General features: G+C 38.6%; 11 protein-coding genes across 21 annotated transcripts; 3 read left to right on the forward strand and 8 right to left on the reverse strand.

Annotated features, from left to right (window-relative positions):
- Window positions 1–2,687: 2,687 nt before the first annotated feature.
- Window positions 2,688–10,137, forward strand: LOC306821001 (trace amine-associated receptor 13c). Its single transcript, XM_079339136.1, has 3 exons — window positions 2,688–2,916; window positions 7,581–7,943; window positions 8,268–10,137. Exons 2-3 carry the CDS (start codon window positions 7,655–7,657, stop codon window positions 9,170–9,172), a joined length of 1,194 nt encoding a protein of 397 aa, XP_079195262.1. The 5' UTR covers window positions 2,688–2,916; window positions 7,581–7,654; the 3' UTR covers window positions 9,173–10,137.
- A 10,807-nt stretch (window positions 10,138–20,944) lies between these two features.
- dhodh (dihydroorotate dehydrogenase) lies at window positions 20,945–28,320 on the reverse strand. Its single transcript, XM_079339495.1, has 9 exons — window positions 28,175–28,320; window positions 26,719–26,931; window positions 26,055–26,254; window positions 25,157–25,239; window positions 24,626–24,813; window positions 24,063–24,173; window positions 23,231–23,384; window positions 22,946–23,105; window positions 20,945–22,119 (listed from the first exon to the last, which is right to left on the reverse strand). The coding sequence occupies exons 1-9, from the start codon at window positions 28,190–28,192 to the stop codon at window positions 22,047–22,049; spliced, it is 1,200 nt and encodes a 399-aa protein (XP_079195621.1). The 5' UTR covers window positions 28,193–28,320; the 3' UTR covers window positions 20,945–22,046.
- A 1,534-nt stretch (window positions 28,321–29,854) lies between these two features.
- On the forward strand, window positions 29,855–39,149 carry pkd1l3 (polycystic kidney disease 1-like 3; the record flags this gene model as incomplete). Its single annotated transcript, XM_079340311.1, has 21 exons — window positions 29,855–29,866; window positions 29,956–29,989; window positions 30,086–30,132; window positions 30,232–30,294; window positions 30,388–30,546; window positions 30,656–30,768; window positions 30,874–30,997; window positions 31,076–31,198; window positions 32,078–32,300; window positions 32,421–32,602; window positions 32,680–32,910; window positions 33,179–33,280; window positions 34,062–34,240; window positions 34,986–35,132; window positions 35,223–35,425; window positions 35,695–35,882; window positions 36,095–36,227; window positions 36,759–36,954; window positions 37,103–37,325; window positions 37,509–37,593; window positions 38,086–39,149. The coding sequence occupies 21 exons, from the start codon at window positions 29,855–29,857 to the stop codon at window positions 38,130–38,132; spliced, it is 2,814 nt and encodes a 937-aa protein (XP_079196437.1). The 3' UTR covers window positions 38,133–39,149.
- A 2,481-nt stretch (window positions 39,150–41,630) lies between these two features.
- On the reverse strand, window positions 41,631–45,166 carry ist1 (IST1 factor associated with ESCRT-III). 2 transcript variants are annotated; one of them, XM_079339162.1, is made up of 10 exons: window positions 45,054–45,166; window positions 44,399–44,502; window positions 44,090–44,270; window positions 43,876–43,963; window positions 43,678–43,761; window positions 43,470–43,580; window positions 43,190–43,387; window positions 42,739–42,840; window positions 42,065–42,110; window positions 41,631–41,817 (listed from the first exon to the last, which is right to left on the reverse strand). In XM_079339162.1, exons 2-10 carry the CDS (start codon window positions 44,484–44,486, stop codon window positions 41,651–41,653), a joined length of 1,065 nt encoding a protein of 354 aa, XP_079195288.1. In that variant the 5' UTR covers window positions 44,487–44,502; window positions 45,054–45,166; the 3' UTR covers window positions 41,631–41,650. The 2 variants fall into 2 exon arrangements, with proteins under 2 accessions (XP_079195288.1, XP_079195289.1); XM_079339163.1 differs by having other exon boundaries at window positions 44,399–44,516.
- A 329-nt stretch (window positions 45,167–45,495) lies between these two features.
- mphosph10 (M-phase phosphoprotein 10 (U3 small nucleolar ribonucleoprotein)) lies at window positions 45,496–50,204 on the reverse strand. Its single transcript, XM_079339156.1, has 11 exons — window positions 50,105–50,204; window positions 48,638–49,301; window positions 48,372–48,553; window positions 48,105–48,270; window positions 47,567–47,708; window positions 47,253–47,320; window positions 47,015–47,152; window positions 46,825–46,935; window positions 46,386–46,493; window positions 46,064–46,294; window positions 45,496–45,888 (listed from the first exon to the last, which is right to left on the reverse strand). The coding sequence occupies exons 1-11, from the start codon at window positions 50,188–50,190 to the stop codon at window positions 45,739–45,741; spliced, it is 2,046 nt and encodes a 681-aa protein (XP_079195282.1). The 5' UTR covers window positions 50,191–50,204; the 3' UTR covers window positions 45,496–45,738.
- Window positions 50,189–52,177, forward strand: mcee (methylmalonyl CoA epimerase; the record flags this gene model as incomplete). The annotated part of the gene is made up of 3 exons (XM_079339176.1): window positions 50,189–50,309; window positions 51,014–51,354; window positions 51,636–52,177. The coding sequence occupies 3 exons, from the start codon at window positions 50,189–50,191 to the stop codon at window positions 51,786–51,788; spliced, it is 615 nt and encodes a 204-aa protein (XP_079195302.1). The 3' UTR covers window positions 51,789–52,177.
- Window positions 52,178–53,603: 1,426 nt separating this feature from the next.
- LOC306821465 (ferritin, heavy subunit) lies at window positions 53,604–57,999 on the reverse strand. 2 transcript variants are annotated; one of them, XM_079339917.1, is made up of 5 exons: window positions 57,666–57,999; window positions 56,751–56,856; window positions 55,332–55,478; window positions 54,996–55,121; window positions 53,604–54,011 (listed from the first exon to the last, which is right to left on the reverse strand). In XM_079339917.1, exons 2-5 carry the CDS (start codon window positions 56,850–56,852, stop codon window positions 53,853–53,855), a joined length of 534 nt encoding a protein of 177 aa, XP_079196043.1. In that variant the 5' UTR covers window positions 56,853–56,856; window positions 57,666–57,999; the 3' UTR covers window positions 53,604–53,852. The 2 variants fall into 2 exon arrangements, with proteins under 2 accessions (XP_079196043.1, XP_079196042.1); XM_079339916.1 differs by having other exon boundaries at window positions 57,681–57,998.
- Window positions 58,000–60,085: 2,086 nt separating this feature from the next.
- rplp2b (ribosomal protein, large P2 b) lies at window positions 60,086–62,599 on the reverse strand. Of its 2 annotated transcripts, none has more exons than XM_079340077.1 (5): window positions 62,494–62,599; window positions 61,446–61,569; window positions 61,316–61,364; window positions 60,570–60,663; window positions 60,086–60,201 (listed from the first exon to the last, which is right to left on the reverse strand). In XM_079340077.1, exons 2-5 carry the CDS (start codon window positions 61,566–61,568, stop codon window positions 60,123–60,125), a joined length of 345 nt encoding a protein of 114 aa, XP_079196203.1. In that variant the 5' UTR covers window position 61,569; window positions 62,494–62,599; the 3' UTR covers window positions 60,086–60,122. The 2 variants fall into 2 exon arrangements, with proteins under 2 accessions (XP_079196203.1, XP_079196202.1); XM_079340076.1 differs by having other exon boundaries at window positions 60,086–60,199; window positions 60,565–60,663.
- Window positions 62,600–64,825: 2,226 nt separating this feature from the next.
- lin7c (lin-7 homolog C (C. elegans)) lies at window positions 64,826–71,876 on the reverse strand. Its single transcript, XM_079339177.1, has 5 exons — window positions 71,652–71,876; window positions 70,444–70,562; window positions 70,225–70,296; window positions 69,848–70,057; window positions 64,826–68,658 (listed from the first exon to the last, which is right to left on the reverse strand). The coding sequence occupies exons 1-5, from the start codon at window positions 71,686–71,688 to the stop codon at window positions 68,491–68,493; spliced, it is 606 nt and encodes a 201-aa protein (XP_079195303.1). The 5' UTR covers window positions 71,689–71,876; the 3' UTR covers window positions 64,826–68,490.
- A 2,698-nt stretch (window positions 71,877–74,574) lies between these two features.
- Window positions 74,575–89,514, reverse strand: bdnf (brain-derived neurotrophic factor). 8 transcript variants are annotated; one of them, XM_079339171.1, is made up of 2 exons: window positions 89,288–89,514; window positions 74,575–75,756 (listed from the first exon to the last, which is right to left on the reverse strand). In XM_079339171.1, the coding sequence occupies exon 2, from the start codon at window positions 75,733–75,735 to the stop codon at window positions 74,926–74,928; it is 810 nt and encodes a 269-aa protein (XP_079195297.1). In that variant the 5' UTR covers window positions 75,736–75,756; window positions 89,288–89,514; the 3' UTR covers window positions 74,575–74,925. The 8 variants fall into 8 exon arrangements, with proteins under 8 accessions (XP_079195297.1, XP_079195292.1, XP_079195298.1 ...); XM_079339166.1 differs by lacking the exon at window positions 89,288–89,514 and adding an exon at window positions 88,556–88,946; XM_079339172.1 differs by lacking the exon at window positions 89,288–89,514 and adding an exon at window positions 88,332–88,422.
- A 16,285-nt stretch (window positions 89,515–105,799) lies between these two features.
- kif18a (kinesin family member 18A) lies at window positions 105,800–125,529 on the reverse strand. The gene is made up of 17 exons (XM_079338945.1): window positions 125,149–125,529; window positions 123,871–124,028; window positions 123,650–123,754; window positions 122,920–123,030; window positions 122,482–122,679; window positions 119,533–119,709; window positions 119,319–119,393; window positions 119,121–119,221; window positions 116,529–116,691; window positions 115,682–115,846; window positions 114,612–114,733; window positions 114,176–114,465; window positions 112,322–112,375; window positions 109,106–109,490; window positions 106,853–106,945; window positions 106,600–106,697; window positions 105,800–106,397 (listed from the first exon to the last, which is right to left on the reverse strand). Exons 1-17 carry the CDS (start codon window positions 125,462–125,464, stop codon window positions 106,261–106,263), a joined length of 2,748 nt encoding a protein of 915 aa, XP_079195071.1. The 5' UTR covers window positions 125,465–125,529; the 3' UTR covers window positions 105,800–106,260.
- Between the last annotated feature and the right edge of the window lie 2,054 nt (window positions 125,530–127,583).

Below are 127,583 nucleotides of genomic sequence, written 5' to 3' on the forward strand. Positions count from 1 at the left end.
CCAAAGGCTAATCACTTTATGAATATAATTGGATTAGAAATCCTTTAAATCCATACTGAGTTCAAATTAAATTCTTTCATGGTGGCAGTGTAACTAAATCGTTGTAGTATTAATTGACTGCAGGCAAGCACACTCTTAACAGGATCAGAAACTTTACTTTTCATATTGCTAATTCATAGTGAGGGTATTGTATTGTGCAGGGTTAAAACAGTATGAGTTTCTTTACACATAGCACAGCAGCGCTGTAGTGCAATGTGAAATTACAGACCGGGACACTAATGTTGGCTTTTGAACAATCAATATAAAAGTACAAAGTCAAAATGCAAGCAGAGCTTTGGCACCGGAAACGCAATCTGAAAAATGCTAGAGGCTGTTCATTTAGGAGACATTGTCATGATTTGTGTTAATGTTTCTTAGTGTTGATTATTTCATAGTGTAGTGTAGTTTACTTGTTTAGTCTTGTGTTTCCAGTTTTGTTTTGTAATGTCTTCTCCCTGTGCTTCTCTGTTTTCTTACATCCTCCAGTTCCCTGTTTCTTCATTGTTCAATGTTTTACTTTGTAGTTTTGTCTTGATTACCCTGATTGTCCTCACCTTTCTGATTAGTCTTACCTGTGTTTGATCACCCCATGTCTATTTAGTCTCTTTCTTACCCTCTGTGTCAGTTGATTGTCCTCTGTCTCATTTACCCTGTAACTTTGCTGGATTATTTGGATGTTCTATGTTCCTCGTTTTTGAGTAAGTTTTTTTTTTATAAATCTTTTTTTGTATTTCTGCAATGGGGTCCTCCTCCTTGGTTTTTCAAACCCAGTCGTAACAGACATATATGTTTTGGGTGCAACGATAACAACAGTTCAACAGATAGCCATGATATTTTCACAGATATTTGATGTAAAGAAGGGATAATGTAGTATTGTCTTTGATAATAGTTTAAAGTGCTACTCTGGCAACAATTACAGCCTTGCAGAGCAGCTTCGACTCTCGCGGTGTGATGTGCAGAGTCTGCTATAATGGGCTCATTCCTCTCTAGGAACAAAATAGACAAACCATCAGTAGATGTCTGGCTTTAAAGGTTTCACGTTGGAAAAGGCTGCTAAGTTATAATATGAAGGTATATGCTTCATGTTTTAAATTCTAATTTTTAAACCATGGCTGAGCACAGCTGTAAATTAAAGTAAACTGTTCCACACATTGAAGGCCTGTAGCACTTCTATCTAACGCCGGATTTTCATTGATTTTTCTATTGTAGATGTTTTTTGAACAAATTTCTTTTTGACCATTTATCATTTCTGTACAGAATGTTTGATATTAAATCAGTTTTGTTTTTTGGGGGGATTTTTGCATCATGTTTCTCTTATTTGAAGTTCTTTTCAATTGTTGCATTTGTTTGCACCAGTTTATAAATGTATTATTTCTGAAATTCCTGCACATTTTCCTAGTTTACGGTCTAAAAACATTTCTCACAATTACAAATGTGAGTTTTCTGATGTAAATGTTTAGCTACTTTATGGCCGGTTTTCAAAACCCTTGATAGTTGAGTTACATCATTCCTTTTCTTTATTAACTTAACATCAGAAACAATGATTTCATTGCCTTTGTCATTGAATTTCTACAACCAGAATAAAGACAACATAACAGAAACATGCCAAGGGCAAATAAGTGACTAGAAAATATAATCCAAGGTTTGCTTATCTGAAAAGTACAAATAGTCAAGGCTAGAGTCAACAGATCTGCAATTCATTCATCAGACACTTTTGTCCAAACTGACGTATATCTGAGAGTCAATACAGCAAGAATCTAGTGATGGAAACAACATCAGTTAATACTAACAATCAGCTTTTTGTTCATTAAGACAGATGCTGGCAAACAGTGCACAGAGGCAAAGGACAGTTTTTTGCCTTAATATATCATCATATCAACAACACCAACAGCTCCTCGTGAAAATTATAATTAGCATCAACACCATCATAAATAACAACATTGTTGTCATCAATATCATAATCATCTTAAGTGGATAGGTGTTCATCCAAGAGCTGGGAAAGGGATTCTGCAGATTAAATGGAGGTTGGTAATGCTGCTTTGGGTTGGTTCAAGACCAGTTGTGCTGCTGCATTTTGGATTATCTGCATTGGTTTTATTGCACCACAAGAGACTGTTAGTTAGAGTCTGATCTTCCTGATGTTGTACATGGCAAGATGATGCGACCAGGCAATTGAGGCCACGTGAACCTTAAATGTTAGCTGGTCATCAGTCAAGACACTTGGTTTAGGGCATGACTTTGGTTGTTCCAAGCTGGTGAAGAAAAACAGATTCTAAAATGCAAGCAGCCGATCAGTAAAATTCAGAGAAAGATGAATGTTGTGTCTTTTAGACCGGAGTTTATCAGTCATGGAGGCTATAAGATACAAAGCATGAGAGATGTTAAGGTGGTGAGGAACAATGGAGGTAAGACGAGGAGTTGGTGGAAGCATGTAATAATGGAATTGTTGAAGGAAACAAAAAAGAAAGGAGATTGAAACATTGCTGTAGACTCTACCTTGAACCTCTTGGGGGAAAAACATGTATATAAGGACTGTGAGCCATGCAGGGGAGGTGAGGGAAGTGGAGGGGAGGGGAATGGGATGCAGTGAAGTGGGGACTGAAGGTTGAGCGTTTCAGAGAATGAGAGCGAGGGAGAGGGAAGGAGGGAGAGGTTGAATCACAGTGACACAGAGCTGGGTTGTGTGAGAAGCTTTCTGCTTAGTGTGTGCTTCTCAAGAGATTGGATGATGAGAGGACAGTTCCACTCTCTGTAGCACTGGAGGATTTTTAACCAGTTGATCTTTACACTGAGCAAGGACTTTATTACTGGATTGTTTGTGATCAACCTCTGTCTGCACAGCTACTATGCTATGATTCTTTTTCAGAAGAAGTGATGGTAAGATAATCTAATTGTGCAGGGTTTGTGTTTGTCTGGGTGTTATTTTACAAGAGTTTTTTACACTGCATTTGTACATTTTTTTATTTGGAACTGTAAAGCATTGTAAAAATGGATGGGTACACAGAATAATGCAATATGCAGATGAACATTCTGTTTGCTTAGCATGCATGGGTGTAAACTGGCTCATATTACATCACTTTGCAATTATAATTTATGTAATATGTGACATTTTAAACTCTTAGTAGTTATGCACTGAGGGAAGTGTTCTTGCTTTAAGTTGAAAGAATATTTTTTCCAGCTTACTTAAAAGATACAATTGCTATTTGTTGCAAAATTTCAAGTAACTGATGGAGATAACTGCATTTTGAAAGACCAAGAAATTGTACATCAAATTATTTTTCATGAGACTTTAATTCAATATTCAAAAATCATATTTATGAATAATTTTTTACTTTTATTTTCAACTCTGACATAATGTCCCAAAAAGGATTATTTTTCTTTACACTTCTCAATTTTGAGGATGAATGGCTTATTAATAATGCATAATTTTTCTTATAAAAAATTAACACTGATGGGGGCGCTGGTGGCGCAGTGGTTAGTGCGCGCATCCCCACGTATGGAGGCTATGGTCCTCAACGCGGACGACCTGGGCTCACGTCTGACCTGTGGCTCCTTTCCTGCATGTCAATCCCTACCTTCTCTCCCTGATCTCCATCTCTGTCCACTGTCCTATCTCTCTGATAAAGGCACAAAAATAAATCTTTAAAAAAGTAGCATTGATAATGTCTCACCAAGACATCTTTTTTAATTGATAGTATAAAATATTATACTAGCGTACCTTTCGTTAATGTCAAGTATTTCACCACATATTCATAAAATAAGGAACATCTATTTAATAAACAGCGGTGCAGCCTGTGTTTTCAAAGCCCAAAAAGCTTTAAAAAATGTTGACGTTTTCTCAGTGACTGTCACCTTAAATAAGTCTTCATGAACTTTTCTGAAACATGAAGTCATCGCAACCAGGGTTTTAATAGTTTTACATTTTTATTTTCATTTTTATTTTTCATTCATTTTACTTTTTTCAACTTCAAGACACTTGATCAAATATAAAATCAAATCAAATGAAAGATTTATGTTAAAGATAAATGGACAAAAACTCTGAAAACTGCTGATTTTCTTAAAACAATTGTAGCTCTTTTAAAAATAAATAATGCTAATTGGATTTATCAGGTAAGAGATGTTCTTCCTATTTCACCTGGAAAACTAGAGGTATATTGAAAGTATGAAGGAACAAAACAATTGCTTATATTGCTAGTATTCTAGAATCTCATTGATGTAAACATTAAATAACAATATAATAACAACAAAAAAGCTTATGTGTCCATGAATGTGTAGCTTTTGGGTTTTTAAAAAACACAACACAGACAGACAGGCATACTTGTAGCGAGACAGTTGTCTTTCAGATCACGTACTGTGGCAGTCAGCCTCAGGCGACTCTGAGCTCGCCTGTCCATTATTACTGCACATGACCCGTCTGTGGGCAACCTGACCTTAGCCCTGACAAGGCCCCCATGGTCAGTACATATGCCCAACATGTCACTCATGGACCAGGTCCTGTCAAAGAAATTTCATTGCATCCGTGACCAACCACTATGCATTTGAAAAATTACAGAATGTATGCAAATGGAATTTGTAAAGCTAACAATTGCACCAGCTAGATAAATACCAATGATTTGGGGAATTTCTTAACTTTACATGATGAGAGTTAATCTCCACTACCTTTTTTCCAACTGTTACAGCACCACCTACTGGCAAAAGTAAGCTGCTTTGGTCTTTCACAAATTAGATGATTCATGTTGGTTTGTTTACACTTTGGTTCCTCATTCAAAATAAAATTAAGTTTGTTGAAGGGTTTTTTTACGCTATTATTCAGAAAAAGGATAGCAGAGTCAGAGAGAGAGAGAGAGAAAGAGGAATGACCAAGCAGCAACTTCTAGTGTTTAAAAAAGACAGCCATTGTGGAAGTGCAAAACCCTGCAATTTGTTGAGGGTCTGCTTGACGATGGCTCAAAGATGATATTGGTCTGATTAGTTATTGTTCTCTCATGCAAAGACAGTACAGGGATGGATTTTTTTAATTTTATTTTATGACACATAAATACATGATAGCCTACTGTTATCCATAGTAAGGCACTAAGCTGAACTGATTGATGGGCTGGTGTGGACTGTAAGTTAGACTGAAACAGAATTTCCAGCATGGAGGCTGCCACCGCTAAGCCGCTTTTTGGTCAGAAATCAGGGAAAGAGAATGGGGAAAGTTGTGTAGGATAAGAGCCCGTTTAGAGGACTATAGCCTTCATACATGGGGCGCACACAGCTGTCATAAAAAAAAAAAAGCAAACCAAGATTCTTTGAAGTGTTTATGTCGGTGTCGCGTGTGTGCATGTGTGTGCGTGTGTTGTGTGTGCTGTTGTTGCCGTCAGCTGCTTGTCTCACTATGCCTGAGGTCTTGCCACAGGGCAGACTTCCACCTGTCATCATCACTTAAGGGTAATGCTAAGAGCTCTTTATAATGAGGCTGACCCTCTGTTCTCCAAAAAAGAAAAAAATCTTTTGTTTAATCATGAACTTAGAAGACAGAAAACTCTTTATTATGAACTGGGGGAAAACAGCCATAAGCCATTTAAATACCATCCATTTTACCAGCAGGCTGTGTTCAATGTGTATACTTTTTTTATTTATACAACTAACTGAATGATCCATGTAACTAAAAAACATGTATTTATATTTATTTTATTATTTCTGAGCTATGAAACATACTCTTGTCAGTGGTGGCCTTGACCACTATGTAAGAGGACATTTACACATTGTTGCCGCAGCTGAGTAATACTGTGACAAGTGTGGAGTGAAAAGCTGAGTACAGATGGATTTCTCACTATCTGGCTTTCATTCAGAGAATAATGAGAACTAAAAGACCTACATTTATAATATTCTGAATATACACTGTAGTTAAGATTCAGCGATAAAAGCTTAATTGGCATTGTTTAAAAGGCTATACAGTTGTTTGAGACAAAGATAGCCCAGCTGTAAATAAATGTTCTACATGTGTGACTGGTTTTGACAGTGGTATTTATGCAGCATCAACCCTCCCAGATTGAGATTAGTCTATTATTATAAAAGGAGAGGAGTAAGACATCCCAAGGGTCTGACTGACCCCAAACATAAATAGCATAATGTCATCTTTCTAAATGTTGCAAGCCTACAATAGTTTGTGGCAATGGGAGGGATTTGAGGTGATGTAAGTTCAACAGAAAAGGAAATTGTTTTCAATATAAATAGCAAACATCTAACAAAAACTAACCCTTTGGCTATTTCTTCAAGAGCCTCAGCTGTGCCTTTGATTAAGCATGTTTGAGTAGCATGCTTAATGAAAGATGCAACACAGGGATATGACTTCCTATTAGACGACAAGTCAGATAATTTCATGTTGATGAGCATTTTACCACCTACAGTATAGAACACAGAAAATATCAATCAGGCAGTCATTCAGCAGAGTCCTATGCCAAAGCTGTTATTTCACCTGAAGAAGAAACATGGTCACAGTTAAATTAGAGGGGGTCTGGTACTCAGCTGAAGAATATGATACTGCAGGGCTTAAAACTAAAGGACCTATTGACTGGGGGGGATTGTTTCCTTCTAATGGATCTGCCTTTCTTAAAAACAAAAAAGTTACGAATATAATCTCCTATAGAAAGCTGAACTTAAACTCAGTCTGATGCAATAGGTGAGGTTGCTTCTCACCTGCATAAAACATGGGTACCCAACAGCTTATACAACTTTGCTAGCCTGTAAATGCAGACTTAGTTCTAATCACAACAGCCCCGATTTATTAAAAACATAAAATGAAATGGAATAGATCCATGTTATGTCTGATTAATATACCAGCCCTTTCATGGTTCATTTCTCATCGTATACCTTTCATTAAGATCAAATGTTGAATTATTAGTGTTAGTTGGGTCCTAGAGTTCTTCAAAGTGTTACTCCCAGTCCCACCACTTAATAATATCCACAGGTCAGCAGTTCAGTCAATCCCTACTTTTTCCTACTCAGTAATCTGATGGTTTACCAGAACAGTCTTGGGGCCAACCAAAAATCATTCTCCATAGCCTCTTCACAGACCCACAACTACTGCAGCCACAACCCTGTGAGCCACTCTTTACCTATCTGCTGCTTCAGGGTACTTTTGGGCAAGCCAAACTCAAGGGCTTCCTTCTTCAGCTTGCTGGCTTTCTTAACAGCTGGTGTCCACCAGTGGGTTCCTAGGTTGCTGCCATGACAGGCACTGATGGTCTTCTGGCCACATCTCCAAGCAGTTGCTTCCACAATGGAGGCTTTGAACATGGACCACTCAGTCTCCATGTCCCCAACCTTCCCCCAGGATATGCAGGAAAATATTGCTGGGGAGAATTCCAGTTTTATAGTTGCAGTTTAATAATTTAATTGAGAGAAAGGACTTCTCTCTATCTGGAGTAGTAACTGAAAAAAGTGTTTAAGAGTGCAGAAACACCATTATAATATACAATTGTTACAATACAATACAAATTATTGTTTCAACAGGTACTGTAATTTAACTGACACTATACATTTTTATCTTTCCATAGGAACAATTCTTCGTTCAGGGTATGATTTCCTTAGGAGCCCGAATACCAACACAACTTGATGGGTAAAAGAGTCTATGGCCATGAATGCACTGCTGCCTAATGTGAGTTTTCCTGGGAGCGCAGCAGTTCTGCTTCAAGCTACAGATGGTCCTTTCAATCTGACTGCAAATGGCAAGGCAGGACTGGAATCAAGCCATTCACTGGCCCCTTTCTGTACCCTTTGTTGCTGTGGATTTCTCAATCGCACCTTGGCAGTGGTATTCATGGTCAGCCTGGCATTTGCCATTGTGGTTGGAAATGTGGTCACCGTTACTGTCTTTGTGCAAACCAGGCAGTCCCATACACCACAGGGATACCTCAAAGGTAAAATAAGTTAACCATTTTACAATATCCTTGTTGGGCAGCAGAAGGTAGTTTGTTACATAAAAAAACTAATCCACAAAGTACAAATCAATCCTGAAAGTACTAATTCATAAGGAAGGTTACTTAAGGCAGAAATCAATATTCATACTGGAAATACATAAAACGCTAAAATAATTTATTACTTAAGATTTCAATGTTAATCAATATTGAAAACCAAAAATACAGCAGTTTGTTTTACATTGTTTAAAATTTGAACAGAAGCGTTGTGTAAGAAAACCTCAATGTTTTATTTTTTCTCTCTTCTTTTGGTTCTCTCTTCGACAGTGTCTCTGGCCATAGCAGACATGATGGTCGGCATCCTTGTGGTTCCTTTCTCTGTCTACACTGAGATCTCTCTGATGGTGACTAACACTCTTCCCATTTGGTACCAGGGTAGCTCAACTTCCCCAGCCACCTCCTCCTCACTTGGGGGACTTGTAAGCCCTTGGCAGCCATGCATGCTGATCGGCCCAGTGTTTGCTGGATGCACCTTTGTCTCCATTAGCACAATCTTCCTCATGACACTGGAGCGAAGTGTTGCCATCCTATGGCCACTTCACAAAGATGCCTTGGTGACCCGTAGACGAACTCTGCTGCTCATTCTGCTGTCCTGGGCCGCAAGCTTTTTGCTAGCTTTAGCGCCCCTTATCTTCAGCAGCAATTTTACTTTGGAGTACAATGAGTGCAGTCGTATGTGCAACTATACCCCACTAATGTTTGGAAGTCAGCTACCATCTGATGCCAATATTTTGCTTTTGTTCCCAGTGTTTGACTTCACACTGCTCGGTGGCACATTAGCCATCAATATTATATCTTTCACCAGCATCCGGCAGTATTCCCGAAAACGCAAACTACTCTCCGAGGGAAGTCTGAGTGATGGAGGTGGAGGAGTGGGAATGGGAGGGGGAGGATGCCCTCACAGGCCTTCTTTTTCAGACATCAAAGCTGCCAAGACAATTGGCATACTTACATTCGCCTTCACAGCATCTTTCACTCCCATCGCAGTATTTGTACTTGGGAATGTGGTGGGATACACTTGGTGTAACTTTTCTTTTTTTGCCTTCTGGATGCTGACAGGAAACAGTTGCTGTAATGTAATTATCTACAGTGTCAGGGACCACCGCTTCAGGAAGGGTGTGACCCTTCTTTTTAAGCGAGACCAGTTGCCCCAACATGGAGAGAAGAACTGAGAGATACAATAAATAAAAAGAAACAAGCTTCTGTATTGTCACTGTATTCAGGAAAAATGTATTTAAAGGACTACCGTATTTCGAGTAATATGCATTTTAATTTTCATCACGATTACACAGTAAATATCATATACATACAAAAGTAATATGCAGCAGAAGACAAGACGTGGTGAACATGGATAAAAACCTGAAATAGGCTTTGGGGAAATAACTAGCAGCCACCTCTGCCTATAACTATCACTAGCGTCACATGACAAGACAGTCTTCAGGATTGCAAACACAGGTGTTGAGAGAAAGAGCCATTCTATTTCCACAAAAATTTACATCCTCGCTTCTCGTCTCCTTTTCATTTTCTGCTAGCAAACCTCTTCGGCAGACATTTTACATAAGAGGGATTTTACTGGCCTTTTCATAACTTTGGGAGATACAATTTGTGTATGCACTATCAGCAACAAATAGAGCATCTGGTTTTCTTTGTTGCCTTTATTGCTGTAACAGCTGAAAAGAGGCAGGAGGGGAGAGTGGGATTATCATCAAAGGGTCAAGGCCAGGGTTTGAAACTGCAGCCTGTGTGTAAAGTATCTTCTGCACATGGGGTGCCTGCTCTACCAACTGAGCTTAACTGGCAACACAATATGAGGTTGGTATTTCATCATTTCATTTATGAGGGATGTTGTTGAGTGTGATTTGAAATCTCGCTATTGTCTGTACTTTGAAAAGATACAGATTACAGGAAATGTTAATGTATTGAAAGAGCATCTACTTTTTTATCTTTTGTGACAAAAAATCTGCCTCAAATATCAGAAATGCACTTTATCTGTTTCTGTGAGTCATTGTCATAATGCCAAATGTTGTTTTTGGTACAAGTTTTGTTTCAAGTGTTCTGATAACAATACAGCTATTTCTGTAGTCACCAAATGTGAATGAAACATATTCTGTATTATTTAAACAAAATGGACTAAAATATTGGTATGTCAACCAATGAAATTTAGTATAAAACAGCATTATTATTATTTAGACCCTCATACTGTGCCAGCCAACCTTTAAGGGTTTAATGTATTGAAACAAAAACATATTCACCTCTGTGTCAGCTTAAATGTATTGTTTTAAATGTCTGGGTTGTACAATTTGACGATAAAATATATAATTCGATTCAAAGAGATTGAAGCCAGGACCTCCCTATAAAATGGCTATATAGTCATTTATGGTAAAACATTGCATTATTTATTATCTATTTTACCCATCACTAAGTTATTTTTTGAAGTGATAACACTTCAACGTATTCATATTTTTTATACTTAAATTTACATGAAAACAAAAGATAATTGAAACATTTTCTTAATGTTACCATGAAGTGCCCATTAAAGGAATAGTTTGACAATTTGAAACACATAGTATATAAAATACAGTTTCAAATACAACACAAGGATAGATACATTTTATTTGATTTGCATTAATTATAATAATTAATAATAATATAATAATAATTAAGTTACCTGTATAATCTGTGTTTACAGGTACATTTGTTCTTTTCCAGTCTTTATGCAGAGCAAATCAAAATCTCTCATCGCCCTTATTTCATATTTACTATGAAACTTTAAAAGATCATATAGTCTTATAGACTTTAAATATAAAATTATCCAAATATCAAGCTATTCCTTTAAGCAAACTCATATCCATGGAAGCATAATCTTTATAAAGTAGTCTGAGATGTATTGTACATTGCTTCAATCACAAACATCAGGGAACTAATTCAAAATAAATGCAGTACATCAACAATGTGTCATGAGAATGAATGAATGATTTTAAGATGTAAACCTAGAGATATGTTCCCTTTTAGGCAAAAAGGTAATTATTTTTCTTGTTAAAAAATCTCTCAAATGATGGAAAAGATTGAAATCCACAGTATTTTTAATACTTGGATACTAATATTAAGTTGGTTCTGTGTATCAAAAAAAGATTGTTAATGTACTGATACTGAATTGCTGTAAAGAATTGTATCAATATTTAATTATTCAATGGTGATTGCATCAGGTCTGGTTAAAAAAATAAATGTTTTTGGGAATGTGTTGTTTTTGTGAGAGTAATGCAATCATCTTAGTGCAGTTTCATAACAAACAAAAATTTTAGATGGATTTTACACGGAATAACTGCAAACTAAAAACACTTACATTACATTAAAATAGGCAGTGAGTATGTTTCCTATTTTCTCTATTCCTTCACTAAAACAGCTTTTGTACTCAAGGGGAGGAGTCTGCAGTCCTGTCCATGTAAATATGATGTAAACACAGCTCGAACAACAACACATTAAATGTACAACTTTACTTCATTTCTGCTGTATTTTTGAGTAAAAAAGTCGCATATTCTGCCTTTAATGCTGTATTGACTGAGAAAACGGAGTTCTCCACTAGCAGAGTGCATTTGAAGAGAGCAGCCAGGTTTTCGGCCTAAAATACATAACTTGCCTTAAACTGTAAAAAAAATACACTCATACCTGACATCCAATGAACTTGTATTTTTGGTCATTTATGCTGATTGAAACAGTGTGATTCCAATTCAATGAAGGCATACACAGCCAAAAACAAAAGTCAAGGTTAAGAATCAGTGATGGATTAAATCAATAAATATTGTACACAAGTTGCTAGAAAGCCACAGACACATTTCTCCAGTAGCTTTGATTGGACTTATCTCAGCGAGATCAAACTTGTTATGTTATGCAATGTGGAAATAGATGGCTGAATACCAACAACAAGGAAATGTTTGATAGATAGTATGTGTATGTGTGAAAACAGTGAGTCTTAATGTGTCCTCTATTTACTTATCTTCAAACTGCGTCTAAAACATAGCTAAAAAAAAAGACTGAAGAGAAGAAAAGCGGCACACCCAGCTTCTAGGTTAAGTAGTACAGTGTTTGTTTGCAGACTTTGTATAAAAGAAGTTATACTTTGTATAAAAAAGCCTTGGTTAGAGAGTGATTTTGCAACATGAGAGGACATTGGATAGTGAGAATAAAAGAGGGTGGGGCTGATTATTTGACATATCGAGAGACAGGGGAGGGAGACAGAGACAATGAAAGTAAGAGAGAATTATACTGGCTCCTTGATGTAAACCATCAGCTGCTCTTCCACGAACCACGAAATTTATCTGAAAGGTCTGATTTGTATTTGCAATAAAGACTCGGTACATTTAGACTTAGTTATTAATGCATTATAGATTCCAAATATTTTTGAATCATATCATTTGCATCTGACATCTGTAGAGGCTGTATTCCTGACAGTATTAGCATGTGAATCTGGTGCAGGGGGGTGGCAGCTTTCCAAGATACATCTTGTCAGGTGATCTAACATGGAAGTCATTTTGTAGTCTTTGCTTTCTGTTGAACTTTTTTTCTGACAAACTTTGCCAGCTAATGGGTAGGTTTAAAGTCCTACCCGTTAAAATTAAAAAAATGTTAATGCCTGAATCTAAATTATCCATACCTGCTGCCAGTACAGTCTAAAATGTATCATATTGTAGCAGTTTTTATATTTCTACATAAAAACTATAACCATTAGATAAATAATCCTACGGGACCTATGTTCAGGCCAAGATCAAACAATATAGTAATATATACAACTAATCTGACTCAAGAAATGGTTGGGAAAGACATTAAGTTGACAACAGTATGAGGTAAACCTTTTATGGTATGAAACAAAGCGCAGAGAGTGAATTGATGCAGCCAACATGATGATATGTGTGTATACTCAAACTATTCATGCCACAGCACAACTGGAGGTCCAACAATCGAAATATATTAATTACCCATGAAGTAATTGTGTTTATGATAAAACAAACAAGTACCATAGACTGTATACATTTTTCTTAAAATCTGAGTACATTGCTGCCTCCTGTAAAAGCAGCCAGTCAAATCTAGTAAGAACACTTCACTTTTAAACTCGTAATATTACAACATTAATCTCAAAATCTCTGATTTTCTTTCTTTGTGGCCTTAATACACTTTTATAGTTATAAGGAAACATGAATAATTCATTACAAATAAAACAATGTGTTTTTAAAATGAGCGGAAAACAGGCAGTACTTTCAGGCTAATTTGCAAGTAAGCAAAGAGCAGGGATGATAGTTATTTGCTAGTCAGAATAATTTAAATGTGGTCAAATGTGCTGGGAAAGTGTGCTTAAATTGTGTTGCACATCTTTAGTCTCAAAGAAAGCAGATCGTCTGTTCTGTATAAAATAGCTAAAAAGATACACTAAGGGGTGCATTCAACAAAAATAGGTCATATATTATTCCACTAATATATGTAATATATTTTAGTAGTAGACTTGTTTTCTGTTTTAAACCAACTTTGTCTCAGTGAAGTTACACTACAACACAACAACATGCGCACACACACACACACACACACACACACACACACACACACATACACACACACACACACACACATATACACACACACACGCACACAAAATGCCTCCAGCAAGGGACATCACAGACGATAGGTCAGAGCACTTTGTGGCCTCAGCAAGGTTATGTATTGTTATATGTCCTATTTCTTTTATGTCCTCTCTTGCTTCATGGCCCTAATGAATTTTTAATTGTCTCTCTAAGCTCTTAAGGCAAGGCATGTGTGTCAGAACCAATAAAGCACAGAGACCACTTGTGGCTGGAGTCTGTTTTTGGCTCAACAGGGGAAAGGGCAAAGGCAGAGATGGCTGAGAGGGCTGACAGAGAGGGTTGGGTTTTGGATGCTGTGTTTTTATTTAATGGGCAACAACAAGCTATGTTCTCTGCAGATATGACTGAGTCAAAATAACCTCCGACATTATGCTGACCTTCCATAAACACCTAATTTGTTATTGATCTTACCTCTTACTTTTGCTCTATTACTAAAATCAAAATAATTATTTGAAAAATTAGAGCAAATTAAGCCAGCTCGGAGGAATATTTTAAGGACGCAATACTATTTCCATTATTGACTTAACCAGAACTTTCAGGGTGATAGAATTTCAACAGAAAAAAAGGAAATTTGGTTTATAATATTAATCTAAAAAGATACACGTCTTATATGAATTCTTATTTTATACTTTGCAGGAAATAGTAGTCAACACTAAATTTAGTCTGAACTTTAGATAGTGTTCGACACCTTATTCCTCTTGAACCATTCCAACATTTAAAGCCATTTTTCAGATGCAAGCTTCTTCTCAGTCTGACCGAGTAAGATGATAATACTATTCATTTAACCCTACTAGGAATTAGGAAACAGCAATACACAACCACTCATGCAATTATTTTAGCAAGCAGAAGCCTGTACCCTGTAGCTAATGTTACCTCGACCACAGAGTACTGATGTATCCACCAATCTAGTACGTCATTGAAGAAGTTAGCCGCCCGAGTGTCACTGCTGACATTTGATGCTCTTTTTGCAATAACAAATATTTGCAATATAAATAATGAGAGTGCAGTGCGAGTTCTGACTTGTACAACTTTGATGTAGCTATCTAATTAGCCGTGTAGGCTAGCTTGCTATATTTCTCTGAAAGGTAACTTGGTGCAGAGAAGCTTAATAAAATGTAGAGCTCTATGTACAAGTAGCCCAGCAATGAGTATGTCTTAACAATATACAATGTATTACACATGATTTGTTTTAAATGTGAATATATGAAAGATCAGGGTCTCTCTATGTAAATTACTTTTGTAGTTGTATATTTTTAAATTCCAACTCATGGCGGTTGGGGGCACAAAGCGAGCTTGTAGCTTGTGAATGGAGGAATAAACTTCATTACAATCATGTTTAAAGATCATAACTATAATTGTTTGTTACTATTATTATGCTTTGCAGGCAGAACATGTATGACTGGAGAAGCACAGAGCTAGTGTGATTGAAGTGTGTAATTTATCACCCATATAGAGGTTTTCTGGCTCACAGCCCTCAAAGGATGTTTCTATATTCTTAAAAGAGCATGAAGCTCCTTTGAGAATCCAGAAACACCGTCTGCATCGCTGTCCGTCCATCTCTGTCTGTCCCTAGCAGTTATGCCAGCTTGATTATTCAGCCAAAGTCACAGTGTGGCCTTAGTGATCCCACTTGCCAAGCAGACCAAGCTTCAGCTGAGCACACAGACTGCAGGTCTGCTACCTGGAGTCTGTTTTACTCTATAAATACATCCATCTGTGCAGGTCATCCAAAGACTCCTCAGAAAACTCACTATTGTACTTTACTTGAGTGGTCCTATCACTGCAGCTTGTCCTTAGGATGAGAGGTTGCTTTGTAATATTTATCATAGGTTTGGTTTCCCTGTTGTGAAGATGCAGTATCATGACACATAAGTAATTCCTTTTAAAATGATCATCAAGAGGCATTCAAGGTCATATTAAAAGCTAATACAAACAATACTAATAGGTTCTTTTTTTTTTTTTTTTTTTTTAAATTTCAGAAGTTTCATAATTTTTGAAGTGTGTTTTATTCTGCATTAACAAAACAAAAAAAAGAAACAAAATATTAAAGTTGCATGCACATGTATTTTCTAAATGTAAATTGAGGGATTAATAATATATAAATCAATAAACAATCCACAGATGTGTTATGTGTTTGTATTTCGCAATGTCCTTATAGATTGGAGAGTTTGTTTGTCTTTGCTACTCATGTATCATGTAAGGGGCTGAAATGCAAACATCTCTTGAGTCGAGGGATAGTTTCCTGTGACGCCTTTCAGCCTACTTCCTTCACGCTGCCCTGAGCTAATCAGAGCTGAAGTCGCATATGGCTTTACAGCACTGATGTGAGTCAGAGGGTGTTTTATCAGAACTTACGCAAAACCAACAAAACAGCTGTAAGAAAATGCTAAATATAGAACAAGACAAACTGTAACTGTTGCATTTGGGAACATTTTCAAGCAGAACATTTACTTTTTGACCCATACAAACATTCAAGTTTAATGTGTACAGTACAACAGCTGTCATGCTTCCCTATAGAACAAATGACCTTAGACAGCACCAACAGCACTATTACTTACATAATCACATTTAAATGGCTTCTGCATTACTGCTCATAGAATCTTCCAACTCAACATTTGAATCAGCGCTTCGTCCAGAGCCTCTTCCAAAGCAGTACCATCTTAGTGACGGTGTACCTCAACTATGCCATAAGCTTTAAAAAATGTATTCTTTGTCTTAAAAGTAAAAAACTGTGTTGGTTATAGCCACAGATCTCGAGGTCTCCTGAATCTAATATTTACATTTATGTTAGCCTGTCAACTTTAGAAACAAACGTCATAATTAATAATAATTTATTTTTGAAGCACAAGTATAATACTGTAGCTATTCGTCAAGGCTCAATTGTGCATCCATTCATTGTAGTTTACATGAAGCAAAAACACCAAATGGGACTCAATAACATTAAATATATGGCTTTTATAAGGACATTTGGGGTATTACATGTGTTTATAAAAAGGCACCATATATTGTAGCTCCAAAAAATTAAGCAATTTCTTCAGGTTTCTAAAGAACAGGAAAAGTGAGTCTAATCAGGCTTTTTAAGGTTACATGCATTTTTGAAATACCCGGGGCAACAAATTAAATACATGGAAATGTTCTTTTCTATGCAAAATGTATACTGAACTCTGTAACAGCTGCTTCCTGTTGTTGGTATTTACATACACACCTATCACTAGCAGTGGTATTTAGTTTGTGCAGCATGCTATTTAGTTTAGGGCTCTGTCTGCCTCCATCACACCGGTGACTTAGGGGCTTTAATAGCTTTTATGACAGGTTTTAAAAATGGACCACAGTGCTGTATATACTTTAGTCACACTTCCAGTAGATTGGAAGCACTCAAGCTATAGTTCAGCTTTTCAAAATGCATGAAGGTGTTATGTCAGTCACATTGGTGTTAATACATCACATGCGGTGTTAATTTGATAAACAAAATTAGACTTGTTTTCTTATCTGATATTAAGGTTCCTTGCTAAATTTACCGACCTACACACCAGGTGTGTGAGAAACAGATTCTACTCTGTTTACTCTGCATGAACAAGACTGTTAGACTCATGCAAGTGTATCCTCCAACTTTAAAAGAAAACAAATGTCTTAATATATAAAAGATACTGTCTTTAATGTGTGTGACCTGTCAGCATTGAAGTCCCAGTAAATCTGGTCATTTTAGTGCCAGTGAGTTGTTATTTGCTTCAAGTGCAATGATGGGTGAAAGACAAAGAGGGTTTGGGAACACTGGTATTTGTACTTTTGACTCATGGTCAGGAAGGGGAAAACCAGATGGTCTCATACAGAAAAAGGTTCTTCTTATGACTTGAGTGCCTGCATTAAAACTATTTGAATGAATTAGATCAGTGATCATTTGATTGAAAATTGTGTTTTGTAATGAATTCTGTGCTCATGGTGCCATGGTCTCTTGCTGATGGGGAATAAAGATTTTTTATGACTAGGTATAGAACAGAATGGAATAACAATCCTGGAATTAAATATTGTACGAAAGGCAAGAACCCATCTGAAACGTTTATGTAATATGCTTTATTCACACACAAAAAAAAAAAAAACACACTTCACAATGTCCAGATCACTGTAATCTATAAAGTAAAGTATAATAAGAAAGATAACATATAAATGATATGCTCTTTCACACTCTGGGAAGAACTTTTCTTTTTTAATTTAGAAGTAGTATGAATAGCACATGTTTTACTCAAGATCCATGTATGGATGTTAAAACAGTAATGAAGTCAAATGTTTGTGTTTGTTCTTCTGCAGGTTTGGTCTCACACTGCTTACATCTTGCTACAAATAATTTAAACATCCAGGTAACATATGTTTTATTATAAGTGTTCAGGAAGAACATTGATGCCTGTTTGGATAAAAATAAAATGACCTGAGAGGCTTACAGCTGTTTGCCCTCCTTCTAAACACACACCTTAGAAAGCACTATTAGCTTTCAGAGTTACATAATCACATCTGCTACATGGCTGCCTTACTGTACATTATGTACTTAGATTAGTCACCATATGCCATTTGAAGATGTAATTTTGTTCACTTAGAAGATTGGGGTCAAAAAGTTTTAACATGATAAATGCCACAGAAATTGGAGAAGATAACAGAGAAGAAACCCAGAGAGCTTAACTTTAACAGCAAAATTAGCAAAGTGTTTTAATGGGATTCCAATGGTGTTTTTTTTGTTTGTTTGTTTTGTTTAAAGTCACATCTTCTGTCACTATAAAATTAAAAACTGGAAGGAGTATCTTAATACCAAAACCCAAAAGCTGTTTCAAAAAAGAATAGTATATTATACAATATTCCAAATAAAGAGTCATGCATACTGACTAATGTAAGCTACAACTTTATAAAGACATTTTTTTAAATTTCTTTCTTGATAAAGTAGAATGGGTAATTGCAGCCGTGTTGATGTTTACATACTCCTTGGCTGATTGTACTTCATGACATGCTAAGTATCCATAACCAATTAGGAGCTTATTTTGTGTGGAGGTTTAAGAATTGCTCTTAACAACTTAATGTTCCACAATTTGCTAGAGATTAAAAAACAAGTAAAATGTGCTTTAGAGTTACTTCTCCACTGCCTTGAAAGTGGAAACAAAACAATAAATTGGCCTTTGAAAAAAAAAACAAAACATTTTTTCTCAGTTTGGGTTTGGCTTAGTCGAACTGGGAATCTTCTTTGAATTGCTGCATTCAGGTAAATTCCCAGTTACTTGTTTTATTGGATTTAAGGGAGGGCTTAGTCATGGTCTCTGTAGGGCTTTCACACTCTTGCTCTGAAGTTGTTCCAGTGTTGAGATCTCTTTTGTTTTGGTGGTCATGGTCTTGTGAGAAATGTATAAGAAGATGCTGCAATCAGCATGCTTCACACTAAAGATGGTAAACAGAGAGATGGGTAACAAGCTGTGCTCCGCTCTCAGTAAACATCACAACCTTTTGTCCTCTTGCCTTATTAAAATTCCTTTAAACAGATTCCAAGTTACGTGAGTATTTTAACAGGATTGCCTCCATCTTTAAACATAAAAAGGTTTTTAGTAATCCTATGTTTTATTCATGACTAGTGCTGTAGGCTTTTATGATCAACACATCAACAGTGTGTTTGGTAATCACTTTGATTTGAATGACCGTAATGTAAAGAATTCAATCACTATACTTGATGATTTTGTAAGTCAATCTCAAGTTAATCGATCAATAGAAAGTAGATTTGCAAGAATGATGTAATTGTTGCAGAGTAAAAATCTCCTGTCACACAACTAACACAGTCAATATGCAAATGTGAACACAGAAATGCTTGGAGATGAAAGTTAACAATCAACATGATCACATATTGGGTAGCACTAAACAAGAATTACTGCTGAGGCTTCTGCAGATGCACTTAACTTTATCTTTTCTTGGAACCACAGCTTTATAGTAGGTAGAATAACCCAACATTTACTCCAATGTGGTAACCTCTAGTTTTTAGGATTAATGTAATTTATAACGTACTTTATGCACTCTACATTGTGTAACAACTACAGCAAAGGCATCATTTTTTTGTACAACCCACTGACATCCATAATATCACTCAAACTGAATATTTCTGGCTTTTATACCGATGGTTCAAAACATCCTGAAGTTATAGAAACCAAAGTGTCTTTTCTACCACTGATAAAGGAAACAGCTATAGTTCCCTCCCCAGCTCTCAAATAGTTTGTATGTTTATTTCACAACAGGGAACAAAGCCAGTTAAGTTTTTACTCCTTTGCTGTTCTTCCACATTAGCTTTATGCTAATCACATGAAATAGACAGAATGTGCCTTTAATGTTCATTTGCAGCTTGTTTCTTCTCTCTGACAAACATATAATCTACTACTCTTCTACTATGACTTCATGTATGTTACTGAAACATCTACCTTCCACAGATAACATTGGTTAGTCTTGGTAAGTCACTTTATTAGATGTGTCAAAAATAAAGCTTGAACTCTAAAGCCTTCACGAACACCAACTACTGATCCTCAATGTTCAATTAAAAGTGGAAATGTACAAATGTTGAAAACAAAAAAACAACTCAGGAATATTGAATCGGTACTTCTAAGTCTGAAAAGCTTGTTTGTCTGAAAGACAGGTCACACCTCTCCTCTCAAGATGACACGAGATAAAGGCCAGTTTGCATTTGGCCTCAGGAGCAGAAGGACGAGGTGCGGGGCAGATCAGATCACAGCTGCTCCTCACAACACTGCTGCATCTAACTAAAGCTATATATCTATGTTTGGAGGTTGATGAGCTAGGAACTGGAGTACATTAAAAACAAAGATAAACAATACAAGCAATATTCTCCATCAGTAAGAGACCATGGTACCATGACCACAGCTAATGAGAACAGAGGGGAAGAAAAGTTCAGCTGAAGGGAGAGAGACACCTAAAATCAGCAAAGAAACTAAATCTGGGTTCTTTCAAGGCCTCAAATCTCTGAAGTCATACAAGTCTAATAAAAAATGATGCAATTGTTCACATTAAGAGGGTACTTCAGGTGTCTCCTTGTCTAACCTTGTTCTCCATGTTTGTTGTACCTTGTTGCATGTTTTCCAGTTAGTGGTGAGAATCACTGACCTTAACATGTCCGATTCTCTAAAACAAACCAGATTAAAACTGAGATGGAGTAAAAGAACACAAAATCATTGAGATGACTTTAAGCCTGGTCTCACAAATAAGGAGTGCACTTATATTCAAAGTTTTTTTTTTTTTTTTTAAATGGAAAAAAAAAAATCCAGAAAAAATGAGACTACACAATTTAAGAAAAGATTGAGGAATTTTATTCTCATTTCGACATCAAGGTATCTAGATCGGTCCAGTGATCGTCCTCTGGGGTCCATGAATAACCACTGCTTGTTCCTTGTCCTTAAAACTCAAAGCACTTCATCTTGTCACAGAATTCATGAAAAGGACCATCAATTATTTGTATGTTTTGAAACAGGCTCTGACAGCAGTTGCACTTCACTTTTGAATTTTCCAAAGAGGAACAAATAAAGAAGTTTATTTACAGAATACTGAAGACTAACTCGTCCACTTTCAACTGTTTCAGTTTGAGATGGACAAAACATAATGGTTGTCCAAATAGAAATCAGAATTAAATGCTTCAAAATAAATTAATTAGTTTGTTGTTTTAAATACAGTATTGTAGTTGGCAGGTGTCTTTGTGTCAGTATAATAACAGCCTTTCCAATAAAGTAGAGACATACTGTACCTTAAAACAGGGAGCTCAAAAACACTCAAGCCATAAAAGGCTGTGCTTCAGGTCCTCTCTTGTTAGTGAAATCAAGTGAAAAGGTGGTAGTTTGTAATTCACACTTTGAGTGCATCACGTTTTTGTACTCCATTCGTCATAGGTAAGCACATGAAATGTAAGAAAAATGCAAAGTTATTCCCAAAATGCTTGTATTCACAAAAGTTTGTATATTTTATCCAAATGACTTTTTCTTCTATATACATCAATAAATAGAAGTTCATTTGATTGGTGTTAGAATAGTTGAAGCACTTTGGTGTCCATATACGCTTGATATTTACCTAAGGCTGTTACACTGTAACAAAGGACAAATGTTTGAAATAAAGTCACAAACTACCAGTATTAATTCCGCGTGTGTAAAGTTTATGACAGAAGATTAGGTTCTGTGTCCTCAGCGATCGCATTCCTCACCAAGAATTCTGTGAAAGTGGTTTGAAATACCAGTTCTGACAACATGTGCTTCTTGAAATAACCGGACGGTGGATGGACAATGTGCAGCATTCATCACAGTTCAGAGAACGTTGTGGATCTTGTTGCCTGGTTTGAGGGCAAGGCAGCAACAGGTGCTGAGCCTGTGTTAACATTAACCATCTCTTTCAGAAGTACGAGTTAATGAGTCACCACACTTGCTCCCCTGTGATCTGCTCCCACTGCCTCTGAGACGCTGTTGAAACCTTGTTCCCTGGGGAAAACAGGAATTAGAAAACTTTATTATAATAAGTCTTATTCCCCACAAAGTTGAACAAACATGGCTGTCAAATATCACATAGGCTCATTAATAATAAGGCTTAAACTCTGTTGAGACATGTTTACTCAACATTAAAGGATATAAACATACTAATAGTAGTAAAAAGTAGCATAGTAATAATAATAATAATAGTAGCAAAAGTCATTTCAGAGTCGCACTGCCATGGTTATTGCAGTTTGTTGAATACCCAAGTTGTCCACAATAATCTGAAATTGCACTGCACTTGCGTTTATTTCTGGCCTTGATAGCACCCAGGAAATACAATGTGATGTCTATCTATCATATATGCAGCGGCAGTAGCTCAGTCTGCAGGGACTTATGTTGGGAGCCGGAGGGTTGCCAGATCAAGTCCGGTGCAAACCAAAATATGGAAGTTGTTCTGGTAGCTGCGCTACCTGTTGATAGCAGCCACACTCCGACATCTCTCCAGTAATGCATATCCATAGGTCCCCTCATGTTTTAATCAATTAATTAATTAATTCTCAATTTTCTCCTCTCACTCTAACCCCTCTTTCATTGGTTTTTCATACAAGTTTGTCATATCAAGAGACGTCTAAAAGCTGCTCGTGCTTCTTGTACGACAGGCTATTGCATTCACAGATTTAAGCTATTCACGCTATACTTTGTGACTGAAAACTTCCTTCAAATAATGAGATCACAGGTGTAATAAAACCCCAACGCCCATTAATTATTGAAGGGAACCGTCTTAAAACCGTTAAACCTCTAATGAATGATCCTGACTTTAAGACAAAATACTCACTTTAGAAGTTGTTCCAACTCTCGCTTGATCTTGGTCACTATGGGGGGACCCTGGTAGGTCAAAGCTGTGTAAAGCTGAACAAGTGATGCACCGGCTCGGATCTTATCCATGGCATCCTGCCCACTGGCCACGCCTCCAATTCCAACTATTGGTACTTTACCTTAAAAACATCATCATAAGTGACTATGAGATATATACTGTATACGTATGTCTGTATACATATATATATATATATATACACACACACACGTTATGACAACAATGTACTTCTGATTGGAAAAGTACCTTTGGTGAGGTTGTACATCTCTCTCACAGTGCTGGTAGAGAGGTCTTTGAGTGGCTGGCCGCTGAGCCCACCAACCTCAGCCTTGTTTGAGTCTTGCAGCGTCTCTGGTCTGGACACGGTGGTGTTTGTCACCATCAAGCCATCCACTCCCAGCTGCGAACGCGAGAGTATACATCAAGGAGAGGACAGGAAGTCAGCGGGACAGTGAGTAAAGGCCATTTGACTTTCACAGACCTCCAATGTTAAATGTACTGTGAGGAACGGAGAGTGCTTAAATTGTGCTTAGTTGCCTCTCCTTAATGTCTTTCTCATTAAGGTTCGTCTCCTCTGCACTCCTAACACTCTGTTATGTAAAAAAAGAAAAAAAAGAAGAAGAATGGGATTCATCTTTTAAATCCTTTATAAGACAGTATCTGGATGGCTTTTCAAAATAATGTTATTTTCTATTTCTGTTTTTCCCCTACATCATCAATTCTATTTAGTTTATTTCACTTACATAATTTTATTGTTTATTTAGATGCTGTGCAAACACGATAATGGCTGCACCCTTGGGTGTGTGTGCGTGTGTATGTGTTTTGCATACAAGCTTGTGACACTGCACAGAGAAGAAAACCTGAACCTGACTTTAAGTTCTTGTTTTTTTATAAGCCATACTGTCAAGACACAAGAATTAGTGATTGAATTATTTAAGCAAAAAAACACTAGATAAGCACAAGATTGATTTGGCTACAGATTCAAAACAAAGCAGGAATGCTAAAATCAAAAGGGATATTAGAAGATTAAATGGGGAGCAGGCCAGAGCTGATTAAATGGCGACAACATCCTACAAACCTCATCGACAACATCAGCAATGTCCTGTTTGTCCTGTGCTGTGAGGTCAGGAGCGATCTTCAACAGCACTGGAGGTTTTCCTCCCTGCAGGGCATCACGCTCCTTCAACACCTGAGCAGATTGTTGACAATGTGAGTGACACAAGAGTGGGGAGCAGAGAGAGACACAACTTGGGGAAAGAATGACGCGGTTCAGACACGTCTGCCTTCTACATGAATAATAATGGCCTCAAAACCAATGTATAGCTCAGCCATCTTTAACACATGTCTACCTTTACTTGAGATGTTGAAATGACTTAATATACACCTGAGATCAGCACTATGGTTTAACTTTAGATTCTGCCGTGCTAAAAGAGAGTAAGGCTTTCAACAGCACGTTAGAATACTGAAGATGATCTTTCTCTGTGAAATTATGTATTTATTTGTATTGTGCTCATACGACAACTTTCCTTCAACTGTAAATCAAAGTCTAGCAATAAGGCTTGATGATACACTTTGATTGTGTTTACATTGCAAGTGTCACTGTTAGGTTCAATTATTTGATGAACCTTCAAACCGTCGTACCGTACGTAGGAGTTGGCGGAGCTTATCCTTCCCCTGTAGATCCCTGAGTCCTGGCGTATTCGGACTGCTGATGTTGACCACGAGGTAGTCAGCCAGAGGGCCCACCACTTTCACTCCCTCAAGGTAATCTGCTGCTGCATCCTGGGACAGCTTGTTCTTCCCCAGGTTGATGCCCAAGGGAAGGCCGGCTATAAAAACAGAGACACGCACGTATGCAAACAAACACAAACACATACAAAAATAGGAAAAGCTCAGACGAGCACAAGCGCAGGCTGCATCATCGGACACGTGACTAAATCGGAGCAGAGCCTGCTGGTGTGCTGAACAGGCTGTAAACAGGCGTGGAGAAGACACAATAGAATGAGAGACAAGGGTAGGTCAAGGTCATTACAATGGAGATGAATGTCGTAGTCGACCACTTTTTAATAAAATATCATGGTATTAGCACGACAGACTAAAAAACAGGACTGTAGTTCAGTCTAGTTGCCACATAAAGACAAGTCCAGAGAACAACAGTACCTGTTTGCTTACCTTTAGTGTGCTGTTTCTGTGTTTCTATTCTCGCCGTCAGCCTCTGTTGTGCGTTTTCCAACCCACAACTGTTGAATCCATATCTGAAAAGAACAAACTACTGTATCAGAATGTATTTTAAGAAAAACTACTGTCACCATCATGCTACAAGATACCCAAACAACGATCAATAACAGTGTTAATCTCACTCCCTCAGCACAAAGTTTGAATTTTCATTGTACTGAGAAGCTTCTTTTAAGGGATTACATACTTTCAGTCTTTGTTAAAACACAATGCGTTAGCACAGGTCCATCCGCACTATGTTTAAATGATTGACCTCATTTAAAAAAAAAAAATTGTTGGACTTGCATTTCGCTCCATACCAAACACTTCCGTCTGAACGTGTAGGAGTGACATGCGGTGTGAAAGCGCTATGAGAAGTCAGTAGATTAGAAAAGCCCTCTTGTAAGCCATTTAACACGTGGGAAGGATAATCTGCGGACATACTGTAGAGCGATGAGAAAAAGAACATCATAGAAGCTCTCGTCACCATCTACAGCTCTTGATTTCTGTTTTTAAGGATTCAAACGTTATTGTTATGTAAACTGAATGTGCTCTCAGTGAGATGGAACAGAGAAGAAGGGTGTTTATAACCATCAGAAGAACTTTTGTACAACTATAAATCAGCATCAGTTTTTTGCCTTTGCTAACTAGCACTAGTAAAATGTGTTATGATTGAGTAAAAATGAAAAGAGATGAATAAATAAATTTAAAGATTTTGAAAAAAAAAAAAAAAATATATATATATATATATATATATATATATATATATATATATCCTCCTCTATATGTGTAATTTGAATGTATGTAAAAATGAAAATAATGATATGAATAAATAAATAAGTATAGTGATATTTACCTGTTAATGACAGCATGATCTGCAGTGAGTCGGAACACGCGTGGCTTAGGGTTCCCCTCTTGAGGTCTGGGAGTGATCGTGCCCACTTCAACGAAGCCAAAGCCAACTTTGTACAATCCGTCCACTGCCTCTCCATGCTTATCAAAACCCGCTGCAATCCCGATAGGGTTTTTAAACTTTAGGCCCAGGACGTTCACTTCCTGCACAAACGTTAAGACAGAGAAAATTATAGTCTAAAGTCTTTCCCATCAAGAGCTATAACTGTTATAATAAATAAGTATGGTTTTACAAAATACACTTATTATACAATTAATCATATACATTACATATATTTACATATTGGACAGTACAAACAATTTACTTCGAAGCTGAATCACTTTCATGATGTCTGATTCTTGGTGCTGGCCTCATGTTATATGTTTTTGTGAAACTGTTTCGTCATTGTACCCCATCAAAATGTACATGACATCAATATCATTGTCTAAGCTGCTGTTCTGACACAGGGGGGAATAGCAGCAAAGTTCGACACTACTGTTATAAGGAAGTTGGTGTTCAACAGTGTGGATATTTGTGATTGTTCTTGGCGTGCACAGCCGTTGCTCTTGGTTCTCTGCTGATGTGAGTGGCAATCTTTACAAAGCAAAAAGTAAGGCGAATAAGTTACCAATGATGCCGGGTCCTGATAGCGGTTGAGAGGAACCAGACCCAGACCGATCATCTTCACTGCCAACACATGTGCTGTCTCTGCTCCCACAATCCTCTGTAGCAAGGGCATCAACTGGTTGGCATAGAAACGCTCATCCCCAACCGCAGTGAGGTAAGAGGCAAAAAGAAGGCCACCAGAGCTGATGATTTTGACTGCATCTTTTAGCTGTTTCTGTTGACAAAAGCATGGGAAATCGATGACTTCATTTGTGTCCTAAAAAGTTTCACGTTCCACATTAATAACTCTGAATAGACCAATGAAAGCGTGTGTGTTTGTTACAGGAGTCTGTTCTGTTTGCAGTGATAGAGCAAACTACAGCACAACACCTTCTAATCAGAAAATCCAGCACTAACAGAGTCATATTTCTATACAAAAAAATACTTTTTGTGGCCACTGGCCAACTTGTGTTCAGCCTTTAGTCTTGCTTTTTCCTCTTCCTGCCTCAGAATAAAAATGTCTAACTCCCTAGCTGCCAAGTGGTCAATTTGTCTGCTTTTAAATATAATATTTATTAATATAATCTTTTTTCCATGTGCATACAGCATCCAGTCAGCATACAACATGAAATAGACAATAAATAAGTACAGTAGAAAAGCAGTTTGTTATTGAGAATGTAATGTTAGCAGGGGAGTTTCTCATTCTTTGTCCTGCATGCTTTCAGGCTGAACCTGCATTAACTAGAAGAACAGAAAATGTGTAAACTGATGATGTGTGTAATGTCAAGTTAAAAAAAGCTACAAGACTTGAGACTTGAGGGTGAGTAGGTTTATCTACATAAAGGTAAGGCTCATCTACATAAATGTCCCCAAAACAAAGCAGGCATTATAATCACTTTGTCCATCATATTCAAACAAGAGAGTCAAATGAAAACAGTGTGATTATGTGCACTTCAACAAGGTATGTGTTTATGCCTCAAGAAAAAAAGGGTAAACTGAAGTGTGAGAACTTCACTACCTGGGTGATTAAATGGGGTGATTGCTACCTTGTGTGGACACTAAATTGTCTTAATACTACCAGACTCGATGAAAAAAAAAAAAAGATGTCAGCATTGGAGGCATTAGTGACTACTATAAGTCTGCATGAATGTTTATTTCTTTTAATGTAAATTGAGAGCAATTTGAAGCTTCCCATTAGGTCGCTTTACTCTACAAAAACGTAGCAAAACTGAATTTTCTGACATCGATCTTTCTAATTTACAATTTGGTAGTTTGGGAGCAAAGACTTCCACTGACGCGAGTCTCTGTGTTGATGTTTAGGAGTCACAGCAAAGCTAACACACAAGTGTTTCCTGGTTGTATTTCAGATGGAGCAATATGAGCTACTGTTAGCAAGTAGCAACACACAATGGTCACAGAGACGTTCAAATTGATTTGAAACTTTAAACACAGTATGTCTAAATGATCTCTGAAATTACCTTCATATGTCCCGCCATGGACGCAGTTCTGTCATTGCATTAAAGGGCACTGAATGCATTTCCTAACATGTTACACAAACACACGCGGGAACAGCTTCCTATGTATAATCTCGCGAGAATTCATTGCTAAATTTGGTAAAGTAGTAGTAACAGGGAGGGAAATTGTCACAGTCTACTCCCCTGTGTTAAAATCAGGGACACTTAAACTGCGTTTATCTGGGAGATTTCATTTCATTTACTTCCATACGTACAGAATGATAATAAACAGTATTGTTGTCATGATAAAAAGGGGAAATCTTTTAAACCTTGTCTTAATCAGGAGGAGAGCCAACTTAAGTTTGTTTGTTCTTAGTGGTGCCAGGAAACTCTTCCACTTTGCATCTTGTTTGGGTGTCTGCAGTGATTTTCCTAATCCATTGACAACTTATGCAGAGTTTTCTGGAGAAAGCTTCCTAATTTTCATGTGACAGACGGATGTGAACTTGGTATCATTTGGTGTTTCTGCCAAGGCTCTTGCAGCACTATGCGCTCTAGCCCTTTGCAAAACAATAACCATGGTCTTGTTTCTCCAAATATCTGTCTTTTTGTGGATTTCAATTGGATTTCTATCTTTGTCTGAGGCCTGTCCAGGAAATGGTTTCCCTGCCTTGTGCGATTTTTTCTTCAGAGATGTCTGCTTTGACTTTGTTGGGGGATCCTACACCTGGTCCCAGGCAAGGAGTAGCTGTGGACACCGAGGTGGAGAACTTCTACAGATGCTGAACAATCCCACCAAGATCTTCCTCAAGAACATCCCGAGCAAGAGAAACTTCAGCAACCTTACCTTTTGGTTGGGAAAGGAGGTCCAGGTTAAGGACCTGAAACCAATCATAAGTAAGCAATATTTCCCCTGGGAAAAAACTAGAACCATATCATTATTATAAATGTTTAAAAAATAAAAAAGTGTTTTTTATAATAATAGAGAACCTTGATTTCATCCCATCCTTCTGTACGAATTGTAGGCCTATGCTAAGTCAACCTTCTTATTGGATAACTGTAGTTGTTTAAGCTGAAATAATTGTTGTAGTTCTATGAATTACTCCACCTATAAAAGTTGGCAGTAACAATTATGCTTTGTAAATTAGGTCAAGCTATTTATTAAGCATAAGTGCACAACACTAGCAGTTTCCAACCTCATAAATAGCTCCTTCATATTTTTATTGTCTTTGTTCATTAAATATAAATTTATAAAAGCAATTTTAAATCCTTACATTGGGGCCTGCAGGCTGAATTAATTTGACGTTATCTTCTTGAGGTTAAGGTTTATGTATTTGTTGTACTAAGCAATGTCCCAAATACAAGCTTTCCTTATGTGATGTGTGTGTATGTTTTCTCTCAAAACAGACAATGTAGCCATGTCAAAGGACAACTGTACATACATGAAGCTGAATCCTCTTGAGCTCATCGGAACATCTGACTGCAACCAGAAACAAGGCTTCCTCTGCACCCACAGTATGCAACAACCACTGCTTAAATACTGCTTCAACTTTGTCCTTATATTGATCTTTCATTTCTGTCTTCTCCCTTCATCTTTTTGATTCAACATAACTGAAAAAAGTTATATTACAACTTGTCTTTTTTCACTGGACTGCAATTTGTTGCTGACTGTATTTTTCTCGTTCCTAAGCTTTTGGGTCTACAATGAACACAAAGGTAAGAGTTACATTTCATGGTCAGTAAGAAGCCATACAAACATTTCGGCTGAATTGCCATACGTTTTGTGTCATTCTTATTTTTAACAGAAGATGACAGCGTCCACTCATCCAAGCAGATCTCGTAAGTTAGATTTGAACATTTTGTTTCTCATATTTTCCATCAACGATGAAACAAAATAAAATAATCAAAACAAACTGAAACACATTTTGCTTTCAGGGCTCAAGAGGAATGTAGACGCTGCAAACGTTAACATTGTTCTCGAGGTAAAAGCTACCTCATAAAGTTGACCTACAGACTGTTTTACCCATGAAAGTACTTGTCTCTTTGTTGATTATACCTCGTTCTGTTTTATTCTGAGACAGGATTCTGATAAAGAGCTGCTTCGGATGGAAATGACACCAGGGGAGCCGACGGACACTAAGAGGGTGGAGATTGTCACTATGGAGTGCTAATGAAAAGAATTTAGTTTTTTGTTTGTATTGATACTTCAAAGGCTGTCTGATTTTTCTCTTCCACAGAATGATTTTGTCAAGAATTTGTTGGTTCTCTCAAAAGAACTGACAGCAGAGTTTGCTTTGGACAACCGTGAAATCATCAATCACATTATAAACTGTAGTTCTGCCATCCTCCTCCTCTCAATTACAAAATGTGATGTCGAGCTGAACCCAAACCCCACGGTGAGGTCAAATGAATATGCTACTGTGACATCTTTAGGCAATCCTACACATTTTGCAGTCATTATAGTTGCTACTGATGTATGAGGTTGCATTTTGTTCCCTCCTACAGGCTTTGTTTGAGGAAATCTTTGAGATTATTCGTACTGTCACTCTACTATTGAGTAACACAGCAGTGAATCCTCTTGTCCTCAGGCACCCAACAGGCACCTTGTATCAGAACAGGTTGGTGTTCTCTATCAGAACAGTGTTCACATTACTTTTATCTTAAAACAAATATGGTAGCATATATAAAGGCTAATATTTGTATTTCTATTTCCATTTCCCAAGTTACTTACCTGCTGACATCAGTAATGCAGTGCTAGGTTCAGAGGCTGATGGCGAGTTTGTCAAATTCCCTTCATTTTCAGCACTTAAGACTCAGATTGAAGGATTGGGCTCCATCACCAGTCAGGTCTGTGTGTGTTACCAGCAGCATTTTTGGACACATCTTTGTTGTCATCCTTATTAACAAAGCTCTTCTCCTTCCTAGTTGACAACATTCTCAAATAATCCTCATCCGTCAGATGACAACATCACAGGATCTGTTTTCAGCATTATACTAAATAATGGAGCCTCAGACGTAAAGCTGGCAAACCTCGAAGAGATGATAGAGGTATAATCAGAGAATTGACTATTATGAAATAAAAGTGTAAAAAGATGGGAATAAAGTCTAGTTTGAGCTCATCCAAGCAAGTTGCATTCAGGTGCAAGACAAAAAAGTATAAACTGCAGAAAAAAGAGAAAGGTCCTCCCACTTCAACTCCCAATGAGCAACTTTATTAAGGGCAACATTTCAATCCAAAGGATGCTGAAGTATAATTGGACAACTGTTATAATTTCATAGCTTCCACAGTGATCAACAACTGAAAAGACAATGGATAACACTCTGAGGGGACAGGTGGCCTTATTCAAAGGTTATTCAACAACTTAAATATCTCATAGGCTATCATCAGATAACCGCAAAAATTAGGTCAGTAACTAGCTAAAATAACCATTAGCTAAGAGTATACATATTTCACTAGTGTTGTATAACACTATTAGATATGTCAGAAATCAAACTCTGCCTTGCTAATGGTTATTTTTAGACAGGAAGTGGCTGAATGCTTACAAACAATAGAGCAGAGTTTTATGGAGCACTTAACACAACTCTGTACAATCTTCCTAAACCAGAAGCAGAATTATATTACAATAATTATATTGTTTATAAAGCAATTAAAAACAAGGTTACAAAGTGCTTTACAAAATGAAGCTAACAAAGCTACAAAACTGGAGAATTTGTTGCATATCATTATTACTCAAACTCTAAAATTTTAAAACTGTTGTATTGTTTAATCTTTAATGTATTAATAGATAAACATGTTGTATAACAAAGACTATAAATGCTGCCAGAAATATTGAAGTCAAACCAAATGTCTTTTTTTTTCACATTCTAAACATGTTTTTCAGTTGGACTTTAACAGTTCTAATATATTGCTTTCTCTGTTTTCGCTAGATATTTTTGCCTCGTCCCAATGCTTCACTACAGACAAATGATACTTTTGTGTTGGAGAAAGACAACAAAGCGCTGACGTCATTCAACATCACCGACCCGTATGTGACGTTCTTCCTTACTGTGGAGCCTAATGCTAATGTTACATTGATTCTTATGCTGGCTCATGGTTCACCTCCTACTGACACATCCGCCACATACAACAAAACCATCTTGAGCCTGGCAGGTAACTCGAACATGCATGAATTGATTTAATGGTGCATGCAATCACCACTGATTCATGTCCTTTTTTAGTCTCTCTAGTACAGAAAACAAAGTGTGACTGTTAAAATTGTTATTGCAACAGGAGGCTATCGCTGGATGATAACACCAGAGTTGTTTAAGCAAACACCTGGAGTCTGGTATGTTGATGCCAGACTCTTCAACTCCACTTGGCAGCCAGGCCTCACACTGACGATCTCTTCTTTTGTGAGCAAGTGCTTTTACTGGGACATATCCAATGAGATGTGGAGCACTGATGGCTGCCAGGTGAGTTTTGACCCTGCATGTACAATAATTGAAGTAGAGGTTACATATAATGAATCGATTTGCTCTCTTTGTTTCAGGTGGGAGACAAAAGCAGTCCAAGCCGAACACAGTGTCTGTGTAACCACCTCACTCTCTTTGGGAGTTCCTTCTTCGTGATGCCAAACCATGTGGACATTTCTCGCACAGCAGAGCTATTTGCCACTGTGACCTCAAACTATGTTGTGCTGGCCCTGCTGTGTGCTTTCTTTGGGCTCTACCTGATCACTCTGCTGTGGGCCTGCTATGCAGACCGCAGAGCACGCTCCAAGGTCTGTCTCTCCATCAAGCAACCAAAAAAGACTTCTTTTTATGAATGAGATTTTCACACATTATTCCTTTAAGTGTACATTTTCTGCAGGGATCGCAACTTTAGCTTTTAAGAACAGTTTCTGAAATAAAATGATAATCAGGCTATACGAAATTTAGCCATGATGTTCTACCTTCATTATATATTTTGTTCGCATTTTGTATTTCAGTGCATAAATAAGGTTATTGCTGTCAGCAGTTTCACCGCATGGTTGTGTTTTGAACTATTAGAGGAAGATGACTCTGCTGGAGGACAGTCACCCAGGAGCTCTGTACAATTACCTGATCAGTGTCCAAACAGGCAATCGAAAGAATGCTGGGACTACAGCCAATGTAAGAGTGTCTCTCCATTGACAGAATTTTCTGTCAATGGATTTTGTCTTTTAATATCATACAAACACTTGCTTATACATCCTTGCTTAAAGAACTATACACACTATTTAAGCCTGTTTACAACAAACTGTATATTTAGCCATTTTTTCCTCCCTTGACTTAAGGATTCAATTCAACTGAATATCAATTTAGTTGAACTGTATCATGTTGAAAACAATACTACTTTTTTATCTTTTCTATTGGAGAGCAATATCTTCTTGGATAATCTTTTACATCTGACAACACGTTTACACATCTCAAAAAGTAGCATCCGTAGAAGATTGAACTAAATAAACACGTTTCAGTGCTTGTATTTACTGATTTTTGTTGACAGACAGACAAACATTTAAAAACTACACATTTATGAATTAAAGTTGTTTTAGTCTTGGATGTTAGACATGTCCACCAACACTTAAATGCATCTTATTTGCAGACAACCGTTTACTATAATAATTACTCTATAGAGCAGAAACAGCTTGGCATGAATAACTTTTAAAGATTTTTATAGAAGAACTAGCTGGGTATCAAAAAATTGTTTTGACATTACACATCTGGAAGAAGAGAAGGAAAAATAGCCTGATCAGTCTACATCCACAGTTTGGTTTACAAAACTAATTGGCAGGGAGGTCAAGTACACACGCTTTGAAGAAATATTGCTAAACTGTACACAAATACCAGTGTGCTTCTTCACACTAACAAATGTGTGAACCTAGTTTCATCATGACATTGTGCTGTCTTGAAGGTGACAATGAAGCTGATTGGCTCAGAGGGTGAGAGTGACACACACAACCTCACAGATCCTGACAAGCCGGTGTTTGAGAGAGGATCCGTTGATATTTTCCTACTGGCCACACCCTTCCCAATTGGAGAAGTGCGAAACATCAGGCTGCAGCACAACAACTCTGGAGGTCACCCATCATGGTATTACAGAAGTTGAAAATTATTACACATCAATGACGATTATTACATTTAGTACCATGTTGAGACGAAAATGGTTTCATCTTTCAGATATACTCAGGTGCAAAATTTCCAAATCTGTCTGAGACAGCTCAGAATGAATATCACTGCAGCTTTGTTTTTTAAATATTGTAACTTGAAGTGACACACAGTGATTTGATTTATATGCCTCGATTGATTCAGCTCCTGGATGTTCCTATACAGGTACAGTTAATTCAAGTTAGCTGACTCAAGGAAGTGCTTCATGAGATGATCACTGCAAATGTTATCACTTCTTATGACACATCGCTCTGATAATACAGTTCACATGGATACACACAGGCATTGATTGGTGGAGAATTTGAGCAGTAACAAAATAAAGAACTAGGATTGTTCATAAATAATTACACAGCACTCTGGGCAATGTACAATACTGTAATGTAGTAAAATGGCAAATGAATCAACAGGGGGGAATAATATCTGTAGCCTACTTATAATACAGATAATACATATAATTTTCACCATTATGCTAATTTTCTATCCTTGATTTAGGCTGCGGGCAGGTAATCTATGGAGTGAACAGAGATTACAAAGTAAAACACATCATTGATAGTGTCATTGATCATTCATCATCAGTGATCATTTTAGCTTCTCAGTTTGTAGGGCTGCCAAGAAAATGTTCCATGTGTTAAATGATTATGTTGTTTTATGAATTCTCCTTCATGAAAAGGTATGTAAACAAGGTGACCATACAAGACCTGCAAACACGACATGTGTGGCACTTCTTTTGTTGTTGCTGGCTGAGTGCTGACCGTGGAGACGGCATGACCAAGAAAACCTTCAATGCTGCAAAGAGCAATGAGATTGCCAGCTTCAGGTCAGAGTTTGAACACTATACCTGCCCAGCCCTTCAGAAATGCATGATAATAAGTATTGTCAAATTGGTATTTCTTTTATCTCTTGTCAGGAATATTTTCCAGAGCAGAACATCAACTGGCTTTAGGGATGAGCACATCTGGGTGTCGATTGTGGATCCTCCCTCTCGTAGTCCGTTCACACGCGCCCAGAGAGTCTCCTGCTGCATGAGCCTGCTCCTCTGCACCATGGCCATCAACATTGCCTTCTGGAACATTCCTGTAGATGAAAGCTCACCAGTGCTCTTCTCTATAGGTGAATTGTATCTTTAGTCTATCATTCTGGTATTACCCCTTCTTCTTAAAAGTAACCCATAGGTGTCGGACAGAAAACTGTGATATTCTGCAGTGAAACCTGTTACTTTGTCTGCAGCTTTATGATGCAGTATGAAGTCCCTGTTTTTGAGCTTTAATGAGGAGAGAAAGCAATGTGCAACATTATCTGTGAAGTGATTATACTGCCTAAGCCTTTCATTTTAGTTTTCTTCACTGACTCTGAGTCTTTGTACATAATGTTCTCTCCAGGATCATTGAAGATTACCTGGCAGGAGCTCATGGTCGGGATACAGAGTGGTCTTCTCATGTTCCCAATCAACATCCTCATCATCACCATCTTCAGAAGCATCAAACCTCGCATTGTTTCAAAGTCTAAAAAAAAGGACCCTGAGGAGGTCTTGAAACCTCCCGTTGTTACCTTACCAACTATTCTGAAGGTGAGTTTAAAAATACAAAACCTTTCCATTATTTATCTCATTAATGGCCTCGGAAACCTAAAGTATTTTCCAGTTTATGTTGCAATAGCTATAAACAGTGCGTGTGGCTTTGACTTAAGCTGACCTATAAAGTATTGTATGTACTCTTGCTTTCCTGTGTCTCAGATAAAATGTTATGCGTTTACCCTTTTTAATATTTCTGTCCTCCATAGGAAACACAGGAAATGATTTCTTTGTTGAGCAAAAGTCCAAGAAACAAGATGCCAGATGTTGGCACACTGGAGGGCAGCGCTGACCTCTACCCTGCTTTAGAAAAAGTGCATGAATTCATCCAACATATGCAAGGTTGTCTTTTGAAATATAGCCTATGATAAAATATTGCCAGGCCTGTCTGTCTAATCCTGGTTAAAATGGTGACAATAAGCTTATATAAATGAGCATTTGTCACTGTGAAACAAACAGTGATACTTTTAGGTGCGTGACGTTTTAGGTCACAAATGTAATCTTTACAATTAATAATAATATTAATCGTAATACATTTTATTTATGGGCATCTTTCAAAAAACCCAAGGACACCTTATAAGCAGGGTTAGAACAGGGTTAACAGTTTTACAAAACAAGATTAAAAACAGGAGATTTGCAGTTAAATGGATGGAAATCAGAGTGAGCAGGCTTGTTTGAACAGGTGGGTTTTGAGACGTGATTTTAAGATGGTCAAACTAAGAGGGTCTGATTTATTATTATAATTCAAATAATAACAATCATTATTATTATTAGTAGTGGTAGTTTTATTTGTCGCTCTATGTTTTCTTTCAAACTAATCTAATTAGTCTAGAGATGGTATTAAATGCAGGGTTTTTTGTCACCCGGTCATAGGGGAAAATGAGAGTGGCCCCCACTGGGTGTACTGCAGCAAGTTCCTGCTCGCAAGTCTCAGTCATCTCACCATGAGCATGGAGAAACTGGATCCAAATAACTTCATGATTGTTGACCACTACAAGCAGACCCTCAACTTGGCCAACCTGCTTGTGCGCAAGGCAGAAATGGTCTTAACCAGCCACTTAGCATACTGGTCAGCAAACGCACACATTTGCACATACACAAATACAGCATAGAAGCGATGTGTTTAGAAGAGAAAAAATCATTGTGTTTTTGCAGGATCCTGTGTACCATATTCTTTTATTCCTTTTCTATTATTTTCTAACCTGTCCCACATGCAGCCAGCCCATCGTAATGATTAAGAAGAAGAAGACTTCGGGAGGCTGCTGGCTGCCCTGGTGGTGTGTGTTCCTGGGCTGGTTTCTGTTACTCTCCATCAGTGGAGTTTCCACTTTCTTCACCTTGTTGTATGGCTTTCAGTACGGCAGAAAAAAGTCCATCAAATGGGTCATGTCTCTTGGCCTGTCTCTGTTCCAGAGCATCTTCATACTGCAGCCTCTGAAGGTGGGTAAGGATGGGAAAATGATGAAATCTGAATGAAAAAAAGCAACATTTAAGGTTAATTATTTCACTGAGTCTTGAAAATATTCTCCTTTTAGTAACACAGATTTGGATTATTTGCTTATGATTCATAAAAATGTTTGGGCCAGTTCAACAAGAGAATTTATTTGGGTTCTTTTTTCAAAGGTGATAGGCATTGCTGTGTTTTTTGCCCTGCTGCTGAAACCCGTAGCTGTGGAGGAATCTGAAGAAATAGAGCAAGTGCTTTCTGGTAAGTTAAAACATTTTGCCAAGTTTGGGCTGTGGAGCCTCCTGTAATTAAAAAGTGTCACCACTATGTTCATAAATGAAATCTCTGCTCATTATGAGTAATGTTTCATGCATTGTAAGCAGTTAGCAGGGGGGATGTTTTTTTGATAGTGTAGTCTTAGGACCTTCTCTAATGTATAAAAACATTACACTCCATAGTGTATTATAAACCTTATTCAAGTCTATCAGAATAATTGGCTGTGAGGTCCAAACTACCTTTTCATAATTCATGAAGCAGATGGCGGTATTCTTTTCATTTTGTTTCAGGTTGACTGCAGAGAGCTCTTATATAAGGATGCTGATGAAGGGCAGAACTATTTGCTTTGACAAATTTAAACTAGAGACCCTTTTAGTTTTCTATTTCTTTCTCCTGAGTGTAAGAGTGTATTCCTCCGTCATTTAAAGTGAAGTAATGCACTGTGAGTCTTACTGCACTGTGTTCTCCGTTTAACAGAGCAACAAGACAAGTGTAGGAGCTACTCTGGCAGGACCACACTGTGAAGAGAGTACATTTAGCCGGATATGCCGTCTTCTCCGATGAGCACAGCTGCAATCCACCGCACCATCGCTTTTTATACACTCATTTGCTGTTATTTAAAGTTATATATATTGGGTTAAGTTCTGGTGTTCTGCATCTGTACAGAGAAAAGTTTTCTGAAACTGCTGAATTAGTCAACAGGGAATTCAATGACTAAGCTTGCTTTTTAAAGTAATTTACTTTCCATTATGATGCATGTGTATATGAAGAGCAACTCTGGTGTCTAATTTTGAACAGCTTTATTACATTGTATGCCAACATCTTAAGTTAATTGAATCAATTTATAGCTTCAAGAAGCATCAGCAGCTTTAGACGTCAAAATGGTAAATGCTTTCATGGTTGTTGTGAGTAATAAAATAGTCAAATAAAAAGAACTGTAGTTATGAAGTATAAACTGAAAAAATATTGGATAGCTCAACAGATACTATAAAGATAATCTTGTGTATAACTCTTTGCTTTTTCAAACTTATTTTGGGTTTTACTGGATCATAGAGGGAAATCATTCCCTTTTTAGCATGGCATCGATCATACTGATATTACTAACGTCAGCATAAATTATTTGAAGTCAGCAGCTCAACATTTAATGGCTCAGTAACTTCCCCAGCTTGTCCACTGGCTAATTGCCAGAGTGAAAATAAATACCAACAAGGACCTTCACTTTCAGAGAGTGGGAAGGAGCATTTATGTAACTGTAGATATGTCAGCTGATTACTTATTGATCACTTTTTCCATTTCACCTCCTTCACTGTAATCCATGCAGAAGGTACATGTCAAGACTGCTCATCATACATGTCTGGGTCCGTATGATTCAGTGTGTCCTCCTTATAAATGTTTTAAGTGGGTGGCCGACAGGTAACTATACACTGAAGTTGTGCTTCTGGTTTGAGAAAATATTCAGGTCTGTAAATCCTTAAAAATGTTTTTTTGGTAGACCTTCTGTACTTTTATTTAATCAAAATCATTGATTTATTCATTGATTTCATGATAAATTGATAAATATTAAAATCCTAATGTTGTTAATCTTTCTCTCATAATGAATTGTGAACCGAGTTGCCAAAACCTTTTGAAGTCTGAAGAAAAATTTACATGCCAGACCTGTCACAATTTGATATGTTATCATGTATAGAGAAATCCCCAAATAACAGATAATGGGTAAACGGTTCAATCACTTATATAGGAAGTCAAACAAACCAGAGTGTGTCACAATCAAAAAGTCAGATGAAGTATGTAGGATATAAATTCATTCATTGCTTTGTCACAACAGCAAAATAGTTGGACACTCAAGGGAATTATCTCGTCTTTTTCTGGTTGCCTTTCTTTACTCCATAATTATCAAACATCCTTTGTAACTGTTTCTCGTGAAGTCATTTTGATTCTGTGGATAATTGGTGTCTCATTGTGGTTGTTTTAAATTTTAGTCATAATTTGTGTTTATTTTCTGTTTGTTTCAATCTCTTTTGTGGTTATCTCACTATTGTGTCTATTCTGTGTTTATGTAATGTAATGTCAATTTAAGAATAACCAACATTTTGTCCTCTCAAAGAAACTGTTGAATCCAAATATATGATGATGTATTTTGAGGTGATCATGTTAAAGGTGTAAGAAAATAAATAGCACAATCCACTTCATCTTTACATAAAGGTTTTTTTGTTGGTCTGCTCTGTGGCTTTCTTCTTTAGCACTGATTATTTGTCTTTATGCTGAGGACCCCTGCTGGTCACCAGGTGAAACAGTGTAAAGCAGAGAAGTGTTAAGGACATAAACAACCTTACACGTTACCAGTTCCATATAATCTTTTATTAAATTGTTTAGTATACAGTGGAAAAAACATGTCTTTTGCAACAAGACAACAATTTGTATCTCGAAGATTAGCATGAAAGAACAGTCCAACATTGAAAAGACACATTGAGCAGATCACCGTTGTGTAGTGTCATTTTTACTTTCTCAAGTTACTTAAAAAAACATTTAATAAACGCAGCTGGAGAGCTTTGCTGAATCATCTTGTTCAAGGCCTCGGCTCATTTGCCATGCAAACAGAGCTAGGTGTAGGTTACAGGCCATGTAACAAAACCCTTCATTCCCATTTTCTCCACAAGAAAAGGAAACATCTTCTTCTATTGCCAATTTGCCATTTCCAACACAAAGCAGTATTATAAAATTGTTTATGGCCAAAGTAAATAAAGCAAAGTTTGTTCATGTACCCAGTCTTGGGGATAACCAACACATAATCCTACGGACTGGCAAGGCCTCTGATGACAGATGGCAACTAAGGCAAATGCAGTGGTGAACATACAGTATAAGACACATGCACACAGGATAAAAGAGGACATACATTTACATCGAATCACTAAGACTGAGCTCAGCTCTGCACACATTTCGCTTGTTATCTTAGTACTTCAATGAAGAGATAGTGCAGGTGTTTAGTCAAACTGATAAACCAAAGGGCAACAAAAAAACAACTATTATGAGATGTGGAGTATGAAACAGAAATGCTAAATGTTGTACAACATCCTACTTCCCAACTATTTTTGCCAAACAATTCAATCAGTCATGTAAATAGGTCTATCTATAGTTTTTCGCATTATATTACAGATTTCCATATATTGTTTCGTCACTAAATATCTGTGCCTCACGACTCCTGTAACAGGTTTGATGTGTCACCATCAGTTCCTCCTGAAGTGCTCATTTACCTCTGACAACTGATAGCGAATAAATCTTGTGACTTAACGCACCGTTTCCAAAGTGACAAAACGGCACGACTGGGTGGACACTGGAAATATGGCTTCTTTCTCTATGGGGGAAAAAATAGATGGTAATTGAAGCGTTGCAGCAGAAACATCTGCAGCCTTTGTCTTTGTGAATTCCAGCTTTACCCAGAACTGGGGCAGCCGGGCAGGCTGGTTTGACTAGTCTGAGACAGGACTGAGCGACACAGTGGAGAGATCATAGTGAGACAGCACATATTCAAAGTTTTAGTCAGACCCAAATCCCCAGCAAAAAGCTACAATTGAAATCTTTGTCTGGTTATACAATCACACTTAGAATGGGTATATTAAAAAGACCTTCATTCAGGAGTGATCACATGATTGTAGGTAGTTATATGCTTAATGAAAGATGAAAGCCATAAAGAAAGAAAGAAAAGAAAATGGGTAATTGTTGGTACTGCCAAAAGAACTAAGAATTCTGCTAATAGTGAAAATGAAAGAAGGGTCCAATGAGCAACCGCATCCTCAGAAAGATGCTCATATTTATGCAAAATGAGGTAAGAGTACATGTATGTTTAATGTCTATGTAAGATTACTTCACTGTTTAAGGAGTAAACTCTCAAGATCTGATTGAGAGCATGAATATTTTCCATTTCCTGTTTTGAGCTGCATAGGTGACAAGATGGGTCTGTGAATGAATATGTCTGAATGTGTGTGTGTGTGTGTGTGTGTGTGTGTGATTGGACCAGGGTGCAATGTTGTTGTATGTTGTATGTTTAGGTCTTCTTCTTCAGCTCCTCAAACCGCCGTGTTAAATCGTCAAAGTCGATGTCATCCGAGGTGGTAGTGTGTCCGCCAAAGGAGGATGTCGGGAGTGTGTCAGGAACAGAAGGGAGTTCTGGAAGAGCGCTGTTGTCGAACTTCTGATGCGAAGGGCCAGGACCTGAAGAGTGATACAAAGTGTTCAGTTGAACCTAATCTATGCAACAGTGGCAGATTACACTACAGGCGAATCAAAGAGCAGAAACAGACATTTTAATTCAAAAGGAGCAGGCACAAAATGTTCTTACTTTAAAGTTCTGAAGAAGTATTTAAATGATAAATGCCCAACACTAACTTACAAACACAGTAACATACAACAATGAGACACGTTTTCCTCTATCTGTTCCTTGATTGTTGGCAGAACTCACCTACGGCCTGGGAAGGAACAGAGGCTTTGTCAGTAAGGTCATCAATCTGGAACGCAGAGAAAATGTTTAAGGGATAACTGTCGTCTTATTATGGAAGTAAATCACTTTTTTTTTTTTATTTGTTAGTGCTGAGAGAGAACTAACAATAGTGTTTGACAATGGGTAAGTAAATGAAGAAACATTGAGGAAATCAAATTAAAGCAAAACTGCAGGAGATTTGTTGAGAACCCATCACCTTTAGTGTTTGACACAAAGACAGACTCGAGGACTCAGCTGGTCTAAGCCTTTTCTGAACCTAACCCTCTTCTCTGTTCATTCTCGTCCCACTCAGAGCAACTGTTCAGGCAAAAGTTAGTGGTTACGGTTTAATCACCTCATGCCACCTATTTCTAAGATGATAAAGCAGAGTCAACAACAGAATTAGGTTTTACCCAAATGAGGAATTTTGCTTTGGTATTTTGTCGCACCACAGTCTCAACCAACATAGTAAATAAACAAGCACTGCAATCTAAACCTACTCTGAGAAACAGTACACAAATAGAAGAGGGCAAGCAAAACTGCAAGAAAGCTGAATGAACTGCTCTTCCCTGAGTGGTGCCCTGCCCTGTCCGTCTGTCCTTCTGATGGAACGGGAGGGGGGGGGGGGCAGGGATGGGAGGGGTGCAGTCACTTACAGACTCGTATGTGGGGGGAGAAGTGGGCAGCTGAGGGGGCTGCCCTCCTGCCATGGGGTGCTGGAAGTTGTTGTAGGTTCCAACGGGGGCATTAAACTGATCCTGGATGACAAACACAAGTCAGGTACAAGTCAGCATCTCTTACTGGAAGTTGATACATTGATGGGTTACTTTGAGTGATTTGGAAGTTTTCATAAAAGAAACAACTCTTTGATCTTTTGATAGTGATTATTGTATTGTATATAACTGTAAAAATAAAGTGCGTTTTAAACGTGTTGAAAACGTTATCTATCAAAATGAAATATTAAGTGATTAAGGGATTGTCTTCAATGGCTCATCAACACGACACTGTACTGCAATCAAAGATTTCCTTGATTTTATCAACTCCGATTGCAGTTTTCTCTCACTAGTTACAGATATCACAACAACATTATTTAAAAACATAACTTACGGCTCCTTTGGGAGGTGGATAGTTGAAAGCTGTGGGCATTGGCATGGGCATTGGCATGGGCATATGCATGGGCATGGGCATGCCAGCACCAGGTACAGTGAATCCTCCTCCGCCGCCGCCACCTCCACCACCACCTCCAAACTTCTTGTCATTGTCAACGTCAATCAGGTCTGCCTCCTCTCCAGCACACACCTCAGGCTGTCCAGAGTCAGGGGTGCATCAGTGAATATTTGAAACAAGTATAATTTTATTATTCTTAGACTCATTTTGTTATACTCACCCGGACCATTGCGTCAGGTTCATACGGAACATTGTAGTTCTTGGCGATTTCTATCAGGTAGCGTTCCACCAAGATTTTGGGAGGGGCCTCTACGCTCAGTTTGTGCATCAGCTATACACATAAAAGATGTTAGATTAGAAGCCTCTAGAAAGTAACCAGAAGTTCATGCATTCTCGAGCACAACTGAGTTGGAAAAAAAATTGCTAACCCTTTCGTTGACTGTGCCAATTTGGTTTGTCTTGCACAGCTTGCCGTACTCTTTGCTGTACTTTGCACACAGCTGGTCAGATACCTACGAGAAGAATGAGGACACAAGACTCTAAAAACATCTCCTCTTGGAATAAAAGAATACAACTTGGTAAGTGTTGTTGGGAAAGAGTTTTTGCTCTATCTACACAGTGCTCACAATTCTGAGCTCATTCACTTCAGCCTGGAGACGGGGTGCTGCCCAAATAAGAGTGGACACTGCCTCTTGTAAGCCTGGGTCCATTTCCCTAATCGGAGAGATGGTTTACAAAAGAAAGATCACAGGGACAGCAAGAGAACAGATAAATACAAAACAGGTTTAATAAGTTTATCAGTAAGTTAAAGAAAAACGTACTGATGACTTAGTGACTCACTTCATGGATGTAATGAGGCCGAGGCGAGCCAACAGAAGGTCACAGTAGAGCTCGAGGATCTCCATGGCCTCCACCAGATAGTCCTCTCTAATGATATGTTCCACCCGAATCCGTGCCCGCTCATCCTTCCCCGCCGACAGGTAATCTGCAATCTCCTTCCTCGCCTTTTGAGCAAGCTCAGCTTTTACGATGATATTGTGAAAAAGATTGAGGAAAACAAAAACAGGTAGAAAGAAACACATCCATCAGAACATGAGTGTGTTTCAAACATCAGATTATAAATGAACCAGAGTTCATGATTAGACTTACTTTTCTTTTTCTCCAGGAGTTTGAATCTGTTGATGACAAGTCGTAGATTGACTTTCAGTCTGTCTCCTTTGAATCCTGATCCTAGCATGATGATGATGATCTATCTGTGAACAGAAAACTACAAGGAGCACAATGTACACCGGAAGAATCATGTACCGAAACCAACCTAAGAAGTCCATTTAACCTCGCCCCTACCTCTGATCAAATGACTCACTCAGCTAATCATGTGAGCATGACCAAGCCATAGCGACATCATAACTCCAGATCTACTCTAAATAAACCCATTATATACACACAAACAAGTTAGCTTGAAAACGAGTGTTTAAACGACATTTAGCTTTAGCCTGACTCGGCGGATAGCTGACCTTACTCGGTTGCCGTAGACGTTATACTTTAAAGATACCCCGTCTCACACTATATGTCTATAATTTAACGTATTAACATACCGATACAGTCCAGGTCTAGTAACATAACTCGTTACATTAGGAACATGTCTATTTTATGAACCCGCCTGAGTGACAGCTAGCCTAGCGTTGTTAGCAGTGCTCTTGTTCAACGCGAACAACAATCAAAACAAACGAGTCAAACACACGAACGTACTCTGTATAATATGTTTTCAAAAAACATTTTTAATAATACCGTGTCAGTAACATACCTGGAAGGTAAGTGACGCGTAAACTTCAACTTATTCAAGGTTTTCCTGTCGTGTTGTTTCGTCGCCTACTTTACTTCCGTAATGACATTTAATGACGTCACGGAGTTTTATCAGCGGAGGCGGGGCCTTAAAACTTTCTGTCAGGAGTTTATGACGGGTGATGTCTATTGTAATGCAAAATTATGCAACCTTACGTCTGTGCTGAAATTGAATAGGCTGCTACGTAAAAAGTACTCATAGTTTGACCGCTGTATTGTTAACTTCTAGAATTTCCTTCGGGATCAATAAAGTATCTATCTATGGTTATCAATCAGTTAAAAGAGGCTTACAACAGGTTCCAGTCTGAAACGCCAGAGTTAAAATAAATTTCATAAAATAAATACAGACTTTCAGAAGCTCAGACTACAGACAGTCTTTGGTCACAAGTGAGACAGCAAACAGCTACACATGCTCCATTTATTCATAGAAAGGAAGTGCAGATGGTTATTATGTTTGAGACTGAAAATGCATTTATTATTATAGGTTCAATGGTTACACATGTTGCCACAAACACCTGTGCAAAGGATTTATTTGTATGATCATAGAAATGTATCCCAAGGACTTTTAGTTGTGACATAGGGCAGCTTTCTCAAAAAAGAATATGTACAATATTAAAATTGATTTTCAACAACTAACATAACAGTTTTTACAACTTAAGTTTGCTGACAGAAACCTCTTTTTGTTTCTTTTTCTTTGAAGAAGAGTCCTTTGCACTTTTGATCTGACTTTTAACTTGGTCCTGCAATTCAGAGAAGAAGGCTTGAGAGGAGCGTAGAGCTTTGTCTTTTCCTTCATCCTGGAACAGAAGAATAATGTATTAGTAGAGTCACTTGGGAATTACGAAACATGATGAATTTGGTTGACACAGACTTTAGACCCTAAGAATTGAAACATACACTATTAACTGACATACACACTATTAATTGAAACGTGTCTCAGCCGTCAGAGAAATAACCAGAGAAAATCCTCACCTTGAGTATTGTGGCTTTGCCTCCTTTCGTAAGTTTCTTCAGACTTTCTGTCACCTCAGCCTTTGAGGGCTTTCTGTTCTCCCCAGCTCTGCTGGCCTCTTTAAGCTTCTGTCTCTTTTCTTTCTCCTTAATCTTGAGACGCTTCACCTGCTTCTTGTGGCGTCGCTCACGCTTCTTGTCTGTTGACGTCTTTTCATCAGCCCCCAGAATATCTCCTGCTTTGTTCTTCTCCTTAAATTAGATCAGAGAATTATTAGTCAGACAGTGTAACTTCAATTACCAAGATCAAAATCACGGTTTTAAAAGGGAATTAAAGGCCAACCTTAATTTCTTCTGGTGCAAGCAGCGTAGCATCACTAGCACTGACAGGAGCCACCTCCTCCATTGTTATAGTTGGCAAGTTAGACACCACTTTGACCTCAGGAACAGGCTGTGGACAAAAGGTAATATGACTGCACTGCAAAACTGCACTGGTAACATATACAACATGTACACACTTATCTCAGGGAGGTTTTTAAAATACAAATTTACTGTGCCTAAAAACATTCAATGTATTATGAATCACAGATTCAAATAGGGAGCACTTTTTCAATTTCAAATTATACAAGGAAGTTCTCGTTTTTCCAATTAAACATTTGACTTCAGGTCAGTGCGGACAAGTACACACCCACATCTTTCGGAATACTCCAAGAAAGACGGCCATCTTTAATGTTTCAGTCACATGAAATGACTTCATGTTTGTGCTGGTAGGCAAAACTTACTGGTTTAGGTGTGAAGTGGAAGTTTGAAAGAGCATCCAGTTTTAGGAAGAGTGTGTCCATAAGCTTCTGAATTTCCACATGGGCTGGGTTCTCCTCTTCTTCTGTCTTTTGCTGAAATAAGAAAAATTGATAAATAAAAAAGGGCAGCACAGTTGTCTGTATGTTCGAGGAGCAGTGATGAAGGTTATACCTGACTTTGCTTTAGGTATTCTTGCTCGTAGATTTCTGCCAGACTCTGCTTGCTCTTCTCATGGTCCAACGTTAACCTCTTCTTGTACTCAAACACCTCCTCTTTGGGTTTTTCTTTACGGACCACATCATCAAAGGCCTAAATTACACACAGGACAAGGAAACTGTAACAGACAAGAAACCAAAGACACAACTTATATTTTTTCAGAAACAGTTAAATTCAAGTCATTGTGACCAACCTGGTCTTTAATTCTCTGTTTGATGATGTCTTCAAGCTGTAGTGTTGTTTCCTCTGTGATAGCAGGGGCTAAAATGGAAAAGATTCTTTTATTTCCAATAATATTCAAGTCAAAACATAAATAATAATAACTTTATTTATAAAGCGCTTTCAGTCAAAGTGCTGTACAGGTACTACAATCAACTAATAAAGATAATATACAAAATAATATTATATAATAAATAAAAAATAAGACAATAGTGTTACAAACCAAGCTCAAAAAAACACATTTTCCAACAGCAGATTGCAACAAACAATAGAAGATGATTCACTCACCCGTCCTAGACACCTGCTCAAACTCCACATCTTCCTCCAACATGCTGTTCTCTGGACGTGTCTGTGCCGTCACCTCTCCAGACAGCTGCCACGGCTTCTCTGCTAGAGCGGCTTTCTCCAACTCGCCGATCTTCTCTGACATCTGCAGGTAATAAAACCAATAAGATAAGATAGTGATTGTGATCCTAAAATAAAACCTGTACCATCACAACAATTTGTTTTATTTCTCCGGGATTTTGACTGCTTATTTAAAAAGGAAGAATGTGCAACACTTTACACATAAATATCGTAGAAATCCAGTAAATGTATGAGTAATGCGTCTCCGAGTCATGACTGTCTACAAGTGACAAGCGTGAGTCCAACCTGCTTTATTGTTGTTGTTTACATGTTGTTACATTGTTGTTGTTTACAAACGGCAGTCTGTTTCGGTTTAATGCGGGTGCTAAAGGGCGACGTCTACTGGATCAAAAAGTTGGAAATTCTACCTTTAAGCAACCTGGACTGGCAAATAAATGAATGTACATTTGAAACACGTTACCTTTTCTTGCCGTCTCTCAAAAGACGACTTTGATTCAGACTTTACTGCACTTTTTGTTTTTCCTCCAAAGATATCCTCCAAGTCCTCTCCTTCACTGTCATCGTCCCCAGAGAGGTTGAATGTCACTTTCTTATGAGGTGCTTTGGACTGACTTGTGTCTTCATCCCTGGCAAGGGGAGGACACAAACGGGCTGTAAATAACAATACTCAACAAAATGTGCTCCTCCTACGCCGTGATCTGCACAACATGATTCTAATCACACTTACTCATCGTCACCCTCCTCTTCACCATCATAATCATCTTCCTCGTCATCTATGTCTTCTTCACCATCCTCCTGGCCATCTTCCATGCTGTCATCTTCACCATCTGACTGCTCATCTGTGTTGGCTGGTTCAATGCCAACAGTGTCAAAGAAGTCCTTGTATTTGAGATTCCTGGAGCTTTTAGCCTGTTATTATACAACAATAACACATTTATTATAGTTTACCAGTAAGACAATGACAACATAAAGAGTAAATGATGAGACACATACCGTCTTTGTCTTTTGCTGTTTGTTAGAAATGATTTGATCAAGGTCAAGATCGTCGTCGTCATCAGACTGCAGGTCCTGAAAATAATCTACGCCATCTTCATTTTCATCCTCCTTTCCCTCTCGCTTATCCATATTGTCAAGAAAAGACTCCATCTCTGACAGTTTGAAGAACTTATCATCAACCTCAGAGGGAACCACCTTTGTTTTCGAGCCCTTTCTTCCAACCTCCTTCTTCTGTTTCTCTCGCTTTTCCAGAGCATCCACATCAAAATCTATATCAGAGTCCTCCTCTGTGTAATCCTCTGTCCCGTCTTCAGCCTCCACAGCCGTGTTCTTCGACTGTATGGATGGTTCTTCTTCGTCTTCTTCATCAACATTTTCTTCTCCAGCCTCTAATTCTTCTTCGCTAATACTCTCTTCCTCCTCCTCTGCCAGCAATGTTAATGTCTCATCAGACAAAGCCTCTCCAGTGGCATTTTGAAAGTGTTTCAGCACAGCATTATTCTGTAGTTCCAGCTCCTGCCAGACCTGCTCTTCATCAAAGTTTTCCACCACCAGCTGAGCCAAAGGACTACCTTTATAATCTGCCGGCTCCTGAGCTTTGTGGAGGTCATACAAGGTCTTAGTGAGAGATGTAAAGTCTGCTGCCACTCCATCTTGCAGACTGAAAAAAAGGCAAAAGAAATCAGTATAGAAAATCTTGTAATAAATAAAAGAAAAAATATATCAATGGAGTTAGATGTGTGCCCTTTGTAAGTAGGTTTTATTACGGTGACAAATTTATTATTGCAGAACAAACTATCTAGCTACCTATAAAGATGTGTGACTGTTTAATGATTGAAGTTCATCTGAATGAAAATCTGAATTGTGTTTTAAGGATGAGTACATTTACACATACATTTCTTGGTGCGAAACAATTAAAAGGAAATAAAGCAGAACTAGCAAAACCTTAAACAATACAGTATAAGAGGCAATAATAAACATGCAATCGAATTTAAATGTGACATACAAAGAAAATAATTTAAAAAATACTAAATGTTTAAAGTGTGCGATCAAAATGAGAAAACATTTAGATTTATGAATCTACTCTGACTTCTTGAAGTCTATATCTTGGTAAAAAAAAAGAAAAAGAAAAGAGCAAGGCATTCATGTTTCCCCTTATTTCTAACGAATAGCATTTATGAGCACCTTGTGTTACAACACAAGTCATCCGTCCACACCCTTCATATTTAACAATTTAATACAAATACAAAAAAACCTGTAACTTTATCTTTTCTCAAACATTCCCTAAAGGATTAAAGCGGTTTATTATAAAAGCTTTCTTTTCTTGATACTGAATGATAACTGCAGAAGTGTATGCAGTTAGCTTTAGCTTAGCTCGTTGAATCTCTTCTCTTCACACTTAACTCAAAAAAAATCAGACACCATTTTAAAAACAACGAAGTCATGCAGGAGGAAAACACTTGCCTCAAAAAGTTCTCAGGTTGTGCGGTGTTGTCATTTATAGTCTTTATAGACTCCTCCAGCACACTCCACATATCCCTACTTGCCATGGCTTCCCCACATGTAGGACTGTCTGTGTCGCAAGTAAACATGCTCCCCGAGAAACTCTACCGCTACTGTATTTGGTTCCGAGACACAAACATGGCGTCCACCGTGCTGAAGGTTGCAGGTAGGTTTCTGGCCAAAATGATTTAACAGCCAAACGCGTGTTTTTTTCTACTCTGTTTTCTCTTATCGTAAATATACTTTTAATCGACCTCTTAAGTAATGTCGAACATGTGTTGCGCTACTTTAAACTACTGTACTGTAAAGCTTTATGTAAAAGGCAGTAGATGTTTGTCTTGTTGGCCTACGAGGTACTGTTTGTTTGTTTGTTTGTTTGTTTTAAACAGTTGTACTTTTATTCCAAGCCAGGAAAAGTGAATTTAACTAATGAGGGTTTAGTTTGATCTGCTTTGAGTGCAATAGTTTTCTACAACTTCAACTTAAAATGATGCACTTGAGCCACGATATCATAAAACAGAAATTTAATACCAGACAAAAAACTGGACCCTGTGCTGTAGTAGGCTGCTATGTCATTTTTAAACAAGTCAAACATTATCCAAACCAACAGAACATTATTTCCAAATATCAACCTGATTTTCTCAGTAAATGTATAATACATAATTCATCTTTGCAATTGTTTTGATTTGAGGGAGTTGTGCAGGCAAAACAACATGTCTCAACTCTGTTAACATCATTTAGTGTAATATAAGACTTGGACAGAGTTAGTGCAGTGATACAGTCTATGAAACAATGTCAAATAGGTGTTTTATTTTTTATGTGAACTGTTGATTAAAACTTTATCCACAGCTAATCTTACTTTATTTTCAGGAACAGGGCTGTCTGCATGTGCTCGTCTCACACTCCTGAGAGCACATTCCACAACAGCAGTCCTCCGTCAGGGCGTTCCTGGACCACTGTGGAAACTAGGGAGGCTAAACCACATCGCCATTGCTGTCCCTGATATGGAGAAGGCCACAGCTCTGTATCGGGATGTTCTGGGGGCTACAGTGAGTGACAAGGTGCCCCTTCCAGAGCACGGTGTCTACACAGTGTTTGTGGAGCTTGGCAACACAAAGCTGGAGTTGCTTCATCCTCTGGGGGAGAAGAGTCCCATCGCTGGATTCTTACAAAAGAACAAGTCTGGAGGGATGCACCACATTTGTATTGAGGTGAGACAGCACAGATCACATGCCACACGGAGTGAGTATTGTGTAGAACACTAGTTCCCAGGATCCCAGGGAAAGTCTGGAGACAAAACTATGTGAAAAATAAATCAAGTAAAACAGGTAGAATGTGTGTTAATTTTATGTATGAATTTTTATCAAAAATCTTTGAGTTATAATGTTCAAGGACGAATTGTGTTTTTGATGAGGAGAAAGGTGAGGCAGACCCTTGTAATCTGCACTTGTAGCTCGATGGATAAATAACATTTTTTTTTTTTGGGTTGCAGGTCGACGACATAAATGCTGCGATAGCCGACCTGAAAGCGAAGAACATCAGAACTCTTTCAGCTGAGCCTCGTATAGGAGCTCATGGGAAACCTGTGATGTTTCTTCATCCTAAAGACTGTGACGGTGTTCTTGTGGAGCTGGAAGAGGCATGAATACTTCAGTGGGAGCTGTTTATTCACATTTCAATTCCACAGTCAGTGTGATAAAAATCATGAAAATGGCTGTTGACTGTAATTTGTTTTTCTTCTTTGTAGCACTTATCTTCTCATTTCAAAAATGTGCCTCGGAGTTCTATTTCAGGGCTGTACTTTACGTTTCTGTGTGGAATAAATAATGATGTGGTGTGTTTGACACATTCTATAAAGTTTAAAATCTTGTCTACATTATCCTACACTGCTCTGCAGTATAATAGATATTTACATCTTTGTTATAGCTACAGTACAGGAAGACACTGATATTAACTTGTTTTTATTTTTCAAGATGCAGTTCTATTCATGAAATCTCATTAAGTACAGAAAAGATGATGTATCAAACAGTAAAATTGTGCTTAATGTCACTTTAATTCAGAATTTAACGCTCTTGGGATTTTCTAGTTGTTGATTTGGTGGTTTACTGATCCTGTACACGTGTAGTTAGAAAATCTTATTGGCCTCTATTTCTAATGTCTAACGCCGATGAATCCTTGACACAGGAACGTTTTTAAGATGGCTGTTTCTGCATCAAGCTGTAGACAACTTGTCTGACACCTACCCCGTGGCGTGGAATGACGAGCGTGTGTATTTACTGTATAGAAACAATCAGTCTTTGCGCTGGTGGTCTTGTTGGCTTTAGTAGCTCATAAACAGGCAGCAATATTAATTTGTCTGTTTGATGTCCAGTTAGTAGCTTTAAATCGTAGTTCAAAATATACCTATTGCTTATTTTATTTAACACTTGTTTATAAAATGTACACCTCACTGTTACTATATGAATGCAGATTCCTTCATGAAAAGGAAATAACCTGATAGAAAAATAGTTTTTAATAAACATTTTCATTTGTTTAATCTGCTTTAGGTTGTAAAATATTTCACATATTTGTATCTTTGAGGTGTAACCCAATCAGAAACATACTTTCTTATATTGACTCAAAGCCTAAAACACTTTTATATGCAGTAACGTGTATAGTAGACCTTTATTTAGTATTTTTCCTGATTTTAAATCAGGAAAAAGCCTGACAACGTTGTTTGTACTCATATACAATACTTACTGCAGACACTATACAGTCTGATTCAGTGCAGAGTATGGTTATCACCACTAGAGGGAGTGATCCTTGCAGCAGCCATACAAACCAAAAGTTAATGCAGTTTGTTATCCTTACAGAAGGAACCTCTAAGAAAACAAACCAGCCTTATTACAAAACCAGGAAACCTCTAGGTCTCCTCAAAGTTTCAGCCATACTTCCTGTTAATTATTGAAGCTTCTGATTTGGAGAACCCGATTACTTAAAACTTTACAAACCGTTTAGCTGGTCGAAAGAGAAATTCATCCAGAGCTCCATGTACAGAATAACTTCAAACTGGGCAAAGGAACTGTGGATTGAAGGAAATCCAAACAATGGATTGCACATTCCATGACATAAATGGTGCATGATCATTAATCATCATGCTGCTTATTTTTAATTTCTGTTGCATCTTTTTTGACATTTTTCAAATAAACTTGATATTTTTATGAACTACCTGTCTTACTAATCTTTGTTTTTCACATAGTCAGGTCATTGTGACTGTTAGGGAAACAAAGACGTTCAATCACTTCTCCCTTTGTTCATCATTGACACAGATTGAAATTTTACAACAAATCATCAGCTGCAGCTTAGTTCTGTTTTCCCCGTTAGTGGAAGTGAAACTCTTTGTGTTATAATTAACCAGGTTTGTCCACAGAAGTTTAGTTGTTTCTGCATTTGACACACTTTAAAGAATACGACCAGAACATCAGAATCAGAGGGTTTGTTTTTATTAATTTGATAAACATCTCCTGGCAAAACAGCACTACAAATATAGTGATGACAAAAGCATGGCTAAAAGCAGTGGCAAAAGAGGTCTTTAAACTGGAATATGGAGTACGATATGAGGTTTTAATGACATGCCGGTATCATGCAGATGGCTTTATATTTGAAAACATGAAAGCGAGGTACAAATATACATATTAAGAAAGCTTATGGAGATGTGCTGTGGAGGGATTTAGCTGCTTTCTTTGCCTAAGGTGTGTTTGTCAAACAGGTACTCTGCCAAGCCATTCTGTGGAGCTCCCATACGGCGCAGGTTGGTCACCCAGTCTGACAGCTCTTTGATGGACTTCACCTGCTCGTCCAGGTAGTGTGTCTCGATGAAATCACACAACTAAAAAAAAAAAAAAAAAAAAGGAGGATAATTAAATCAGAGCTTGTTATCACACTCGAACTCAAAGAAAAACAGTTTGAACTCTCAGATTTAAACAAATAGAATCATCATCTGTTTTGCAACCTGATGTATAATTAATAATTATATATAATTGTATAATTATAGCTCTGAAGTAAATAAAAACTGAAGCTTCATTTTTTTTTTTCAAAAGTCAAATCAGGACAACTAACTTGTCAACTAACTAAATTTGCTTCACATCTGGTGAAAAGTATATATATATATAAAAAAAACAGAGAGAGACCTGCAGGGGTGGCTTGAATATACATACCGCATTTACTTTTTTATCCTACGTCTACCATACAATTATTTTAAAAGAACAGCGCCAAAAAAAATATTGTAATAAAATACAAGGCAGTCTCAACGCGCTTCCCTGCCACTTTAACTCATTGCTTTACTATTCACAAAAAGGCAACAATGGGATGTCACAAAAAAAAAAAAAAAAGTTAAAAGATATAGTGTGATAAGAGATGAAAAGACACCAAGACGCAGTGAATAAATACATTAATACTGTATGGGGAGTTTTGGATTCTTCACTTAGAAAGCTGTTGTGATTTATTATATCATTGTCTTGCAAAATAGAAATGATTGGAGTATTGCTGTATCATATGGTTATTGTGGGCCACATGTTGTGTCTTGCATGTCACTGTGTGATTCCCATTCATCCCATATCTAAGCACCGAGGTTCTGTAGGGTACGGGTGTATAACAAATGAGTTTGTGCACATATCTGACTATTTGGATCATTTCACATTTAACGTAGTATGCACAAGGTCACAGGTTCGTTACTCTGAGAAGCTTTTGTTCTTATTCCAAGTCTTGATTAAAACTTTAATACAGAGAATTTGAGCATGCTGTTCTCACAAAGGATGTGACACTGGTGTAAAACGTGTTTAAATGTGCTTTACTGTGCAACCGTCATACTCACGTGTGGGTCATTATGATCCGAGCAGAGCTTGTGCAAGTCCAGCAGTGACTGGTTCACGCTCTTCTCCAACTGCAGGGCACATTCAAGGGCCTCAATTCCACTGCCCCACTCGTCCCTTTCTGGCTTCTGTGTGACAAAAGTAGGCCACGTGTTTAATATTTTACTCAAACGTTGTGTTTGTGAGTCAGGATAAGCAGCACAGCAGAGTTACGCCCACGGTATCTTTAGGTCACTTAGTTTCCCTCCCAGCATGGGCCGTGTGATAGCACACATTGAGATACCGCGCGCAAAAAAAGACAAAAAAAACTATTTATCAGATCAAATAGCAGCCCATACCCTGACATCCTGCAGGAAGATCCTGCCTCCTCTCTGGTTCTGAAGTTTCATTAACTTCTCAGCGTGCTCACGCTCCTCATGCGACTGACTACGAAAGAACTTGGCAAAGTTGGGTAACGCCTGGTCATCCCGGTCAAAGTAGTAGGCCTGTGAGGGGAAAAGAAAAAAGGTTGTTTTTAGACTTTTTTTGAAGTCATTTACTTCTGGTGAGAAATTAGTCCTGAAGTAGGTAAATAAACCACATACACAAATATCTAGCCAAGATTATTAAGGCAAGATTTGATCAAATAGAACTCCATTAATCCTGAACTAACTCTCGTACAGGCTGCCTCACCATTGCAGATAAAGTAACAGAAAGACAAGTGTGACCGTAACATTATCATTGGCAGTTCAGACACATTCGACAGATCTCATACAGTTTAGCATAATCATCATAGCTAACAGAATAAAGTAGCTGCTTTTATATATCAGAACTAACAACACCGAGCTGTCTCAGAACGATTGATGAAAGCTGTGCCCAGAGTTGAAACACGTTTTTTAAGGTCAGGTAACAAACTCTATGCCCTGTTTCTGTACATATCGTAATCTCAAACAGAACTTCAACCTTTGCTTTACGACTTCACCAAAGAACATTCATCACAGCTAGGCTCACATGACATCAGACACCCTCGCACATATTCGCACGTTTCACAATTTAATGTTTGATATGATCATGGACTGGCTCCCTGATCCAAACTACGAGCCTTGTCAAAGAAAAAGAACTTAATTTGTTTTAGAAAATCTGCACTTTACAAGTCCCAGCATATTCTACCATGTCTTTTTTTTTTTTTTTTTTTTTTTTTTTTTTAAAGTGACCCATTAGCTGCTGCATCTGTCTGAGATGCCAATAAGAGAGCAGAATGGAATGCTGCCCCACCACAAACCTCTAATTAATGACCAGCAACATATGTCACGCCATCTGCAAAAACAGAGAGGAGGGAGACAGAGGAAACTGATGGGGAGAGGAAGACAAGTTTTTTTTATGGTTATGAGGTGTCTTTGTTACTTGACCACCATATACTTTGAATGTGTCAGTAAATTTATAACTAGCTACTTTAAGACTTTGACTTACAGGGAGTCATTTTCTTTTAGGGACTTTTAGTTACTTTCAAATGAGGCATCTTTACTTTTACTCTAGCCCCCCCCCCCCCCCCCCCCATCTACCCACATTGTTTTCATCCATCTGCTGTATGCTGGTCTTGCGGATAAACACCTCCAAAGCCTCTACAACTCTGCTGTTATATAACCACAACAGAGGAAAGCGTGAATCAAAATCACTTCTTTGTAATAACTGATACGAGCTATGCTTCTCTAAAACAAAGCAGGACATCCTGCTCGCATTATTTTCCACGTTTTAATAGTCAGTGATTAGTTGCTCACCATAGACAGGTAGACGTAGGAGGCATACAGCTCCAGGTTGATCTGCCTGTTGATTGCAGCCTCACAGTCCTGATGGAAGTTCTGTCTCACCTGGGAACTCATGGTTCTGAAAACAACAAACCAAAGTCTTAGAAGACACACTTACATGACTCAAACACATCTTGCGCCTGTGTGTGTGCGCGTGCATGAGTGTGTGTGTGTGTGTGTGTGTAAGATAAGGGACAGGCTTATATAAGTCCAGACAGTACATGCTATCTAGAAATCTAGGGATCTAATAGATCAATGGAAAAATGAACTTATTAAAACAGTTAATTTAAGAAATGAGGTTTACACAGAGTGAATGAATTGAATTATGGAAATGTGAAAAATAGTTTTAACATTTACTAAATAGTGTCTATAACTTTAAAAGTTGAAAGTGCATGGTGTGTCCTTCGTTGAAATAATTAATTACACTTTTGAAAAACGACGGGTTTTTTAATTTTTTTTTATCTTGTTTAAATATCTTATCAAACAACAGATCAACTTTCAAATAACACTATGATCTAGACAAAATGATTTATTACTGGGCTGACTGCATTATTCAACTCCTGTAGCTTTCAAGTACATTTAGACATGAAAACAGTCAAATAAAATACATGTGTTACGCAATTTCGTTTACCAGTCCTCGACACCTTTCACTGCAGCAGCATAATGTCAGCAAATTTAGTTAAACAGCGGGGTCATCCGTATCAGCTTGAATGTAGAGGATTGATAGTATCTTGTGTTTATTTTAAATGTTTATCACGTCTGGGACTGAACCAAGCTGCGCAGAAACTCGGGAGCTAACTGCGTCAAGGCCACAACTTACTGAGATCATGAGATAAACAACTGTGCCCGCATTATGCAGACGAACAAACAGGAAAACACGGATCTTACATAATGTTTCCTCACCTGGTCTGACTGTCGGGTCTTCTGGTAAAACGGTCGCAAAGGTTTAGCGTGGCGAGTTAGCAAAACAAACAGCTAGCTTGTGAGCTAAACGTGTTGACGATATCTAAGCAAACTGGAGTTTTTGAAGATGATTAAAATTACGTTTGATGTTGAAGGCGGTATTCTGGATGATTTGTTGGATTATTCCCGTCCTGGTGTGTGAGAAGACAGTCGAAAGGTTGCCGTTCAAGCACTGTTGAAGCAGGTAACCTTCACTGTCCGCTAACGAGAGGGCGCACTGCGGGAAACGGGCTGGACCGCGACAGATAAGCAAATGGTAAGGACCGTGACGTCACTGCCCGGAAGACGGAGTAACATGTTGCGCCCACATTTATGTGTGATTTATATTGAGTTTGAGCAATGGTGGAAATTTACCAAGTATAATGAACACAGTTGTGTATTCTCTGATATAATTTGCTAGCCTTTAGCCAGCTTTAAGTGACAATATATAATAGTGTTTATTTGTTTGAATGAGATATTGTTTAAGTAAATTATCTTACATAATATTTAATCGTGTTAGCCTTCTACGTCTGATGTATTAAATACATGTTGTTTCAGCACATTGAAAACTTTTAATTTCGGCACTTAACTTTTGGTTAAATAAAGTTTTATCTAGTGTCTTTTACATTATGATGACTGTGGTTTTCAATGAAGGAAAAGTTTTCAATGAATGTGAATAATTAAAAGTAATGCTCTAGGGTCCTGTAAATTCAAAGGAATAACATGAAGTTATATGCAGCGAAACTAAAATGCAAATCTCCACAACAAAGTACCCTGAACCATGGTTGTGAAAGGGTAAACTTCGGCCATGGTTTCAAAGGGTAATTAGAGTTAGGAGACTTACGGCTTGACCATGGGATCAGGTTTATATTCAAGCTGATCATTATTTTTGGTTTTATACCAGGACATTTAGAAGATCGTATAGCACAGTCATATCTTTTACTCACACAAATCAATAAACTGAGAAAGAGCTGCTGGCTCAGCAATGAGCACATGACATGATTCAGCTCTGTGGTGTCACGGACACAATCAGGAAAAGTTTCATATTGTGAAACAGCTCAGTCATACACACTGTATCACACACAATGTTAAACATTGTTCAGTCTTTGACAGGGGTAAATAAGCAACCAAGCTACTGGCTACTCTTTGTTTGCTTTGTTGGGTATACTTATATTCTTCAGTAAATTATATTATTTACAGTAGTATTACAAATAAAACCAATTTATTTCTTGCTATCAAGAGGCTAGTGTTGTTTCCTGACCCAACGATGCATTCAGGACTGTAGACTGCAGGCCCTGTTGGGTTTATGGCCTGCATACTTTCATTTTAATCAAACAGCATGAGAATTAGTAGACAAGCTCTTCTAGTACACTGCACGTCACCTGTTTTTGGTGGTTTTGAATTTATTTTGAATAATTAGACATAAGGGAAACCAATAAACTTAGGTGGGCTGATATGAATAAACAAAGCTGATCTTTGAAATGACCTTTTTTTTTTTAACCAAAGGCTAAAGTGACTTAATAATCAAAGTCTCCTGTGGTTTAATCATTTTGATATTTGTTGAGCAATGTCCCATTATGCCCGCTCAGAGACCTGTGACTGTACTTTATAGTTACATTTGTTTTTAATACAATACCTTTCCTGCTTAATTCTAAAAAGGACTGTAATACTTGAGATTTTGAAATGCTTAAAACAAGACTGTAGTAAGAAACAGGTTTTGCCAAGGGTCTTTAAGGGCTGCAGACCGCCTGTTTTGGAAGTAAAACGTATTCATTCTGTTACTAACAGTAAAACAGTCAAACTCGTGGATTTTCTTTTTGTATTACAGACATCAAGTGTCTTGTCAGTGCAAAAACAGGCTTGTGGTGGTTATTTTGACAGCTACAATAAATGTTGACGAGTGGATAAAAGTTCAAAATTAGCTTTTTTAAATCTCAAGTCATTCTTGATTAAATTATGAATTGTGGATAAAGGAGTGTTATGTGCGGGCGTAGGTGAACCAACACTAGTTCCCCTGTTAATGCATGTCGGCATAGAATAAATAGTCAATTTTAAACGTTTTAGACAGCGCCATCTGCTGGGCTCAATCACACACTCCATGGTTTAGTCTTTAGTAACTTGTTTTTCCCTTCAGGGTCCAACTTGAAGCACAGCAATGTATGCACAGCGTCATTCTAAATAACACCATGTTAATTTTGTTTTTATGTACTTGCACAATTGTGTTAGCGGTTTTTCAGCCTGTCAGACAAAAAAAAATTACAAATGGCTGTTTTCTGCAGCCAGCTTACATTGAATGTCAGTGACTCAACCTTTTCTACTTTCTGAATACCAATAAAGTGAAGATCAATGCTAAAAACAACACTTAGTTTGTTTTTTATAAATTTTATTCATTTTTGGAAAAGTTTAATCGAACAGGCCGAATCCCATGTCGTCATCAGACTCCTCAGACTCTTCCTTCTTCTCCTCCTTTTTCTCCTCAGCTGCAAAACAAATAGAAATTGATGTAATTTACCAGGTAGCCATGTCTATGTAGTTACTCATTCATGCCTTTATTTTTAAATTTGTTTTAAACATCTAACACAGAGGGTGTTGTGCTTAAAACAGACCCAAGAAAAGAGTTAACATGCTCCACTATCAATTCATAACCGGTGATAAGCAAGTGAGGTAAAAATGGAGAAATCTAAAAACTGTCAAAAAAGTTCGCTGTAAATTTGTAACATGATGCTGTGAGAAACCAAAACAAATCTACTGGTTTTTGCTGCATTTAATCATCAACATACAAGGTGAGGGCATGTGCCAAATGTCACTGATGCTGACAAATTAAATGCTAAACTGCAATGCTCACCTGCAGCAGCAGGGGCGGCGGCTCCACCTGAGCCAGCAGCTGCAGAGCTGGCAACGGCCACTGCACCTCCTGCAGGCATGCTGGCCAGCTTGCTGTAACCTGAGGAGACACGAGTGGGCAGAGGAAAAGATTAATAATGTTGACACTCCACATTCAGGAATAAGAAATGTCAGAAATGCAAAATAGTTTTTAAAATATTTAATTTGCATCTTTAGTGAATAAGTTATAATCTTCCAAACCTCAGTTAACAGTTTTTTATTTAGCATTGTGAAATTAATCAATTATTTATGTCTGTCTTCATTCAAATAACTTAAAAACTGTTCATACAAAAAAAGTTGCAGTGTTTACCCTACCATTGAAGGACAATTTCATTAAATATATACTTTTGGGCTTTTTATGTAAAGTAGTGTTAAGTAGATAGATTCAAAAATCAGGGAAAGAGAGTTAGCAATGACATGCAGGACAGGAGTCCGAATTTAGATTCAAACCAAGGCTGCCCACTAAAGGCCTACAGCCTCCATAAATGGGACGCACACTAAACACTGCGCCACTGAGTTAATTATATTTTCTACATAACGCCAGATAAAAGTAATTTAAGGATACCTTTCCGATATTAGTTATTCCAATAAGCAGTCCTACACCTTATTTGGGAAGCTAAACAGCTTTTTAAAACTAAAAGCGTAAAAATCTGCAGCCATTGGATTATTGTTGACCAGTAACCTACTGAGAAATGTTTAATTGGCACACTTACCTGTGGCAATCACATCATTGACATTCTTTCCAGAGAGCTCTGTGATGACCTGATGAAAGAAATCAAATATGTTTAGAAAATCTCACTGTTGGTAGAAGAACTGCTGCCCCAACACACCGCCTATGTGTACCTTGTCGAGACGAGCATCATCAGCCTCAATGCCAACGCTTTCCAGGATCTTCTTGATGGCCTTGGCTTCAGGGTTTTCAGTGCCCCCCAGGGAAGCGAGCAGGTAAGCAGCAACGTAGCGCATTCTGCCAAAAAGAAAAAAGAAGCAAGATTCAGTACAGGTAGGATGTCATACATTTGACATCACATAAGTTTTTTATTTGTCCGTTTACTCGTCATTATAGTCAATGGTTTGAGCTGGCAACTTGACAATTCTTACTTTCTTATCAATATATGCATCACTGATTTTTGTTCTTTAAATCAATACTCCTCACTTATACTGCCATCACTGGTTTTTGCACATTTATCTAATTGGTCACTTTCTTGACAAGCTGGAATACTGAAGTGAAATCCTGATGCGTTTATTATTCTTACTTGAATACTTTGGACATTTTTAGTGCGTTTCTATTTAATATTCCGTGTTATGTTGTGCGTTTGCTGTCCTGCTGCTGTAACGACAAGTTCCCAGCTTGGATGGATAAAGTACACCTTCCTAACCGCCCGCAGGAAGTTTTAGTGTCCTCAATATGAGCTTACCTACGGCAGAGAATTGCCAGGCCAGCATCACACACAAGGCTAAACAAAAGCACATTTTATATATAGTGTTGGGGACTTCGTGGTCCTTTTTCCCTCTACTGAACTCCGCTGAGTAGGATGAAAGAAAATCTGACCGTCTATCGTTTGAGTAAAACTAAACCACTACATAATTCATTAAAGATGGTGTTGAAGACTAACATTAACTTGTGAGTTTAGTTTACAATAATGATTTCAGAGGTGAAAATGAGTTACATTAGTTACATCTTAAACCCATGTGGCGGCGTGCTAACATTATCACTAGCTATCTGGAACGCTAGCGTCATCTCGGTGTGTAAAAACAACAATTATTGTCAAATGCCGCTCCTCAAGTTTTTTATTTTAGAATTTAATATCAAGCTAACATACTTATTTGTTAGTCAATGTGTTTATTCCTTCGATTAATTGCCGTATTATGTAATATATTAAACACTTACTTGCAGGATTGGCGAGCGCGTGTTCACTACAACGTTAGCACGGACAGAAAGGAAGTGACGTCACAGAATGTGGGCGCATGAAACCTCGCTTCTTCTTTGTCAGAAAAATAAGCACGACAGAGAGTAAAGTGCTCTCTGCTGGACCGGAGTGAGAAAACAGTTTAAAAGAATACTCCACACAAGCTATGACACTTTCAATGGGAATTTAAATGAAATTTCTATGGTACAGAAATTTGTATGGACGTATTTATTAATATTTTGTAATTTCAACCAGAAATATAATTTTAATGAGAGGCTTTGCAATTTGTGAATTGTTGTTTGTGGCAGCTTGCTGTGAGGCTGTGTTTACTTTTTTAAAGCTGGTTGTTTTAAATTAATCTATTCGGGATTGTTGTTTTCGCTCTTCTGTCTATTTTTTTTTTTTTTTTGGATAATAAATTCCCCCCTTTTTATTAAACAATTTCTGCTTCATGAGCAATTCCTCTGCTCTGTCGGAACATATTTTTACTCACCACCAGAGCCCAACAGCCACGCTTAAATACTATTTTTCATGTATACGTACAACCTGTAATGCTCGATTTTGGTTGTTCAATTCCATAAATTGCCACTTCTAAAGAAGGAGTAGGTTTTCATTTAACTTTAAATCCTGAAAACTTCTTGTTCATCCTAGTCAGGCCTATAGTCTGCTTTTAGCTTTTTTTTTGTCATGTTATGTATTTAATATCCTTATCTAGTTTTTAGATTTTGCTGCAGCAATGTGCAGAGGAAATGTTTTTTAAACTTACCATATATTTTTGTTTGGTATAGTTGTCTTTAGGTCTTATCTCTTTGAGCAAACTTTGTGTTTTAGATAATATGTGTTTTGCCATACATGAATCAGTTTCCTATTTCTCGTCTGCTCCTTCTGTTGTTTTGGCTCCAGATCCAGTTTGGCCTCCTGCTTCGTCCTCTGGCCCTGCTGCTGCTCAGCTTGTTCCTGAGTGTGATTGATTTTGGTTGCCAGCAAAGACGCAGTGAACCATCCTCACACAACACTCTGCTGTGGATCAGGTCCACAGGATGAGAAACCAGCAGCTGTGCTCCGGTCTCAAGCTGTAGTGTGAACAACCGACTCTAATGAATCGCTGTCACGTGCACGGTTAGGTTCCAGGCAAGCAGCCACTGATTTACTTCTGAGCTCCTCTTAGAAAACCTACAGTATGAATGGATGCTTAAACATAACTATATCCAGTAAAGTTTTAAAAACACTAAGACATGTGCAGCAGACGAGTCAAAGGGATAAGTGGATCACAATTTTACTTCTGAGGAAGAATGTCTCCTCAAAACATGTCACAAAATAAAAAATGTCTTTTTTTTTAAAAAATATTAAAAATAGTAGATCATTTTAAAATATTTGTAACCATGAAATAGACATGTTGCTACATTAAATGTGCCCTTTAATGCAGGCATGACTGAAGGGAAAACATATTATTTTTTAAACGACTGACATGAAGAACACAGGGGAAACATTAAGAGTCTGACTAAGGTTTTTAATGACATGCATGCTTTTTGTGCAATGATTATTCAAAATATTGGCTTTGAAAACAAAGATTAGATATGTGGATTTATTTGGCAACAATATATTTAATAAATCTGGTGTGCTGGAATTTTCAGAGCATAAAATTGAATGTAAAGTACAAGAAAGGAGAGACTAATAAAACAGGAATCCACAAAATGGATTATTTTCTCCTTAGTTCATGATTATTCTAATGAGGAAAACCTTATTAGAGTCAAAAGCTCCCATACATCTGATCCATCGTTTTTTCAACACTTCATGTAATTGTGAATTTGGAATGGGCTTGTGAGGATTTTTCTTTATTCTACCTCATGGCATGACTTAGTTCTGTGAGGTCGTTTCTTGCTTCACATTCATTTGATGCGTCACAGTGAAAGAGGTGCGGTGTGGTGAATATTTCCTGATGCAGCTGCAGCAGTCAAATGTAACAAGAGACTTAGTCCCATTTGTTGGAAAATTAAACAACTAGTTCAAAAAGTCATTTAGATAACCGCCCCCCCGTTATTGTTCACATTTAAAATTACATCAAAACAGGATCACACTGTGCGGTTTAATCTGAGTTTAAGGCTACATTTTTACAAGACATCTTCCATACATTCTAATGTCTCGTTGGTCATCTGAAGAGTAATGAATCCATCACGCAGCACAAACGTTTGGAATGAAACATCCTTATAAACAATCAAGAGTCTTATCTCAGTTCTTTCCAGTGTTATTGAGTCCATTGAGTCAAAGTACAGTGTGTGTGTAAAAGGGCTTCAAGAAGACCATTAAAACTGGTTAATGTAAGCACTGTTTATTAAGCCTCCAATCTAAGTATCCGTATGTTCTACATCACAACAGTTTACATTCCACATCAACGTAACACAGTTAATAAGGTAAGAAAACCAGAGAACACAAAATAACACAACACAGTCTAAAGGTAATAGTTCTCAACAAGCATTGGCTAAAACATTTCAAAACATTATCAAAGATTTCACAAATGTTGCAAGTTTGGTCTTAGTTTGGAAAACAAAGAATCAGTTCAGCCCTCAGAAGAGAAGTTCTGATCCAGGAGGGTCCATCCCACCCAACCCCCCCCCCCTTTAGATCCTCCTCCTGCACCTGCACTACTCTTCAGAGAGGCTTTTCTGATATGGCCTTGGTACACAGTCAAAATGGAAGTACCAATCATTCCTGGTATTAGTTTTAGGAAAATCACTTATAAAAATTGAGAAAAATATCAAAAGAAAAGTATTATAAAAAATACTCTATTGACCATCCCAATATATAGACAAGGAAAACGAGTAGAAAGTTGAAGGGTACTTCACAGAGTTTCCAAACTAAGTCAGACAATGGTCGGTGACATTCAGTGGAGAGCGTGACTGTGCGTCATCAATACCAGGTCTCATTACATTATTCCTGATTCATGATGTGTGTTTGTAAGCAGTGAATCTAGCGAGCTAACACTGGAGCAAACAATCAAGTGACAAACTATATATCCTTTTAATTTTCTGCTTTTATGTACATCCCTACTCTTGTGCTAAGCGTTCGTCCCTAAAACAAAAACAGCCGATGCAATGGTCTGTAGCTAACCAACTCGTCTCCATGCATCCTGACAATCATCTATCCAACAGAAAGCTTAGATCAGGACATTTCACTGCACATACCTGACTGTGATCAGTTCAAGAATAAACATTGTAAAAGTAACTCCCATGTGTTTTACATTAGCTGTGTCCACGCAGCCTTTAAAGAGGCCATGTTCAGTAACATTCTGCAGAACAGTGACAGCTATTTTGCACCATTGTAGGACTTTTTCAAAGTTTTGAAATTGTTTGCATAGATAATCAATTTGCATTAGATTTTGGTGTATTTTGTACGTTTTATTTTATGCTTCGTCTCTAAATCAAGCCTTCTTAAGAGGTGTTAAGATACAACACAAGATAAGGGCCTTATGTACTCATTGTGTTTGATGGTTTTCTTCACACTACTTTTCATAATCGAGTCAACGTTTGGTCCCTTCAATGGTATCTACCAGCAATGTGAGTTCAGCTCATTTTGCGAGTAAACCTGATATTGAAGGAAGCAGCTGACTTTTCGTGACATGAAGGGTAATAATGGATGCATGCAGAGGCTGTAACAGACAAAAGGAAGAGATCTCTGACCGCCTGATTAAACTTCAACTGACTGAATTGGAGTTCTGATTATCCTCCCATCATCCCCAGCTGATCAAACGCAAAGTACTTTTGGACTTTAAATCAGCACTTTACAGTTTGGAGAGTTGCCTTCATTGGACTTTTGAGAATTGATGGACAGGATAACAAAAACAAATTAAAACAAGACAAAATAATGACATTTCTGCAGAACGGTCCAACATCAGAGGACAGAGTGATTAAACCCATCGAAGGAGAGACTTATCATTCACTGCAAACTTAATCCACCGTCCATCTAATGTGTGGATCACACAGATTCAACAAAGCTACTGCAATCATTCCTGCCCCTCTACCTCAAATAACATGGCTTAGTCAGCTAGAGCCTAGTTCACATTATGATATATACACGACGAGCTATGAATCAAATGGACAAGCTGTGGTAAAGAACCTCGAAATATGTTAGTGAAATGATTAGAGAGAGGTCTTTTCACACAATGCTCCCTTTTTGTTTATTAGTGAATAATAAAATGTTTTGAAAGGTGGCATGCATGCAGGCGTGCGTGTGTGTGTTTCTTTTAAAACGCATTTACATCCACATCATTCGCGGATTTCAACACTTTGTGTCGGATTTTAAAAAGTGAGAGGAAGTGTCCAAAATAAACAGGCTTTTGTAAGTTACTGACACATTACCTGCACGAGCCTGCTAAAGAAAGAATCCGATCGACAGTACTCAGTAATAAGATATTCACCACTGTTATGACCCTGACAGGACGCACGGTTTATCTGTAAATATAGGGTACACTAAACTGATGGTTTCAAAGAGAAAGCTTGAGAGTGACACGAAAGAAAAATACAAAAATGTCTCAGTATGGAAATAAATATGTGCTGACTGTACAGAAAACAATAAAAGCTATTGCTGTAGTGCATATTAAAAAAAGTATCTATTGTAATATTGTTTGTCGTGAGTATGAGCATCATAAAAGGACATTTTCTAAATATGTTAACCTGCTTGTTCTGAACGACTGATAATGTGCCGATGCAGCAGACTGACACCATCCTCTTCTAAACTCTTGAAAAACGTAATGTATATGAGGTAACCGTGTACCCGTGTCTGTGAGATCGATCATGTGAAAACAATGAAATGCTCATATTAAGAGGACTTCTTTTTTTCCTGACTGCTTGATACACAAATGTCTGATTTCTCCTCATGACACAAACCGTGTTAACAAGCCGTTTGAACTTCAGATCAAGGACACGTTTTCTTTTTTTTTTTTTGAAGTCGACGGGCCTTCTAGTCAGAACTGTAGCTGGCAAAATAAAAAGGAAGTACGCTCCTGATGTATGTCAAGACAAATTCATCAAAAAGCTGAACATCCTGTGCTGACAGGCAAGAATTATGCTTGTGAGTGTTTATTACTTTGATAAAAGTTAAAACTTCAAGTCTCTGACGGCAGGCGTTCAGCTCAAAAGTTGCAGAGACCCCATTACGTCACTTACAGTTCCCGCTGAGCTTTTTATAGAGTGGTATGGCGTTAAAAAAGTAAAAGAGGAAGCCCAAAGAGAATCTTGAAGATAATCCAGCACTGTTGTTTCTCTGTTTCCTGCCACTTCTTTCCTGCATCATCAAACATAACTATCTTTTTTTTTTTGACTTATCTAAACTGCCATCAACTCTTCATTCAGACCTGCCCGTAGAGAGGTGATCAAATTAAAAAGCAGCTTCCTCAAGTTTGCATGATTAAAGAGGTTTTTAACCAGTATTTTCTGTGTATAAATATCAAATCAAATACTATTTGAGAACCACAAAAGCATGACGTTTATCCTGCCATGAACATTTAATGATCAGCCATCGACTTTGAACTGTCAAAAAGAAATGAACGAGAGGTGAAAACAGTACATGACATGAACGGGTCTGCCCTGAGGCACTTCGTAGTGGTTGTGCTAAAACGATTAATATCACTGCCTTTCCAGTCGAAGGAATTGTGTAGTTGGTCTCAAAAGCATTCGAAGTTGCATTCAATTTGTCACTTGGAAAATAATGCACACATGTGAGCGACCACCTACGTTGACAATCATGATCATTTTAGTGTTTGTCTAGAGTTGTAGTGTCAAGTCTAACAAAAAAAACTCTTAATGCTACAGAGAGGAGAAGAAGCACAATAAACAGTGTGTGGGAGAAGAAACAATAGGCATGTTGGTTATGGTTTTGTTCAGGATGGGAGATAAGAAAGGGACCAGAGCAAACGGCCAGAAGGCTAGAAAGAGAAGAGACATGGGAGCTGGGTATCATCACAGAAAAAAAAAAACACAATTCTACTGAGGGTAGTTGTTCTGTTGCCGGCGCTTCGCCGATCTCATTTTCTCAAAGCGTGACTCCATTTCCTCGAGGACTTTGGGGGTGTACCTTACGACCAGCTTCACTGTGCCCTGAGCGGCTTTGAGGAGTTCCACTGCTTTCTCGTGGTGCTCACCTTCCACACTCTGAACGACACACAAAGAAACAACATTTTTATCACATGGAGGCACAACAACTGGTCGTTGAGCCTACACTTTTTACAGTCGTATAATCCTGAAAAGCAATATACTGTTGGCATTGTTAAGCACAAAATCAACGAGGTGTGAAGTCAATGGAAACAACACAGTCAGTATTTTTATTGGTTTGGTCCAATTTGATATATAAAGTTTGTAATTTGGAATTTTTATAAGAGAAAAAATACGAGCAACAAAGTCAATAGGTCGATTGTTTACGCCCGACGCTGGAAGTGAAACCCAAGCACAACAAGCATCATTCACACCGGCTGAACGATGGTGAAGTGTTGAGGAAGAAAACGAAGCTGGCCTTCGAAAGTTTGTGTACAAACACAATGATAACTCAACATTAAAAGTTCATATACACATGCAGCCTCCTACAGCTGGACGGGTAGATTTCCTGCCTTCAATCGGCTTCAGAGACAATTTTCAGAAGACTTTTACTCGGCTCATCAGTACTCCTCTTCCCCGTGAGCTTTGTTGATGTACAGCAACATTTATTTGAGCCGGGCTCCTGAGTAGAAGGAGCTTGCCCAAACCTTCATCGAGCTGATCTGAACCTACTATCACCCGATGTAAACGGCGCCCCGGCCACCATCATCGGACTGTGTCGTCCAAAGTGTGGACAACAGGACTGCGAGGAACACGAAGGTGAAATCCTTCCTGTGTCTCATCGCATCTCTTCCTATCCCATTTCTTTCTGAACAATGAGTAAAGTCTTTTACCTGCTCTTTTGTAAAGCGCATCGAGATAACACTTGTTATGAATTGGCGCGATACAAATAATGACCGACTGATAGACGGACACAGGAATACGCTCTATAGTGAAAATACATACTGTAACTGTACAATTTGTTGAAGTAAATGTCTGATTTTATATTTTGGGCCATAATAAAAGAATTAACAAAAAAACATTCGAGAAGTTAATATTGTTTTTTCTGTCCAAACTGCTTCAGAGTTTATTATCATTTCAGGAAGATACTGATGCTAACCAAAATTATTGGCCTCGGGGGGAGACAGTGGCGCTGCGCTCTTCTCTATTTTATATGGAGTTGAATAAACTGCCTGAGAAACATATTCACTTGATCAGACTGACACGGTATTCCCAACATCTTAGAGAAAGTCAGTAAAATTGAACGTACCACCCCATTGACAGAGAGGAGCTGGTCGCCTCTCTTCAGGCCTCCATGTCGGTCAGCGATGCCTCCTGGGATGATTCGTGAGATATAAATGGGTGAGTTCTGCTCCTTTCCACCCATTATATTGAAACCCAGGCCTTCTTCCGTCTTAGGCAGTTCCACGACACGAGGATGTGAGTGTCCCTCACTGGCTGCAAAAGCTGCCACAGTTGCCTACAAATAAACAAGAACTGTTCTTTAACCTTTGCAAATATATCGTAATTGTACTCTAAGAATGCAATATGTTAATGTTGTTAATGTGTTTGACTTGGAACTACAAAGTGTCTGGAAGAAACAAGTGGTTTGAAATTAGAAATAAATAGTATTTAGATTGGGTCTACCTTAGCTGTGGCGTTGGCCCTAACCTCAGGACTGCTGTTGATGTCCACAGTTTCGTACACATGTTCATAAACCTGAGGAGACAAAGACCCACAATATTTGGTCACATTCCTTGAATTCATTGAATACAGCCAATCAAACCAAATTTGTTTTTTGTTTTTTTTTTACTGTCCACTCGCAGAGCGAAGTGTCCAATCAGCAACAAAGACAAAAAGTCTCACCTCTCTGACAGCGTTACAGAATTCACTCTGTAAGACTCTTTGCAGCGCCTGCAGCTTCTGCGGCGGCACTTCCCCCGTCCTCTGCAGCTTATCAAGCAGTTCAACAGCACGGTTAATATCTGTCATCAAGAAAACAAAGACAAGCATCAAGACTTCAGTTGATATCCACATTGATATGAAGACGTAGCCTGTCTGAAAGTCACCTAAACATAACAGAGCAGCGAGAAAGTTCCGTCTGGACAGCATTATAAATGTAACACTTATGTATATAAGATCATTATAATTTGATCCATTTCCTGTTAACAAACGTGACTTTATTTGATTTTTCTTGACTTGCAGTATTCATTCTGATCATAAATATTTTCCCGCTTGAGAAAAAATAAAATACCCTTGATTATAAAACTTAATAAGTCAATAAGAGGCAACGTCCAACACATAAAGCTTCAGAGAAAGACAAATAATTCCCTCCATCAACCTTAACTTAAAGGTGTTTAGACAAACATGTCATGAATGATTTCAACAGAGAGATGTACATGTAATGGCAGAAAAAATATATATATACACACACCATCGGGAACTGTAAAAAATATCGTTTCTCTTTGCTTTGAGGAATATTCCTCTCTGATTGTATCTCTGCTGCAGTAACAAATACAAATTCATGAACATTAAGTTAAATTGGTGTATTAGGATGTGCTGTTTGTAAATATAAATTCATAAACGTGATCATGAAGTTAAAATAGTGTATTAGGATGTGTTGTTTGTAAATATAAATTCATGAACATGATGTGGTTTATTTAAGTTTCATCTATTTAACACAGCAGGAGCATTTGTTCAAAACAAGTCTGTGATGTCAATAATTTCGTCTTAAAATTACTGATCATTAAACCGGTGCGTCAAGTTTTATAAAGATAAAAAATCTTTAATATAATAAACCAAGCTCGGTGTCTAACTGTGTTGTTAGCTTGTGATTAAAACATTGTGGCAGTAGATATCTTATTCTGTTAATCAGCCGGTTTAAATTATACACGCAAACACAGCCATAAAAATACTTATCACAAGACATTTTATATTTCCACATAAAACAGAATTAACAATAAAGAGGAAGATAATAACTTCAGGCTAATGCTAAGGTAGGCTAGGCTAACAGCTTCCCCGGTATCACAACAAATATATTTCTAAGCTAACGCTAGCTAATCAATAATGGTTACCTCTTTCCAAACGCACAGGTTCTCCAAGCGATGCCATTCTTCAAAGTGTCAGATAGATACTGCGTTGAAGGATAGATGTGGAAAACTAAATGTGTTAATCCTGGTTAGCCTTACGTGCGCTTTACCGAGACGATTATTCAGATTAGCCAAGTTAGCCAGCTAGGCTAGCTGCCAGTGTCATGGGGCGTTCACGTACACCTCGTCAAATTGTAAATGAACGAACTCGATACAACTTCTGAATCACTGCTATACAAAGTGATCGAGGAATCACTTATTAAATGATTCCATACATTACACTTATGATATATAACACAGTATGATACATTATCTTCAGTCTGGGGTTGATACTTGAAATATAATGTGAAAAAATATATATAAAAATATGTCTATCAACGGAGTGTCTGATTTCCTGGTACATTCATGCAGACAATCTCTATACTAAATACAGGACAGTGTGAAAAAGATTAATTGCTTTGTTTATTTTGTAAAATATGTTCACAAGGAACATAATAGGCCTGTTTAGCCATACTGTCGCTCCAGTAAACAGTAAGGACCAATTCCCCTCCCATATCAATATTAACCGATCATTCAGTTAATTTAATCACCTATCATCACTGATAGATATTTAATTCTATAGTAGTTAGTCTGTGCATGGATGCTTTTATCTCCAGGGGTTTGTTACATAATGTGTTGTTGATTGGTGACATGGGACCTGCCAGAAACTTCCTTTGCTGACACCTGGGAGAAGCTGCTCCTTTGCTGCCCTCTGCTGGTGACTCTGCAGAATACAAGTATACAGAAACTTCTGCTGCACTGCTCTCTGTGTGGGCTCAACATTTCAAGTATGAATCACTCCTGACCACACCCTAGCATGTGATAACACACAAAGTGCTTTGACAACTGATGAAAAACCCCTAATGAGACGCACAAAACACTTTTATGTGGGACCCATATTTAGCGGGAAAATAGTTTTTTCTTTTCTGATGCAATAAGATAGTTGATTTCCACCTCTAGTTTTTGTCTTTAAGCTTCAGCCAAAGCAATGAGTCAAAGTAAAAATACATCTCACTGTAATGTATTAACATGCATGATTTATGACCTAAAACATCATATGGGCTACATCCTGGCTCAAAGATATTTCAGAATCACTTTGTTCATTAATGAATGCATTTGGAGGATGGCACTTTACTATTACTTAAGCATGTTTTAACAAAAAAAGCCAGAGGCTTCTCCTCATGATGAATGGAGCAGCTCAAAATATCCTATCTACGATGCACAGCAGAAGGTATGATTATAGCAGGTGCGAAGTCACATACATCAATTTTAACAAGTCATTCCAAATCTATCTGAAGGGGGATTGTTGTTCATTTTCACTTTGGTTGTATATAAAGCCAGGAAACCTTTTTATTGTTAATTCATAACAAGAATGATCTGGAATTACTGCTTGCTTCTCCTATCTTTCTCAGAGGTGTTGCCTAGGCCCTTTTTTGTTCTCAGTGTCTATATAAGAATTTTAACTTTCAGCATCTTCATCAGAGGATCTGAGAGAAAATGTGTAGGGCATACACCTTTCAACTGCTTTCTCCTTTTCTGTCGTTTTCTTTCCAAATCACAAAATACAGCATTAGGTCTTCTTCAAGAGGTCACACTTACCTTCAGTGGGCCAAAGTAGAAGTATTTGTCGATTGGCATCTCTTGGAACGCAAAAATAAGACTCATTTGAAGTTGGGGGTGAAGATCTTTATCTGCTTTTAAAAAATGGACTGTTTTCTCTCTGTGAAATGTGTCATATTGTGGGTACATGTGTTTTGTGAGAAATTGAAACACTCTTCTATTTACACAACCCCAAACCAAAGCATATAGACTTGTTGTGCAAGTGGTTGCAATGGCTTTACCATTAGATCAACGTACAGCTGCTTAAACTCTGCAACGATCTTTCCTCTTTTGAAGATTTAAAAGTGGGACTATACGTTGTAGTAATAACAACATGTTGGGTGTATGTTTTTAATGTAGACACACGGGAAAGACTCAGGTATGCTTCATGGAACCGAAGCGTAGCCTACTTGTGCTGGTCTACACTTGTGAGAGTGTTTAGGCGCTTCTCTCTTGTGATGTCGAGTTTTTGTTGTTGTGAAATATTGCATGTGAAGCTGAAGTAACAGTTCAATAAATCTCTGCACACCCGTGTATAAACACTTCACTTTCAACAGACATACTGTATGTTTGTGTTGCAGCGATTACAGGTTGGAGAGGGGCAGAAAGTGTGTAATTATCATTTTTCCTCTTCAGAATAAGGCCAAGAGATGGAACATATCCATTAAGTACCTGTCATTACATGATTTGAATTTCGTATTTTATGCAGCATTTGTTTGTGCGCATCTTGTATATGTTTGTGTGTGTTGTCATTCTCCTATCCGATTTGCCTGTCTGCAAAATAAAGTTTTTGCTGCCTGGAAATACACTGTTGAAACTTTACTGACATTGATTTTGTTTTTCAGTTGCCTATAGTCATTTTTATTTCTTCAAATATTTCAGTTTAATATTGCAAACAACTTCACAACATACAAAATGAATAATATTAACCAAGAAACATGTCAATGAATAGATTATATATATATATATATATATATATATATATATATATATATATATGTATATATGTATATATATATATACTTTTTTTTATATATATCTTGTCCTCTGGTGGGGATAAAAAAATAAACAGCAAAGCTTTGACAACAGCACCTTGACATAGTATGTAATTCCAACATTACCTTGAGAAGTTTAGAACAGTAAACAGATAAATTACTTGAGAGGAAGATTGTTTTTCTGCTGAATATGTAAACGGAATGTTTTTTGGTCAGCACTGTATCCTTTTTTGTAAGTGGAGAATTTCTTGATTCACAATTGAAGCAGCATGCAAGCTTTTGAAGATGGAATTGTCCTCTCTCATTCCTTGCCTGTTTGTTTCCCTTCATTTTGTAATTCTTGGCAACATAAACAAATCACAATGTCTTGAGGAATGTAATATAGTAATTTAAACTGGGCGCAAATGACTGATCAGATTTTTTTTAATTGTTTACAAGGTCATGAATATGTTCAATAAATAGACTGTAGTATCACTTTTACTGTATAAACTTCATCTTTTTTTACATGCAGTCCATAAAATTTTCATTTGACGGAATAATTTACCCTGTTATGTATATATACAAATAGATATTTTCTCTTTATTCTCTTTTTTAAACTCTTCAATAAAATCTATACATTTTATACACTATCTCCCTCTTTTAATGGTCAATGTGCATACACATGAAGTGTCTATCCTTATAAACCGCCAGCCAATCTTCTTTTTGCTATCCATGGTAAGCGCTCGCACGTAGGACTGGGTTGTCCTGCATTGGGAATTATAATGCCGCTTGTCTATTCCTCTGCAGCCCTCCTTTGTGTACCCCATGGGGTTGCATTTGGTCTCATAAAAGTATTGCTTCAGTTGGCCATTGGGGACAGGGACTTTTTCCATGACGGTAACTGTCTGCCCAGACATGTCTATTGCCGTCTTTTTATCCACAGCTGTCACCCACTGGCTAATACTGTCACACACACTGAGCTCTCCGCGCCGGGAAGGATCTGAGTGTCGCCGTACCCTCATGGACATATTAGCGGCATCCAGATAGTTTTTGTATTCCTCCAGGAGAAAGAGCAACGGCGGCTCCAAAGGCACTTGGTTGCTGATCATCACCCGCGAGTCGTACAGGTCGACATCCTTGGGGTCTGCCGTGACCAAAGAGGACGGGCCCCCACCTCCCTGGCTCTTATCGGCCCCCTGTCCCAGCTGCGCCGCCTCCCCCTCCACTTCCAGCAGCTCCTCTATCACTTGCTCAAATGTGTCTGTGAGCGAGGGCAGCTCCTTGCGCTGGCCCGGCCCACCGCCACTCTGAGGAGTCCCGTGGCCTCGTATGGCCGTTGCAGCAGCACCCAAGTAGCCTTCTGTCCGATGGCTCCGCATGCCCATCGCGTCTCTCAGGGGCGCAGCTCTCATGCAACTGAAGTATGAAATAACCATAGTAAGGAACAGGATGGTCATCACTCTTCTAACCTGGTGGAACTGTAAAGACATGGACAGAAAAGAAGAGGGAGACAGAGGGGAGAGAGAGAACAAGGCGGTTAATCAAAGAGCATTTTCTATTTTATTTGTTTATTTTTGATCCACTATGCACCATGTAAGCCTCCCCTCTTATTTACACCCTCTACTCTTTTTGTGCACGCCAAAGAGGGAGCCAGTAGCTTTGAAATAATCATAAACTGATTTTTATGAGACTGATTTTGGCGCTGTGTCATCACCAGTGTTTTCAAATTGTTTGCAAACTGTTATCATTCTGTTCCTATGTGATGTCTGGCTTACATTTCTATTTGTTGGCAGCGAAGCACAAAAGCTGTGCCGAGCATCAGAGAGATCGCATATTACAAAAGATAAGATCACGCGAATGGATGACACTACATCCTTACAGGCTTGCTATTATTTGTGAGTGTTTTTTTTTTCCACTGCTCTGTTAAACTACATAGTTTAATTCTAGCATGGGAGAAGATTTGTAGTGTAATAATGGCTTAACCAGTCAGTCATCCCTCACAACATGAATCATTGTGTGCTCTTATCTCCTCTCCTTAAATGTTTAAGCTGTGTATACAATTTGACAGTTTTAATAGCCTTAAAATGCACGTTTATTAGGGTCAGTCATTTCCTGGGGGGTTGGATTTTGTCATTTATTGAGAATAAAACGGACACGTGGTTGCGTTTGATGGCATCAACCACGTGAGGGTCAACTGTGTACCAGCAATGTTTGAACAGGCCATGCATGTGTTGACAGAAGGATATGATTTGTTTGAAGAGTTCATGTTTTACTGTTTGACCATATCATTAACCCTGCTAACAAACTCACCATTGTCCACCTCCGACATAGCTAACACTCACTGACTGACTGAAAGGGGAATGTTTGTTTGTGTCAGCGCTGACAAACACTGGAGCTGCAGTATTATTATTATTTTATTTAAAAAAAACAGGTCTGTGCTGTTGAACTGGTCTGATATTCAACCATACAGACATGAAGAAGATTAAGGTACAATGTTTGTTTTCCGCAGGTCGAGGGGCAAGAGTGCTTCAGGATGTGGAAACTAAACGACAGGAAGAAGTGTAGTCCCATCCACTCCTGACAACAACTCACGAGATAAGCAAAGATCTGCCAGGGAGGGTGGAGCACCAAGACAGGTGGAGTGGAAATACTGAACTGGAAAATCGCATGAGCATCGCTTACCTTTAAGAAGCTCTAAGACGCAGAGCAAATCAATGCATCTGTGGACATCCAAGCAGAAAATAAAAGCAGCCGTAATGAAAAGAAAAATCTAGATCTTGCGTTCCACAGGGGACTAATTTAAAGATAGCCCGACCAAGGCTTTGACTGCACTCTGCACGTCTCAAACTTCATACAGGAAAACATGACGCACAAACACACGTGCTCCTGTCCGTAACAGAGCAGACACGGGCACCTTTACAGGAGGGAGGAGCCAAAATCCCAACCTTAAAAGCATTTGTATCATTCTTAATTGGTATCTGGGGCCGTGGCTGCAATTAACCAACACCACGGTGACTGCCATAGAGATATGTTGTCTAAAAATAAATGTACTGGGAGTCTCACAGTCTCTATTCAGAATATCACATCCTTCTTCTTAATGAGCCACTCATTCCCTAAGCTCAGTGACGCGCTCCTCCTGAGTGTGTGAGTTAAGGGGAGGGCATGAGGAGGGGCTGGTGCATGTGCATGTTGGCAGGGAGGGAAGTGGGTATATTTCCTCTTCCCAATTAAAACAACAATGAGGCAAAAAGCCAAGAAAAAGGGGATTTTTTTTGTTGCTTTGTCCATTAATAAAAGCTATTTAATATTTAAAGTCTAACTTAATAAGGTTTATTTTTTAATAATTTTGTTCCAATAAGAAGGAATTTCTGTGAGGCTTCCCAGAAACAGAAAACCACGTAGGTTTACGGGATGGAGGCCAGTCACGAGCCCTTATGTGTAGGATGCATTTAGGCTGATATTATTATCAGCATCACGCTCAAATGGTTCCACTTCCACATGACGGAAATGAAGGGAGAGGGCTGATTGCTGTTAGGCGTCAAACTTCATGCTGGAAATGGTGCAGACGTGGAGTGCTGCATCTTCCGTAACAGACCACAGGGGTAATATTGCAGTAGCAGGGGGTGGAGAGAGTGCCAGCGTCATTTCGCAGCATAACAACCACAGATGACGTCTCTTCCAGGTCTCCATAGGGGAGAGAATGGAGGGAAGGAGGGTGGTGGGGGGGTTGCTGGGGGTAATGCCACTCAACAGTGTGCAATTGCGTGCCATTCCCCTGGGTACCCTCACACCGGGAACAACAAATGATTTTATTTCTATCTCTGTGATTTCCTGTTTCCATCAGGACAATCAATATGGCTTATGCTCTCAATCAACATCCTGTTAAAATGCGATAAAGCCAATGAATCATTTAATTGCTGTGGGACCGGCGGAGGATCTCTGGCTTATATCTACTGGAGGCTAAATGTGACAACTGATTGGTTTCTGTTGTTTTATACATCCAGTAAGGAAGGTTTTATGTGCACTGCTGGATTTCATAGTTAATGAAAAAGGCGGCTTGTGAGTTAACACAATGAGCATGAATTACAAAACAAGAGAGGAAGTGCCTATGGAGGAATGTGTAAAGGAAAATGAAGTTTTTTCCCCCCTCTGAGCCTCTGAAGCAGCCTTTTGACCGTCTCTTTTGGTTAAATAAATATCTGACAGAGAAGTAGTTTAGCCTGCGCCATCTTTCTACATTGTTTAAAGCATGTTTAAAATTGAATCCAGGCACATTCAACAAATTTATGTTTGAAGGTAAACATAAATCACTTCTGCAATAACTGCTGCTCAAACACGCCTTTATTCATGACAGCACCTCGGGCATAAAAACACTCAGAACAATAGGAGCAGGTGAGTGTGTGGACTCTATCTGCTGTTTGACGTCTCCAGATGACCACCTGTTCATCTGCTTTGAGAGCGCGGCTGTATGGCGGGGATATGTAACTTACCCTGGCGTTTTATTCTTTGTGGCAGGTGGGGATTAAAGTGATAAATGCCTCCTTTGACAGATACCGAAGTTTCTCTAAAGCATGAAAGGACAAGCTTGACTATAGTATTATTTCACATTCAATAAAGTCCCTCCCAACCTCTCTGCACACTTTATAGCTTCATATTCGATAACAGCAGGAGTGATATCTTAGAAGACCGTTATGAAGGAAACTAAAGATCAAACAGGAGAGATGAAAGTGGGAAATATGCAATCACATTTGAATAGAAATGCATGACCTACAGCTACATTTGTTCTCTGCATCCTCATGGGCATCCGTCTTTGTTCAACTCCTCAAGATCAGTGTCGGCGAAAGCTATTTACAGTACCCAGCAACATGTTTTTTCACTTTCAACATGTCTAGCACACAATGTCAAATGTTCATCGAGAAGAGACAAAAAAAAAGCTATCGCAACACATGATATCAACATTTTTTAACCGAAAGGACCCCTTCTGTGCCACAATGCAGCACTTTTGAAAAAAGGCAGCTTGAGTTTTCTGCAGTAATGGCTGACACATGTGGAAGCCTGCTGCTTTAAGATCTGTTTTCAATCTGACACAGTTTCAAAGCATGTTTAGTAATAGATGAGCATCACAGAGGGATTATACCTGGCCTCTAGGCCAACCCGGTCCACTGTCTCAGAAAGAACAGCATTCAAAGAGCTGCTGAGTGATCTATGCTATCAAACCAGACAAAGCCTCTCCCCACAAACAGTGTGAAGTGGTGGAAAACTAAGAAATTGCTGCAAAAACATTTAAAATACGGTAAAAATCATGGCCAACTATATGTAAAGCCATATAATCGTTATTTTTAATGTCTATCAAAACTTATTTTATCATTGTTTTCCAAACTGTAATAATAGGTAGCAGTTATAGAATAATGATAAATAACAACTCAATAGTTTTTTTCAACATAAAACTAACTTGAAAGCATTATAGCCAACTGAACTTCAGCTCCAGGTAAAAAAAAAAAAAAAAGGCTGCAGTTCCTGGCTTTGGACATTGGAGGGCGCGTGAGACCGTGGAATGAGAGCTTCTTTTCTTTTTCCCTCCCTGAATCTTCCTCCTAACTCTTTCCCTCCCTTCTGTGAAACTAGATAGAAAGATAGATAGATAAAAACATGGACAGATAGAAACAAAGTTTCCCAGGACGCACAACCAGCTTTTGTGCGTAAATAGCCAACAACACAGCTATACAGTCAATATAAACGGTTTTGAGTGTCAATTCTCTATAGAAATTTGGACCACATTTTTGGAAAATACACCATAAATTGAAAATTAAATCATCATATAACCAGTCGTTTTTTCCCCCCACTGCTATCCCCGGTCGGGTTCTTGCACTATATATGTTCACATGTCACGAATGAGCCAGTTTTCCACCGCTCTATAAACGGGGTTTCATTTCTACCCGCCAGGAATTTGAAGTTATTTAGTATGAACACTCACAACAGCGAGAAGTAGACCCAACAGTGTATGTTGGCCGCCGTCGCTGGGCGTCTAGGTCTCGGGTTTCCTATAAAGTCTTAATGAGTTCATCAAAGTTTTTCCTTCTCCAAAACAACCAAAAAACAACTGTGAGGGTATTAAGTTGTCGATGAAGAGTCAGTGCAGTGGTTTAGATATGTAAATACGAAACACATTTGACTTAGTTTGTGGATATATTCAAAAGCATTAAAAGTTGCCGTAAAATCGTGGCTGGATTGTTTCCCACTCACAACATTAAAGAGAAATAGTACTAGGCTATTAAGAAGTCCCGTCCCTCAGGCTAAATGTAATGTAATGGACGAAGTGTATATTCTTCTCTAGATTACATCTACTGAGCTCGTGCTCTCCATTGGAAACCCAATCAACATAATAACTCCGTTTTTTTATTAATGAACGTGAGGATAATGTTACACATATCTCATCTCTCGGGCTGCGGCGCTGTCTATTCGCAGGAGAACTGGACTTGATCAAGCTACTTTTAGATCCCCCCCCCCCACACACACACACACACACACACTCACTCACTCCCCAACATCTCTCTCTATCTCTATCTCTCTCTCTCTCACACACACACACACACACACACACACATACACACACACAGACATACACACACACACACACACCCCAACATCTCACACACGTACACACTTACAAACTCACACTTGTATTTTTTTCTCAAAACGCATCAAACGAACCTTCCAAGTGCTTAAAATAACTTGTCGAAAAGCAAACAAACACATACCTTTCACTGCCCAGTCGTAAAACAGACCATTCAACAGGACAGTAGTGTCATCTGGGATGTTTTGGACAACTCCCAGAGTAATTTTACTTTCGCGATATTTCCCTCTCTGTGTGCTCTCCCCCGACCAGCTTCAGCAGATCTCTTCAGCTTTGGAGCAAATAGATTAAATTATTGATGGTGGAAATTGCATGGCTGCTGAGGTAATGCACTCCCATGGCTGCGCGGCTCCTGTTGAGATGGTCTGAAACTGAAGTTGTCGCATGCTGAAACGCTGCAGCGGCAGCAGCAGCACCGCGGGAGGAGGAGGAGGAGGAGGAGGAGAATGGGAGACCTCTGGAGCTGAAATGAGGAGCCTCTTTGCAACTACAGTAACTTTACTACACAATGACGCTGCAACATGTGACCTGCCGCTGGCTGACTGGTCGCCACCAAACTCCTGTTTAAACAGCCCCGAGGCGGAACTATTAATGCGCTTTCCGTGTGCTTCTGTTTGTCCGCATACCGTGCTGCCTGCATCCACACCATAATGTCTGGCGATAAATAAAGCACAAGCCAAGCCTCTCCTCTTCCGTATTTCGCTCACTGAGGCAAAGAGAGGTTCTTTTTTCCCCTTCTTTTCTGTTTGAAGGTTTTGCGTAACAGTGCGTCTCCACCAAGTCGTGATACACTGCGAGCCATTTCTAGATGGCCTATTTATGTAAAATTAGATATTCAGAGATGTAAAAATAAGCACTTCTTGTACAGGTGAGCAGAGAGTGAGGTGGCTGGGTGATTTGTTATAAAAGCGATTTAAGAAAAAAGGCTGTTTGAGTCTATTAAACATATTTCTGATTGCATTTGACCTTAATCCATATTAGGCAACACGAGCCATCCTTAATCTTGTTGAAAATATAAAATACTCATAATCTTATAAGATGTGTAACATGGAGTCATTCCTTTTGTAAAAAAACAAAACAAAACCCTCCCCTAAACATAAGACAAACCATGTCTGTGCTGTAAAATGTGGATTGTTAGAATAATTGGAATGCAGCAGACAGTGGGGGCTAACAAAGATGTGAACTTATTGCAACAATTCTGCTTCTCCTTGCTTTTTAAAGTGAGCCATCTCCACAACAGATGGATGACTCCCCTGCAAGTGCTCTGCAGTGTAGTAACCAGCTTTCACGGGTTATTATTACCAAATATCAGCAAAACAAATGTACTTTACTGATGTACACAGAGCTTAAACTTAGAGAATGAAATCAATTGCTTCTTGATACTCTGTTTTGAACAATTCTGTTTTATACAGCTGAATTCCAAATACAATTATCCGAGGAGCCGAAACCTTTCACTGGGTGATGGAGTTTTGGAAAATCCACCTCTGATGAATACAGGAGTGAGCATAATGGGGGAATGGTAGCTCATTATCCTTGTGAGTTGGCCCTGGTCCAGTGCAAAGATTTATTGTGATGTGTTTGCTGAATTGCCATCATGATTCCTTCCTGCACGAGCCCATGAGCTGCAGAACTCTTGTTTGGCATGTAGCAGTATGGGAGTGGATGCTCACACCTGCTTAATGAGTCACTCCCACCTCCAACACACCCGGGGACATGCCAAGATAGATATAGCCCTCCCCGAAGGCTCACAGGAGGTGAGGGCAAACTCTGGATGACAAACAGTTGCATCAGCAATCACTGAGCGACATGACTCCAAAGAGTTTGAAAAAATGCAAACTTCACAAGGGGGCTGCTCCGAACAAGTAATTCATAAATAAATCACATGGCATCTCATTAGAAGAAAAAAACAACAACAACAACACCGTCCCTCTCATTTGTGCAAATACAACACAACTGAAGTCTGTAGCTTTAATGACTTAACATCTGAATTAAATATGATATATGTAGTGACTGGGGGTTATGGTAGCTGTTGAATATTTTTGACAAGTTTTATTCAGGTAAAAAGGAATATTTACATTATCGACATGTTTAAGACAACCAGGGGTAGTTTTGAAAATGACTTCATTTGCTAATTTATCGGAATTTAGGCATTAGATTTCTATAGGTTTATGATTTCCTGACATAGCACCAACTAACTTTGAACTATCTGAGGTAATGTGATGAACCATTTTATCTTTCAGGTGACTAATTTCTACAGGTGTTTGTCACCCTATATAGTCAAGGCTTGGCACATAGGATTTGCAGAAAAAGTCGGGTTTGTTTGGCAGAAAGGTGAAGAAATAATCCCGAGCAACTGAAAACACAACAGACTTGTATAACCTTTCAAGGCTTGTGTTGTCAAACGTGGCATCTTGCAGACAGAGCCATACTGGCCAAAGCTTCACTAAACAAGTCGAATTATGGCTGCTTATGCAAGAGAGGAACTATGTTACATGAAGGAAATGACATTCCGTAAAATGTCATTTGCACTGGGAATAAAGGCAGGTGATGGGGGTATTTCCATCACAGAGAAATTGTGTTCCTCCTCGACAGGTGAACACGTCAGCTGAGAAAACATTTGTGAATATTGTCTGATGACGTCAAAGGAGATGAGGGCAGGCTGGAGAACAACACAGAGAAACAGGTACACCCGATTCTCGGCCTTTTTTTAATCACATGCTGAAAGGAATTAATGCCATCTCTCCTGTGATGACAATAACCTTTATTGTAGTCATGAGGCAGACACAGAATAGCAGTCTCCTAAGCTCCATATGTACTCCCGCCCTGTACATCCTCCTACAGCTGACACATTATGTCTATATGGCATAGACAGCAAATTACTCCACAGCCTATTAAACCTCTCTTTGTCTATCAGTCGCTTTTCTTAGCTTATGCCCCCCCCCCCTCCCCCCCCAATTCCAATATACCACAGCATCAATAACCTTTGCATGGTTCACTGCTGAGGGAAAACAAACTAATCATGCCACAAAATACTCGGAAAAGCGGAAATATGTGTCAACAGACTGAAAAGGCAAAAGGCTCAAACATATGAGGCTATAGAAAAGTATATCAGCAGCTTGATATGTATATGTATCCTGTTTATTATAAAATACCCTGTCTGCATATGCAAACTCTAATTATTATCAGCCTCCTCTTTTGTTTTACAACACAAGAGACACCAATTTGATCCCCTGTAATAAAGCAACGTTTTTTTTTTCACAAGAATTAATGTTTAATGACATTGGGAAGTTGCTCGGCTTTAGTGATGTGCTGCATGTTCACACGCTCACAGGGACTTGAATGGTTCGCAGGCATGGTCTAACAGTTCCGTAGGCGCATACACACGCACACACAGTCGCGCGCCTGCTAACAAACGGCGTCATGAATCGTTGTAGTCCCGCAGTGGTCCGACATATAAGACGTCTTTATACACTTTGTATTAATAACTTATCGTGGGCAACATGACTGCCAAATCACAACCACGACACGGTGACGAATGACTGATAATTAAATGTTCCGAATCAGATTCGAACTTGTTTAAACAAGCCTGCTAATTGGATGAAGGTGTTGGTGATTGAGGTGATGGTGGCGGTGACTAAAGCAGCAGCAGCAGCAGCAGCAGCGGCGGCGACAGGCGATGTAGCCAACATTTCCATAATGATTAAGATGATTAATATTTGCTCTAAATATAACGATCTACCCGCCTAACGATGAGTCAAGATTTCTGAAGCCAAAAATAATCGATATCCTATTTATAATTCATATCAAAACATTATCGGACAGAAAAATAGACATGTTATTAGCCTACATTTTATGAATGAACACGTTGACACAAAGAGCGAAAGCACAATCCGAAATCGAGTTTTATTAGAAAAAAAAAAGTAACATGTTTAAGTAAATTTTGAATGTTCTTAATATAAAAACCGATTTTGCCGAATCCCTTTAAGCCCCAAAAGTGCACCATGTTGGTGGCAAAGGAAAAGCGACACAAGATTTAAAAAAAAACATTTACACAATAGAAATATATAATTTTTGCTGTCCTTATCGCTGCAAAAGGCATTTAATGCCCACCGACAAAAAACAGGCCTATACCAAAAGAATTTCATTTTTTGCAATGCAAAACCTACCATCAGGTTTGTTATTGACGCCCACCCCAACTCTGCAGAGCTGAGAGTGCAGAGAGAGAGACACACACACAGAGTATGAGAAAGAGAGAGAGAGAGAGAGAGAGAGAGAGAGAGAGAGAGAGAGAGAGAGAGAGAGAGAGAGAGAGGGGAGATTCTCGGTAAAGATAACACGCGGAGACGCACGCACACAGTCCGAGCGCACGCAGGCGCACGCCCGCACACAAACACACGCAGCCCCATTTATGGACTGATCCGCTGACGTACATTGCAGAAAAGTGCTATAAAAAAACCTTCATACATACAAAGTGTGTCGTGCCACCCCACAGACCCCTCCTAACCCGCCTCCGCTCATCCCTCCTCCTCCACCCAACACGCCCACGCCCACACCATAATCCCACGTCTCGATAGAAAAACATAGAAATAAAAATACTGCTACATGGTCAGAAAATAGGCAGACAAAAGATTATATTAAGAAAAAAAACCCGGAAAAGATGGTGCAATAAAACCTCCCTTGAGTAATCTGAGAACAAAGGGCCAAATAGGCTATGAATTTTAAGTATCACAAATGTTTCGACCTGACATAATCTGAAATACCTATCGTTTCGTTTGACAAATTATTGACTTATTTTTATTGTTACAATAAACGGATCTGTGCTATTGATGAGCCGGAAACGTGGCTTGCGACGCAGCCTTTATTAAAGGAGCCTTTTATGAATGCCGGGCAGACCGATAAGTTAAATGATCTAGTTTGGTTTCAGTGTCATATAAATTTAACACTTATAGGCTGGTACATGCAGAAAGCAATCTGTGCGCATTAGTCCGCAGGGGTAAAAAAAAAAAAAAAAAAAGACCCAACAGCGAAAGGGGAAAAAACACATAATTAAAATTAAATTATATATTTACTGGAGTCACTGTTTTATGTGAAAATACACACTACAAGAAGAGTAATGATAAAACAGGACTGACTGTGGGCGTCGGGGCTTTTCTCCCCTTGCAGCTGTTTTGCAATTGCTTCATATTGGACCAGAAATCTTAAAGCTTTGAAAAAAAGAAGACGAAAGGGAGTGAGTGAGAGATGTAGAAAGAAAGAGGAAACAGACTATCCACGGCTTCGGTGGAGACGATTTTTTTTAGGGCTACAAGTCCTCCACGAGAGCAGAGAAATAAAATCCTAGAGTGATTATATTTAAAATTTAACCACCTGACGTGACAGATTTTGACGCGTGCCTCAATTTGTCACAAAAAAAGGAAAGCGAAAAGAAACCGCTGCTTCCCCAACAATTGCATATCTAGCCATCTTATCTCTCTCCATCACATTCAGCCATAACATCTGTCAGTGGATGCACTTTGACCACGCCCATCGTTATTGTAATTTTACACGGGAATAATAGAACAATTTGTATAGACTACTACTGTAAAAGACACTCACATTGGCAAAGCCGGCGAATTACACGAGTCAGAGCCATTAAGAATTAATTCATCTTTTTTTCTACATTATTCATCCGTAGCCCGCGTTTGACAGGTCGGCACAGAGCCGTGTACGGACAAAAGAGGGGGGTAGGGTAGCAGGTGAAGTGAAAAGCACCTTATGAATGAAACCGTGAAGCGGTCGTAGTAAAAACACAAGTGATTTGATGGCGATGACGGGAGAGGGGGAGGGGGAGGAGGGGAGGAGGGAGGGAGGGAGGAAGAAGGGGCTGGTGGGGGTAAAGAGTAGGGCTATTTTTGGTCGATAACAAAATCCAGAGGGTTTGAAATCAAGACAAAACATGAATGCAGCAGACCAAACATATATATAAACGTGCAAAAAATAAATAAATACATAGATAGATGAATCAGATTAAAGACTATAGAGCCTTTTTCCGGACTATTTTATGACATGCACCAGCTTCAGTTCGTGCAGACTGGAAGCATCACTGCAGCGTCTTAAGTCCCATATTGGGAGCATGATTAGGCACAACGCAACGATTACGCAAATTATGTTGCAGCAGCCAGTGTTCGGAAACTCCAAAAGCCGTAGCCCATCTGTAAAATCCCTAAGCACGAAAACGAGTCCAAATTTAAACATCTCACATGACCTGCACGCGTAAATATTTTATAAACAGCCTCAAACTCCAATTTTATAGATCTAAAAAAGAATAAAGATAGATGCCTACGAGATATGCTATTGGTCACCTGGCTCGGATTACATTTCGGAGTTATTTCGGTCACTGAAGCCCACAATGATCACACACTGCCAGGGCGAAGAAGCCGTAGTTTTTTTTTTGTTTTTTTTTTTTTAAAGCCGAAGTTCTTTACAGAAAAGCCCGTAAAGACGACAGGAACAAAAGAGTGACATAAAAACAATGGATTGTGCTCTTACCTTTACAAGGGGCTGACAACCACTATGTGCGTGGTTAGATCTCCGCGACCAAGACTTGCATGTCCCAAAGTTTAACGCAGTGTGGGGGGGCTTATAGGTACCGAGAATATGCTGCTAAAAAGACCAGGCGACCCTAACATTTTAACTTTCACAATGCTCTAGAAAAAAAAGACATCATTAAAGCACGAGCTCTTTTAATAGCAAGCGCTTTCCCTCTTTTCCTGTTTAAATTGCTTCTTTTGTCTCTCTTTAGAAATCCCGTTTAATTTCCGTTTACAGACCACAGGCTCCCTCAGAATAAGCTTACCAAAAGTTGAAAAAACAATCCCAGGTTTGGCAAAGGGGGGCTGGGGAAAAGAGAGAAAGAGAGTTGGCGTCCACTCGGCGTTTTAGTCCATGCACGACTCCGGTGCCTCTGTCCAACGTGCTGAAAGCATAACACCGCCAGAGGAACTATGAAGGGCCAAGAAAATATCTATATACTTTTGTTTGAGTGCCCACTTTAAACTGCTTTTTTTACTCGGCTGCTTCCCTGCGTCTTGTCACGTGTATTTCCCCCCTCCTTGCCAAACCAGTCCTGTTAATATTTGATCACATGTTGGTCGGACATTTCCTTCCAGATAACAGCACCTATATCACAAACGCCGGTTCTATTCTGTGTATTAGTCGCCTCCACTCTCACGCCAAATTATTAACCACCGATACTGAGCCCAATTGCGCTTACCGCTTATGACAAGTGTCACAGGTAAAGTGGCACATGTTGCTTTAACGGCACAATAAAAGGAACATACATACATGCATAAAATATAAATCCTTCACTGCCACAGCACCTCCAACACATCTACATCTCATCCACACGTTGCGCGCAGACACAATGTAATATGTCCTTACCTCGCTCACTGTACCGGCATATCCTGAGCCGAGAAATGCCACACAATCTCTTTTCACACAAGCTTTGTCAACATCAGCCTCATCAGACATGGGTCTCGATACTGAGTTTCTCAAGTAGCCACTGAGTCCAACCCTTCCAGCAATGCGTTGCCAGACTAAATAGCAAGCACGACTATTTACTGGTAATCATTCTTCATATGCTATGTGTTTCCATTGCTACTTACCATGTTCCCCTACGCTGTCCTGGAGATAGAAGTGTCTTAATATCCACTCACTCCAACAGATGCTGGTAGGTAATGTGTCTTGTTTGAAGTCATCATATGAGAACTTCTGCTGTGCTCAGTAGATCGCCCACCACTTCGCTGACTTATGAATCTAATAACCCTTTGCAATATCGGCGTGCTTAAACTCTCTTAGGCAACACCTTGGTGGCTCTACAGTAAGGACAAATATCAACAAGCCGGGCTTGTCAGAAAAGCTTGTACAGATATACGTAACACCCTCGCCCGGACAACGCCATTAGGGGTCTTACGTGATTGAAATAAGCGACGGCAATCCAAGTTTATGTGGAGACTAGTCCCTGACTGATGCTTCGTTTACTGCCTCAAATCTTTTGAATCCGCATTGAGCCACAATGACAGCGAAATCAAACTTCTGAGACATATCAATATTCACGTGTTTGTGTTATAGACCGTTAACTCCCCCTTTGGCTATGGGCCATAGGCCTATTACGCACATGCACAACTGGTCATTTTGATTTTTCCAATACGGACTGTGCACATCCAGGTCGCATAATTTAACGCAAAGAAAATAGCAACATTAATAGCGCTTCTGTTTTTGCCTGTCAACTTTTTTGAGGAACTTGTTGCTGCACAAAAAATAAATAAAAATAAAACACCCCTCCTCTTGTTTTTGTTTTTGTTTGCTGTACCAAACATTCTATAGGCTATACTTACATTGTCCAATTCTGTTCAAGTGCTGGGTTTTTTTCTTTCGCGGAAAGATATAAATCAAAAAGTTAATCCACGTCTTCCAGAGGAGTAATCACACCAAGAGAAGCGATCAGACTGTATTCAAGCCAGGTGTGATACTTCGATCAGGAAATATCTGGAAGTTCAAAGTCAAAATCTGTTTTCAGTAAAATTCCATCAGTTGCACTGCCAACACTCAGCCATCTGATTGTTATGCAGTGACGAAGCACTGTGCTTGCAAGCGGAGCCCCAAATGTACGAAGTAACATGAGTAATAGGTGATATTTGTCTGACTCTTTGCCAGCATCCCAAAACTTTCACGAGTGTTCTTGAGAAAGTGTCAATTTTGTGGTATAATTGACTTTTTTTGTCATAGTTTATGGAAATCACGCAGCATGGATGGCGCGTTTTTGGAACTTGTAGGCGTGCTTCTGCAACGAGACAATGGCACCAACAATTAATGTGACAAATCCACAAAACAAAAAAAGCTTCTCATCAAAGTGTTTCGGTTACTCGATGACATCCAGACCTCTAAACGTGAATCATGGGTTTTAATGGGAGGCAACAACATCCTTTCTGCATCATACGTGTGATGAAAAATGGCGCAGATTGAACAATTTAATCTGCAGCTTTTTTAAGATTTAAAAAAAAAAAATCTGTGTTGTCAGTGTCACTTGTCAATATTGTACCACCAAACTTGTGACTCATTCAGAAGTCTTTTCTTGGCAGACTAAGTTGAGTCTAATTTAGTCTGACTACGCATGTACTCAGTCATCTTGCTTGCAGAGGTGGCCAAAAAACAAACCAAAAAGAACCCCAAACTTATTTTCTTTGCAGTTAATGTCTGCACATTTCTGTCTCAAAAACACAAGATGGCATAATCAGATTAGGTAAGAGTTCTATAGCCATTATTTGCAAGGGAAGTTGTACTTTTTGTTCATGGACAGTGCAGGCAACAAGTGGTACACTTGTTGCCTTTGCTTGAGTCACAGCTTATTATCCTTGAACTCAACCTTCTCTAATTGTAGGCTTTTACGCACACTGGCAACTCTTGAGACATAGCACATAAAGAGAGAGAGGACTCATATCAGCTTGGCATGGACATCTTATTGGGGATGAACAACTCCCCTCATCCGCATCACATGATTAAATGATTAGGATGCAAGTGTCCCGCCACCTCTCGTGCTCCTACCATCATCCTACTCCTGGTTGATTCCTGACGTGGTAACTTGACTTGCTCCTACTTATGATGTTGTTAACACTTCCTCTGCTCCCACAGCTTTTTTTTTTTTTCACAGACTCTGTTACTGACTCATGCTAGTCCCTTTCCCACTATCCATGCCCTCCCCCGCACTCCTCACCACAATATCTTATGGCTCAGTCCGAGGTCATAGATCAATCACTTCATCCCCCCTGGGCTGCATATGACTGCATGACATTTGCTCTACGATCTGCCAAGATACTTCACCTCTTTTGAGCTCACACTTGCAACTTTGAAGCGTTTGAGCAGGATGCATTTTGGCAAAGGGAGTGTTATTAAAATGTGAAGCCAACAGGCTGCCATTGGATAAACATGGAGACAAATGTGCACCATTCCATATCTTTGTGGCCTGCAAAGAAAGCCTTAGAAAGGTATAGAAATTGATATTAATAGTGTACAAAGCAGTGAAGATGTATGATGCCATTATTGAAGCAGGAAGAGCCACGGTAACACATTACTGTGTGTTTTGTGAACCATCTTTTCTTCTAAACTTTTATGTTGTTATTTAATCCACGGGTTCCTGTATAAAACCCAGAATAAATCCCAGCTCCATCTTTTTATCAGACAACAGTACAAAATTCATCAGAACTGTATTGTTCAAACCATTTCTAACACTGCAGTCATTACACTTCCCTGTTTACATCCGCTAATCACATTCGGGCCCTGTCTGGTCTCAGGAATCATTACGAAAGTGTAGAGTGCCAGCCTAAAATTTTGAGTCCATCAGCACTTTCCTCCCCCTCACCGTAATGACAACTATTAAGCAAAGATGGATCCAGTCGGGGCTACGTGTATCATTACTCTGTCTCAATCTTTGTTCCATAAATATTGATAACAAGAGCCCCACGTCATGAGTTACTAGTACCTGCAGTTAAAAATAGAAGGCCGGCTGATGGCAGGTTATCTCTTATTGTCAGATCCCTGTTCGTCTGTACCTCTTTGTATCTACAGGATGTTGATCAGTGGGACAAGCACAGAGCAGACAGAAAAAAATACTAAGATTACACACTACTTTGCAGGAAAAGTAAACAGCCACATGCATCTGTTAACATAAAATACAATTTACGCTTCTTTTCTTAAAATGAAGCAGTCAGAATATCTTAATCCAGTCACCCTGTTGACAATGTGTTTCACGCTGTACATCTGTCTTTCTGTCGTGCAGCTTCATAATATTTCTGTAGAGTGTGGAATTAATTATCAGGCTTGGTTGGTGACTCAGAGCTCAGGTCTTCAGAAAGTAATGCAGCCCCGTAAATAATCGCCCCTACTGCCACCATACTTCACACTGATGGCGAGCGCTGCGTTTGTGCTAATTTCGCCGTTCTATGTATAGAGTGATGGACAGAGTCAGAATGGATGATATTTGGGTTGCCCTGGTAGTTTGGCAGGCTGAAATTGGACTGAATGTGCCGGGGTGATATTGAGAGTTTCTGTCTGGCTTGGCTGCATATAGTGTCATCCGTCTTCCCCCGATCATCTTTTACCAGTTAAACACCTGGTGACTACGTAAACTCTGTCTGTAGGGCCTGAGGGGAGAAATCTGGAGCTCTGGTTGTGACATATAAGTGCACTGATGTCCTAACTCTGAATAAACTGCGTCTGCTCCACAGCCAGGAGGCCAGTGGAGGATGCTGCCTGTCTGCCATTGGCTTTATAAGACTTCCAAGGAGAAATAGGTAATCTGGGCCCTTCATCTGGACTGAGAGGCTGGAAAACAACCTAAAGACAACCTTGGACCTTCAAACTACTGCAAATCCAAAGGAAGGTGAACATAAAATTTGAATTTACATGATGTAGATATAAAAAAAAGATTTCTATGAGAAGAGGAGGAATGAACAGAGGAATATTTAATCCAGACTAAGATCAAACATCACCCCAGGAGTGAAACTTATTCATGATTGAAATGAATGCAATGCAATTTAATTCTGCAGCACTGAGATGTGATTGTGTTTGAGTGTTTGTGTAAGCTCCAAAGTGTATGAAGTGGTACGAATTTGAATAGATGTATTTGCATCTTGTTGCTTAGCCAAAGGCATTATTGGTTCCCAGTGGTAGTGACCTGAAATTTTGCATGCACGACAACGCTGTAAATGGTAGCCCCTTTATGATCAGCCAAATAGTGTGCAGTGGATGTACGAGGCACTGACCTTCATTGCAGCTCATATATCACACTCGTCGACAGAGAATGTTCACATTTCCTGATTGTCTTTCCTTCCCAGTTTTGTGCTGAATTCTACAAGGAAAGAAGAAACAGTCACATTTATTGAAGCTTTTGTGCGCTTGGAGTTGACTGTTCAGATTGATTTGATTGTTTTGGTCATTAGTAATCGGTCCTATTTTCTTGCCCTGCGTACGTATCTTACAGACAAACTGTTAGGTACCTCAAATGACTGAAAAGCGAGCCATATTAGCTAAATACCAAGAGTGTTTTGATTTGATAGTTTACTAATGTAAAGAATTCATTCCACAGCTGCTGCTGCATGCACTCTCAAGAGGTTGGTGGTAGATTGTGAGTTCAGATATTCATTAGGGTGACTCAGTCCAACACCAGTGAACTGAAGCAGCACAGGCTGTTGACCTTGTATTGGATTTCTGAGATGGATATTGAACCCTAAAAAAGCTTCTTTTAATTTGAACAAGAAAACACAGGCTTTCTTAGATTTCCTGAGCAAAAAGTCTCAGTAGAAGTTTTTAGTGTAAACTGACTTAAATTATACAGGAAGACGAGCTCAGTAACCCTCCAAAGAAAATCAGCGTTACTTTGGCTACAATGTGTTTTGTTCAATGTTTTATGTAAAAGCCCTATTTCCTGACCTCTGGATTAAAAAATCCTATGTGATGATTATAATCTTTATCTGCTTAAGCACTTGTGGGAGCCCAGGAATGGGTGGGTTAAGAGTTTTAGCTCTTTTATTGTGATCAAAAGGATTTATAAAAAACAGCAGCAGTCTGATACAAAAGGCCGAAGCAGGGGCCAATGCAAAGAGTTAAAGGTTTGTGACTCGGAAGCTGACGGTTCAAATACTCTGACTGATAGACTGATTACAGCTTTGTTAGAAAGTAACACTCAAATAATAGAAAAAAAACATTTCACCACCATTGTTTATGTAATTCCCTACACTTGCTCTTTCTTAGGAAAAAGTGCTTATTTTTGCTCCCTCTGGGTTCGGTACATATTTTACTCCTGAACCTCGCTGATTATATTATATTTATATGTATTTTTGATGCTGCTGTACTGGCCTGGACTTCGTGTATGGGAGACATAGTTTACATAGTCCTTGTAAAGAGGTTTCAGTCGGAATTATAATAAATGTAATTAACAAAAATTAAAACTATTGTTTGTTTGTCTTACATGCCCATGTCAAAGACTTTATATAGAGAGTAGACATAGCCTTTGTGGATTTTACCCATTGGTTTTGGACTCACTTTTTGTGTAGCTCTGCACTTTTCACTGTCACATTCTTGGTCTTAATAAAGAGAGAGTTGGCCATCCATAATTGGATGACAGGTTGGATCATATAAAAGCTCAAAAGGGAAGGGACATCATAACACTGTCGAAGTGTAGGAATGGGATGTTAAATCTATGCAAATAAGTACCTAAACCAAAAACTGTCATTTTACACTTTTTTCGAACAACAACTATAAGATCAAGTTTTGATAACATCAGCGGTGCTGGGTGGTAGGTTTATATCCCTTTTAATATATTTTTTGCAAAACTTGTGTGTTAGCTAGCTGTCCAAATTTACTTCTGAGAGTATACTAATCTCGCTCTTCGAAAAGAAAAAAAAAACATGCAACACAAACACTAACATTTATCTTCAAAAAGCAAAAAGTTGAAACTATGGGGTACTAAGGACCTAGCAGTCAGGTCACGCAACGTGTATAAAGGTTACAGTTCTCCAATCCTGCGGAACCCAAAAAGAAAAAAGAAAAAATGCAACTATAACCAAACAGGATTTACCTGCGCAAGCAATGTGATGTGTTCAGGAATTATTGCCATTATTGGGACATCATCAGCTGTTTCACATTTTCATATATTTTTGTGTATAAGTGGAATCAAATGAGTAATAAACACCAATTTAATAGGAAAAAAATGATGCATTTCAATATCTGAACTACATGGCCCTAACTCTCCATTAAACCCCCTCTGTACAATAAAGCCAAACATGATTCCCCATTACAGTTGACAGACAGTCAGTACTCACAAAGTTTAAAATAAAGGTCTTAAAGGGAATAAAAGCTTTGCAGTGAATGGTGAGGGAATTGTTAAGGATAATACAAAGGAGTGGGATTTCTCATGCATTTGTCTACAAGGGATACCCCAGCCAAAGTTTCTCTATACATCAAAGGGCTGCCGCAAATAAAAGCACACTTGTCAGGGGCGAACAAACTGCCTCCTTTGTGCCTTCTACCAGCCAAATTCAGGCATACAAAGCCTTTGGATGTACAACACTGCAAAGAAGACATACTATTCAGATGACATGCTTTGCTCTCTGGTGGTTTGCTGTGTGCTTTTGTCTACCCTGACCAGGACAGATATATAATATCACTGGATCAAAATCCTTTCAGTCCCTTTTACTCCCTGTTAGAGACTCCCGTTACACTCCCTCCCCCATACACTCCACTATTCTTTCTTTTCTTAAACAAAGTAAACTTGATGCAGCCAGATAACACTTGCAGCCCGCAGGCCTAATGCCCAAAAATGAGTCTCAAGTTCATTCAGGTTTTTTTTTTGTCAGCAGAGAGCCTCGTACAAACTGTGGTCAGACAGACTAGACACGTTTCACTGTCGCCTCAGGAAATCTTTATCCCTTTTCCAATTCTTTAAACATCTGTTGTCTGTATCTGTTACACTCTTCTGAAATAGGTTACTACCACACTTAAAATATTTTTTTTCAAGCCAATAAAATGCTAGAGTATTTCTTAACTTCCATTCACATCACTGACATGATTTAAATTCACACAAACACATATACCTGTTTCACAAAACTTCTATCTATTCTACGTGCAAAGTAAAACACATCAAACACACATAACAGTAAATGGAAATATAAATGATTTATCAATACTGAAAACTGGTGCAGGTTAATTTCTTATAAATAAATATATTTAAAGAAAATAAAGTCAATAAAATAATTGTTCAAGCTTCAATGTCATATATATTTAAGCTATATTATTTGATCCATTTTTGCCTTTATTAGATCGGACCGCTGAAGAGACAGGAAATGTTAAGAGGAGAGAGTGAAGGATGACATGCAGCAAAGGGCAGAGGTCAGACTTGAACCCATGACCGCTGCATCAGGGACTACAGCCTCTGCACATGGGTCTCAAGACTAACCATGTGGCAACTAACCATGTGGCAACCCGCTAATCAAATCTATGCAGATGAGTTTCGTTAGCTACTCTGCCATTCCTAGGGTAAGAGCCGAACGTTTGTTAACTTAAGAAAATTAACACACTTCTGTACATTTTTTCTCTCTAAAGAAGGTAGCCATGGGAAAAAGCTAGGGTCACAAAGAGCAAGGAAATAGATTAAAGGTACCGGTAAAAAACTTTCCCACCCATGCAGATAAGTACTCGAGTGAGTGAGTAAGAGAAAGACAGAGAGATTGGTCGAAGTTTTTTATTACCTGAAAGTCTGATGTATTTTCAAAGTCAAGTCAGGACACCTGGAAACCAACAGACATATGCAAGGGAAACAATTTAGTATAACTATAAAATACATGAAAGATTTTCCAGAATGTGTACATAAAACATTAATATAAACAGATTAACAATCTCATCACTTACCAACATTATTCTAAGCAGATTTCATACAATATTTAAAAAAAGCTGCAAAATAAAACGCCAAACATATCTGCCACAATACAGGCTACTGTCAAAAATCCAAATGAGAAACCCAGATCAAACAGCTCTCCCTCCTGTTTGAAATCAATTCAGCGTCTACCTGTTGATCAAACTCTTTCAGAACATCAGCCGCATCAATCACAATTTGGTGTTCTTTGGGGGTGGTTCTAGTCATTTGTTTGTCAGACATACATGTTTAATCTATTGTAAACAGTTTAAGACACTGTAAACACCTCTGTCAGTTGACACAGGCATCATAAGAAGAACTGTCTTGACCGTGTTTACGCGGAGTTGGTAGATTCCTCACAGAACTTTTGTATCATTCGGATAACATTCATGTTGCTGGCTGCTGGTTTCTGATTACAGCAATGGTTTCATGGCAAAGCATATTTTATTGCATGGATGCCGGATATAATATTATTCTAATTTCTGATATATTTATGTGCTTGCATACATAAAGTCTAACATTAACAGCATTATGTAGAGCGCTCAAAACTTTTTCAGATAATGTACCTGTGACCAAAAGCCAGTGACGTTAACACTGTCAACTGCTGTCAATTAAAATGCATCACTACGTTAGTAGGTGAACACAGCCAAAGTCTGAAAAAAACATGTATTTATCCTTCCCATCAGTCTTAAAGACTGCAAATACAACATAAATTCCCAGATAACAGGAGATGGTAGTACTTTATCATAGCAATATATGTGTGTATGGCTGGGAAATGTACTAACTTCTGTGGATATTTATGTGCTATTTTTGTCTAACTATTTTTTTTTTTTTTTTTTTTTTACATCTGTGAAAAACGTCAATGCACACCTGAGCTCGCTCAGACACAATGGCGAGAACCACAGCTTCACTCAGCCTAAAGAGATTTCAGTGTTTGAATAAAGAAAATCTCTGAGTGAATGCAATGACTCATCACCAGGGTCATTTGCCTTTCACTGCAAATGAGTGTGGGTGTCTGACTAACTTGCAGTTATAAGCTGGATATTGTTTTTTAATCATTGAAAAGAGAGAGCAGAAGGGTTTGAGAGTCCTAGTAGTCATGTTTGTGGGTATGTTAAGTTTGAAGGACTGGTAGAGTGTTTGGCTGTGATCAGCATTTTGTCAAAGAGACATAAAGATTGAGGTTGAGGGCCACGCATTGTGCACCCAGAACCATGCATGTTATTTCGTAAACGGGCTTTGGGCCTGCAAGTGCAGCTTCCTGTCGCCTGACAGAGATGCCCTTTGTCTCGACAATACATTACACTTCTCTCCCACATTTATTTGAAGGAGGAAAAGTTGAAGGGGTATGATAAATGTGGTAGATTAATCATTCAGCTTGATTTCTTAAACTTCAAACATGTTTAAGTGCAAAATGTTCCAACTTTCTTCGAAGCAAGAGTGCGTTTTTGCCGGGGTTTTTAAAATCAAAGGCATTTGTAGTCAAGAGACAACATAACTAAAGACAAACATCAGAAATCAAGCCCACATGTGGCTTGTACCAATATCCATGGTAACAGTTGAATTAGAATTGCACTAGGACAACAACTGTAATGAAAGCTTGCACTGTTCTGAGTTAAATTTCATTGTTTATCATTGCTGTCGTTCAGTTTGTAATGGTTTCATCAAAATCTGAGTAATGGCTATGTCAAAAGTTTTAAGCAGTGTTGCTGGATCGTCAGTGAAATGTTTTATTATTTCCCTTAGAAATCTTTAAAACTTCATAACCACAAAAGGGAAACGATGAACAGAACATTATGAGGTAAAATGGCATAAACATATATGAAATTAAATCTTTTTATATTACTATTGGAAAAGTTTTCTTGTTTTGGATGTCCAGGACTTCAATTTTTGTGACTGTCGTATAAATATTGTATTTGTTTCACTAGTATTGTATCAAAGTTAAAGTCTGTGAAACCCTAGTAATAGGACTTAGGAAATTTGACATTTGCTACCTTTCATTTGTGCATCACATTGTAACGACAGAGAAGTTCAAAGGTTCATTAGGCATCCACACAAATGAATCATTGTAAACGGAAAATGTAGATTAAAAAAATCTGCTCACTTTGATATTTAGAACATTTCAGACTGTAGGCAGATTATTGACAGATATGGCTCTGCACTTACCAAAGGTGCATGTGATGATCAGCATCCCTTAACAGTATGCCATGTCAAAATCAGAGGCGGGGGGGAAGTCCTGACAACAGAAAATATCATCTTATTCAGTTAGTGAATCTTGTTTAATTATTTTGTATCCATACAATTTAGCAGTGAGCATGCAAACGCATTAAGCTGAGATGCCCCTAATGTATAAAGAGTTACAATTTGCAATGCTTAACAATATCGCTCTATATCTTGTTATCCAGTGCAACCTTGTTACAGCGCTAATCTACCTCGCAGACTCTCAACACCAGTCACTTAAAATAGAATCTCCACAAAAGTCCACCTGGGTTCAAATCTGACCTGTGCCTCCCGTCCCACACGTAACACCCTGCTCTCCTTTTCTCCCTGGTTTCTGACTCTATCCACAGTCCCATCTATATAAAAGACATCAAAAGCCAAAAAATAATGAATAGAAATTTATGCAAACCGAGGGCAAAACCTTTGATTGGCGTTCACTCGATAGAAAAAGCTCAGAAACTTGAGTGTCATAAAAAGACTACTGTTAGTTGGCCAAAGTTCTCCTGAAGGCTGTGTGTGTGTGTGTGTGTGTGTGTGTGTGTGTGTGTGTGTGTGTGTGTGTGTGTGTGTGTGTGTGTGTGTGTGTGTGTGGATAATAGAGAAGGACCTGATGATCCTTTGCCATCAATGTTTGAATGTGTGTGAATGAGATGAATTACTATATATATATATATATATATATATATATATATATATATATATATATATATATATACATATATCAATTACTCCTATTGAGAAGACTTTGCACATAGGAAATGTTAAGGATGGGAACAGCCTAAATGAGGGAGGAGTTATTTTAATGCCTGGATGTACAAGGCTATTTTCAATAGAATCATGTTTCTATTGTTTGAATCCACAATTAAAAAAGTGAAGTCATTCGCATGCGCACAAAAAAAAGTTGCATTTAGCATTTTGGTTTGTCATTTTCAAACACTGACCTTTATACAGTAGTTACCAACATCACATTGTGACTGAAGATTATACAAAGTGAAAACTTCCACTACTAGTGACTCTAAACTAGCCCGTGAAAAAGAACATTTGCTTTGAGTCAAAACTGTTGTACAGTGGCATGTTTTTGTTCAATTTTGGTATAACACGGATCAGTAAATGGAGACAGGTGAATAATTATTTTAGTTATCTTTAAAGGAAAATATCCAGCCAGCAGGTAACATGAATGTAGGGTGACTATATTCTCATTTCATACAATAAAAACCAACTCAAAGTTGTTCAATTGCACATTCGACAGGATGTGAAGACAGACAGAGCGACTTTGTAAACCACTTCAGGTTGACTGCTGACTGATTAACTTCGCTGTACCACATTCAGACAGTCTATACTTTTCACCTTGTCTGTTTTCTGTGGGTCTTTTTGCTGTATTGGAAGTGTTACTGGTGGAGAGCTCCCCTTGTGGGTTAAAAGCAACTGCAATGTTGTCCATTGGATTAGCAGCTTAAGAAAAAGCACAAGATCTAGAATGGACAAAGTAAAGGGCAGGCTTTCCAAAGGGTATCAAATTGCTTTTTTAGAAAAGTCTGTACAGATCAACTTTAATTTACATACAGTGATTGCAAAAACAATTGAGAGGAGCAATCCCCCATTTAAAGCAACAGTATAATATATTCTTCACTAGTTAAATATTCAGCTCATTAATTGCTAGAGCGAGACTAAAGCAAATTTACGTTTCACCCCTAAAGTACAGTGCTCCAATCCATACTCAAGCACGGTACACTTCTTTGGGCCTGGCACGCTTGGAAGATTTATGCTTTGGCACAGTAGAGTTCATGCACTAGTAGAGCTGTCATGATGTCCACTTTGTTCTCCAATGTGTGGACAGGACTGTATGTCCCTTATATTTTTTTTTATCATTTATTTATTTTCTATTTTTCAAGTCTGCCTGTCTTGTAAACTAAGCATGATCAAAATTACGTAAAGCAATGCATTTGTTGTATTGCGACGCTAGGTAGAGGAAGTAACCTTGCTCAGGCCTGGTTTGCCCTGGAGCAGTGTGTGTGCAGGCCAGCAGGGGAATGGTGAGGAGGGATAATCGTGCTTTAGCGTGGCACGGGCACAACTTTGCCCTGTTACACCTTGGGTCCCAGTTTGTGTAAAATTTACAGAGGTGGAATGCTGGAGAAAAGCACTTTAGCCATTGAGCCAGCTTGTAGGTAATTATACGTATCAGAGCTGAAACTGCGCCTGTGTACATTGCAGAAATGGAACTGTGCTGAGTAGATGAAGCCTGTGCTGGTTGTTTACACTTCGTTTCTATTTCACACACTGGAACACAAATACAGCTGTTTGGTCCAGTACAAAAAGCTTACAATGCTTTTGCTGAATCTTTTGTTTGAGGAGCAATTTGTTCGCATTGCTAGGCAAAAAAAAACAAAAAAAAAACAAAGCTGTCATGGTTTAGCTCTATTAATCTCAGGGGAAGGACGTGAAACAGGAAGGGGAGCCGACAGAGGAAGAGATTGGTGAGTGCTATCTAATGCTGATTGACTTAAATCATGTTGTGTTTCCCAGTCATTTTTGTGTTCCCCAGGGCTGCTGGGAAACACAGATTTTTCAGTCAGTGCACACACAACAGTAGACTGTAAGCACATATTTGTGTGTAGTAAAAAAAATCCAAAGCGTACACGTATCCTATTGCTTGCTTTAATTGGCAACAAGTACACATTTTTTAGAAAACACTGCTGTCCTCATATGATTTGACCCTGAAGATGCAACTGCAAGATGCCATTAGCAGACCTAGCCTTAAAAAATATCCTGCTCAATATTTCAGATAAGTGGATTGCAAAATGTTTTTTTTTTCTCATAGGTTTTACTGAAGTCTCATTTGAGTCAAAGACACATAGAGACAATTATTATGAAAAGCATCATGTGGGGAAAATTTCAGCAGGTGGTGAATCCTTGGCAAAGTTCAAGCCAATAAAGAACAAACAATCATGACAAAGCAACAGGAGGTGCAAACTTAAGATGGAGCATGAGAAAATGTATGTGTAGGAAACAGGTGTGAAAGCCTGCCAGGAAACAAAGATCATTTGCATGACTGCATTTTCCCTAACCATCCTAAAGAGGAGGAGTCATCCGTCCACACAGTGTATTGTGTTTCCTGGAAGTTACACTCATGCACAGTATGATTCCCGTAGGTTTGGGACTTAACCCTGTCTCCATGGTAATTGATGCAATGATGACAAATATTCAGTTTCAATAAATACAATTCCGAATCAGAATGAGAATCAGGGGTATACTATGTGAAAATTACCCAATATTCTATAAACCTTAAGTGATGCCTCATCGTTGTGTGTTTTTTGCGATATGGTCATAAGAAAAGTGGCACAGAAGGGACACATTAACACACAGAGGACATTTTATGGTAAGTGCTTTACAAGCAGAATATAACAGGATTGGTTTGTCAGAGTTAGTATTTGTGGTCTGTGGGTTCGCTCTGTAAGTCAGCGAAGTACTTCAGCAGACCCTGTGAAATGTTTATTTGCAAGGCTACCTGCACCATACAGCTCATTCTCCTGAGGATGAGTCATCCTCAGGCTACATACAGTACATTTGAGGTGGGCTTTGGATAAGCTCCTGGAGGAGATTGTAGAGGGGCATAGAACACTGCTGAGCCATCACAGCTGTACTGATTTTCTGTCACATTGTTTCACAACAGGAGACATTACCTGGTAAAGGAAACTGTAAATCTCACCCTCCCCCACAATAACCACTGCACAAGGTCCTGCCAACAGTCAGCTATGTATTGATCAAGGCAGCCAGGTGTCTATGCTCCCATAATTATTCCTCACAAGATTTGTCTGCTGAGTCAAATGTAAACATTTCTCAAATTCAATGTGCAAGACGATCACGTATGATGACACAACATGTAACATTCTATACATTTTGTACATTTTATCTGACCAATTTCAGTTGTGTCTGTTAAGAAAAACAATATTTTTGGTGACATTATCTGTGGACGAGTTTTAAAGTAAATTTCTTTGTTTTTGTCCAACATAGTCTAAACGTGGAGTGAGGATGAAGGTTTTTGTTTAACAAAGCCTTATTTTGTTGTCTTCTTTTTCAAGGTCTAAAAGGGATACTCGTTTATAAAAGGCCATGCCAATGAGAAAAAAAAATCATCTAAGGCCACAGTGCTTATCCAAAAACTGCTCCTTTTTGGAAAAATGACATTCATCATTCCACCTTAAATGCTTTATTGTTGTTGAGTTTATCAACTGCGTCAATGAAATTGTCCAAAACAAAACCTAAAAAAAAAGCTGTGACCTAAGATAGCTCATTTGACTGACAAAAAGCACCGAATGCTAAAATTGGGCATGTCAGCATCAAGTTTCCTTGCTTTGAACGAACCAAGCTTTTTTTCAAAAGAGACAAATCAACTGAAAAATCGTTTTAGCAGAAGTGTACATGTCTGCAAAAATATGAAAGCTTACCTCATCCAGAATCAATATGGTTGCTTGCCTTCTGAGTTGATCTATCTCCCCAAATGAAATATTCAGTTAATATCTTTTTTACATTATGTCTATTCCTTTGCTTGCCACTGTTTGATGTACTGGAAACAAATGTACAGGGTGTAAAAAACAATGTTCCTGGCCCTGCTTTACATGACAAATCCAGGGTGCATCCCAGGAATTTCCATAACCCCTATTTAAATATTTGCAAGGAGCAAGCACGGCAGGACATTGCGCAAAGGCAACTTCATGTACCTCACTTGATAGCTACTCGATTTTAGATTGAAAACATGATCATTTCTTTTTTTTTTTTTTTTTTTTAGCTCAACAGACTTTAAGATTGCCTTTTGATATCTTTTTCTGTTTAAAAAAATAAACTATCCAAAATTACATAGGTGTGCACCAAAAGGCAAGTGTGGAGGAGTGACCAAGGCTGCTTCTGAGGCATTTTTTAAGGTGACCTACACAGATACATTTAGGCTACAGAGGTAAAACGAAAGTGACACCATTAGTGGTAAAAAGAAAGACAGTAGCAGTGGTCAGCTCTACATGAGTTATTCCACTGCGACATATTGCTGTAAGATATCAGGTCATCTAATAAGACAGGGGACAGAAAGTTCACAGCTGTGAGGTGTTGCCTTGTGGGAGTTGAGAATATTGTAGGATGAATCATATGCATATAATTGTATGTGGCATTGAGCATAGCTCTTTCTTGCTTGGCAAACATAAAACTCAACTTCATTTAGGCCAAAACTCAAGGTGTTTGAATCAAAAACAATAAACACTCATAATCAGTTGCATCAGTGCTTTGTGTGTGTGTGTGTGTGTGTGTGTGTGTGTGTGTGTGTGTGTGTGTGGTAATGTTTTGGTGTCTTGGGGTGTAGAAGGTTTAATGTTGCGCACACTTCAAAAGCAAATGTTTAATCTTCATGGGGATTCTTTGCAATTAGCAGTTTTGTCTGTTTCTTGTGTGAATAACATTCACTCATCTTTGACTCTGCATGAGCTTTCAGGAAAGGTTATTATCCCTGTCAAAATAGGCAAATAAACAGGTTCGATTAAGTTTGACTAGAGGGCAAAATGCCATTTAAGTCACTGTGATCCCTGTTTAACAGTACAAAAATAGAGTTAACAACTTTGTGACGCATTTGCACAGGGGTGTTTTTTTTTTTTTTTTTTTTTTACTAACAAATCACAACACATAGCATGTTATGTGTCTCAGGGAGGAAAGATAAAACAATGGGTCCGACATGATCTGAGATTCTACCTGCAGTTGCTAAGCAACACCCACCTCCAACCTCTCACTCTGTCTCATTGGTCAGCAAGAAAAACGCACAAGGCACCCCATTGGCTAAGAAAAAGTTAATAAACTTTAGCCAAGACCTGCCTCCCTGCGTGCACACACACACACTCTCTCTCTCTCTCTCTCTCTCACACACACACACACACGCACACTATAGACAGATTCTTGTGAATGAGAGCATGAGAGGGTGTCGGTGCTTGCGCAGTACAGTCCTGATATATGCATTGAGCTCCTGAGCTAAAAATAAAGATCACACTGAATGCTGTACCACTGGAAGTTGCAAGACTGAATTCAAAGTGACAAGTCTAGTTCTCTCCAGACAGAGCAATGAGGTCCCACAATAATCAAGGAGATATTTTTTTTGACTAAAGTTTCCCGCATTCCCAGCAGATTTCACACTGATCAGGCAAAAAATGCTCCATAGCAAAACCTCTCTAACCATAAAGCGGAAATCTAGAATTAAACCAGGGTTTTAATACTTTCTAACACCCCACCAATCTTCTTTTTTGCAAAGCTCAAGTACCTATTGATCAAAAATACTGTCAGTGATCTTTTGAATAGTTTAAATGACAACTGGAGTACTTACAGTAAACATTTTTATTTCAACCAATTATCGTTGTTTTAATCTGTTAAGCCCTTACTTTTGACAGATATTAGCCACGAGGTTGGTTTACTTGTTATACGTTTGAAAAAAAAAGAAAATTCTTATCTCACTTAAAAAACGAGTCATTTATGTTGCTAATTGTCATCGACCTCCTTCTATCCATTTTTGAAACCAAGCACAGCTACGGCACATTGCTTTTTAACACGAGCCTGGTTCTGCACCTCTTCAGAGGACATATTTTTCTTGCCACTGTAACTTTGCTGAATGTTGCTTCGTGCTGTGCTAGTGATAGATTAATGTTGGGTCTTTGTAATACAGCAATGAGTAAGGGCTTGTACTCGCTCTCTTGCAAAGTGCCTTGAAATAACATTTGTTATGAATTGGCGCCATACAAATGAAGATTGATTGACAGCAGAAGTGAGACAGGACACGTTGGGAGGAGAGAGTGGGGGATGATATGCAGCAAAAGGGACTGGTCTTTCGAAACCTCAGTGACTGCCTAGAAAACTATACCTGCCTCTGTACATTGGCCGCATAATACAACCATTTGGCAATTAAACTTACAGTATTATCAATTTGTAATCTTAATAGTGAGTGGACGGTCTTTTTTATATATATATATATATACAGCATATACACACATTTACAGTTTTGTTAGGAAGACAACATGAACGTTCTCTTTGAGTCACTGTGCGTCTCTTCTTGCTGTTCATTATTTTTTTCACCTTTCTTTGGGCCTGTCCTATTTCATTCATTTGTTGTTAGAACATCTTGTTACCTACACTTCATTGAAAACCATATTGAAACTAAACATCAGCACAAAAAAAGACATTACATTTTAGAAAGGGATTCTTTTACAAGACATTTTATTTTGAAATCTCTATAACCCCATGTTATACTGTACAATCAAACATACAAAGCACAAACAGACCAATCACGTCGACATTTAAGGTCAAATCAAGTCTAACTTAGATATTAGCTGCCCTGGAGAAATGTGGTCACCTACCAGATGGACTCTTTTTTAAAGAGAATAGTTCAGACACAGAACATCAAGACGAGTTCTTTTATTTCTGGATGTACGTGTGTACATGATCTTTAAAATATGACCAAAACTATACAAAGTTTATGTACACTCAAGTAAAATATCAATGCAGGAAGTGGTTAAATTGTAGAATCTAACAAAAATAATGCCACATACAATACATTCAATCTAATTATATGTGGGTTGGAGATGTGATGGAGCTTTTCTTTTTACGGTTTTAAAAATATGTTGGGAGAGATGAATAAGGACGGCGAAAGGCAAAGTTGCTTCACATCCGTTTGGCCACTCGTTTTAACTGTTGAGACGTTTTATAAAAAATGGACTTGGATTTTTGAGGTTCAAGGAGACTGAGATTTCCCTCCGATATGCTCCTCACAACCCTCCGAGGCTTGTTCTCCTCCAAACCTGACGAAGAGAATAGTATCAAGATAAAACGGCTCGATATTTTCCAAACATTTCTGACAGCGTTATCTAGCTACACTTGGCAAAATACCCTATATGAGCACTCTCAGTCTTTGAAGTCGAGAAACTCATTGTTATAAACAATATTGATATTTTGCGTTTGGGTTCTTAATGTCTTTTTAATAAAGTGTTGTTCTTCTCCTACCTGCCAAACGATGCACTCGGAGCGGTCTCCGCGCCACCGAGGGGTCTTTCTTTATGCGTTTTGGTGCCGAGACAGTCTGCGATAACTCTTCTTGGACTCTGCCACCGTGAACAGAATGGAAAGGGGGGGAGAATGAGAATCTAATCAAACACAACATTTAAGTTCCCAAGAAGTGTTTAATACTGAGGAATTGATGCAGAGTATTAAATGAAATCATATAGATGAGTGTGAGAAAAAGCTACTAGCACATTACCCGATACATTTGCGTTTTCCTTTTGCAGCAGAAGTCATGCCCATGTATGTTGGGTTGGCTCGTCTCACATCTTGCAAAGACGAGATCTGTTGTCTACAGAACAAAAAGTTGACATTACCATGAAGGCTCACATGGGAAAATGAACACTGTCCTTGGTATATGATATAAGAAAAGTTGACTGTCAAAAACAACAATGCAAAGTTTAGAGTTGATCATTATGTTTCTGTTGTAGATCATGAGCTTTGCGAAAAGCAATCCTGAACTTTTTAAATGTGATGCTTTGTTTAGATGATTCTGCATTTAGAAATTTGGATATGCAAATATTGTTGTCTCGCAAATAAAGCTGGAGCAGTTTCTTCTCTCCAATGGTGTCTCCAGCTATCAAAAGAATATATTTATGATTAGGCCCGGGTGTTCCTGCTTCAAGTAAGTGTTGACTGCTTAGAAGTCTTCATCCGCTCTTATCTTTAGTAACTTGAGTGGAAAAAAAACTGTTTTGAAAGGAAGTGTTTGTAGGTTTGCAAAGAGGGATTCATTCTGCGTTTCGTCTGGTTGCAATGTTGTTGTTGTTTGCATGCATCAATGCATGTTGATTTTGAGTTTGGTGAGGGACTAATGGATATAGAGAGAAGAAATGGTGTTGTGTTTTTGCCGGGTGTATCTTTCACCAAGTCAAACCCTCTTTGCTGAGGCATGAAATGGTGCCATTGTTTGAGGGTTTGTTGTTTTGATCCAGTCGGAGGGTCTTTTTATACAAATGACTCAACAGTTCAGAAACTTTAAGTTTTCAGCCGTTCTGGTAAGCTTTCACGTTGTTTTAAAACATCTTACGGAAAGCATTTTAAGAGGATCATGTGCCCAGTTAACCTTTTAAAAGAAGAAGTTCATCAGGTGTCTTTGAATGAATATTTCTTAATGCAATTTTAAATATTGTTCTGTGTAGCGCTATTAATGCTTGCTTCAAAGTTTGATCATTTATGATGAATTCTAAATGCGAGATAGCAGAACTGAAAGGCCCCCCGAGGGGCAGAAAGAAAGAATGGTGGATCAGCTGTTTGAGTTTAAGTTACACAAACAAACAAACAAACAAACAAAAGTGACCAAACTTTAAAGAGTTTACATCTGACATTCTCGTCTTCGAATATGCTGTATGGAATTCAGTGATTAGTCATTTGGCTAATTGTTTCCAAATAGTTAGCCTGTCCCAATCTTTGATCAAATCAATGTTTGATGCGTGAGATGAGCCCTGGCCCTGTGAGAGCAGAACACGACGAAGGGAGAAGAAGTACGGCCAGAACTGTGAATTCAAAACTTATGTGCTTCATAAGTTAGCACTTCATGAAACAGGCTCAGAGTCCAGACCTCTCATGATTAACGCCATATGTTCACGAGATAATATGAACTGTTTGCTGCCAACAAACTGCCTCGTATGTCAAAGAGGAAGATGATGTAATGATGCTGATATTGCTCGTTGGTATAGTTCTGCTTCAACACTAAGGGGGTCGGAGGAATAAACTCGACTTGGCCAACTCTCCTTTCTTAAATGTCCATGTTGAGATTAATTGTTCGGTAAATAAAGAGGAAAGAAAGTGTGATGCCCATTCTGATACCTTATGCTTGACTTCTAAGAATGTATGTCTATTGTCAAGTTTTATCAGCTTTGGTTCCTGCTGTGACAGGAGTATTTTCCTTGTCGTTTTACAAAAAAGTCCCGTGAGGTTTTCTCGCAATATTCTACTTTTATGTGTGAAGAAGTGTCCACTATTGTAGCAGTAAATTTTGGAGTTACCACAGGAGTGCAGTAAGCACGGTGTGGGTGTTTCGATGCATTGGTTTATGACTTCAACGTGGAAAAACCATATGGACTGCCAGGAGGCCCAAAGTCCTGAATGTTTGGAGTCAAAAGTGTATTCGCATTTACAAGCCGGCAAGAATCTCGAGGTTTTCTCACTGACCTTAAAAAGGGAGAATATATATTTTTAAACCAGAAAATTCTGGGTCCAACATTGTCCATTTTTCCATTGACATTATTAAAGTTCATAGTTTAAATTAGTCCAAGTTGACCCTTGTTCCAAGTTAGGACAGAAACCTGTCAGTTTGAGACCTGAACTAAGTCAGACTTGCATGCAGTTGCATTCTGTAAATCTTTTAAAGAATTGGTATCATTTTTTTATTTTTGGTATCATGATGACAAAATAATTGAACCGACCATTCGAGAGAACTAAATTACAAAGCTCGTGAATATTTTCTTACTTTTTTGAAGAAACAAGGCACCCCTCGTTGGTCTTGGGAGGATGGAGCAGTCCACTGGAGCTGAGCAAGTCTGTGGACGTCGATGCCTGACAGGGACTAATGCTGCCTATTATAATGGTTGCATTACTTGCCGTGTGTTCATCACTGTCTGAAACTTCAAAGGTCATGTTGGGATCCATGGCACTGGAGGAGCTCGTTGGCAGAACCTTCACAAGTTGTTTAGCAGGTTCTGGTGTGCACTGTAGTGGGAACAGACCCTCCTCGAACTTTTGGGCCTTGGCCACAACCTGAGGGCTCTCCATCGGCAGTGACGCACACAGATTTCTCCTGATGGGCATTCTGGGAGTTAGCTTCTGTTTTGCATTGGTCTGGTTTCCTCTTCCATCTAAAAAAAACCAACAATAACAGTTTACAAATAGGAAAGAGAGCTAGGTTTCTCATCAAAAAACAAATATTACACCTGTAAAAAGAAGACAACAAACAGCATTCTGAATTCATTGCTAAAAACATTTGGATTTGGAAGCATCACGATGGATAGATCTTTCAATATTGGTTTTACTTAAATTAGAATAAGTACAAGAAAACAAATTACTAAAGTGATCGATGTTAATTTCGTTGTAATAACTGAACTTTTTCTTAAACATCGGAAATTCTCGACACCAACAAGGTGTTGATAATGAGGATATTGATTGATGGATGACATTTTAATCCAGCGAGACACTTTTTTTCCCCCCTGGCCACATTGTGTAACTTCATTTGAAAATGACAGCGACATTCTGCTGGGAAAAACAAGGTTGAATCACTGTGTCTGCATCACATTATTGAAGCTATTACACTCACGGCATTTCCTGCAGAGGTGTGGTGGGGGTTAAGGAGAGGGCTAAAATAGGAAAAATGCCAGCACATAAAGGAAGTGAGAACACTTAATACAAAGGTGAATGACTGATATATGTATGGCCCTAAATATCAAAATGCAATATTTAGCAAATGTGAGTCAGACCTCAGACAGCACACCCAGGGAGGAGATGAGAAATAGCACTTTTCAGCGGCAGAGGAGTTGTCCCTAGCAATAAATGGCAGCAGAGCTCCTTCAATCACATATTTTTGGCTTGTAGGGGATTAATACATGCATGAGTTGCTATTTCTGGTGGAGGCTGCACTGAATTAGGGTCGCCTGGTTGCTGCTGCCTGTTTTTTATAGCGCGCCTTTTCTGGTTGGTGGAGCAGGGGAGTTTACGTCTGTTGACGTTTTTTCCTGCCCTGCTGTGGATCTGCATTTTCATGAATGAAGCTCAAGAGGGATTGGGAGGGTTATATGCTAGACAGACAGACGGAGGAAAACATGTGAGGGTAAAAGGGAACGAGGTAGAGAAGGAGAGAGAGAGAGAGAGAGAGAGAGAGAGAGAGAGAAAGAGAAAAAAAAAGTCAGATTAGCAGATGTTTGAAGCAAAAGCGACTGAAAAAAAATGTAGGGAGGAGAAAATAGATGAGAGAAGCGAAGGATAGAGGATCAAATGGGAATATAAAAAGAACAACATAAAAGGCAGTGAGAGGAAGCTGAATGAAAAAAAGATGAAGCTATTAATAACTGCATGTGTGAACATCTTCTAATCAACAGACAAAGTGTGAAGTGCAGAAATGTTCCCCTCAAAGGGATCATATCTGTGTGCTTTGCTATTATTTATCAGTCCTTCAAGAGTTAATGCTCTTTCAACACCCCAACCCTCTCTAAAAGCGGTGGAATTTGATTGGCTTTGCAAGCTGCAGGGTGGAGCTATTTCTCATAACATGCTGCAGTGACTACCATTAACAGCTGAGGAAGCAGTAAGGGACTTACAAACAGCGTTAGGATAGGAACAGAGCAGGTGGTCCCAAAACAAAAGCTTTCACAGGAGACGTTCGTTTTATGTTTGAAAACAATCGATTTGTCACGCAGCTCAGCCGATCAGCTGAACAACATGATCGTTTGCTCTCATCATCTCTATACACACGCAGAATATGAATGCATGAGTGGAAGCGCTAGATTAAAATGGACAGGGTGGTTTGAAGGATGCACTTGTGCGTCAGTGAATAGATAAATGAGGTTGATGCAGTTATATTATTGGAAAAATTGAAACTGGGGTTACATAATTCAAATAACATTGAAAAAACAGAAACTCCTCAAACAATAGGGAGATTCACAGTTGACACATTGCATCTCTTTAAAGAGGCTTGCATGGATGTTTTGTTAAAATGCATCTACAGTGAGTTATGTCATAATGTACTTCAGCAAGATGAGTTACAGCTACAAGCAAAGCATTCTGCTTTTGATGAAGCTATCAGGGATTCGTATCTAAAGATGGGCCGTTCCATGTTTTTGTGAAAACATACAATTCAAGCAAGTTTGAGCAAGTGTGCGAGCCAATGAGCAAATGGAAAAAAACAATAAAACAACTGGCCGAAAGTGTTTAAAGAAGGGTCAGAGGGGCAGAACAAACTTTTGATACTAAACGAAAAGAGTTCACTTATAATGATGAGCTTCGTGGAAATTTAATAGCAGTGGTGACAAACTCCCTGGTGCCTCTGTGTTTCATTTCCATTCTAAGAAGTCTGGTCATCTGGCAGGAGGTTTTCCTTCAATGGTTACATTTCCCACAATGTTTCAATGAAATGTAAGCCACCTGCCGTAAATATCATTACAGCCAATTTGAAGTGCAATATTTCACAAACGTGTTTTTTATGTTCCCTCTCCCCAAAGCCTCCATGTGTATAGTTTTGAGTCTATAAAATGGTTTGTGAGTATTCACATCATTCAATTATTCAAGTTTTGGCCGGGACAGAACGTCTGCAGCACGACTGTAAATCACATTATATTACATGTCTGACTTTTATTGTGTTTTTTTTTTTTACTACTCTGAATAAGTCCTTTTATTTGAACAGCTAAAACATGTTTTTCGGAAAAATAAAAATCAACATGGCAAAGTGAAAATTAAGCCTTGTAACAAAACAATAAAAGATTTATAAGTCAATTAAAAAAAACTTTATGATCTGTGTGTTCTGCCTCAATAAAACACGGCATCATCTCTTAAAAGTGAGTTAGTGAAAGTGTGACGGATTGAGAGGGAGATGACAAGGAGAGAGAAGGTGAATGATTGAGGGGGTGGGGGGATTAACTGATAGGATTGGGTTTTAGATTAATGACTACAGTATATTAGCAAGACAGGTGAGTAGTTTTACCTTTTGGTGATGCAGCGCGGCACAGTGATGTTCTTTTGGTGTGGTTTTCCGCACCTTAGGGTAAAAATAAATTATGGAGAGATTCATAGAAAGGCACCAGCATTGAAACACTACTTCAACACACGTGGTTTTCCTTTATACACAAAATGACCCTGACAGGAGGCACTAGCTTGAATTCTGTTCTGTTGTCAGCCACAGACAATTTGAATGAAATGTTATTTCCTGACAACAAAAAAACAAAACATTTAAAATTATCAATCCATAAATCCAGGAGAAACACAAAAATGTAACAAGATAAATGAGTCATGGTTCCCATCTTGACCAAAAAAGCTGTAGCTATTGCCAAAGAAAGCAATGTGACGTTTATAACCACACCAATGATGGGACACCATCATAATAATTGAGTGTTGTTAGCCAGCTTTGGTTCATGCTCCAGTGTCTGTCATGGCTTATGTTTCACGAGCGCCTCGTGCTGCCTGCCGTGCAGACGTGACATAAAAATGCACTGTGCCGTATCATAGGACCAACAATACACACCGGACCTGAACTAATGCCTGAAACACCGGGCCGAACTGAACACCTGACGTTAGCCTGACGTGTGAGCTTGTCTTTGTCTCCTAACTTAGGACTGCCATGCCACAAAAATACAAACACACAGGGTCCTCAACTTCAACCGCTGAGGTCGTCAATGATGATGTCATTTTTAATTTAGCTTGTTGGAAAATGTTTTACTGCCAACCTTTTAAGACTCTTATATAGCTATTGTATTCAACGTAAGTATCACGTGCATACAAAGATTCCTTTCATAACACACTCCATGTGGATACAACTTCAAACGTATTGTCACTTCTTATGGAATCTTGTTGATCAACACAATGACACGAGAGAAGAGATGAACCTGATGTACGTCAGAGATTTGTCATTTGAAAAATAAAATAAGACCGAGCAGACAGTGCTATCTTATACTTGAACAAATAAGAAAATAACTATTTTTTAATTCTAATTTTTTTTTTAACAATCACTCTTAATTTGTTGCTAGTTGTTAGCATTAGCTGCTCTTTGGCAGTGCAGTGTATTATACTACATCCCTGGTCTCAACCTCAAATATATAATAAACATTCGATTACTAAAATGAGTGGGCTTTATTGAAACAGCTAGCTAGCATAAACCCATTTGCACTATAGGATTAGCCAAGTAGTCAAACATTTTCTACCTTACCAGTTTGGAAAAGATCTATGCTGTGTAATTGTTTAATACACTACGGGTGGGGGGAGGGGTCAGATCAACACTTAAAGTCAACTGAAGAGGGCTAATTATTTATTTGAGTTTATTGGGGAGACCTGCCGTCCATAAAGTAACGTCTTTTGTTCATTTTACCACGAAAAAAACAAGACGATGAACATAAGTGTCATCTATAGTTACAGTATAGTCAATTTCAATTAAAGAACTGTTGTATGTCCTCTTTGTAAATCAAATCAGTAGTTTATTTTTAAAAGATGTCTTTATTATACTTTTTTGCCTCGTTCATTTGTGGCCATGTTGTCAGGTTCCTTGAAAAGCAACCTGACAACAATAATTGCACAAGAATAATGCAAAAAATAAAATAAAAATACTAATAAGTGACAACAGGAAACACACACACAACTCATTAGCCGTTTTTATAACCTAAACTATGTGTATTTACCGCACGTCTCCAATTTTAAATAGCATTACAAGGTCAATTATGTCAAAGTTTAAGACTGTTAATTTGATAAGAGTCTATGTGAAGACATAAACAAGGGCACAAGGATCATGTGATTGGCAGATATTTTGGGGATTGGTTAAAAACTGAACAAATATCATAACAATACTTACTGCAGGGGCTACTCTGGTGATACTGCAGATGGGAGAACGAAAGGACTGGGGCTAACTCGCTGCGGAGCTCAACACCTCCAACCTCGTTTTTCTCCTGTGATGCCTCTCCAGCCCCTTCACTTTTCAGCTGCTGCTCTGCCCCTTCCTGGTCGGCCCAGACCACGCCCCTCTCCCTCAACACAAAGTTCTCCAGTTGGTGGTTCTCCTCCTCATCTGTTGCTTTGCTCATCCCTGCCCCACATAGTGCAGCGTAATGTCGACTAAAAGCCGGCAACAAGACGTTCATCATTCTGAAATGCAATGGAAAAATACTGTTGAGACATTTTATTAAGAAAGGCACACAGAGGGAAGGGCTTTTTTTCTTTTGCTGCACTGAGCGATCGTAAATTAAAAAAAAAAAGAAAAAAAGAAATGGTTTGAGGTATTGTTAACCTACTTCTGCATGCGCTTGTTCTCCTTATCCTGCAGTGCAGTGAGCTTGACCATCTGCTTGATGTGCTGTTTAAGATCATTTACCTGCAGCTCCAGTCTGTGGCAATGTAGATCCTTCTCTAACACCTGAACAAGAGGCGAAACAGAGGTCAGAAGTAATGAGGCAAAGGACAGTATAACTTAACAGCATATTGAATTAGCCCCCTGATGGACTGAATTAGAGGTAAAAAATGGTGGTTGGAGGTCAGGGTTCTAAATGAGATACAAAGATCTGTTATGATCCTTGTTTCATCAGAAAAGCTGCCTGCTCAGGGTAAAGGAGGAGATAGAAAAAAAAGAAAAGAAAGAAACTCTGACGTAAAGGAACTACGAAACAACAGCAGAGAGAACATTTGACCGGTGGGTGCGTCACAGTTCTGGGTCAGTTCCTGGAAGAAAGGATAAGGAAGAAAAAAATAACATGGCCATGGTTTTAGGTAACTGGCTGCTGTGTGAGGGATGAGTAAAGGGTATTGATTTATTCTCTTCAGTGATCCACGAGTGAGCTGGAGAAATAAAATGAGCACGGTTCTAATTACTGGGAGAACAGATGGGAAGAAAACAAAGACAGTCACGACACCAGTGGAGAGACAGCCTACCTTCCAAAATAAACAAACAAAAAAAAAAAGTGAGCATTGAGTTCTGACGGATGTAAACCACAGTGTTAAGTCTTTCTATATTCTATTGCATGTGTTTGAATGATTTGAGTCACGTCTCATTAAATAAGACCTTTTCATTTAAATGTTGTCTAATTACCCTTCGACTGTCACTCTCTGTTCACCTTTCCAATTCAAATGTCAAAGTTCTGACAATACCACTTTGACTCAGTCCAATTTCAGTGCAAAGTTTCGCTGAAAACAGAAAGCATTGTGCTTACACAGTTTTAATCAGGCGAAATCAAATGACCATGAACTCAAACCTCTCTTTAAATATATATATATATATAAAATAAAAATGTTTTACCTAACCACTCAGTATTCCCATTACTTAGTTGTTTTCCCCAAGCAGGAAATAAAACATTTAAATTGGTCTTACCTCTGAGGTGTGATCGTTTGACTTCAGGAACTTGATCTCATTCTCGACACGATGAAGCCAGCCATCGTTGTCCAGGAAACGAGTTTCCGCGTCCTTCAAACGTTTGCAAATGTGTTGCTGCTGAGTGCGTAAACTCGCAATCTTCCGCTCATGCTTGCAGGTGGCCTGATGGAAGCAATAATGGCAAACGGGTAACTAAAGCAAATGTAATTCATCTTCTAGTGTGCTAGTATATTAACCATTAGCTGTGTAACAAGATGCAAACGATAATATCACCCAAATAACTTAAGCCGCAAACCAGGCTCCAGTCTAGTAGTGCAGATTGATTTGAAATGTTCAGCATTGATTCATTATTTTTTTGTTGAAGGCTTCAATCTAAAAACGTCTCTCAAGTTTGAGGATTAGATGAAAGTAACAAACAGTACATCGTGAGGGAGAGGGACAGCAGTCGTTTATTGTAACAAATGTCTCGTCTCCTGCGTGTCTTACGTACCGCTACTAGATGCCTTGAATTTCCCTCGGGAACAATAAAGTATTTTTTATCAATCTATCGACACAGTAGAACATTTTTTCCACAGTTAGTTTTGTTTTGGACGCGAGTGTAAAACTTTGTAAAGTCTGGTAAGAAGGATTTTTATACTCTTAAAGATATCTACAGCTGGGCCCGACACTGGCTTTGAAATGACAAAGAGGAGCCAGGGACTGGGGAGCGGTGACCCTGTCCTGTAGTGGTTGTAAATGAGAGGCTAAGACAACTATAGAGAGCAGAGAACTAAAATGATGACTCAGCAGCAGTTTTTCTGCAGGGATGATGGAATCTGTGGAAAGCAGCGTAAGCATCAGCTACCTTCTCAGTCTTTTCCTTGGCACAGAAATATTGGACCTGCAGGTTGTCCTCCTCACTGTAGCGCTGGCGCAGCTCATTCTCCTTCAGTTGTCTCTCCAGATCCAGCTGTTCTCTCCTGATCTGGGCCCTGCTGGAGAAGATTTGCTGCAGCTCTTCTGACACCCTAGAGAGAAGAGATTAATTTTCAAATCTAATTAGGTTTGCATTAGGAAACTTGAACATATTAAAAATAAATGTCAAACTTTACAGCTATGTGCTCCAAACATATTCTTGAGTTGTTTAATTAAAGAAAAATCCAAGAGTGGGATTTGGTACTTTCTTACAATTTCAACATTTGCAACAGATATAATTCCTCTGATTTGTAACATGATCACACTAAAAAGAACATCATGTACACCCTCCTATTTGTAGTAGATGTAGCGACATCGATTGCACCATCCTCAAAATAAAAAGTCTTTGTAAATCCTTCACACTCATTTTAGACTGTACTGTCAATCTTTTTAACATGTAAACTAAAGTCTTAACAGCAGGCAGATTCAGTTGAAGCTGAGGCAGAAAGCTATTTGTAACTATAGGGTGTATGTATATGTATTCCTGGGATAGAGGTGAGGTTATATCGAGAATGGAAGCAAGTGGCTGTCTCGTTAAGTTAAAGCTGGAGGGGAGACAGCAGAGGCATGCAGGTAAATAAGACTGGAGGGCTGTCGCTGAAATGTGACTGCACTCTTCAATGTAACTCCAGTGACGTAGGAGACGTCGTGGCCTTGCTAGACTGCTGAATTTTTAATAGTGTGAGAAGCGTGCAGCCTCTATTCAGAGCCTCTCGCTGTGCGAGTTGTGAATTCTGATGCCAGTGAATGAAACGTGTGGGAGTGAGACTCATTCAGCTTTTCCGTGTCCCCAGCCCCAACTCAAATACCCCGACAGATGCCACTGAATGCCTTTAAGACAACAAGCAGGGATTTGGCTGATTTGATTTATGCAAAAGAAATTAAATTGTTCATACAAATCAAATAAGCAATAATGAACTGCACGGGTGCTCCTTTTAAGAAAAACAATGTTTAAGCTAGTTATAGAGAATGCTAGCGGTGCAATATGAAATCTGAAAAGTGAGAGTCTTTCCCATTACAAAACTGTCGATTCCAACGGCTTTCAATCCTGATCTTTAGGCTGGATCTAGTTTTGAAACGCGTGGTGAAACACTTGCTTAGATAGCTAGATTGAAAACCAGCAGGGCAAAGCTCGAGACAGTAGATTGTAATGCATCATCCACTTCCAGTGAAAGACAATTCAAATGTATGCATAGACATGTCAGCCATTTACCAAAATCAAGTTTAAGAACTCATTTCATGTTTCCACTTAAACAGTCTTTAAGAAACTGTCCACTCCACAATGCTTTGTCCATAAGTGAAGGAAATTGATGATAAAATTGTAAATGAGTGATGTGAAGAATTAGCTTGAGACTGAAATGCAGACTGGCTTGTATTGTTGGGGTGTCTGATAGAGACATGCCATGGACGGCTCCATGTGGATGTATTTTAGGCACATCCGATTGGGAGGACAGTCTAAGGCAGATTTGGAGTAGGGTTGTAGGGATTATTTGGATTACAGGGATTATTTATCCTGTTTGGCGAGGAAATGCCCTGGGAACCCCTGGGAAGAGCTGGGGAAAGTGTCCAGGATGAGAAGATTCTCCACAACCAAATGTTTCCTGCTTTGTCTGACAAGTTCAAGTATCAAAATATCAAAAACAGATCGCCATTCAACAACTAGTCAAGAAAATAATAAAATAAAGGTAAAAAACACGAGCACATGTAACTATAAGATGTTAGTAACTGAGTTTTGCTGCTCAGTAAACATCCTTACCTATAGCTCTGCACATTTTGTTCAGTGACTGGTGAATGTTTTTTTTCCCCGTGTCATAGGCAACTATTGGGACTGTTGAGATGATACCACTTTGACAAACATGTAGAATATTTTTATCAACTAAAAATGCCAGTAAAAGCAACATAAAAAAAGTTATTCATTGGAACTTAACATTTAGTTCTGAAAACTAGACAATGCCTAATTACACCTATAACCTGATGTTCTTGACTAGACTTGCAGGGTCCCTTGTAAAACCACAGGTCCCATGAATGTGTTGTTTCTGAGCTATACATGAAGGCTGCTTGCAGTTATGCGTCTGTATTCACAAAGTTGTCGTTCCAATAAAAAGAAAGACTTGTGATAAATGAAGACAGCTATACTGATGCGTCTCAGGTTCAACACTACCCGGGCTGTTGAGCATTGGCCACGCCTCGGCGTCTGTGGAAAAGGTACTGACAGTAACAGATGTGAAACATTAAAACATGTCTATATAGTGTGTGAGCCAGCAGGAGGGTGAAGCGCTTCCTGTGTACGTGAAGCTCGGGCTGTTTGTTTCCACATTGCGCCTCTTCTGCTCCCCCAATGCCAGCATGTATGTAAAATCACACACCAGTGCAGCAATATGGCAGTGCTGTCTGCTTCAATGTTAAAGTTTAAAAGCAGTGTAACCATGGAGCTTCCTTACAATGCTGTTGAGGACTATAGGAGGGCTTCATACAGGCTTACCTTTTTACATCTGCTTGTTTCTGGGAAGGAATAATGTTGAAAGATCCAGAGGACGCATTTTTCTCCTCATATTCTTTTATTTTCTGCTTCAACTGGAGAATCTTTGAGGGAAAAAAAATATATATATACCAGTCACTTTTTAAGCTGTGATAATGATTGATAATGTTTGCTAATGCTAGGTTTTCTTTTCCCACATACCTCTAGACGCTGCTTCTCACATATCACTGCATATTGGCCAATGTGACTGTCGAGGCTTACAACATTACTCTTCAGCTGATGGGTGAGGATACAAAGAGCAAGTTTTAAAGGAAATGGCTTTAAAACATAACAAGTGTAAAAGAATATATTTATAAAGCATCAGTCACAGCAGATATAGACTGTAAAACCAGTATATAATAACTTGAATACATACCGAGGACTTGATCTCCTTGGCCCTGTTGGCATACTTCAGCGTGTTGCAGGTGTCGTCGAATGACTTGGATGAGGGGCTCACATTGGCAATCATGACGGTTCGGCAGTTTCCTCCCAAAGAGTCTTTGAGGAGCCGTGTAAGCTTGCTGTCCCTGTACGGGATGTGAGTTTTCTTACTCTGAAACAAATGAGAAAAGTTCAAGTCAGCCAAAGAAATGAATGTTATGGGATTCCCTCCTCTCTTTGATTTTTTTTATCTTGCACTTTAAAACAAAGAACAGCCATTCACAATTCTGGCCAGCCTGAACATGGATTGTGTTCAAAACAATTAGCACTTTGGGAATACTGCAAGTCACAATGAATGAGACGTGAAGAAATCAGTTGAGTAAAATAAAAAAAGAGGAATGTAAACGGATATCTTTTTGGGGTGTACAGCTGTGCCTGAATGTCTCCCTGAAAAGCCCTAAGTCACATCTGGATTTTAAGACCTGAGCTTTAGGTCATGTCAGGTCCAGAGAGTTAAAGGATAGCTGAGCGCCCTTTTTTATTAAGAGCACTCAAACCTGTTTGTGTCATTCGCTGTATGTATTGGAGGGAATGGGATGTGTGAAGGAAACAGTGAAAACAGTTGCTATGAAGCCAAGCACACACAATTGACACATTTCTCTAAATTCTATTATACATGAAGAAGGTTCCATGCACTGTAGTAGTTTAAGATCTTTCCATCCACTTTGAAATGTTCACTGTATTTTAGTAGGGTCACAATTCCAGCCTTTTGTTTAACTGTCTCTTACCTAAATTCAGTCAATAGTTCCAGAAGAAAACTCTTCTAAGATGATTCAGTTAATGCTGCAATAAAGTTAGTCTTGATGTCACAGCTTTCCATTTCAAGCTTCCACTGGCCAACCAATGGATGATTTATTATGATTTTATTTTACAGTGAAGTATTGTATTAGTCAAGTTAGTCAGCAACTGACAACTCACAGCGCCACAAGAGGCTATTTGTGGTTATACTGACCACGTGGTGCTAACAAAAACAATTAGAGACCACACAATTAGAGAAATTCAAGTTCCAGCAGACGTGCCTCTTTGTTTTTGTGGTTACACAAATGCAGTGATTGTAGCAAATGTGATAAATGCTTCTGGTTAAAAAAAAAGAAAAAGGGTAACAATAATTCCAGGACTGGAACACATTGCTTTGTACTAACTGAGTGATAAGAGAGATTAAAGGGTGTTAGATGCAGTCTTGCTCTTCAACATTTCTGCCAAAAAATAAAATAATTATAATAAAACGTGACCACCATTTGAGCAAAACAAGCACACATCAGGATTTTCAAAAAAGCATCGACTGATCTGCCTACACCATAGGACTCAATGAAATGTGTTCACATTGGACAACATTTTCAGAAAGCCCCTTCTCAGTGGGCGGGTAACGCTGGCCTCGTGTGAATGGAAGGGCAAATGGGATGCATCCTCAAATGTATCTCCATCGCCTAAGGCAAACAACTTACAACACAAAACTATGAGCAGCATAGCATGAAGATGACATACTGAACCCTCCCGGACAGAAGTTGCAGACATTCTTTTCACTTTAACAAATGGCATTTCAGAGCAGACACAAGTGGGGACATTCTTTCCTGTAAACAATGGCCACAACATGAATTCCTAGTCTGCCGACAGTAAACACTGGAGCACCAAGAACCATGGGGATAGGGTGTGGAGGGCGAGAAGATTAGTGGTGGGCGTTGTAGGTTGAGCAGATCAAACTTTGAGTGTCACACTGCAACATGCGAAGAATAGTGGGCAGATGAAATACTAACAGCAGTGTCATGAAAAAAACAAAAAACAGTTTCAACCCTGGAAAGAAGTAACCTGTTGAGGAATGATCACATTTCAATGTAGCTGTGGTACGTTTGCACAGCGCTTCCTAAATGCATGTGGCCTGCTTGCACCTCCTCCCTTGAGACTGCTGTGTAAAATGAGAAGACTGCTTGACAGGTTAATGTATGCAACTCAATGAAATAATACCCAAATACTCAGTTGACACTCCACTTCCCAGGCTTTCGGCTGCATATGGAGAATTGTGCTGAACTTGACTAAATAACAATGTTTGAAGAACATGATGCAAAACTCCCATAAGCAGTGATAATGTGGTATGCAAATATAAGCATAAAAGAATAACAAAGTCAACACAAAGATTTCCGCTGAATTCATGAAGTGTGTAAAGCCACAGACTCAATGTGGTTAAGCACATCTATGTGCACAAATTCAAAGTCTGTGGAAACACGTTTTCTCCTACGTCCTCACCTTAACAGTAGCTGCGTGTCACCTTCGGTCCCTAGCCCCCCTCCCCCCGAATGATAAAATCTGCTTTGTTAAACTTGATGTACAGCACTCTGGTCTGCCTTGGCTGTCATAAATGTGCTATACAAATAAAGTTGACTTGACTGAAATTTGCCAGTGTGATATCACTGATCCAAGCCCATTGAGCTTGTTGTGACAAGACAGAGCTCGTGCTGGCCAACTGACCAATTACAACAGAGCGGAATCAGATTAGACACATGTGGGGACCCTGACCGTGGGGGATTCAGAGCGTTGCAAACAGGCAGATGAGAGAGCCTGCATGGAGCGGCAGTACATGTTAACAGACACAAACATTAGCGATTGTGAATGCACTTCAGAAGACACATAAATGAGATATATGAACCCTACAAAGGGCAAAATATGGGACCTTTAATGAACATAAACACACATTTTGCACCATGGGGTCATTAAACCCATGTGAGAGCATTAAACCTGAACAATTGGGACACCGATCATTTGCCCCTTTTTGAAAGCTACTGAGTTCATAATTTAATCTTAAAGTTATCTTCATAGAGAGTGACCTTATTGTGCTGGATAAAATAAGACATCTTTCTTTGGTCATTACAATATGGTAATATGAACTTACCTTTGGGTCAGCAAGAGCATTGATAACATTTCCCAGGGCAAGAAGGGAACGATTGATGTTAGCGCCTTCTCGCAAACGTGCCCCTTTGGCGTTGGTGGCACTTGCTCTCTCTGAACCAGCCAGATCAATCAGACTCATTTTGGCTACACAGGCATTCGGATTGAGGCTGGCAGTTTTGTCCTGCTGTCTTAAATATATCTGGACAAAAGAATAGACAACCGCCAATTAATGACTCTCAAGAAGCATGCAGTGATGCATACTGTAGTCAGATGCTTGCAGGGAAACAGGAAAGTATAATGCGACTGTAAACGGTATATTACTTTCTACCCAGAATGCAATGATGAATCATGCCTCTTCATGCTGTTGTTTTTTTCTACATCATATCATCATGGAACAGCCTAATAGTCAATGGGATTTCATCAAACCAGATTAGAATACCTGAAATACAGCGTGGGACCTGGACGAGGTGGCGTTCATCTCAGTAGGATGCTGTGTCCTGTTGCGATTCCCAGAATCCAAGGCCTCAAGAATGTGCTCTGCAGATTTGGGCTGAATATTTGGAAAAAGAAAATGTCTATAGTGAGTGACAAACGGCCTGACACAGAACCACCACGTGAACAAATCAATGAAAAGGCTCTATATTCAAAAGATTCATTGATACGTTTCAAATACCCATTTCCTTTTGACAGTGTTTCTTACAAAAGAAATAACTATTTTATTTGCAGATTCAAACACAGTGTCAGTAAACTGAGAAAGCATGCTTAGTTATGTTCATTTAAATCCAAATGGTTTTCTTCAATAAGACTTCCTTGTTTCAGAGAGGAAGCCACTACAGAAATTATGTTCATTTTCTAACCTCCTGTAGTAGTTAGAAATGTCTTTTTCTTTGGCTTTCCTCTTACTTCCAAAGCTTTTCTGAAGCAACATTTCTTAATATCAGTGTGTGCTGGGGCGTTGTTCAGTGCTTCTCATTTATTCTCTTTCAGCCTCTGCAACCTTGAAAATAGATTTTCTAATTGAAAATTCGGCTGTATTTAAAAAGCAACTGAGAGAAATCTGTATCAGCCTGCATTTCATTTCATCAAACTGACTTTCCAGTGACACCAGTAACAATCAGTATTTACCTGTAAAATGGTAGGAATGTTTTATGATCCATAAAACGACTAACCTTATGCAGTGAGAGTCCCTGAACAACCACTCCTTTAGAACCGTCTTCTCTGACTGCGAGGGGGCCGGCCTTAACTAGCAAGTCTCTGATTTGTTCATTGTAAATCTGTAAAAGAAAAACAAAGGAAAAAAAAAAAATCAATACATGCTGGGGAATCAGTGGAGACGATGTATGATTGGATTTCAAGGCTACTTAAGGTATAAAAGTTAACTGATATTCACCTCGAGATAAGAAAATGCAACAGCAAACTCCTTCTCCTCCTTGGCCTCATCCATGCGTTTGAAGAGCTCTTTCATGGTGCGGTACATGACCCCTGGGTCATTTGGAGAGCCTAACATGGTGTGCGTCTTTCCTGCACCAGTGGCACCATACGCAAAAACTGAAACCAAAATACAAATTACTATAATGTAAGAAACATCTCTGTTATAACAATACCTAAGGCAAAAGATTAAATGGATGCATCAAATGTACTTATTTCAAAATGAGGTCGTGAAAGCTGCAATTGTTGTGAAAAGTCTGTGATCAACTGAGTACATAAACATGTCCCAACGCCACCCAAATGATGAGCATTCAACTCAGACACTATAGGACAATTAAAAACTTATTGGATAATATAACAACAAATCACATCATTCTGAAGGCTTTACATGACGTTAGCTGTAAACTGTGCCTAACTGTTTGGTCACTTTCTAAATTCCATTTGGGATACTGTTGTTTTTCCATCACAGTCAAATCATAAAACAAAGTAAACTGAGTAAAATACAGAACAGAGCAACAACCCTATAAAGTATGTTTTCCTAGCCTTTTCGAAGCTTGGGCTACTTACATGACTATCTGATTGGTTCATTACTTTTAGAAGGGTGTACTCATTTAGCTGGCAACTGACTGAATATAAGGATCTGAAAAGATTTCAAGCTTATTCAGCACGTTTTAGATAATGTTTGAAGTCAAATACATTTTGGGTCTTTATCTTTAGGAAACAGCAGCCATCAAATCCTCCCAAGTGTGATCCTTTTCAGCATGAGCAAATCAAACAAATTCAATAAACAGCAATTTAGGGCTTTTAAGAAATGATATGGCAGCATGAGTCAATAAGCAATGCTAAAAATAGTCATATAAAAATAAATGCAAAGGTCTAAAGTGGTATTTGTTTGTCACTTGAACTTCACTTTAGTAAAATAAAGAAAGGTAAAATAAGAATAAATGACTCATAGAGCCCCAGAAGGATCAATGAAGGAGCTCTTTTTCCCCAAAAAAAGTTTGGTAAATACTTCCATTTGTGCCATTTTACATTCATGCCTTCCATAGACAAAGGCTGAACTACATTATATTCAATCCACCATCAGCTGATTCAGGAGTACGTCTACATCATCGCAGTTCGATCTGTAACTTTTCAAACATGATTATTGTGCTTTGGGTATCAGCTTTTTTTGTCATTTGGTTAAGCTGACAAGTTTGGCAGCTGGATGCAGCTTTAGTGTACAAATTGCATTTGTTACCTGTGCAGTTAAATCCATTCATCACACCGTCCAACACTACTTTGGTAGTGTTCTCAAAGATGTCAAGTTGAGTCGACTGTTCGTTGAAGACATGGTCAAATACAAACTTAAGATCCTTGTTGGCCCTCTTATTGAGGTTTCTGTTTCGAACTTTTTGCGCCCCGAAACATGACATGTCCTCCTCCTTGGGATCAAATATGAGCATGTGGTTATCGACGACCTGGACCACATTTCGACAGTTTTCACGCTTCTCACATTCACTGGTTGGTCTCACCCTGACAACCACCTTCACATGGCTGCACACGTCACTAGCCATTGTGATCTCTCTGCATCGACTGATGTTTGGCTGGAAAACAAAAACAAAAGGTTACATTTTTTAATTCCCAAGTCACACGTTTTTACCATCATTGCATGCTCATTAGGTTGCATAAATTGAGAATGGAAACGGTAAAATAGGCAAAGGCAACAGATTTTTCTAATACTTTATCAATTGCTTTTCGAAATAGTCACAGTATAAATAAATCTCCCTTTTCTCTACAAATGTATACTGTTCTAAAGTCTCAGTTAAGCATGATGATATACATACTGCATAATAACATAACTTATTATTTATTGTCACACATCGTACCGTGCCCTTTTAGAAATATGATACCAACAAAATATCAAATAACAAAAGGAAATCTTGCCTGAGATTTAATAAAATAAGATCATCCTTTATTCATCTTGCAAATGGAGAAATATAGTGTTACAGCAACAAAGCAGGATAGCAGAACAAAATCACACAGTGCAAAACTAAATTAGATAAAAAATATAAGAATGTAAAACAAAAATATGCATAACAAAATAGTGAAAAGAGCCAGTAAGTATGGGGCTTTTTAGCCGTCAACATTAGTCATTAAAAACTATCCATCGTTGACTTGGTAGTGTTGGGTGAGCCTGCTAAGCTCCGTTAGCTCTCACTCAACCTACCAAACCCACCCTGAAAAGTTAGCGAGGTTTTCTGTATGTCAAATGCTCTTTTCATGTCTTACCTTTAATCAATAAAAAATATTTTCTCACTGCGTTTCCACGGTTACGGTTTCTCATGAGACACAAGTAATTTGACTATCAAAAACAAACTCATTTGAGAGACTTTACACGATCATAGTGAGCACGACAAGCGCCAACATTTTCAAAAACAAGCCTTCTTCCTCTGTCGCAGCTGATTGGATGGAAAGCCGACGGTTAGTGGGCGGAGCAGAGTGACGCTGCGGATGTGCGGCTGCAGAAGGCGGGGCTTCTCGCTACTACATTACGGTAAGCTATTTCACTGCCTGAGTTGTTAGAACGGTTCTCCGGCACACTTCCAGTTGTACAAGTATTAATTTTTCTGAATATCCGATGGCACTGTTGCATCTCCATAGTCTCCATAATCTTTGCCTAGATTCCCATTATAATCAGACACGTTAGCATTGCTCACACTGTGTTGCTTCACTCATTGGTCCGTTGGAAATGCTTAGCATCTACACACGTGCTAAAAAGACTCATTATTGTTAGGTTACCAAACAGTGCATAACACCCCCCATGATTAACAGTCGTCTACAACGTATTGCTTCCAAAACGTAACCTTATATCACCTTTGAAAAAGCAAGTGTGTGCACCCAAGTTAGACTGTTTGACCTTAGCTGTAGTAAAACTGTTTTCTTCTACAGTGTCTCTCCAAGTCTGCAAACACTGGATTGAACGCACAGTCCAAACTACGACTTATTTCTGAAAAGAAATGCCGTTCTGGCCTCCATCCCACTCGTACCTTAATAACCAGCAGTTAAGTAACCATAGCAACAAAATAAGAGAACGGGAAACCTAAGCTTGGGCACTTGGGAACAATACTCGCTCCTTAATAGTGACATAACAACCCTATTGTTTTTTTTTCCCTCGACCACTTTGCACCCAATTTTATTACACAAATGGGAACACACTAGAGGGTTGCAACTGTTTTGTATCTGTCTTCAGATAAAGCCCCCCCTCCCCCCTTTATGCTGATGATTAACCCTCATGACTGTCAAAGGTTAATTATCACATCCTTCAGTCATTAATTTTGATCGGCTTTTAATGTGAAAGGATTGTTTAATTTACACAAAAGATGCACATAAAACGAGGCCTAGTGTCATAATGGTAAGAGTTTATTTTGATTTCTGTGAGCTGCTACAAATCTGACTAGATGCAATCATACGTTGTCACCCAATATTTGTATTTCCACCTCTTAAAATTAAGTGATTCCTTGCTGCCATTCAACATTTGCTTTGTATTCAAAGATCCCATGGACACAGTTGATGAATTCCTTCATCTCCTGCACGTATTCTATTTGAACCGTACATCACACAAACTGAACTGTAATCCTCAATACATCTTGTTGCCAGGAAACACCTGAGAACCTATCTAACTACGTGGCTCAC

This window comes from Symphodus melops (assembly GCF_947650265.1).
Source record: "Symphodus melops genome assembly, chromosome: 3".
Lineage (NCBI taxonomy): Eukaryota > Metazoa > Chordata > Actinopteri > Labriformes > Labridae > Symphodus > Symphodus melops.

Excerpts from the sequence above, each read along its gene's own strand:
- ist1 (XM_079339162.1), bottom strand. The coding sequence starts at position 44,486 with ATGCTAGGATCAGGATTCAAAGGAGACAGACTGAAAGTCAATCTACGA. Across the intron at positions 43,762-43,875 it reads AAGTGAATGAGCTCAGAATT|GTATCTGACCAGCTGTGTGC; the intron begins GTGAGCACTGTG and ends TTCTTCTCGTAG. Across the intron at positions 43,581-43,677 it reads TTGGCACAGTCAACGAAAGG|CTGATGCACAAACTGAGCGT; the intron begins GTTAGCAATTTT and ends TTATGTGTATAG.
- dhodh (XM_079339495.1), bottom strand. Across the intron at positions 26,255-26,718 it reads ATCAGGACCCGGCATCATTG|GAAGTGAACGTCCTGGGCCT; the intron begins GTAACTTATTCG and ends ACGTTTGTGCAG. Across the intron at positions 24,814-25,156 it reads ACAGAAACAGCACACTAAAG|CCGGCCTTCCCTTGGGCATC; the intron begins GTAAGCAAACAG and ends CTGTTTTTATAG.
- bdnf (XM_079339172.1), bottom strand. The coding sequence starts at position 88,421 with ATGTCTGATGAGGCTGATGTTGACAAAGCTTGTGTGAAAAGAGATTGT. Across the intron at positions 75,757-88,331 it reads ATGCCGGTACAGTGAGCGAG|TTCCACCAGGTTAGAAGAGT; the intron begins GTAAGGACATAT and ends ATGTCTTTACAG.
- lin7c (XM_079339177.1), bottom strand. The coding sequence starts at position 71,688 with ATGGCATCGCTTGGAGAACCTGTGCGTTTGGAAAGAG. Across the intron at positions 70,563-71,651 it reads ACCTGTGCGTTTGGAAAGAG|ATATTAACCGTGCTGTTGAA; the intron begins GTAACCATTATT and ends TCTTGATGACAG. Across the intron at positions 68,659-69,847 it reads TCCTCTCTGTCAATGGGGTG|AGTGTGGAAGGTGAGCACCA; the intron begins GTACGTTCAATT and ends TGTGTCGTTCAG.
- rplp2b (XM_079340076.1), bottom strand. The coding sequence starts at position 61,568 with ATGCGCTACGTTGCTGCTTACCTGCTCGCTTCCCTGGGGGGCACTGAA. Across the intron at positions 61,365-61,445 it reads ATGATGCTCGTCTCGACAAG|GTCATCACAGAGCTCTCTGG; the intron begins GTACACATAGGC and ends TTCTTTCATCAG. Across the intron at positions 60,664-61,315 it reads CAATGATGTGATTGCCACAG|GTTACAGCAAGCTGGCCAGC; the intron begins GTAAGTGTGCCA and ends GTGTCTCCTCAG.
- LOC306821001 (XM_079339136.1), top strand. The coding sequence starts at position 7,655 with ATGGCCATGAATGCACTGCTGCCTAATGTGAGTTTTCCTGGGAGCGCA. Across the intron at positions 7,944-8,267 it reads ACCACAGGGATACCTCAAAG|TGTCTCTGGCCATAGCAGAC; the intron begins GTAAAATAAGTT and ends TCTCTTCGACAG.
- LOC306821465 (XM_079339917.1), bottom strand. The coding sequence starts at position 56,852 with ATGAGTTCCCAGGTGAGACAGAACTTCCATCAGGACTGTGAGGCTGCA. Across the intron at positions 55,479-56,750 it reads CCTACGTCTACCTGTCTATG|GCCTACTACTTTGACCGGGA; the intron begins GTGAGCAACTAA and ends TTCCCCTCACAG. Across the intron at positions 55,122-55,331 it reads TCTTCCTGCAGGATGTCAGG|AAGCCAGAAAGGGACGAGTG; the intron begins GTATGGGCTGCT and ends TTTGTCACACAG.
- kif18a (XM_079338945.1), bottom strand. The coding sequence starts at position 125,464 with ATGGCTAGTGACGTGTGCAGCCATGTGAAGGTGGTTGTCAGGGTGAGA. Across the intron at positions 123,755-123,870 it reads TTGCATTTTCTTATCTCGAG|ATTTACAATGAACAAATCAG; the intron begins GTGAATATCAGT and ends TTTCTTTTACAG. Across the intron at positions 106,398-106,599 it reads CCGAGTGCATCGTTTGGCAG|GTTTGGAGGAGAACAAGCCT; the intron begins GTAGGAGAAGAA and ends TCTCTTCGTCAG.
- mphosph10 (XM_079339156.1), bottom strand. The coding sequence starts at position 50,190 with ATGGCAAGTAGGGATATGTGGAGTGTGCTGGAGGAGTCTATAAAGACT. Across the intron at positions 47,321-47,566 it reads TGAGCAGGTGTCTAGGACGG|CCCCTGCTATCACAGAGGAA; the intron begins GTGAGTGAATCA and ends TTTCCATTTTAG. Across the intron at positions 46,295-46,385 it reads TTGCACCAGAAGAAATTAAG|GAGAAGAACAAAGCAGGAGA; the intron begins GTTGGCCTTTAA and ends ATCTAATTTAAG.